The sequence below is a fragment of the Bradysia coprophila genome, assembly GCF_014529535.1.
Source record: "Bradysia coprophila strain Holo2 chromosome X unlocalized genomic scaffold, BU_Bcop_v1 contig_79, whole genome shotgun sequence".
Lineage (NCBI taxonomy): Eukaryota > Metazoa > Arthropoda > Insecta > Diptera > Sciaridae > Bradysia > Bradysia coprophila.
Window position 1 is genome coordinate 770,609 of NW_023503370.1, and position 116,269 is coordinate 886,877.

Here is a 116,269-nt window from a genome sequence, read left to right on the forward strand (position 1 = left end):
TCTCACGACAGTATGGGATAGGGGGTAGACTGTTGAATTGTTTTAGTTTCAAATTTTCCGGAATTGTTCTGCAACTAAGATAAGATTTGTTGAACTGTTTTAAGATCGAGGCAAAGTATTTTTGTTGTTTCTGTTTGCAGTGACTAACATTCTAGAACCAGTCAATCTAAGAAATTAGACTAGAGAACCATGGACACTTGACACTTTAAACAATGGGAATCTCAAAACCGTCTAAAATTTCAATCTGTGGCTGGTTTTAGTAAGTTGGTGACTGTATGAAAAATGCACAATCTGGAGCTCACTCCTTTACACTTTCCCCGATAACAGTTTCGGAATATCCATTGAAACTGACGAATTAATAGATGTAATCCTTGTTTGTAACTTTTTATGTTTCCAAGTGTGACCGGGGTGCCGTGAGTAAGAAATAGAATGTTACATACCAAGGATCAAAAAGGTGTGTTTTAGACCCAGGTCGCGTCGCTCCATCCCTGGACGTTTTCACCACCGTGGTCTAAAACACACCTTTTTGACTGTAAAATTGCTTTCGTATATAAAATCTTGTTCCTAATAATTTGAAAATAGCAATATGGGACTCTACACCGGACTAGACCCGCTCTGCATTTTGCAGAGTATCGTCATACAAAACAGTGGATCTGATTACAATAATACAATATAGAAGCGGCACTCAATGTCTCGTTCAGTGAAACATTTACCGGTCGTTTCACTGCATTCTTCTGTCAAAGACAATCTTTCTTTCAATCAATTTAAGATTTTGAACTTTAAACAAGCACTTGAGGTGTTAGTAATGAATGATACACCAATTAAATATTTCGTTAAAAATTTGTCCTTTTGTCGAAACAAAATTAAATAAAAAATCTAAAAAAAAATTGAATTTGTGTGACGACAACGAAATACAAAAATAGAACATAACGGCAACTTTACCGAAATAAATAAGAAAAATTATTAAATATCCCCGACATCCCTTAGTCGGTTATGACAAAAAAAAATTAATAAAAATTCGGAACATAAAACGTAACAATTTGTCTCATAACGAACTCATCATCCAATCTAACAACTTCATCACAAAATATTTAAAAAAAAGGGGAGAAAGGAAACAATTTGCAGCACAAATCATTACATTTCCTGTTATCGCATCTACGATCCGAATTGCTCTTTGGTGCTATCGATCGGTTCGAAAACATAACTACCACGGCCATCGAATTGCAAATAATGTTCGTGGTGTTTCCACAGCGACTTGCGATGCGACACCGTGAACAATGTAATTCCGACCTTTTTACAATATTGATACATGCTACCTTCAACGTCAACCGACACCGCACTTGTACATTCGTCTAAAATCGCAAACTGTGGCGAATGGTAAAACAGACGTGCCATCGCAATGCGTTGCTTCTCACCGCCGGACAACACATCGATCCAATCTTCGACGGCGTCCAATCCCTTTTCACGCACCTGCAAATACGACAGTTGAACCAATTCCAAGAATCCGCTTAAATCTTCGTCGGTGCGACCGCGTCGTCTCATTTCGGCATGTGTATGAGGATAAATAATTTGATCGCGTAATGTACCCAGTGTCATGTATGGTCTTTGTGGAATGTAAAACAGTTTGCCTCGCGGAGGTTTGGTCAATTTGCCACCCCATGTGGGCCATAGTTCGCCCAGTATACGGAATAGACTTGATTTACCTGAGCAACGGAACAAACGAATCAAAGTATGAAACAGAACGAACCACTAAGGGTAAATAATGTCAAACTCACCGCAACCATTCGGTCCACATACTAAGACATTTTGGCCGGACATCACTTCGAATGTGAGCTCACGCACTAAAATGTCACCGTTGGGTGTCACCAATGGTACTTTATCGAAGCGGATGATATTGTCTTGGAATGCGATTATTCCTTTGCATGGCGCTATTTCAGCGTCTGCACTACTTGAATTACTGACCATGGTTCGTTCGTATTTGCCCTGGTTCAGTTCACGTAAGACATGGGTCAATTCAGTCATTCGTGACGTAAAACCAGCCAAACGTGATAATTCACGTCCAGCCAACACCAGACGACCGATAGCTTCAGCAAGTTTGACCAGCATACGACCGAATGTGTAATAATTTTTTAACCGTTCAGACTGGTCGCCTTTGGTAAATGGATGATTTGGCGTGAAAAATGGTATCGAAACTGCGTAAAAGCCGACAACGGTAGCAACATCTTTAATGGAAACAAAAAAAATATTTGAATTAAACAACGTAAGGCAGTCAGGAACTGAAGACAATTCTTACATTTGGCAATCATGTTGTCAATTATTCCCATGCCAACACGGAATTCCAAAAATTTCCTCAAATGTGACGTCAATTTTGAGAAACTGGCCAAAATCGTCAACTTTTCACGGACATTTCCTTGATAAAAGGCTACCTGAAATCGGTACATAAAACTGCAAAAGCGATTCGGGAAAACATTTAACGATGAATTTACCTCTTCCGAATTGGTTATCAATCGACTGTTCACATAACGGAATTCACCTTCTAGTTTTTGTTCTTCGACGGTCAGTCGTCCTGGAGAAAATTTTAAAGAAAATGTTTGAATGGATAGGTTGGGTTAAATGATACTACAAGCAGAAACAAGACACATAACTAAATTATAAGAAATTAAATGCAACGTAACGGTATATTGAGAAACCAGTGTGCAATACACATTCCTGTTCAAACAGCTACGTTCTATATTAATTGAATCAGCTTCATTGACTGCTGAAATGAATACGCTCCGATTATCGAGTGTTATTTTCATCTGACAGTTTTCACGTGTGATTTTCATAACTTTCAATGAACTGTAATTCTAAGAGTTTAAGCTTCGTGACAGACAGTCTAGATTGAAATTAGGTAATTTTTAGTCCACTTCTTTGTTGATAAAAATTTCGTCTCGGATTTTCAACTTTATAGTTTAATCTATGACTCGCAAAGTATATAACAGACATGCTGTCCATTAGAGTATAGAAAACCACTACAGTCACAAATTCGTTTTAGAAGAATCACGGCCTGTACGTTTTTCCTCTGATGCTATTAAAATTTTAACTACTTGTTAGACTTGGTGACTTCCCAAGAAACAATCTCAAACATTTGTGTCAAATCTATGATTCCCGCTTTAGTGGTCACTCTGGTTATTGACCAATTTCCACCATTCTTTTTTCCTTGATTGGACATTCTGTCTTGTACTGCGTTTCAAAATCTTTCAATACTTGTTCTGCTATATCTCTATAGACAGTGAAAAATGCAAATGTGTAACGTTATGGAGTTTAGAACGAAATTGATGTTCTCATTAGCGGGAAAAATTGACCAGTCGATGTTTCGAGTGGTGCATATTTTTCGGGATGAAACCTATAGATGAGCAATCACTTGAAAACGAGCTGATGGTTCCGAAAAAAACGCTTACTCGACGGTAGATACAATGGTAATAGACGCACGGTGTGCCGAAATGAAGTCGTTGCATATGTCTCGACAGAAATTTCTTTTTTGGATCAATAAAAAAAAAATTCTGGGTCAAAGTAGTGCATCGGGTGGATTTGGATCCAGATCAAACAAAAATTTCTCCAAAAGAGACATTTCCGTTGAGAAATCACATATGTTGAGACTTCGCAGTATCATTCAGGCCCACTGTGGACGATTAACGATAATTTGCTGAACAATAGAAACCGTCTCCAAAAAAAAAATGACTCGTCATTTCAACAAACACTCACCATTTCAATATCGTCAAGTCTTATATGGATAATTCGAGTGGAGACATAACAAAAGCTTCACAGACTTAATGTAAGTTTTGATCTTCAACAGGGCGTATGCAAGGTAATTCAATCTTACATCACATTCAAAATTCCATAAGTCATAAGTTAGAATGACAGAAAGAGTAAGAGTGTAAAGTCCATACGGGTCTTTTATGTACCGGTTTCGGACAATACAATTCACGCCAATGAATATTAGGTAATCATCATGACTATGCATTTCAAAATATCGTAAATATCAGTAGTAGCGTATAGTCAGTCATATACAAACAAAAAATAAACATTTGCGGCGCTGCGATATACAAACATCGACGTTGAACATAACGAATTTTAAAGAAAAGACAAAACGATAAAAAGTTTGTATTTTGCCGTGTTGTACAGGAAAGCAACACGACAACATTGCATATGATATAACGAGCGACAACTACCAAAATAAGTCGAAAAAGGCGAATTGAATTTTCTCTATGATTGAAATTACCTGTAGGTTTCCGTAAATGGGTAAGGAACACTCCAGACACTAATAAATACAACATTAGAATGGATGGTGACTGGAACACAATTAAATTAAACAATTTTAGTATCCGAATTGTTTCGACAATCATTTAGTTCAATGCATACCTTTCCGCCCAGCGTCATTGTCAATCTGTAAACGTACAGAACTATATCCAAGATAGGCTTGCTAACATTCGAATAAACGTCGGTAACACTTTCGCAGAACTTATCAATGTCCGTCGTTAGTAACTGATCAGCATTCGATATTCGGTTGTCCAGATTTGACATTTTATAATACGTAAAACCTCTGCAAGAATGCATCAGAATTTTTATCCCGTGCAGTTGGGAGTGAAAATAGTTTTTTTTTTAAATACTCACTTGAGGTACTGATTGTATAGGTGATGGGATAGATTGGTTCGAAATCTCAACTTTAATTCGCCTAATCCCCATTTTAGGACATTGTTTATAACTGCAATCTGTTTGAATGGAAAGATCAAGTAAAAATTTTGACTGTGGGCGATGGGCAATGTTTCGCTTACCAATGGCAAAGCAGAAAAGTATCGCAATATGTTACTTCGAAATCTTGTTTTGTCCATTGTAACGACGGCGCTCTCAATCATAGTAATGGTTTGTATCAACCAAACATCACTCATTGAACGGGCGATCAGCGAACCAGCAATTAAAAATAGCAGCGCACATTCTTTACTCCAAAATCCCGGTATTATTATATCTGGAAAGAAATGAAAAATCAAAAATTAATAGCTGGATCAAGGTGAAGTTACGTGTATCTTAAGAGGAGTCTTTCAATCCGTTCCTGTCGTCACTGTGTTATACTTGTTTAAATTAGTGTTTTACAACTACCATCCGCGCGTATGCATATATTAAACTCGTATAAACACGTATAAGGCAAGGTCGTGAACTTGTATGAGTGGACCGGATGAAAACAGCTGACGAAAATTGTGTCACAAATTTGAGGGGTTAACTGTACTGTATGTGACGTCACTGTTTGTAAATAACTGTGGGCTTTGCGCCGGAGGCCAGTCGAGCAATCACACGGGCCAAAACAAACATTTACAAACAGTGACGTAACACATTTCACATGCTTCTGCACGGTAAGTGCATTTTCAATGTCGCAGACTGTAAAGCATGTAAAATAGTGTTGACTAGTGTTGAAATAGTGCGAACGGGAGGTTAGCTAAAAAAGCCCTGAGTCGATGAGACAAATATTTGGTTGCCTTGTAAGTCGAACATTGCCGAAGAAATCAGCAGAAAATTAATTGTTCTAATAATCTTTGACATATAGCAGCCAAGTCCTAAAATCAATCTATTGCAGTTCAGAGAGGTAATTCAGCATGTCTTAGAGGCACATTAGGTCCCATTTTTGTAACTCACGTTGAATGCTGCCCTTTTCACTATTACTAGAAACGAAAATATTCTTCGCATTTATTAGGTCGAATAGCAACAATGCCGTAAATGCATTGTAGTATGTAAAACTTAAACTAATTAAAGTGCAATTGAAGGAGAAACCAATTAACAATTGCACTATGACCACCAAGTGACATAAAATTGTTTTCGAATCTTTCCTTTCCATACATAGCTCTGTTTGTATGTATTGTCCTACAGACTATAACTTCTCGTTAAGTTATTAGTTATTTTCCTAACGCATCAAATAAATGTCCTGTGACCGAAAATGGATTTTTTTGTGGTTTTGGAAGGGTAGGTACATGACTTAAATTCTCTGAGACCTAGTTCAGGTAGGATTGATTGAAGTATTTTCTAAAATGTAGATAAAGGAAAATTCTATTTGAAAGGGGGTCAAGGTTTTCCGTAGCCGACAATATTTTTTTTTTCATACAGTCAAAAACTAGCCTAATGTACTCGGGCTTGATATTCTAGTTCGATACATTAACCTAACGAGAACATCAAGTCCCAAACGTCAAATACTTCGTTCGAGCGTATTCACCCTTAGACAGAGATGGAGAAATCAAATACTCAGATATTTCTTAAAATACTTTAAATTTTTCAAATTTCTAAATTCATAGCAGTGGATACAACGTTTGATTCAAATCAGACATGATAGCTATGTCAGTCATCCGCCGCGGTTATGTCAGTCTAAGCCCCGATGATTTTAGAATCAGTATTGCATACAGATCATCCTAAAATCGTCAAATCAATTCCATATTCGAGGATGATGTTGTGCGTTGTAATTGTTACCACATAAATTTCGTCTAAGAAATGAAAATCTAGATTCTGCATCTTAGTGTTTTGTGGGGATAAAAAAATCTAAATCTTCATTTGTTAAATGAAATTTTTATGGAATCAAAGCTGAACAACTCCCAAATCAAAAAACGTGATCACGTTCGGCATAACTTCAACATTTTACTATTTTATTTCAACGGACAAGATGGGTTTTTCTGGTGAAACGGCAGCTGAAGTTGGCTGCTCTCTTGCCTGATTCAATTGAACGTTATTAAAAATAATGAAAAGTTTGCTTGCTTCCGTGTGTATCGTTAGACCATGCAAGTGAGAGTGAAAATATTTGTAAAAATTAATATACATTTTGAAGTTCAAGTTGCATGGTACGTTAAATTATTATTCAAATTTACTGTAATCGATTTTAATTTATTAATCAAGGCATTGTGAACCGAATTTAATGATTTTTATTTGCATTCGCTTAAAATATAGTAAAATCGGTGCGCTAAACAAATATTTTATTTATGTAGTGTGGAATATAGACAGTGGTGAGTGTGTTAGCCTGTCGCCGACGAATGAAAAGGTCAATCGTATACAATCAACAACAGAAACTATTGAATATTTTTGAAATATTATATACAACGGAGGAATGATTAATAATCAACTATTTCGATAACATGCTGATTAAACATAACGAAAATATGTTATCAGTGCATATGATAAGCGGGTTTTTTTTTATAAAAGTAATTTACAAAGTTTATCTTAATCGTTGCGACAACCTGAAAATGTATTCTGCTTTATTATTTTACATTTTTCTTTTTTTTTCGAAATTTGTTGAATGGTGTAAATGAATCAAACCATACCGATCAAAGGTTTACAATAAGAGTGACGATGAGATATCGTCTTATCGAGTGGAAAATATGTTTCAAAGTTCATAGCCTAAACGTTTCGGTAGACATTGATCTCAATTCATGTTCGGCACTCAAGGTAGTATCAATTTATCGACGTCGAAAAAACTCAGCTGCCAGCGCTAGCACTGTAAATATTTGAAAAAAAATCTTCGGAACAAAGTTTCAGAATTTACATAAATTCAGACTTTGGTTAAAATAACTCCTGCAATTCCCATTAACATTATTCTTTATCTTATCCTTGTACTTTTTAAAGGTAAGTGTTTCAAAAACGCTACGTATAATTTAGCTAAGAGGCGATCATTACGTAATTCCAGTCCAACAAAAGCCAGTGAAACAAAATAAATGTTTGAGACAGAACTGTCAACTATAAACGGAGGCGAAAATTGAATCGTGTCAACGCACTTCTTGTTGATCGTGTTCAGTTTTTCTTTTCTTTCTTTAGTTGACAGCTTCCACACAAATATGGAGTGAAAACGGAGACAGGATGACGATTCTCGAAACATTCGTAACTTTAGGAATTCGTAACTTGACATAAGTCACCATAAATTACAGCCCAGTCGACATAATTCTCGAAGAAATGTTCTTATCAAAATTTTTACCTTAAACTAAGAGTGATGTCTGGCATTCGTAACTCGACTTACGAAGATTTTATTTTATTTGAATAAGTGTGGTAACTACAGCTGGTATCGCGAATTGTATTAAATATTTATGTGAATTAACGTGAAAAGTATCGAACAACGTCATTTGTGAATGTATTTTTGTATTTTATCAATTTTGACAAGAAATATTGCGTTTTTCAAAGGTAATGACTGAACGAGCATGTTACCCGAGTAAATAAAAAGTAAATGATTAGTTCTACGTTTCGGAAAATGTCCATTCTGAAACCTTATAGCATCTCGATAATTGAAAGTCGAGTAAAGCAGGATTGTGTCCACTTCAAAATATTCCATCTTACTCACTGGTAAGATGAGATGCAGTTTGCGTTTCAGATAGATTCGCCAGCAGATCCACAAACACACACCCTTCTGATTTCACAGATGTTACTACAGATCGACAGCGATTTGAAGCAGAAAGAACTGTTTAACCTGTACGTACATGTACTACTTGTACTGTTAACTTTAGACAGTGTGTGCGCATGTGGGTCAGCGGTAATTTGTTGTCTGATTAAATTCAAGGAACCACCATCTGACGTCCACAAACAACTTAGTTCTACAAAAAAAAAAACCGATGGAAGTTAAAAATTGCAAGAGTTCCAAGACCTAATCTAAAATTCTAGAAACTACCATCTCATCACCTCGAACATATCAATGATAACCCGATTCAAATGAGATTGGTTCAAATTTAGCCGATACAATGAATACATTACCACAGAAGATACATCGAAATTTATCGTCATTGATAAAATTTGCCAAATTTAAATCACATTGTGCTACCTTTGATCACATTTTCGTCGTAAAATTCATTTTAGTGCATCCCAAAGTTACATCCCATACGGAAATGTTTGAGAATTGAATTTTTAATCGTACTTTCAATCGACTTTTTGACCGTAACTTTTCGTACATATCTTTAAGAATTCTTACAGTTACGAGAATGCGAGAATTGACGCCCATAATTCTATCTTTTAAACGGAGTGAATGAGTGCTATTCCAGCTTAACCGTTGAACCTGTTCCAAAAGAGTGAGAGTCGCAGACACCTCATTTGGAAAATTGCTCATCCGCTCACATGACGGTGAATCAAAATGAATTTTTTAGAGAACTGAGCAAAATTGAATAAATCGAATGGTGCGAAAACGGAGTGCTATTTTTAAAATGGAATGAGTGCGATTTCAGCTTGGACAGCTTTGGTAAAATGGAGAAAACCCGGCATGAAACATTTCTGATTTTTTTTTTTGAATCTTCTTAATAAGCTTACTACAGATTGAAGCACTTCACTAAGCAAAACCTATAAAACCGTTTTCCCTACCGAGGCTATTTTATGGACGATTTTTTGTTTCAGCTTAATCGACGATAATTGATTTTATTATTTTGTTTTATCGGTGTCTACTATAAATAAAATACACAGCAGAATATGCCTAATGCTGCCTTGAAAAATTTGCTGTGTGTGTGATATGATTGCTATTTGAAACTAATATACGGTTCGATAGTGATGATGATATAAATAGTATATAGACTGATACGATTATTTATAATCAAGTAAATCGTGCAAAGTTTACGCTTGGGTTATGTACTATATATGTATTTGAGTATTAACTATATTTACTGATACTTTCGGACGTCGATGTACAAATATTAAACAATCGAATAATTCATGACAATAGGAAAGATACATACGTCGAAACACAATCCAAGATGTGACCCTTTTCACCTTCTGGAGTTTCGTATTAATTGCATGTTGGACTGACCCCTTACGATGACAGTGCATTTCTGAAGACTCTAAAGACTATTTCTGAAGAAGTAATCGGTTTACAGATTATAATCAAACGAAAGATACCGAAGAATAATTTCCGATGTATTAGCTCACCTGTCATACAATCAATAAAAACCTGCACACTCATCTATATGACAATGAGTATAAGTACTTCACAATTGAGCAACACATATATCATGTGTTGTGTTACCTACTCGTCACACCGCGCCTGAGCGCTTTGCTACCATCTACAAAAGTATATTTTCCATGCTAGCGTGCGGTAAAGTGTAAAAATACTGTCACTGATTGTGACAGTGAAAATGCACTTACCTCCCGTTAGCATGTAAATTAAATTTTTGTATCTGCTTGTAAAATTATTGTTTTGGTTTGTTTGAATGTTTCACTCGTTCCGCAACCCTCACACTTACGAAATCATTTACAAGCTGGTAATATTACAATGCAATCACGTAATTCAGAATTTTCTACTTCGGATGAATACGAAACTAATTTTGTATCATGCGCCAACATGGCCAAAATACACTCTAAATTCTTGCGTTTCTAATTAATAATAATAAATACGTATGCATGACAAACGGTAAAGCTACTGTCTCTAGTCATATTTACTTTGATTTACAAAACTAAATACATTTGACATTTGTAAAAGTAATTAATTTCTCATTATTAGATAATTCATGAGTTGTAGATGACAGAACTAAGTAAAAACATTTGAGTATCTTAAACGCCTTCCCTACAAATTTACCTGTAAATAGTTATCCAATTTCAGTGTCAATTTTACAAGAATTTGTTGTGCATCACGCATCAGCAACTATTTGCATGTCGAGCAAAATAATAACAAACAAAAAAATGCTCAACACGAACCGAATATGATGATCTGACAGATTTCAAGTCCAAAACGTGTTTTAAAGTATCCAACATACTCGAAACGAAAGCATGCATCCAATGTTTTTATGCAACACAACGTTTTTATGCATGAAATGCAACGGAAAATTATGTCACTGACATAGTTAATGGGGGAGTCGTTCACAAATGACGTCAGTTTCCGTACCGCTCTTATCACCGTTATAGTGAAACTGTTTTTTTTTATCATTACAACGAGATTCGACATTAAGGTTACAGAGTTTTTGGTTTGGAGCAGAAAGCCCCGTAACGACCAGCTGAAGCAAAAACATAAAAGTGAAATCTTAATGTTAGATCTCAGAATCCTACATTATTTTGGTTTTTAGTACGCTCTTACAATTTAGGCATTACATTCTATAAGCCCTAGAGTATAGACTGCAGAGGTCCTTAATTTATTAGTTAGTGTTCACAATCTCACTATTTTCCAGTGGGAATTTAGAGTACCTTGCTGAGAAATGGTATTGTAGGTATGACACGTCACTGCATGCGGAATCATAACAATCCCTCACATGCGCGTGCTCTATTCAGTGCAGACTTTGACTTAATGCTTTTCTAGATTCTAAGGGACTTGAACTTCACAAACACACGTGATGAGCCATCATCACGTGATTGTTCAAATAACCTTGGGTAATTAGTTGGTGTACGCACACACAAAATGCTTTTTACAAGTCACCACTTCTTTGAAGAAATCAAAAGTTGGTCGGACTTTTTAGAGGGTGCCTCTCTGTCCACATTCGGTTTACTCACATTTAAGGAGACATCGTCATCCTTTTTTGAGTAGTTCTCGGTATAGAACATTACTTCCGAGCATGACTTTAGACCACAATACTTGGACTGAAACTTATGGGATTACTCCCATTTAATGCCATAAAATTTAGTTTGGCACTCCTCGGTCAGACCAAAACCTAACTGAAATTTTGTCTTTGAATTCATTGAAACGAAAAAGTATTAATGCGCATCACTCAAAGGTCAAACGATTCTTAAAAATAAAATGCAAAATTTGACTAAAACATCAAAACAGAAAAACGTTACCGGCAACGAACGAACTATCGGAAAGGTAAAGAATGTGATGTGCAAATGCAAAATAATAAATAAATAAAATGAATTATAACATCCAGTCATGTCATATCAAGTCATTATTGGGTTTTAATGATTTATTTACCTTGAAGCGATGGAATATATGGTAAATTTCGTGTGTAAAAGATAATTTAGTGTTAATTTGTTAAGGTTTCTTTTTCTGTTGAACTCATTTGATATTTCCTGCATAAAGCACGTTTCCTGGTTTGTACGTTATACAATTGCCTTGTCTAGTGTGTCGCATCATTTAAAACATTTTTTGTGTCAATTTGTCCAAAGCTATAATTTCGAAAATAATCTTCAATTCCTATTCGAATTCATCCAACTAATATCAAGTTGCGAGAGCGTAATTTGAGTGAATTCTTGGAATGATAAAATCGAAAACGTACAGATTTTCTACGAAATAAAACCGATCCGAAACTGAGAGTTTTTGGAACTGTAAGTGATACAATTATGAACCACTGCCATAGTTATATTCGATTCTTACCACACATGAGGGTGTTTACTTGTACATACATGCATACAAGGTCATGTTGATATATCGCACATGGTTTGAACAGTGTGAATTGGATGGAAAATCGCATAAAAACGACGGAAATTTTAATTCCATAACTGGTATTAATGAGGAATTAAAAGTAACTCATTACGATCGCTGAACTACACGATTTAAAAGGCATTGCATTTTCAATCGTTCTCCGAGATATAACTGGGTGATATAAAGTTATTGTTAGCCAGACGCTTGTAAATACTCACTTACTCAGTGTCTATTTGTCAAATTTTGTAATTAAACAGCCAAACTGAAAAAAACGTATTTTTATGCACAGTAAAACGTGATGTCTGGCCTTAATCGCACATAAACTTGAAGATAAGGAAAATCATCACGCGTCATAATCATGGTAGCCTTAGCACATCTAACCATTACTGCTGCGCTACTACTAATGTCGCTAATATCGATTAACATAATATTGGAACAAACGGTCTTTCAAAAGTCGCTATCTGTCTAAAGCTGAATTTCACAGTCAACCGTACGGAGACAAAACGGATGATCACCCTGAGGACACCTTAATACTAATTCGCAGCGTTTTTATAACCAACTAAGATTCTACGATTAGATCACATTTTAACTGATTGTCGAAAGAGATAGACACTCTTGTGCTGACATCTGTCGTTAAATATATAGACAACACATTTAACGCTGGTTACCGCTTTCAGAAATAGCCAAACTAATGCTCAACACACACGATACATTGAAATTGCGTGGTGTACTAGTATGCATTACATATATGACGTAGCTGTCGAATGAAGTTAGAAATTTGTCTATGGTAAGTCACAATCGATGTAACCGCCTACGAAAACTTTCAATGTCTAGTGTACGTGATCAGCAGAATAATTGTTGTCAGTAACGATAACATCATTGGATTTTACATTGTTCACGTCACTAAAATTCTTCTCGTTCTTAATGGTAAAGTAAATAAAACTGACCAACTCACCTAATAATTCTCTAAGTTGCTTGAAGAACAGCGAATTGACCTGCGCTCGTTGAATTTTTTTGTCTCTCTTTTCTGATATCATATACTGAATTTGATCTTCAGGTCCGATTCGTTTCCTATAAAGAAAATAAAAATGAAAGTCACTATAAGCATCAGCTGGTATAATATGGTTTTACGCCTCTCAAACTCATATGATATTGCACAAGAAAAATGTTGCAATAGACTTTGATTCGTACGAAAATCAATTTGTTTTTATTATTTGTTAAATTCAGTATAATGAATCAATCGAAATTCGTTTTTTTAAGTCCATTCGAATACCCGCATTCATCCGTGTTATTTTTTCGTAGCAGCTCATAAGTGAATTATAAAATTAGTCGAAAGGTCAAGTTATTTAAAAATAATAATAATTTCATTGTAATGACTGTCGTTTTGTTCAATTTTTTTTTTCTACGTCGTTCCAACACTGACATATTCTAATCGTATGACTTACTTAAAAAAAACTACCTGCTATGCGATGATTAGAAATGGACAAACAACTTTTGATATTAAATTTATTAGGAAATCATTTTAGGACTGTACTGCGAGTCATTGGACTCGTATCGCACAAATTTTACGTTAAATAAAGTCTAGGTGAAGGACGAAAATTCGTCTAAAGTGTAGAATATTTATTCACTAAACAGTAAACCGGATCGCTGTTTGCCTTCACTGATTATGAGGGATTCTTTTGAAAAACAGCCTACCGAAATCGGACGAATTTTCCAGTGGACTTTTTTATATGTACCTAGAAAGGTATTCGACCCTAAAAGCCAAAACCACTTTCAAAAAAATTCTTCGAAGTTTGTGCGGCTGGTGAAATGTGATCAAAAGCCGAAAACTTGCACTTTTCTTACAAAAATTTCTCCAGTTATGCGAGCCGTACAGGGTCGTGTGGGGTGTCATTAGAAAGGTACTATTGAGCCGAATTATTGGGTTTAAAATTCATCGACACTGAAATAATACAAATAATACAAATACAAATATGTGCAGTTGAAGTTTCCAACCGAAGACTTACACTGTTCTTACTGAAATTTCTCGAGGTACACAAAACATACATGGTCGTGTGGGGTATCATTTGAAAGGTAAATCTATGTGCTTTTGGGCAAAATAGGCTCTTATGAAGTTTGGAGCATGTTTCAGCTATTTTTCAGATGATTCACACAAACAATCAAAACTTTACACGGTTTTGCCACTACAACGCGCGCGTGGAGCAGCTTTCAGTACAAAAAATTTTGATTCTGAATTTTCAGTACCTATGACTGTATTATGATACAACTCGGTACATGGACAGTAAAAGTCGATTGTTCAGACAGCTTCGATTTGACTGTTTATCATTTAACCATTAACCGATAAAATGGCCAAAATAGCAAACACATTATGTACATACATCGTGTTCGTTCTATTTAATAGACTATACTGAAACAGTTGTGCTTTCTGAAAGGGAGAAACCTCGTTTTGCGTTCAGCAAATTCTTTAAATTTGTTAAACGGTTTCCATAACTATAACGATAAATCAAACAATGACGAGAGCAAAAAAGCTAAAGTCGAAAGTCATGTAATTGTATAGAACCGCTTAAAAGATCGCCGAACAATCGGAATCTAAGTATTCGACCGAAACACTAAAACAGAAATTATTTTCCATTACAAAACAAATCAGAAATGGTATTAAACAATCGGCTCATTGACCTTTGAAAACTTTCTTTGCATGTTATCGCATCATCAGTTTCGCAATGAGAGAATCTCTGAATAGGGTCAAGGATAAAAGAAGCATGAGACAAAATGTGTATATCTCAGTTGAGCGTGTATGATATTTTGCATGCTATTTACTCAACTGATTCGAAAATACATTCGTGTTGTTTCTGCCATCATTGTAATGCTAGTGCAATAATTAGAGCGATTATCAGTTGAAGATATTGCGTCACACATGATGTGACATCGATTGATGTGAACGCTTATTGCAAACAAATAAATGGTTAAGATATGAAGCAAATTTTTTTCATTTATTTTTCTTTCATTCATCGTTTTGGCCATTAAAAAAATATACTTTGGATGTAATAGAGTAGACGTATGGTTACTACCTCTTGCGAAAAGAAGAGAGAAAAAATGGAAAACACTTAAGCGTATAATGCCGATAATAAAATGTTCACAAAATAATATTCGTTAATTTTACGCGGCTGTAGATGACTGACTCACCGATGTGAGTGTTGGTTCTAGGACGTAAAAATTATATAAAGTGATTTCATCATACAGAGAACACATCGGTTTCATTCTTTTTATTTAATAATTCTATTCAAATTATATGTTACAATAACGTGTTAGCATTGTGATTGTTGTCTATAACACACGTATCTACGACGTGCTGAATGTATTGACAGGCGTTGCATTAAGCATTCAGTTTGCAAATTAGAAGTTCTCCTCAGAGCTGGGCGCGTTGAATGAAAAGCACTTCCATAAGTGTTGCCATACAAAAATGAAATGTTGTTTCGATATTAGGTACAATACCTGAATCGAAAAACCTCACCCTGAATGTGAACCAAATTCAAATAAACTATCTGCTTTACGTGCCGACATTTTTTTTTGGTCTACACGTGTTGCTTAATGCACAAATGCAGTCACGCTTTTTTCAGATATTTCGACCACCCTCCCCCTTCGTTACGCGAAGATATCAAAATTAGCCCAAATTTATAGAAACGTTTTTTCGAATACCTCCTCCTCCTAATCGTGTGAAGTCATAATTGTTAACAGTCCCTTAATGAACACTTCTGTGTGCTATAATCTATCACTGTCATTGTTTCTTTCGTTCTGAGAGTAAGTTGACCCAGTGAACAAATACTAAATTCTCAGAGTTTTTCTCTTACAATACAAAACAAAACTTTCAAGGAACTATGGTGGTCAACGAACGTAAGTTTTACAGTGGACTAATGTATTACAACCCTAAGAACTGTTGCGTCATTGGATGTTATGAAAGAATAGTATTTACTCGCTCTCAACTGCGACTAACCTCCTTTTCCGCAAATGAAAAATTCAGATGCAATTTTTCCCACTAGTTGTAATTACCGTCAACACGCGTAACTTTTTGAACATAGTTATCTCCTTCTCTCTTTACATGCGTCAACAAACAGAGAGAGAAATAGGTTTAAAGTTACGCGTGTTGAGCTGTTGACGTTATTATTTCCCCCTCGGTCAAACAGATAATGGATAGTAGTTACACTGTGAAAATTTGTTCATAACTTTAGGTATAATTAGTTGACGAAGGAATGACCTGACCAAATTACAGTGATTTTGATAAGGAGAAATCGCTAGGTTTGGTAATAATTTTCGCTTTGAGATAACAGCTGATTTGTGTGGAAGTTGTCTAAAAAAAAATTGAGCGTTGTTCACGGCATTTTTCGTAAAACATACACATACCGTAAACATTCGTTCGTTCAACAAAAATGACTAATAACTATACCTGCTCTGGTGGATTGTGGGCCCCGATCATAAACAAAAATTCTTCTACCTGACGAGCAAAATAATGTTAAAATGGGTGAGACCTATGAATTAATTGCTGGCACAATATTCAAATGTCAAGTGATAAAAAAAAAATGTGACTTTCAACTGTAGAGCTATCAGAGACTATTTCAGTGGAGAGATCAATCAAATTGAGAGGTGATTTTTGTTTTTTGTTAACTGTGAAAGTAATCGCAATCGCTCGTCCATTATTTTTATTTTATTTACTTTTAAATATTAAAATTTTAACTTAAGAAACCGGTTTCTTACAAAATGTTATTGTTTCTCGCATGTTGCGAATTTTATTTATTTTACGAGGATATAAACGGCGCAAAAAAAAACAACAATCTTTTGATTACACCATGCATTTACAAGCGTGTAGAGTTTCAACTATTTTAACTATTCGACTTGGACTCTGAACTTCGATATAGCACATACAATGTTCAATAAAACAATAAAATTGCAAACCCTACCGTCGGCTGTGGGAAATTTTTCCATATACAATTATCCACACAGCAGCTGATACACCTGCAAGGCACACAGCGCTACTTTGATATTTTGCTAATTTGCTTATGTTTGCCATGTTTTGCGCTTTGTTTTTTATTTCAATTCCGCAAACACTTTAATCATAAAATACAATATAATCACTGCAAAATGTCAGTAATCATACAACGTTCACTATCACTATCGTGTATTAATTTTTCTATTTTCACTTCTTCTTCTTCTTTTTCTCTAAAAAAAGACACCAAAATATTTTGAGGTTTCACACAAAAAAATATTTTCACTTATTGATTTTATGTCTGATCAATTCGGTTTGCTGTACTTTAAAAAAAATCTTTCGCCTGGCTTTTCCTTTTACGATAAATGTTCTGGTCGACACAATTTTTTCGGTTCAATCCATATGATTTCTGATGAAAATTAACTTCATTATTTGAGTTGCATTAACAGCGAATTGAAGAAATATTATCAACTCAACCTCATGTCACACACTAAACTCTCATACTTTTTTCACCAGTAGACTCATATGACATATTCAATCTATGGTACCAGATTTTGAGAAATTTTTGTTTTGTTAGGTTGGTTTTTCTTGTAGAAACTGTTTGTCACTTCACCATTTGAAGCGCATTTAGCGCATTACAAAATGAATGATATTCATAAATTGGCGCAAAATGTTACACTTTATTGCTAAGACTTTTTACGAAAGCTAAACCATATTTCCCAAACGTAATCGTAAAATCGAAAACGCATTTGATCGAAATTGTTATAGCACGTTAATGGAAGCAGCGAGCTTTTTTGTGTGAACACATTTCCTTTCTTTACATGCACTCACGTACGTATATCGAATCAATTTTTAGACATCAAATTGGGTTTTTATTGTGTTTTGTATCATTACTAGTTCTGTTGTGACTTCTTTTGTTAACTTTACGCTTTTTGCATGGAAGAAATTTTTTTCCTAGACGCCGTAAGTGTGCCTAAAATTTGAATTTCAAGTGAACGATTCAATGAAAAAGTGAACTGAAAAGTACATTTTTCAACGCGCTTATGACTGTTGAGTAAAATATAAATTGCTCAGTCTTAACTCCGTGGTCGATTTGAGTGATTAACTGTAAATACGCTAACAGGAATCCGATGCCATGAGCGACGATCAGAAATTTACCAACGCCAATAAAATCAAAATTTAAAATGGTCACTACCGTGACCATTTCCAAATTCACACTGTGCACTCATAGGTTTGAAATCGTTGTCATGTTATTGCACCGTTTGTTTTACGAATTTTTTTTATCCATAGGACCCTAACGAGGGTAGGTCGAGTCAAAATAAACGAAAGAAGTTTAAAAATGAAATTATTACTTGAAAGCACAGCCAATTCAAATTTTCGAATTTTCAAAACTTGTCTAGTATAGTCAGAGGCAGTGAAATTTCAGCAGGCATTATAGCTATTTTACAGCTGACACATCCAATCGAAACTGTTTATACTCGTGCACGCACATGGTTGTAGCGGCCACACGCACGCGCATGGTAGAGGCAAAACTGAGAAGACTTTTGCTAGTTGTTATACTATTAATATAAGTCTTTAATGAATATATCGTTATAATGAGTTAAAGGTCTATTTATAATAAGTGCAAGAGAGTATTGCTCTATCATAATAATCAGGTGTCACCCTTACAAAACCGTAAACCGTGTTAACAGATTTTATTCTTTTTGTGGGTCAGCCGAAAAACAGCTGAAGCAGATTCATGCCGAAATTTCATAGTCTCTAAAGGTTTTTCAATAAAAACCTTATTTTAAGAGCAATGAACCATTTGCAAATTTGTAGCCTACATTTGGGCAGATTACACAAATTTACACAATCTGCAAAGGTTTCTCCAAGTGGGAGAAGTTATCACCCACAAACCGATTTTTCCTTTAAAAGTAACACATTTTTGCGTGCTTTAAAGATTTTTCTTAAAACCAATATTTTTCCTCCCAAATGTAGGCTACAAATTTGCTAAGACGTGATCGCTTTCAAAATTTCGTTTTTCGTTTGTGCCCAATGACTTCATTCATCATTTTGGATTTTCTAAAGAATATGACAACCGAGATATAAACTATCCTCTACAGTGTAGGGTCTACACTCCTTCAAGGGTTCAACAATAAAAATTCGTAAAATAAAGGTTTTTCGTATTATGTGACTTTGGAAGGAACTCAAAATGTTGTAGCGCATTGTTCTAGTTAGTTCTAAGAATATTTTAGATTTTTTTGGCGCTAAATAGGCTCGGATCTTTTAGCACTAACAGTCGTTTATCTTGCAAATTATTTTCCAGCAATAATCCAGTCCAAAATACACAACAGCCAGTAGAAGCTCAAAGTTTCGACGAAATAAAAAACGAAAAAGAAAAAAAAACAAACATTTTCGGTTCACCTAAATAACCTCCATACAAACTGCACACACACTCAACGTTGAGTGTGTGTGCAGTTTGTATGGAGGGTATTTAGGTTCACCCATTTCGTTGTGTGTTGTTGATCTTGACGCTACCAATGAAATTTTGACTGTGACGGAATTGAAGCCTCCTTGATGGGATGAAGAACCATAGTCAATTTGAGAAAATATGGAGGAGGTTGGTTTTCGCTGCGATCGTCGACTCGTCGATTCGAACCAGTCATCGTTGTAGTTCATAAAAGGATCGGTCGGTTCTGTGAAAAATGAGCGACTTTCTCCACCATGGTCTGCATACATTTTGGGTATACTCCTTTCGAGTAGTTGTAATATTTCGGCAAAAACGGACTGGGTGAGATTTGCGGTGCGATCTTCAGTGAGGATTGATGAGTTGATGGACCAGCTATAAATAGTTGAGGCATTTGAAGTTTTTTATGAAAGTAACTCTATTTCGAGTACTTATGTTCGTTCAATGTCATTAACGTTGTCTTGCCGGTTATCTTTGTCGGCTGCAGGGATCGCATCGGTGGATCCTTTGTTTGAATTGTTTCGGTATTGTTTGATTATCGCATTGTAATTTTGTAATGAATGGTGAGCGACATTCTAATACAGGTAACTATACTATCAATGTTATTGTGTATACCTTTTTTTTAGAACTTAATTTTTTTTTTAATTTTTGTGTATACCGTTATTTCGTTCGACTGAAATGCATGAACACTGGCCATCAGTTACTAACGTTGCTCGCAATTTAAGTGAGTGTGTCTTCCAGAGGCGCCGACTTCTTTTTTCGTAAAGACGCTTTTTTGTATGATCGAAAATTGATGTTTTATTAATTGATGCTTTTGTAAAATTTAATTATCGATAAACAGCCGTGTCCTGGGCACTTTTGAACATTGGGCGAAACTTCTTTATAAGAACCATAAGCTTTGTAAAGAATAAAAGATAATTGCGAGCGTAGCGAGCGATTTTTTTCTTAATTGTGCTGCCAGTGTAAATTCGGATGAAGATAAAGTTCGTTTCAATACGGTCCCTCAAAAACTTTGCTAACGCTCTTGTTTCATAAACATTCACACTTGAATACATATACTCACACACACATTCACACACACACACAAATTTGTCATGTAATGACTCACTTACTTTCCTAATGTTGTAACATACTCTTACAAAACTAGAACAGCGATAAAAAGATGTTAGTCGAGTTATCGTGTGGAACCGAAGGATTTCTTTTAAATTATGTAGAATTCCGAGAAAGTAGTGAAGCTAACGTTGGAATTGTTCTTAAAGTGAAATGCCACGCAGCGAGAATTTTTGACTTACATGCTCGTTTTCTTCTACAGTTTAAATCATTTATGATGTAAAAATGATATTTATTGTGTCGTCGAGTCATAGTGTTGCTCAGCCTCGACTAATTTGGTCATAGTGTTGCCCGAGCCTCGCGGCAAGACCGTAGTCGGCGCCTCTGGTCTTCTGACCCTTCCGACAAAGTGTGCATATTTTTGTGGCTCAGTTTTGGTGGTCATTTTTCAATTGAAGCTGAAGTTGTACAAGCCTGCCAAAACCAATGTGTTCTGTTTGAACAACAATAGTTATTTCCATAACAACTTGTTATTAACAAGGGGAAAGTGATTTTTTGGCGAGTATATCGTGTCGACAAAAAAACAATTTCCCGAGTTGTGTACAAAACTTTTCATGGCGAAGTTGGCTTAAGTTGATTTATATATCCATCAGCGGGGCGAAAGTAGGTATTTTCGACCCAAAGCATAAAGGTAAGTATTAACTGAAATAAGGGTTTTCGGCCCTTTGCAGGTGTACCTGTTTGGGACGGTTGATTTAAGGCACTTTCGCTTGTAGGCAGACACTTACGAAGGCGGGTGAAACGGGTGAAACACAAAACTTGACAATTCAGACATGTATATTGTTTGAAAAGTCAACTTGAAAACAATTTTTAGACCCGTACGAAGTACTGGGGTCTTATAGGTTTACGCATACGTTTGTAACACGTCGAATTGGACTCCCTGAGTAAGGGGAAACCTATTGTGGTTGTCTAGAGATGCCAAATCCGCGAGAAAAAAAAATGTCCATCTGTCTGTCCGTCTGTCCGTCTGTCTGTCTGCACGATAACTTGAGTAAAACGCATCCGATTTTGAAAATTCTTTTTTTTTCCCGTTTGGTAATGTCAAAAAACAGGCTAAGTTCGAAGATGAGTGATTTTGGATCGACCCCTCCCGAGCTGTGACCCAATAAGTGCTTTACGGTTTTTCGAAGATATCTCCGGACATTTAAACGTTAAACTTGTAAGTGATACGTCAAATAAAAGGTATTTACAATACCAATTTATGAAATTTGACTTCGTACGGGGCTGTCTATATTGCCTCCGGCAATTTATTTGCAAGGCAAAGAGTGGATAATTCAAGTGATTTTAAAGCGCGAATAGCTTTTCAGCAGAGAAGAAAATGAAGTAAGAGAAATGAAGAGTTTCACAATAAAGGCTTTTGATACGAATAGGTGTTTCGTACGGGTCGGCGTTAGCTATGTTTTTTTTGTTAAGTTGAAATCGTCATACAAAATTTTCCAAACCTAGTTGGCGCTAAAGGAAAATTTTGATCACACTGCCTTCGTGATCAACTCGAAAGTGTCTTAACCTGTTCTTTCAGAACCTTGGATACTATTTTCTATTTCCAGTTGCACCCATTCGTTTCGAAAAATTGAACAGCCTTTTAATCCCAACCGGTTGTTCTTTCATTTGAAACAGTGTATTCTTATTGTTTATTTGGGTGGCAATACTCTCGATACTCTCTCAGAGGGTATTGGGGTGGCGCATTTTTTGTCATCAAAAAATCCTAATTATGAAAAATTGTATAATCGAAAACAAAAATGTGGACAGCTGAATAGGCTGGGCGGTAAAGACATGAGTGATTTGAAGAGATGCTAAAGGAAGTGTGGAATACATGTAGATTTTTTTAAAACAATATTTGAATTCAAAACACAAGCGACATCTATCGGAGTGACAGTTACTTTACTGTTCATCACCCTCATAATATCGTTCATTCATCAAATCAAAATAATACGGAAAATAAACACACAGAAAAATTGACAGAACAAAAAAAACTTTTCGTTCAAATTAAATAAAAAATTACCAATTTCGTAGTGTTGTGAAGTGAAAGTTTTATTATTGTACCATCGAATTGTTGGAGCTATTTGAGCAATTCATCTAGGTAAGCTCCTTGAATCATGTCATCCTTTCTAATATCAAAAATATTCATCATTTCGTTTGCAATCTCCGTACCATACTCGATAGTTTGTTCGGGCTGTAAACAAACCTCGAACTCCAGAAACGTTCCTAAATTTTTAACTTCGTCCAGATGTATGCGAGTTTGATTGTGGATGAATAGGTGACGCGTTTTGACCACTTCGCCTTTGATACCGATGCAGGCTGTGAGCATCTGACAAAGTTTCTCAGGCTCATCAGTTTGCAAAATAGTAAATTGTGATAGTTTTGGTCCTTCGACGTCAGGTCGTTGGTATTGGATGAGTTGGGATTTCGTATTCTGCGTAAAAGGCCAAATATAAAAATTGATGATTTGGATGGTCTTATCGCGTATAAATTACCTCCAAAAATCTCAATTTCAAACGACCTGTTGTGACATTAAAAAACACATCGCGCTGCTTAATCACCGAATAGTTTGTTGTTAGTTTTTTGGCAATTTTGACTTTGCGCTCAAACTCAGTGTTATCCGTAATACGCGCCTTTATTTCAATATTGCGCAATGTATTCGGTGTTTCGATCATATTGTATCGGATTAAATTGGACAATTTAATGTAAGTAAAACCGCCGGAGTGTCTTAACAATATTTGCGAGTCTAACCTCTTACGAAGATAAAAGAAAATAAAAAAGCGCGTAGTGAACACACACAGCCAAACATATCGAATGAACGCGATAAATAAATTCTGTGGTGTCATTGTGCAATATTTTACTATTCTGTCATTCAGTTCGACAGATAAAATTTGATTTAAAAAAAGTCGTCAATTATTACGTCCTGCCATTTAAAGTGTTCGAAATTGTAAGTAGTCCATCGCATCCATCTCGCACTTATTGTGAACTCCCCGAACAATGACAACAAATCCATTGTAGAACACACATCTGACCGGCACATCGGTTATGGTAGTACCAAGAAATGGCCAACGTACTTGGTGGTGGAATTAGTGGATTATCAGCCGCATACTATCTGTCAAGGACTGTAAAATCACCAACAGCACTGTTTGAATCGTCCGACCGAATCGGAGGATGGATTAAATCTACTCAACAGCCGGGTTACATTTTTGAGTCTGGTCCTCGAACAATTCGACCTGCTGGCATTAAGGGAAAAAATACTTTGCAATTGATCGAAAATGTTGGCCTATCCGACCAGGTCCGTCCAATATGTGCCAGTCATCCGGCAGCTAAAAATCGAATGATTTATGCGAATGGAAAATTGAATTTGTTACCATCGGCTGTCGGAGATATTTTCAAAACATTGCCACCGTTTTCAAAGCCACTCATTTCAGCCGTTATCCATGATCTTGTCACGCAACGGAATGCCACTAATTTGGACGATGAGTCGATTTATAGCTTCACCGAACGGCGATTTGGTAGAGAAATTGCAGAATACGCGATTAGCCCAATGATTTGTGGAATTTGCGCCGGCGATGCGAAGCGGATCAGTGTGAAGTTTTTGATGGAAGACATTTTTCGGAATGAGCAAAAATACGGTGGAGTGATCAGAGGTGCAATTATGAATTCAATTTTCGGAAAGAAGCAGAAAGACGAATCCGTTGACAGTCAACTGATAAGTCGATCGGTTCAGGAAAAATGGCGAATCTATTCATTGGCTGGAGGCTTACAAAGTCTACCAAATACTCTGTGTTCACACGTTCAGCAACAGACGCAGACCAAAGTTCACTTTAACGCACAATGCACACAAATCAAGTTTAGTCCCAACGAAGTAATTTCAACCGTTAACAATGAAGAATTCCCCAGTAATGCCATCATTTCGTCCATTCCAAGTTATAAATTGGCTGGCCTAGTTCGTGATCAACATCCCAAACTTTCGCAACTTTTAGACGAAATTATTTACGTCGACGTGGCCACTGTTAACATTCAATTCGACAAGCCAAATCTATTGGAAAGTCCCGGTTTTGGTTTCCTGGTTCCTCCTAGCGTAAATCGACCGATATTGGGTGTGATTTTTGACAGTGATTGCTTCGACATCACAGATCATACATTGTTGACTGTCATGATGGGCGGACATTGGTTTCACGAAAAATTTGGTGCCAATCCAAGCGAACAGCATCTGCTGGATGTTGCGTTGGATGAAATAAAATCAATTTTAAAAATTGATGAAGTGCCTAACCAGACTAAAGTGAACATTTTGCGGAAGTGTATACCCCAGTATGTTGTTGGACATCGTAAGCTTGTCAACGATATTAGAACCTACATAAAGGATCATAAGTTGCCGCTATTTTTATGTGGAGCTGCCTACGATGGGGTTGGTGTTAATGACGTTATTTATTCATCGAAGATGGCTGTTAACGATTTCTTAAATAAATAAATTCGTAGTTTTATGAGACCGATTTTCGTTTGCTCTTTAGCCGATAAGTGTTGGGGCACTTTTTCCCCGATGCGAATGGTGAACGTGATTGACGATTTTTAGTTCTCATTACGACTGTTTGATGCCCAATCTAGTTCAATCTAGTTAAATATTTATTAATGATAGGTCAGGCTTCATTGTAGTCTCAGACTAAAGCTTTACTAACGGAATCGCACATGAAATCTGAAATCGGTCTGGAAATGTGATTCAAAAGTTCGATTAGCGCCGTTGAAGATCGAATCAATAACAAACTTTCCCTGCTTGAAACCGTTCGACTGAATTTCTTTTGCTAATTTTTTACCTGTTCGATAGAGATGTGTGCTCTGTGATTCTTACTAAAACGGATCTAATTTTGGTCGATGTAAAAGTGGTCTCGGATTGTAAAACAATATTAAAATTCAATCGCATTGAAAAATTCCACGATTTTATTTCTATATTTTCACTGGTTTTTTGTCTTGTTGTTTTATTACAAACATTCATCACTCTTCAATAATTTATTATTATTTTTTGTATATATGTTGACATCGCTCGCAAGCCCAAGTCAAGCGAAACTTTCAATCTAATGGATGAGTATTTTTCTGAATATTTTTCTTAAATTAAATTTCATGTTTTTTTCCTCAATCTTCCTTAATTTACATAGTAATAAGTGCAGGTGCTCTCGTAATTCATTTTTTTTTTTATTTATAAAATTATTGAAAAAGGCGATTTTATGATTTTGGTGAATTATAACTTTCCATGACACTTCGTCTCTCAACAAATTATAATAAACTGAGAGACCCTTATGGGGCCAAGGCTTGAAACCTACGTTCAGCAATACGAAGAACTATTGTTCTGCGACTTATTGTGTAACAGTCGTTAGTAACGTTACACATCAAAGAAAAAAAAATCGAAATTGGTGTCAAAATGAAGGTATTTCGGTCTAAATACATTTAAAAAATTTAATTTTTATTGTAAGGTCTGTTAAGTCCAATGTTTGAATGTTCGACCTGTCAGGTCAGACCGGTCAACGAAAACCGAATTTTTCAATTGTATTCGTCATTTGAGGCCAAAATACCTTCCTTTTGACACCAATTTCGATTTTTATCCCTCATTTAAAATTAGTTTTTATTATCGAACAACATTGGTTTCAAATGGTGTTATTACACATGTGCTATGGGCATCTGCGACAACCTTCCACGTCTGAATTTAATATTTTTGGGTGGTGAGGCGTTAGTCACACTTGAAAATAGTTAAAAATCAGTTTGCTGGTGCTGAGACCGGTTGAAGATGAAAAGAAATAATTTACCAAAATTGGAATGATTAGAAGCGTTTTAAGTTAAAGTTCACTAGCAATGTAATTATTATATTTAAATCAAATCAATTGTGTGTCTGTGTTGGCGTATTCACATCACCTAAAAACGATTAAAATATTTTATTTTTTTTGTTTTTCGTAAGTTAATAATGAGATATAATAATTGAAACTTTCCGGACATTCATTCGTAAATCTTGTACTTTAACAATCGGTCGATGGGGGGCCATCCCATTCGTTTCTTTTTTTTATTAAAACTATTCAAACAAAGCGCACTACATAAATAAGCCAATCACCGCTCACTTTAAGCCTCGCGAAACAAAATTTCTATGTCCTCTTTCCTATATTCGTTTGTTTTCTTTTAAATAAAATTTCAAATTTTCATAAAATTAGAACTTAAAGCAAAATTATACTTGGTTTGTGTTTAATGTTTTTCTTTGTTTGTTTTGATTCGCATTCAACCTCCGCACACCCGGTTCTCACTCAGACGGTGTCAGATCCTTTTCCGGTTCATTTTCGTGCAATATTTGCGACAACAAATCGAACAGCGGTTCGAAAACTTTTTTCGTCGATGCTGTCGTCAGATTCAAATAGTCAAACATATCGTGATGACTAATTGTACCGTCTGTTTGTATCAATCCCTTGTCGATGCACACCGTCTGGACCCGTTTCATGCCGGCACATTTCTCCGCAATTAAGTGGTTGACTGAATTATTTCGATCACGACAAATGTTTGGCTGGTGGCCTCGAGGTAGTAGAGTCTGTGAAATTGATTGAATCGAAAATTAAATTTTCAATTTGTCCGTAATCACCTAAATGGAATGTTAAAGTATATTTACTGGTAGCACAATGTAGCTGTCAGCTAATTTATCACGAATAGTTTTTACAATTTCCAATATCCCTTCAGCTACTTCTTCGGCTGTATTGTGGACATTATTCGTACCGACAAGCAGTACAACTATCTTTGGTTTAACGTTGTCCAATTCGCCGTTCTGCAGGCGCCATAAAACATGTTGTGTTTGGTCTTGGTAAATACTAAAGTTGAGGCAATGTAGCGGAGCAAAGTATAAGTTCCACGTTTCCGTATGTTGCAATGTTTCAAATATACAGTCACCGATGAAAATCACATCCGGATCCTTCTCCCGGCATTCAGACAAAAAACGATTGTGCTGCAATGAATGGGCAAAAAAATTCAATTCAATAAATGAGCGAGTCCCGGTGGTGTGTGTGTTGTTTGTGTTTCACAATAAATTCACTCACAATGCTCATCCATCTATTGTCTGCATCGGTGTCTTTTATTTCTGTAGGTACAGCACATGGATTCATCGCTAGTTCTTGTTCTATAAATTCCTAGTTAAATGCAAAAATAATAGAAAATGTAGAAAAACTCTACAACTGGGACCCCAGATTCAATTAAAAAAATGTCAAACAAATTGGATGTTTTACAATGCAGAGTATAGCATAAATAGGTGTGATGATGACATAAAGTGCGTTCATTTCTCTCTTCGCGCTTAATTCGATTACATGGTGGGTTAAGGCAATGAAATACATGAAAAGACAAGTACAACACAGGCCAACAGTGCCGGGCTGGCTCAAAAAAGCCCTTCGGGCGTTATATGAGGAAATTTTTTCAAAAGGCCCATCGTTGCCATTTCTTCATACAAAAATCAAAAGGCCCTTCGGGAATCGCCCGAACGCCCATAGGGCCAGACCGGCACTGCGAGGCCAATCGATTTAACAGAATCAACCAATTTACAAGTACTGACGATTCATGCCAAAATAGTATGAAAATGAGTGCGTTTATGTTCTCCGGGCCGACATTAGACCGACATTTTCCCCCAGTCAAGCATCAAGCATCCAAATTTTAACCACATTTACCAAATCTAACAAAAGTTAACTAGGCCAACAACCAATAGAGTGTTATGATGAAAGAGAAAGAAATATTTTAACAAGTATCCCAAGACAACTTATAATAGACTGGTCTTCGGTCCTCTCGCTCTCAACGTAACATGTTGAAAAAGAAAGCAATATTTTGACAAGTACCACAAGGCAAGTTATAATTAACTATAGTCTTCGGTTCTCTCGCTCTGATCATAACAGTCTATGTGAGAATGGTTACGAAAAAGTTGTTTAAGAGTGCTCACCCCTTTGCAAATTTTTAGCCTACATTTGTGACCAAAAATATTCGTTTTGAAAATGTGTAACTTTTAAAGGAAAAATTGGTTTGTGGATGATAACGTATTCCACTTAGAGAAACATTTGCAAAATATGTAAATTACATATTTTGCAATGTTTTCTCCAAGTGGGTAAAGTTATGACTCACAAACCAATTTTTCCCTTAGAAGTAACACAGTTCTGCTTGCTTTAAATGGTTTTAATTTTTCAAAAAAAAAATTGGTTCAGAGAAATCATCAAAAAACGAATATTTTTGCGCGTAAATGTAGGCTAAAAATTTGCCAAGGGTGAGCGCTCTTAAATTAAATTCGTCACAAAAGTCAGTCGAATACACTGTTTCTCAGTTCGGTCCTGCTGTAACGGCAAATGTCGCATTGTAAACGACACCATTCGAAAATATTTCATTTTGTGTCGCAAAGATATTTAGCAGTGTCGTCAACGCTATTCCGATCCCGGTTTCTCATTCATTTGTCTAAATATGATGGAACATAAATAATTTTTTTTGCCCCGAAATCAACAAATAATTACCAAAAAGCGTTGCTCTGCATCCATGATGCCATTGGAGGATATATTGATAAGAATGAGGGAGATTTTACCCGACTTAGGTCGCAAGCGAAGAAGGTGAGTCTGGTTGATGCCATTTTTCATAAGGAAACGCGCGTTAGACATTGAAAATGTCGATGATTGACTTGTATCAACATTTTTTCTTTTACCTAACTATAACTGTCCGTCGCTCATTCGATGATATCCGTTTCTATTGTACCGAATGATGCATCTAAATTGATATTTTTCAATTTTATTTCAGAAGTTCGAACTGTCCGGACAGTGGTCCTCCGCCAAAACTTATCAAGAACGTGCAAGAACGGTTCGTTCGAGGTATGTATACAGTTTCGAACAGATTGGTTTGCTTGTACGTTCGACAGGTGTGACGATGATTTATTTTTGCTTTCAGATGAACCAATACGACAGCAATCAACAAGAAAATCATTTCTGAGATCGATGGGATCAATATTGTCCAAATTTAAGTCAAACTCAAACGGATGTGAGCCCACTGAGTGTGAGGAATATTCCGACGGTGAAGATGTTATTATCATACAAAGATTCCCAAAACCCAGCCCAACCTCACCTCGACATCAACCATTGAACAATTATCAGTTCGGTAAAATGGATGCTGTGAATAATATATCTACCGCCAACAGACCGCTGCCGGGTTTAATACCCAAAGACAAGTGGAGTCGGCTGCCCAATCTACACATACGTCCTAGTGTTGCCCAGCCACGGGTCAATGGTTATCAAAACGAAAGTGACACGAGCAGTGTCCGAAATCACGTTGTAAATGGTACTACGTTGTCGTATAAGCCGCTCAATAGCCAACACATTGACTCTGCGTTAGGAAAAAGCTACACGAGCTACATGAACTCAACGGTACAACAATTTTTCCCGGATTTTGAGCGTCCTCTCATCATCTTGTTTGCTATCGTTACAGTGTATGGGACCGAAATTTCCGAGCCTCGTGCCACTGAGATCGATCCACACACACAATGATGCTGAGGACAAACTTCGGTTCGAAAGAATGCTGAAAAGTGCTATTCCAGACTATTGTGTTGCAGGTAACGTCCACCATCAATTTCACTGTGTCTAGCACACTTATCAAATTCGCCATAACAGAGGTGTAGACCTCCTAGAATCGTGTTACCTGTGGTCAAAATGTTGATTCTGTGGTTTAAATGACTTGTGTTCAGTGTCTAGTCTAGATGTATGAAGTGACCGGCACAATAATCTCACGTGTGCAGTGAATATCCAAAGATTAGTAAAAAGATTGAAATGTGATGGATCTACTCATAGTGAATGCAAATTCGATGTAATCATCTTACTCTGCTCTGCTAGTCGATGTACGTCAGCATTACTTGGATTTTTTTGTTGGTTTTATATCAAATGGGACTACGGTCATAAATTTACATTTTTCATTGTGTTCGTGCTTAATCTACTCAATCAACACTTCAAAGAAATCCCCCTACAATGCGGACATTAACTTCGAATTAATCTGCCCAGCAACAGCTTGAGTGCATCATCCCATAAGTGACATGCTTTTGACATTTCCTTTCTAAATGAAATTGCAATTGCTGTTCCCTGTTCTTACCGAGGTGTCAACCATCGTCTAAAAATTACTCCTTTCATTTAAGTTGATTTCTAGATCGATGCTGGGCTGACTGGCTGACCGGATTGTTGTCGATTCGTTTGACTCTAAATGTTACTCTACTCACCCGCTTGCCTGACACTGTGCAGAATGTTGATTTCAAAATCATTTTTATTTCAGATCCGTTGCCCACCTCTAAGCGGCCGACATCCGTTCCAAATCGTAAGTTCCCATTCGGTTTATTTGAGCGCGAATAGTGAATTAACGGACGACTATACCGATTTACAGATATAGCCCCGAGACCGCCGTTGCGACCGTCGGGAATCCATTTAATCGATGATGATCTTCACAAAAAGCGTGAAGATGTGCGACAACGGTTTGCTGAAACGTTCATTACCACCGAGTAAGTGTAAAATGATTTTTTGTGCCTCTGATGCACCGCATGGGTCGAAAGTGGATTTTAAATTAGTTGAAAAATTGGTGATTTGTCCATAAAGTGGATCATCCGATTCCGTTGTCAAAACCCGATTGAAGATGGGCACACGTTTCTAATTTCCAAAATTGTTATTTTCTGTTAGACGTAAAACGGCACCAGTTAACACAATGCGGATGAAAACGGAATCATCGCGAGTGTGCCAGAAACAATTTCCGGACATGGTGAAGGAAAAATACTCCCCTGCGATAGCACAACGGCACGAAAAAATTTCACAACAGGAAAAAGAGTACGACCTACACTTCTCACCATCAAAATTAACTTGCTAATTGAATCTTTGGTGTACTTTATGCTTTTTGCAGAACCAAGGTACTTGCTTCCATCCGAATGAAACAATCCAATTCGTATGAAAGTCTTACACCCAATTGGTATACACCGAGCATTGTGATTTTCGACGAAGATATCGAGGACAAGATTGATGATTTTCCAGAATTTACCGATGCGCAGAGACAGACGATTAGACAGGCTATAATTGGAAGTCCACACACTGTAAGTTACAACTGAACAATCGGGGCAACAGACAACATTAACCATTACCGATTTTCCAGAATCTTATAACCAAATTCAATATTCAAATAACTCGGTTGCATATCCTCACACTGCAATGGGAACCTACATTAGCTTGGTTAAACGACGAAGTAATCAATTTCTACATGAGCCTGTTGACAGAACGCGGTGAACTTCGTGCCAATGATGGTTACCCGAAAGTGTACGCTATGAATACATTCTTCACACAACGTTTGTTCCAAGGCGGCCATTCAGCTGTGAAACGTTGGACGAAAAAGGTCGACCTATTCGCCTGTGATATAATACCGGTACCAGTGCACGTAGGCAATGTACATTGGTGCATGGCTATTATCAACATGAAAGAGAAAACGATCAAATATTACGATTCAATGGGAGCGCCAAACCATCGGGTGTTGTCCGAATTGGAAGATTATTTGAAGAAGGAGAGTTTAGATAAGCGAAAAATCGAATTCGACACCAGCGGATGGAGTAAGGAAAATGTTACCGATAATCCACGGCAGGAGAATGGCAGTGATTGTGGCGTGTTCAGTTGTATGACAGCGGAATTCATTTGTCGAAATCGGCCAGTCTCATTCAATCAACAACACATGAACTATTTTCGACAAAGAATGGTGCTGGAAATTTGCACGGGGAGTCTGTTGCTGTAAAGTTCTTTTTTTTTATTTGTACTCATAATTTAACGATTCGATACACACACGGAAGAATGGATGTCGGAATAATAATAAAAAATTTATGACTGAGAACCTTCATTCGTAGTTAATAATGTGAAATAAATAAATAAAAAAATGTTTGGTTAAAAAATGCTCGACGTCTCAATTCATTGCACTCGGTGGCATTACGGCGGAGTCTCTCCGTGTCGTTCAAACTTCTGTGAGTTTTAAAGGTGTACAGGTGCCGAAATACCGAAAAAATAGAATAAACCAGGAGAAGGTGGCGAGGGGATAGGGTTGAAAAATCACCCGAAAAATACGGACGTTCTTTATGGATGTATCCAAACCTTTTCGACTTTACACGACAGTCTCGTTACTGATGTGCGAAAAGCCAAAAAATGTGTGCCAGTGTGTTAGTATGTCATCGAATTTACTAGGCAAATGATGTCGTTCCGTATTTTTGAACAGCAAACCAGCGGTATTGGTCACTGAAAAATTAGTTCGCTTGAGTTCATTTTGGTTGACAATATTTCCAACTAGAGAAGTTTTGGACATATCTCAGTTTTTTACGTTATAGAGGATTATGAGCGTGAACCGAAGTGTTGATTCAGAAGTGGCACTCAGATGTCCAAAAAATCATGCTCGCACATAATTTAGCTAGTGTGACGCAGGTCCAATACAACAATAATAATAAAAAAAAAACATTTTTAGGAATAATGAACATATTTACAAAAACTTTTTGACTTCCCTTGGCCCCAAACACCAAAGAAAGTACAAACCAGGTATGGTCTGTCTATTCAAACCGGAGGAAACAGCGATTTCATGTAAAAAATTCAACTTTCAACGATTTTCATTAAAAAGTGAGTTAGTTTATATGAAATCGCTATTTCCTCCGCTCCATACAAATTTTGACATTAGACCATACCTATAGAGTATACTTTCATTGCCAAACACCCCACAATTAATGTTGTAAATTGAGACGGATTTTTTTTGAGTAAAACTTTCTTTGGTAGAATTTTTGTGTTCAGAATGCCCCACCATTAGCGTTATCAGTTATTTTCGAAGCGAACACCCAAAGACTTGCCCTTTTACCCTTCAAGGTTTTTTTGGCTGTTTTATTATTTTTCATGTCTTGGACATAAATTTCAGAATTTTTCTCGTAATTCAGGCCCTCATCATGAAAATTTGTATAAGCATCTGTGGTGTTGGACTGAAGATTTTAGGCAATTTCGCGAGTTGTAGCCCGAACAAACTTCCACCACAGATACATAAATGAATATTGCTATCGGTAATGAATGCACACGTATTTGCTTCATGAATGAATTAATAGTAATGTTATTCTCTACTATTCTCTAGCCGAGTACAAGGCATACATAAGTATATCAAAGATATAAACATAAATAAATTCAATAAATCAAATTAAGCGTAAGAAATTAATCATTTAAATGCAAGAAAAAGGGTCACAAAGCAAAAAGATAAGAAGAAACATAAACAAGCAACGAACATCAATAACAATCAGAAGTCCACCAAGGTGGTACGGTCAAATAACCTAGTTATCAAATTGAATCACCAAAAAGGTGTCGTCAAAAAGAATAAATGAAAAAATCGAAAAATTCGTCATCAGCAATCAAATCAAATTAAATCACCAAAACGGTGTCGTCAAAAAGAACAAATGAAAAAATCGAAAGATTTCTCGTCAGTAATCAAGTCAAAAGAAGCAAACAGCATTTAGCAGGATGAAAATGAATCGAACGTTGAACCATCATGTTCGGTAACATTTCGGCGAAACTCACAAATGTCATTTTACAAGAGTTTGCTCAAATGAATAAAGAAACTAGTGTGTGACACTAAATCTCCTTAAAAATACCAAAGACGTTTCAATCGACGAAGGAGATAAAGGTTTGATCAACCTAGCTCTTAAACGTAAATTTTGCGATTCCAGTTCCAATTTTTTTTATTATTATCCAAGCAATTTCAAGGGCCGGACGAGGGGGAAACCACTGGTTAAAAGGGTGGCAAATAATTTTCTTATTCCTTTCAATTCCTTCAATTACCGGATTAATTCCGTTTTGACGGATTTGCACTTTAAATCCTATTATTTCCTATAATTCCTATTAATTTCTAATAATTCTACGATGTTTTCTGTTACTATCCCATTCATTGTATACTTTTTAGAAACAATTTTCTAAAAAAAATTTTACTTTTCTTTTTTTCGATAATTTCTAAGATTTTCTTCAAATTTAAAGAAAACGAATGAAAACCGTCGAAATTACGGCAATCAGAGTTGCCGAAGTATACGGTGATTAATAGGAATTGAAGGAAATACTAGAAATTCAAGGAATTGATGGAATTACCAGGAATTGAAGGAATTACGAGGAATTGACCGGAAATACGAGAAATTGAAAGTAAATGAAAGGAAACAATTATCCGTATTTCCTTTCATTTACTTTCAATTTTTTTTGTATTTCCTTCAATTCCTATTAATTACCGGATGTTCCGGCGATTCCTTCGAGGGGGTGTAATCAATTACCCGAGTAGTTTCCCCCTCGAGGCCGGACTATCTCAAAGAAGCCAAAACAATTAAAAAAAAAAAATGCAAAATGTCCTTTTCACAGTATGGTCAGTTTGGGCCTGAAAAGTTGCCATGTCCTAATTTTGGTAAATTGAGGTAGAAGTAAGCTAAATAACGGTTTCTGCTGCTTTAACATCTAATGCTAAATGGCCACAACCCTGCATGCATTTCACCAACGCTAAATTTACCCTACATTTGTATTGTGCTGCGATTGAACTTCCGCATTTCGCTTATTTCAACGACGATTATCACACAACGAGCAATGTCATGAGCATTCGTACACAGGTGGTTTGTTTTATTATTGGACTAGGTATGATTAAACGAATGGTATTTTTAGAGAGATCGCATCAATTTAGAGAGACAATCGAATATATTCTGGGACGAGAACGTTTGGTATGTCTACAACAGGTCAGAGTTGTTGTTTGTATTAAATGCAAGAGGGCCATTTGACTTAACATTTGTGCTTAGGCATCTTATGAGGAAGTCCCGAGTACAGGTTTTAATAATTCAGCAACACAACTCTTAATCTTCTAAGTAAGTTTGAGTCACCACTGTACATTTAAGATTCTGTTAAAGTACCAGTGAAAAGTTCGTATAATCTCTTTCATACAGAGCGATGTGCGTCCCTTACATATTTCTCTATTTGGCAGCCACAGAAAAGTAAGAAAATGCTTTTGCCAAAAAGCTTTTTGTTCTTTTTATATTACCGAAGGACACCGTATTTTTATTGATTCTGTATCACATGGCATACTATCAACCGATTGATTATTTGCTATATTAACCTGTACATCACCCAGTTGCCGTTCATTATCAGTACAAACAACAAATTATAAACACTTCTTTCCTGTGAAAGAGTCTGATAGTTTGTTCATTGAAGTCGTTTATCCCAACATGGATGTGCAAGCACGTATCGCGGCCAAAGCGCAAATCAAATCGGTGGAGCTTTATCGAGAAAGTCTTCTCCGAAATACGCCGCGCTTTAGGAGCCGGTAAGTGTTTTGCTGTAGTTCAATTGGTAGGCAGTTTTAAACGGGTCACAATGGGAAATTGAATTTTCAGAATGCTTGAGACTGATGTTGGTGATATATTAGCCAAAGTTAACGAACCAATCAATGCTTGTGCAGTATCGAAACTGAACGATAATTTGGATACTCCGCACTTTGTCAAACGTCCCGTGGATACTTACATTGTTGCTCATCGTACGGGAATGATTGAGGCGCGTGTAACTGGTATACCAAATCCTGAGATCATATGGTACAAAAACTGGCATCATATCACCGAAAGCCCAAGAATTAAGGTAATGAGCACAGTTAATCGAACGTATCGAGCAAGTACTCATCGAATATACACACACTTTCCAGATGCACCATTACGCGCCTGACACTTACGTATTAGAGATCAGAGATGCAATTTCGTCCGACACCGCACTATACACTTGTGTCGCTCGTAACTGTTGTGGATGCGTCACATCATCGGCCACAATTCGAGTTGTGCATATAGAAATCGAAGAATATCCACGATTTGCAAAACGTCTCGATAGTATTGATGTCTCTGCCGGTCACAACGGTCATCTAGAAGTCAGAGTGACTGGTATACCAAAACCGGAGATTAAATGGTATAAAAATTGGATTCCGTTGAAGGAAGACCATCGTATCGAGGTAAACTTGAAATGAAGTCTCCATACCGAAATAAATATTTATTCTAATAATCTGGCCTCCATCTAGTTCCGTCACTACGATCCAGACAGCTACGTTCTGAATATATACAATGCACAGCCCGACGATTCAGGATTGTATACATGCAAAGCACGCAACGAGTCGGGAAGCATAACTACCTCAGCAATGGTACATGTGGAGGGCAATACCGATTTATACCTCTACAAGTCTCTTATCCCACGACCATATCACTGTTACTATGATGCCGGCTGGTTGGAAGATTTTGTCAACATTCGCAGACGTCTGGAACGATTAGCCTATAACTTGAGCAAGAAGGAAAGGGACGAACTGCTGCACCAAAGAGCGCTCGCTAATTACTACGCGAAGTTGCGTCGTCCAAGCATTGATTACTATGACCTTTTGTAGAGCACATGGTGTTCGTTAAATTGGCTAATTAAACATTACTGACTTTTTCGTAAGCTTTTTCTTATCCTCAACTAAAATTACCTCAAACGTTCCAAGTTCCAATAGTTCGGAAATCCCCCGAGGGAGCTTTCAACTTTCACTTTTATTCCCGAGGTAAACACATTTTCTCACCTGTACGCGGTGTGAAGAGTATTTTATATTATCCTAATTTCCACCAGAATTATTTCGATTCGGTCACTGAAGCTAAACCAAATTTAATATAGATCGGTTTGTTTGGAAATTCCCACAATGTCCTGAAAATTCGTGAAAATATTTTCGCTAATATAGGCACTGGCTCAGATTGACCCGAACATAGTTTCAACTCGAACCTGCACCAAAATTTCTGGTTCGACCCGACTTGCCTTGAACCTGAAATTCTCGTTTTCGGGTTCAACCCGAACCTGAACTTCTACTGTTTGACCCGAATCTGCAATTTTCAGAATGGATCAGGTCGGGTTCGGATAACCCGAAATTTCTATATCAGAAATAACAAATTTTCACAAAAATTTACCCGAACCCGATCTGATCCATCCTTAAAGTTTCAGGTTTAAGTAAAACTTGAGAGTGAAAGTTTTGGTTCGGGTCAGATTCGTGTCGAACCGATTCAGGTTCAGGTGAAGTTAGGGTCAAACCTGAAATTTTAGTTTACGTGCGGACTCCGGTCAGACCGAACTCTGCCTGTTCTGAACATTTAGGCAACAAATAAAACTGTAGGTAAATTTACTGAAGTTTCATTATTTTATTTCATGCATTTATATTACAATGAACAAATTTGCATTTCATATATTTTATATCAACCACAAATATTATAAAGCATGTAAAAAAACGTTCTTTTTCATAAGAGATCATATACTTCTTCACCATAATTTTCGTTTTTTTTTAAATTTAAATATAGAATAATAGTTTTAACTTTGTAAAATCAACGAAAGAGTTCTAAAACAAAACAAAAACATATTTTAAAGAAAAAGAGAAAAAAAATTAATTTAAAGAATTTTTTTTTAAACAATAATTTCTATATTTTTAAATGATTTTTACGTTTAAAATAAATTTTGTTTACCAATTTAAATTGTTTATAAAGCTGTCTTTACTTTTTTATTATAAATTAATGCTAGACATTCTCATATTTTTCACGTTTTTTCGCTTTTCTTTTAGTTTTAGTTAATTAATCCGAAAAAAATTTATTTAATTGTATAATATTCACTCCAAATATATGTTCGGATTGTAATCTTTATTGAAAAAGTATTAGTTTTTTTGTTGTCTAAAAATTTGATAAAGAAATTAGTTTAATAGAACAAAAATAAAAATAAAATTTAATTTAAGAACAAAAATTTACTACGAGTTAGCTACTTACAAGTATTTTCATTTCATTTTTTTTGTATATTTTGTTAAACGGTTTTCATTTTAATTTTATTTTATTACTAAATTTATACGTTAAATATTGCTAAATTTTCTGATTTTTAGTTTACTTCCATTTTTTTATATTATTTTGTTATAATTAATCCGCAAGTTCAAATTATTCTTTTTTTAATTTATTTATTTTTTATTATTTACTTCGACAATCTAATACTAGCTCCTCGCGGGTCCCAGCAAATAAAACATTGCCGGAACACTGACATTATAAGTTCAATAATTTGGTTCAAATTTGTGTAAATTCAAGAGTCCTTTTTAATGCATATGTGTGTGTGTGAGAGAGAGAAAATGAAACACCGGTGACTTTTATAAGCTTCGATTAGAACATCACACTCACCAAAAAAAAATCTCGTACGAAATTGTGTGTGTTTTTTTTTTTAAATATAAACTACCACCTAAAACGAAACGAATTTAGACTCACACAACTTAAATTTAAAATTATGTGATTAAATACACCGTGTAAACTTTGAATTTCTTTGATTTTTTGTTATTTTAACAATGCCATTTCCCCGGATTACCGTTTCTGGTGATACACTTAAGTGGGAGATATGTTTTCCGAGCGTTTTCTTTCTTAAGTTCCATAACATTTTCTGCATTTGACGGTAACTTTTTCTTCCTTTTTTAATTTAATTTAATTTTAAAAATATTTTTTTAGTAGAACACACAAAATTACGTAATGAATGTTATCAATATTTGCCCTTGGTTACATTTGGCACAACAATTTTTTGTTTTTGTTTTGACGTGTTGAAGAATTAAGATGATTGAAAAAAGATTTTTAATTCGATTTCCCCCACTACGAGGGACGCTGACAATTTTTCAATTAAACAACAATTCAATAAGTGCACCAAAGCTTTTCAAAACAAATTTTTTGATTTTTTTTTAACTTTAAAGTTGTAATTTGTTTGGATGGGTGCAATGAAATGTAATAGATGGTGATTGTCTACAAAATTATAGTTAAACTAACAATATATTCAACGAACAACCACATTACTGTGACGAACCAATCCAAATATTTCTTATTTAAGTTTTAACTGAATTCTGCGGACTGGCCACATGGCCTCATTGAATTTTTCTTACTTAAAATTCCTATACTAACGCATTTTCCGAACAGAATTCGCGTCAATTCCTAAAGTTTATCCTTTTCCCTAGCAGATAACCCGACACGTCTTTGGCTAGCCAGTCCGATCCTGGAATTATCTCAATGTGATTAACTTATTGACCGACAAGCAGCGTACATATTTTTGGATCACCATGTCCCAAGTCTAAACAAAGTGTTTTTCTAAAAAGGAAATATATTTTTCGAAAACGATCTCTTCGTCGTTTTCTTATTTAATATCACAAAGAAACAAGTGAAACTAAATGCCAGGCTAATATCAAAAATAAATTTTAGAAGGTGACAAAGTTAAGGTGCAAATATCGAACCGGTGGTGAGAGTGCTTGAACATTTCAGATTTTTTTGTTAGTATTTATCCAATTTAATTTTTTCACACGAATTATTTATATTATAACTGAGTTAAGTGACAAGGAACAACGAGCAAATAAATTGAAAACAAAATTTCATTCCTAAATTTAAATTTCTTCTTTTTTTTAACTCTATGGGCCACACAAATTAGATCCAAGATACTATCTCCATCCAAACTAGTATTAATAACCACGGCGTCAATAAAATTGTTTGTTGCTCAAACTGTATTTATATATAAAGAAAAGAAATGACGCCATGCCATCAGTAGTTTTTCTTCACTTTTTTATAGTTTACAATAATTTACAATTTCGTTAAAATGTGTTTTTTTTGTTCATTTTGTAAAAAAAAAACAAAATTGTTAAATCAAAACCTTAATGGCTTTCCAGAGCCATTATGTACTTGGTTATGTTATAAGCAAATATTTCTTTTTTGTCGAGACTACAGTTTTTAACAGAACAATCTGATATCTACAGCGAGATTTTGGTTGGAAAACAAAGAAACAAAACAAAACAAATTACGTTAGAAATGTGTTATGTCCAATATGTGATGACATCTGGACCGATACGTATATATATATATGCACACAGTCAGTCAGTCAATTCAACTAAAAAGTATCCGGTTCCGGTATCACCGATCGATCGATTATTTAAAAAAAAACGAAAACATAATTTGAACATAAAATGAAATACCCGTATAACAATGGAGTCGCTACAACATTTTTTCACTCCGAATCGAATACCACGACCGCGGATTTTTTTAAAACTGTTTTTGTTTGTAATTTTGCTTGCTGACGCACAAGCGATCTTTTGTCAATCGATAATGTTTTTCCTGAGCAGAATTTCTTTCTCATCACAAGTATGCTTTTAAGGAATTTTTTTTTGAAATTGCCCATCTAAGTGGAGCGGCATTTTTTTTAAATCGTTTTATCAATTCAAATCTTAGCGAACTGTACAGTATACACGTTTCGATGAACCACCCAGGGGCTATTTGTCAAATTCAAAATGCGCACCGTAACAAAAAACGCGGAAAGAGATGCCGGACTGGAACATAATGCTGTCGATTCTTTCCAAACAACGTGGAACAGGGGATGATCAAAAAATCTTTTTTTTCTATTTCAACGAGTACACTATTCGAATGACCTCATTTAAATCCTTTCATTCCGACAATAGTTCGCTACGACATACCTCTACGGAAGCACTGTCTGTGTCAAATTGGAAACGGACACGGCATTTTGACGTGTACCTTGTACGGAAACAAAACGCGTGTCGTTGAGATTGATCGATTGAATTGCATGACATTTGAGTCGGTTGAGTGTCCCCTGCCAGTAAAATTGAATCGAATGAATGATAAACGAAAACAACACAAAATACAACAACTAAAATATTTAAAGAAAAGATTAAAAATGAATCACAATTAACACGTAGGGGGTAATGCTCGAGCAGGCACTTTAGGCACGCCGGAAAGTGCTTAAGGGGTCGAGGAATACCTCCAAATAAATTTCTAAAAATCAAAAGTCAAATTTTTGATTTTTAGAAATTTATTTGGAGGTATTCCTCGACTCCCTTAGCACTTTCCGGTGTGCCTAAAGTTGACAAGTCCCAATAACCGGCAACGTGTTAAAACGATCATCGGATGTAAGACCCGGATTTTATTGATTTTTTTTTAATCTTGTTTTAACGAAACAGAAAATAATTTAAATTTGAAACAAAGAAAAAAAAACTCTTTGCAGTGAACGCTTACGCTGCCGTGTCAACTTCTTCCACTAAATTGTGATTGGTTGTTTGTTGTTCTTGATGTTGTTGTTGCTGCTGCTGCTGTTGTTGCTGCTGCGACGTGATCGTTGAGGTTATTGTACTATTATTTAATAACGAATTCGATGAGCCAGCCAGCGCTACGATTGCCGTACGCGAATCTTTGTCGCCGTACGGTGTACTTTTCAATTTGCGCGCTTCACGACGCTCCTTCTTCTGCCGCATCACCAAACGCAATTGGTCCAATTTACTTTTCGTTTTGCTATTCTCCTGCTCTATGCTGCTACACTTTATACACACTTGTTTCACCGGTTGAACACACAGCAGGTCGGCGATGCCACTGTTCGACGTGGCCTCTTCGGGAGCGGTCGGATCGAATGAACGAAATTGACATTGGCAATCGCTGCTATTTAGACTGTCGTTTGATGATTCGTCCAGTTTAAGGATGCGTGCACAGCGACAGCTTGATAATGGCATTTGAATGGTGCTTGTTGGTTCGTTAATTGGTCTATGTTTATCACAATAGTAATCAGTCGAATGACCAGTGCATTCACCGTATATGCAGTTTAGAGACCTGGTTGTTGAACATTTGGTGCATATTGTGTCTTTTTGGAAAGTCGTCCGGGTCGGTGCCTGATTGATTCACACATTTTAGTATTGATTTCAAAATGAAAATTGTAGAGTGGATACACCACTCTTCGGACATGCACCAGTATGTGGATACCTATCGTTCTTTCATTCAAAGAAAGCCTATGAATGACAGAACAATTGGTGCGTCCAACTCCTGATACATGTTTGAAGACTGGTGCTTCCACTACACAAAAAAATGCTCACCTGCTTGATTGCTCTGTTAGGCGTTGGCTCGAAACTGATTCGTGCTCCACGACTGTATTGTGGCGTGGCGCTCAGCAAATCATTTAAAATATGAATAACCGTTGAAATGTCGCGTTTCGGTCGACCGTATCGATCCTGTAGTGCTGGATTCAATGTGCCAGAAAAGGTCCCTGAGTAAATACCTTTGCCGTGGTTCTTCATTGACTCGATAACGGCACCACATCCATTCGCATTTTTCCGTTGATTCTCTTCGGCCACATCGACTTTGTTTGTGAACACTTCTTTCGACAATTTTCTTAACGTTTGAGTTAGATTCCTGGACGCTTCAGCTAGTGCTCTCGTATCGCCACCATTCAGTCCTACTGGAGCATCACCTGGATTCGAGTCGGCCAGAAAATTACTTTGACCGGCGGTTGTACTTGTTGACGGTGTTGATTCGTTACTTCGAATGTTGTCGGAGCTTTTCGATCGCCGCAAATAGGCGTTCGTGAACTGCCGTTGCTTCGACTTAGCAATCGGATTGTTTATGGTACGATGCAACAATGGTGAGCGCAGAGGCTTTGGTGGCCCGTTGCTATTGCTGCTACTGCTGTAGTTATGCTCCAAGGATGATGTGGATGGCTGAGGCTGGTCACGAACACTAGAATGTACTTGACAATTTGAATCGCATTCGTTTGAGTTACTGTTAGAATCTAATCGTTTGCATAAGCACGAGGTAAGTTTGGCTGTAATCGGATCGGTTGCGTTGCTGGTTGATGCGGCAAAGTCGGCAATGGGAATGCTTTTTATCGGTATCGTTTTAATGGGACTGGAGACTAGATTTGATAATGATTTTATCGGAGACTGTTCCAGCAATGAGTCACTTTCGAAACTAGAATCGTCACTCGATTGTTGTTGTTGCTGCTGCTGTTGCTGCATGTTTGATAAAGAATGGACGATATTTTTCAAGTCTTCGAGTTGGCGACTAGTGAGAATTAGGTCACGTTGGCGAGCGGTTGACGGTGTTTCGGTTGTAGTAGCTAGATCAGTGTTAGACGTCGAAATCGATGTGTTACTTTCGCTCAGATCAATTGAATTCGAACGCGACCGTTGAGTGGTCTCCGTAGTAACGGTTTCGGTGTGACTGATAGTTGCCGATGGATGTGATGATTGTGCTGCTGAAATTTTCGATTTAATTGAATTTTTCGTTCGAGCTGCATGCGATGGACTTGATGGATTGACCGTGCTCAACTGCAGTTGAATCAGCATCATATGATCGCCAAGTCGCATGCTTAAATTCAGTGGCGTTTTTCCACTCAAAAAGTCATTGACTTGTGAATCATTCAACGATTCCAATGCTTGCATGACGGTATTTTCTGGTCGTTGTGCCTATAAAATTATGAAATGCATTTTTCGTTGGTGTTATTTGAGCAAACAATTAAACGAAAAATAAAAGCTGGTCCTACCAATAAACCGGTTTCGACATTTGGTATCAAGATGATTTTCGATTCATCCATGAGTCCGTTATCCTTCAATGTCCCCTCTTGTAATTCTCTGCAACGAAAACAAAATGTTAGGAACTCGGTTTTGAAACACTTGATTTTCGTAATTCGTAATTGTACGACTTAAGCCGTTGAAATGGAGAAACCTTGACTTGCGTAATTCAACTTATACGACTTTAGCAGTTGAAATGGATGCCGCATGTTCGTAATGTGACAGAAAATGGAAAATGCGAAAACATTCAAAACTGAATACATAAAAAGCACAAGGTAAAAGCACTAAATGTATATAGAAGACGCAAATTTAAGTCTAAATAGGTGTCAATATATCAATAATTATACGATGGGATCTGTAGACACTCGCTCAGAATAAGTGGTTACCCTGACCTGAAAATAATTATGACATACGTCATGTGGAATTGTAAATTATTACAACAGGGTTTATTATTGGTAAAGTTTACCGAATTTACCCAAACATACCGAGATTTATTGAAAATTTACTAAAACTACCAAACAACAAATTCTGTAAATTTTGAACATTTTCAGAAAACTCGGTAAATTTTGGTAACTTTCAGTTAATTCGGTAAATCTGTTTACCTATAACAGGCCCTGTACACACTACCAGAATATGCGTAGCTAAATAGATTCTGGTACAACAAAATCGTTCTCAGAGCATTGAAAATCGATAGCGGCAAAAAACGTTTACGACACTATCGGATTGACTCACGACAAAGCAAGGTAACAGAAGAAAAAAGTAATGCAAATATTTTCATATCGTTTCTTTTCTTAATGTCATTGCAAAATTACCATTAAAACTGCTATTAGTATCAAAATACTACTCCATTCGACGTGGGAAAACTTCTATTACTCTGCTAGGTGCTTTGCTCACGAATACTTATATTCCTATGTTCTACTAATATTGTTTTTAATGTTCATATTTCATACAAATTGTATTTGTAGAATCATATTGCGGAGAGTGTTTGATGCACATAATTTCACTCTTCAGTCAAAAACCACTAACAACATTTTCAAACACGGTAGCAATCGAGAGTAAGTGTAAAAATATTGGCTGCCCAAATTAGACTCAAAAGTAATCCTCGAGTTCGTTTTGCTAAAATGTAAAGCCTCGCTGAAAGATTTATCGCATATATACGACTGATTAGCAACACAGATTCGACAGCTGACCAGAAATAAAACATTTTTCAACAATATGCATAAGTAGTCCCGGTCAAATCACAATCCATTATGTATCGGGTACATTTTGTAAAGGATTTCTCTCTCTTTCTCTCTTTTATAAAAGGCAAATACCAGTAGCTCTGATTCCGAAGCATACAACATACACAGTCAAAAAAAAAAAAAAATTGTCAACAAAAGGCACGTCACGAAAGGATATTACGAAATTATAATTCCTAAAGAATGCAATATGAATAAGGAACGACATGTGAATGCTGGCATTTTCGTGTACTGTTAAGTTGTTCATCACGGGTGAACCACTTTACCATAAAAATTGTCGTAAAATACCATCGATTTTAGGCAATTGCCGAAGAAGACAATTAAGTTACTATAACAGAAAATCGTTGTTGCCGAAAACTATAAACATTCAACAGGGCTGGTACAAAAATCAAAAATGTTCTAAGCAGCGACAATGAAATTTGTTCAAAGTTATTACACCCCTGTGTTGTTCATGAAAGCTCCAATTCGAGCATGAATACACCGAATATCGATCTGCCCAAACCTAACATCGTATACAAAGTGTGTAACGACACTCTTCGCTTTGAAGTTTTGCGAGATTTCATGTAATTATCGAATCCTCCCTTCTGTGATTACGAATCTACTGAATTCTGAGCAGTTTTGGACACATTTCGATTTTTATTTTGGACGAAATCGAAAACATATAATTCAATATCCTGTAGAAAGAGATGAAGCCGCACATATAGAGAGATCGAATAAAAAAAATGTTTAGTCGTCACGTCATCAAAAAATGCTTGATTGTAACAACTTCTTCTGATTGTAAATGCAACAAAACGAGACAACAAAATCTATCAGCTGGGTAAATGAACAAAATGGCACCCGAGCTGTTCGAATAAAGGAATGATTAATCGCACAGCAAGTGAACAAGCCGATACACACAGAAAGTGCTTCGTAATGATTTTCTTATTTGAAAATTAATTGAAAATTAAAATTTTAAAATTTTGTGTTTTTCACTTACTTTTCACGATGCAGTAAACAAATCCGATCTTTGGCCACTTTCAGTTTCTTTGCTATGATTTTCTTCAAACTTTCGACCGTAATTTGACTTTCGACCACAACAGAAAAATTGCCTCCCGTCGTTGTGGTAATATTAAGGGTAATCTGTGATACAACAGAAGATGAGCCACACCCAAGTGCTAAATCTCGTGAATCACTTCCTGACGGAAACTTTTCCATTTTTGTTCTTCAAAACTTTTCAACACAGCACCCGAAAAACGTTTCGATCAAAGAAATAATCGAAAAAAAAAATCTGTATGGCTCACACTAATGCACACCAAGAGGAACGACGAACGAGTTCTTTTTTTGCAAATGGTTCGTTGTGTGCCACACAAACGGACGCACCGCCGCACCCAGGCAAAACCGAATTTTTATCAGCGATTTTTCGATCGAACTTCACAAAAATATCACCGTTCAAGCTACCGACGAATTCAAATGAATTGATCTTCCGTGTAAGAAAATTGTCACTATAATTATCTAAAAATCATTTTTAATATTTTTGATTAAAAAAACTCTGTTTGAAATGAACTTTATGACATCTCAATAGAAAATCAAAGTATGACTGTGTGACCAGCAATATGACACTTTATACGATTTATTTGTAGAACTTGGGACAAAACACAGAAATTTTGTTTTTGCCAAGTTCGTTTCTCTTGTACACACTGTATATCGACTGCACCGACGGCACCGACTGCATGGGGAGTTTATTATGTTGGTATTTCGTAAAGTGAACAGCATTTAAAATAGGCCGTAAAGGCTCTTGTGGTATTATTGATTCACATTGAGCCTTGATTTCCACTTACTCCGTTTACGCTTCGTTTGCTGTCCGTTTACTCTTTGAACAATTCAAAAGAGGCGTGGTTTAGCTAAATGGAGGCAAAACGGCGAAAGTGAAAATCAAGCATTAGAAGAGATCGTCTTGTGTACTGAAAGTTTTGTTTGGAAAAATCCACCAAAATTGTGAAATTCAGGAGTTTAAATGGAATATATTTATGGACTTTTAACGTAGCTCCTTAGAATTGTTTATGCTCAAAACAAACGAGGCATTGAAAACGTGTTTTGGTCCTATTTTTCATGACGAAATTTTCGAAACTGTCAAATGAAGTTAGAACTTTTTCTATTCAAAATCACGATTGCTGCATCTGTCAATGAAAACTAGGACCAAAACACGTTTTCAATGCCTCGTTTGTTTTGAGCATTACATACTGGAGCTACGCGGGTCATTGTAATCGATATATTTTTAACAGAAAATAAATGAAATGAAATGAAAAATGATATTCATTTTTATCGAGGGCACCAAAAAATTATTGTCTGAACCTCCACGAATTGTATTGACTTTTGTAGTAGCACACTTTGTATTTCTTTATACTCGTAAGCGGAGATAGTTATTTGGATCACAAGAAACGAAAGTAAAGAAATTCAACCGTGTGCGAGAGTTGCTGCGCGCGCCGAAGGCAAGGGCCGCAATCCCACAGGTTGAATTTCTATACGTCGTCCCGTGTGATTCACATAACATTTTATAACGAGAACTACGAAAATTGAATTGAGGCACATAAACTCGATGAATTACTTTCGTCCCTTGAAATGATAAGCGCGGCCCCTCATGGCTAGTATAGAACACGTCTGACTGCTTTTTTCATAGACTGTTATGATCAGAGCGAGAGAACCAAAGACTAGTTAATTATAACTTGCCTTGGTACTTGTCAAAATATTGCTTTCTCTTTCAACATGTTACGTTGAGAGCGAGAGGACCGAAGACCTCTATATTATAAGTTGTCTTGGGGTACTTGTCAAAATATTTCTTTCTCTTTCATCTTAACACTCTATAGAACGGTTGAACTGTCAAACTTTTTTTACATTTGTATGTAAAATTTTGACAGTTTGGTTTTAATAGACTGTTATGATCAGAGCGAGAAAACCGAAGACTAGTTATTATAACTTGCCTTGGGTACTTGTCAAAGTATTTGCTTATCTTTCAACGTTAATTTCTTAGTTATTTGATTTATTGATTCAATTTGTGTTTTTTTTTTCTTTTGGTTTAAATTTTATGAAATTAATTGATTTATGTTGGATTAAGAGTTTGGTTGATTGACAACAATATTCAATAGATTTAAAGGAAAACATGTACAGGCCCTGAGCCTTCAATGTTTGGAGTGAGAATAAAATATAAATAAATAAATATAACGTGGTACGAGAGGACAGAAGACCAGTTTATTTTAACTTGCCTTGGGGTACTTCTCTTTCATCATAACACGATATTTACAGCTTGACCATATGATTGACGTTCTGGTCGCATCGTCTCAAATTTTTCAGAAAAAATCCGTCAGACGTGTTCTATCTCAGCCGTGAGGCGCCGTGCTTATCATTTTTCTGCTCGTAAGCAATCTGATTGTGTCAGATTGTGCCGATCAAAACAGTCTATTGGAGGGGATACGATTTTTCGGAGTGCTACATATACACGCATTGTGATTGTGATTGTTTTAATACAAAAGAATGTTGCCAATTTTTTTATACTTTTATATTTTAGCTTCTCGGTAAAATTTATCAAATTACAATTTTCTTAGTTGATGTAATGAAAAGTTGTATAGATCACATGGCACGACGAAAAAAATTCAACCTGTTCGGTTTAAGCCGAACCGAAGTTTTTGGTTCGGTTCAAACCGAACAAACATTCTTATTTTTCGGATAATCGGCCCACCTCCGTTTAACGAGTTGAAATGAAAGTCAAGTCTAAAGTTGAATTCACAGTCGTCCGTTGTGCCTCCGTTTACGTGACGTTTCTATTGTTTGGATGACTTGCATTGTTTCAATTCCAACTGTCAAGTAAACAGCTGGAAAACAGACGACTGTGAGGACGCGTCGGATGTGTTGAGCGTTGATAAAAATCGTACTAAAGTGTAATATAGACACTCGATAAGCGCTGCCAAAATAAAACGTGACATTTTTGCCATATATATTGTTTATTGGAATGTAGAACATGTTCCATGTTTTCAACGATTGAATGAGTATACCCACTTTATCTGCGGCTCATAGACTATACTTGGGAAAGTTCTCAATTCGATTGCATTGAACAAGCAACGTGACAAATTTAGAAATGCGACAAAAGTCACGATATTTGGACCGGAACCTACATAACGCAAAGTATATTAACACTGAAGGTAATGCAGATCCTCAGCGGATCACATAAATTACGGATCCAAACTTTCAGGTGAATTCATTTTCGTATTTTGTCTAACTTAGATTTGTGCAACATGACCATATATATGAAAGAGTTCATATATGACATGACGGCCCTAAATCCTTCCAATTCACCACTAGATGCAACTTGACGCAAACGAATTCAATACGTGTGCAACATGACAGAGCTAAAATTCACCTGAAAGTTTGGATCCGTGTGTAACTGAGGATTTGCATTAAGTATAGTTTCCACTTAAAAAGAGAACTCCGTTTACATGACAGTTGTAAAATAGAACAAAGGAACTGTCAAGTAAACGGAGGAAAAAATTGAAATAAATTCAATTTCCACTCCGTTTGCGTGACAGTTCTTTTGTTCTATTTTACAACTGTCATGTAAACGGAGGCTAAACGGAGTTCTCTTTTTAAGTGGAAACTATACTTTACCTTCAAGTGTTTATATACTTTGACAAAACGAGTAAAGAGAAATACAGATTTGGATTTAATTACGCTGAAACGTACAGATACTTTAAGTAAAAGAGAATTTGACTTCGATTATCCTCGACAATATAGCTGAGAGTCTTACTAAATTGTAGCAACAAGGTTAGAGATTTTTTTTAGAGTTAACGCAACCGCTAAAATTGGAAAATACTAGTGAATCTTTTTAAAATCTAACGGTCGCTAGTAGCAATCGCTAACGTTCGGTAATTGTAAGCAAACAATTTATTCATCTACTAAGTTTCGGACACAATGTGCTATCTGTTCAAAATATCCTTTTTGCAAACTTTTTTAACATAGCATGGACTAAGGAAGTGGCAACATCAATGTATTTATAAACACTGGAGGTAGGTAAAGGCCTACCATCTAGTGTCATCTGAAATACGATATTTCTATTGTTTAAATCAGCTAAAATCGGTTAAAGCCGGTTTTAACAATAGAAGTATCATATTTCCAACTGACTAGATGCTAGTGTCATTTCATTTCATTTATTTCAGTTTCAAAGTGATTACAAATACAAAAACATCTGCTTAGCTCTAGTGTGACGAAGTAAATTCCAAAGAGCTACGAAAAAAAACTTTTTTTTAAAAATCAACTGAACAAAAAGTGTGTATTGGCCTTAAGTAAATTTACATGCAAAGATCCGAACATTTTGTACCAAAATTACCGTAAAAAGTTATTCTATTTGTAAGGCAGAAAAGAGTTAATCTAAATGACAAATGCCGCTACTTTTTCAAATAAAATGAAAACTGATTGGATCTTGTTGTATAGTATAGGACCATAGGACGCACTATACTACAAGAATAATTTCGGCGCATGGGGCGCATGTATATCTTATGGATCTTATGCATCTTATGTCAAAAGGTTCAAAAGAGATTTTGTGACTGTGTTTGTTAGTCGTGTGTGTATGCTCCTATTGCCAATCTATACATTAAAATGCATTTATACCGAAAATACAATACCAAAACACAAATCACATTTCTATTCGTTTTCTGTGTATTTTTGCGTCGAAATATTTTAGTCAACAGCGAAACTCTTTTTTTTTTGTTCATCAGAATATAAATAGTACGCCACAGAGCAACAAACATACCGATGTTTTCTGCTATATGTATATTGCAATATAAAAAATAAAGGAGAACAGCCAAATCTTTGTTTATCAATAATAATATACAGTGGTGATCATCAACATCTTGCAATTTATTTTTACGTAAAGAAGTTTGAATCACTTTTGCAAATGAACCGAAGTTTCTTCGAAACAAAATTGTGATTTTTTTTTGTTCGGTGTGTTTCCGGAACAATGTGAACGATCAAAAAAAAAGCGACGAGAAGAAAGAACACTTTTGGTTTTCTGCGAAGAAAATAGAATTACCAAAAATCTAAAACGAAAAAACAGCAAAAATGTCCTCGCAAAATAAAACTAAAACTGACGATGACTACAGCAATGTTCATATAGTGAATCCATTTGTACATAAACTGAAATTGGAGAATACATTCGATAAATTCAAGGTAAGAACAAAAACAACGATCGCTATTAAAACAGTAAACAAAATTCAGTGAGCATATTGTGTTGGAAAGTGATTATAAAATGAAAACATTGTCACTGATTTAGTGTTCAATGCAAATATCGATTCTTAACTCATAAAGTGTTCTTGACTTCATTTATGTGGTACAAAATTATTGGATCATAATTCGAACAAATTGTTTTGTCTATAATAATCTTACAGTCAATAGAACCAAACCGACCAAACCCCTTTGCGCAATTCTCTCTGGTTTATTTAGAATTCATTTATTCTTTCCAGAACACTTATTATTTAGATGGAGGACCGTTGGAACGAATAAATTATTTAAACATTTGTCTCTGGAAACAGCTGTGTCAATATATAATTGACGGCTTTACATATTTGTACAGCTCTGATGAAACTTTTCTTCGGATACAATGTGTAATGTCCCTTCTTGTGCCTTTGTTCTGTTAATACTATTGCTTTCCATCACACAAAAATGTTTATTTTAATTCCTTCCTGTTGATGTAAATGATTATGAGAGTTGCACGAATTACAAAAACTATCATTCAGAACAGCCATAGAAGAACGTGATATACGGGCGCGCAGCATTATTTTCACGTTAATCACACATATATCACATCGTAAGGACAAATTTTTGTTTTATCTTATCGCCCAGAAAAAGGCCATAGAAACAATTCCGTTTACAATTCTTGTAAAATGGTGTTTCTCTTTCTAGACCGCAGTATTAACAGTTGTGCTACTTCCTGTCCGAGTATTGATAATATGTATCTTGTTGGTAATTGCTTGGGGATTGGCCAGCATCGGATTGTACGGCTTAACAATGGAAGATCTACAAACAAAGCCTATGTCCGGTTGGAGACGGTAAGATTAATTTTATTGTTTTGTAGTTAGGCGGTGAAAAATCATCTTTATAACTAAAATTAATAAACGGAATCTTCATCGCATTCAGGAGGTGATACATTAGGGCATGTATTTAAACTGAACTGAACTGATTTGATCGCACGAAAAAGGAGAATCACAGAAAAACATGAATTGATCGCAAGAAAAAGAGAATTTGATCGCAGGAAAAGAAAATCTCACTTTCTCAATAATTTTGTTAAGGGAAAATTCTCTAGGCTCAGAGGATTGCAAGAACTGTTTGTCAAGCTTTATTATTTTTTTTTTTTAATCATTTTGTGCAAGTGAATTGAACTCTGCGATCAAATGCTCGTTGTCTTGAGATCAATTCTTCTTTTTCTTCCAATCAGTTGAAATACGTCTGCATCAGGACCAGCTGAAAAGAGCTGACGTATTGAATAATTTGATGTCATTGGGTAATGACTAATGACACATTTCCGTGAGGTGCTGCGAGGAAATAAATCATATTTGCATGCGTCGTCATGTATCGAAAGTCGCTTATTTGCGAAAATGTCTAAAATCCAAAACAAATTTACTGAAAGAAATTTACAAACAAAGCGACAATAACCCGAATTTTTTTTTAAATCTCCCTCATCGATGAACGGTCACATTTTTATGTAATTAAAATTTAATTTTCGTTATTAACGTAGAGGATTTTATGACCTGCTCCACGCAAAAGTTAACCATTACGCAGCAGTTGGTCCCAGTGAAAATGATTCATTTCATGAAGAATATTTTCTGTTCGTTTTACGAGAATTTGATGCATCTGTCGCATGAAGCAATAAACCAGAACACATTTGGTTTGACAAGTGTAGTTGTATATCCGAGCCCAAGACGACTTCTACCTTTTCGAAAAGACTAATATCAAAGCTTTTTACTGAAAAGCCACATTTGTGAATTGGCTCTTATCACAAAATTGTTGACTCATGTAATAAATTACTTTCGCAACATCCAATGCAATCTGCTATTATAATATTTCTCGCATAAAAAAGCCTCTCACTTCACCGAAAATCTCTACTTCGCCTCGAACTATCTACAATTTCTTGTAGCAGAAAATATTGTTACATGGTGAGGGCGCGGAGGCCACCAAAAACGATAATTCCTTGAAATAGGTGTGGATACAAGATTACAATAACCTTGTTGAGCCACGAGTGTGCATTAATTATTCTTTTCTTATTTATTTCATGATCATTTCCAATTCTATTTCGTCACTATAAATCACAAAAGCAGAACGGAGTAACACCGTTGCATAGTGATTGGAATGTGTTAGTTTTAGTCGCGCTGTCGTAATAAGAACTATTTTCTAACTGAAGGTACATAGTATTAGTATATGGCATGTGTTTGCCAACCTTGATCACATCCACAATATTGCAACAAAGTGTCAACAGATTAATCAAGCTAAAATTTATCGATTAATTTTCCAGAGTTTGCATCAGTATGCTTTAAAGGAATTGTACCCTTTGAGTGTTTTCTCCATGTTAATGACCTTGAAATGACTAACTGTCACTAATTGTAATACAGAAGTAAGATTTACCGGCTTAATAAGTTACCACCACTTTAAGAAATCCAAATTTTGATCGTTTCCATCAATTTTATTAATTTTACAAACCGTAGTCATCAGTTCACAACCGTTACTAACCATTGTATAATGAGTTCAAATTTATTTATTTTTCTTTCCAACATTTGTCCGCCTACAGGAAATTTCAAAGTTTAACGGCTATGTCCATGCGAGCAATGTTTGTGGCAGGTTCATTCCATAATCTGAAATTAATTGGTAAACCGGCGTCACCTAAAGACGCTCCGATTGTGGTTGTGGCACCGCACTCTTCATTCTTTGATTCGATTGTACCGATTTCAGTGGGGGCTGTGCCGTGTTGCGTTTTAGCAAAAATTGAAACTTCGTCTTTGGCATTTTTCGGAAGTATGTGTTAATGTGAACAATGAATGTGTGTATGTATGTGTGCGTTGATTTATGAAATGTTAAAATTACTGTTGAGTTGTTTAATTTTTAAAGTAGTAGAATGGGGCATTAATTTAACTTTTTTAATTCATTTGAACGAGTTCTACAAAAACGAACGAAAACTAAAATTGAGATGGAGAAGTCACAACAACAAAGCACCTAGCATAGTCGTAGAATATTGCTTATGTCAATTATAGTAATAAATTAACATCATGCAATTTAGCAGTTTTTGTTAGTGTAATATCACTCTATTTGACATAAGCAATATCCTATTCTAGTCAAAAAACTGATACTGTGGAGAATTTTCAGGCAGTCTGTCTACAAAACCATGTTAAGCGAATTGTAAGATGGTATCTCCAGACTCAATGTGATGAACTTTTACTCCAATTACGATCGGAGATACCATTTTACGACATCCGAGATGTCATATCCAATATTTAAAAAAAAAAGGTTTCCGTACCCGAGGATTTTGTGCCTTTAAGAGCGTACAAGGGTTTAGCTTCGGACAAGAACCAAAATTGCGCGAAAAATAGGGCATGCTTAGGAACATAATTCTCAGGATGCAAAAGATGCAATACGGCTAATTTGAACCTTACTTAACAAAAATGTGTTCTCAAATTTATAATATTGTTTCATTTTCACGATTAAAACACGTCTGCAAGGCAAATTTTTTTTCCACTTTAGGTACATTTTTTCGGCAGTACATCGAGAATAATCACATAAGTTCCTATATCAAAACCGTTTCTTATGTCACGAACCACGAAATTTTGTTTTCAATTTTTTGAAATAAGTTTTTATTTTTAAGAAATTAACGAAAAACAATTTTGTTTCTATCACGGCGGCCATTTTGTTTTCACTATATTTCTATGATGAGTGTCTTCGAAGTTCGATTTTCTATTGTTATTGAAGACACAATACGAGTTTCATTTCAATTAAAAGAGATGACGCTATAGTATTTGGTTTTTGTCCGAAACTAAAACCTTGTACGCTCTTAATCGGTTTCTAATTAAAAGTTTGAAAAAAAATCCAGACTCGTGGTTCACGGTCACAGGATCAGATTAAGCAGACTCTAGAAAGAAGTTACAGTCAGACCCTATGCTAAGCCAGCGAATTTGTGCCAAACCAAACATTATTTCAGTTACAGTCTGAACTCGATCTGGCCTGTCTACCATATAGTCGTTCCTTCAGGCAAACGTAACATGTCGTCGATTAACTGGGTACTCAAACATTTTAAATTGAATTAATGCCCCATTCGCTTGGACTCAAATTTTATTTTGTTGATTTATTTTTGTCAATTAAAAATTCGTTATATTAAATGTACATTACCTGCGTGTAACCATAGAACCGTATCTAGACGTTTTCAATATCTGTATTTGCTTAGTATATTACGTATTTATCTAACATGTTTTTCCTATAGTTTTATGATTTTTTTATGAAGCCGTTTGTGGTTATTTAACTTAATTGTCTTTTTGGAACGCTATATTTTGTAGATTGAAAAAGTTGTTCAACACTTGCTTCACCAATGAATAATTCATGTGTTCGCTTACGACATATATTGATACAGACATATATCGACCCATTAGCATTGTAATCCACAAATAAGATAGAAATTCTCGTTTTCTTGTTGCTAAGTAAGTTGGTGCAAAACGGTCAACTGTACCACCAACCAGGTCGGCGCAGAGCGTTTAATCACGAATCCACATTCATCAATTTCTCTTCCATATCTTATTGGGCCTACGTCAAATCTAAGACAAATCTAAGATCAATTTTTTGTCTGTATAAACGACCAAACTTTGTTGGCACTGGTATATCTAGCCATCAATAGCATTTGATTTCATATCCTTACACGGATTTTTAGTAATTGCGAATTTGGTAACATAAGATATTTACAATGTTCGCAGGTATACGAAAGTGATTGATCAGATGTATAGCTCAGGAGAATGTGCGGCCAGTTTAAGGGGTTGGGACTAGTACTAGTAAGTACCCAGAGTCGGGTAAATGATAATTCGGTGATAGGTGGAGGTGATAAATTTGAGTTTTATAACTCGGCCTTTTTGGTCAGTTTATACTTTGGTAATCAACTTTTCCTCACTATTTTTTCCTACTTTCCTTTCAAAATTAATTTCACAAGCCAAGAACCCTTTGTTCTTAAGATTAATCGATATGAACGACAGACTTTTTCTTTAAATTTTAAACAGCAACATAATAAGTTTGTCGTAATTGTAATGAATTTTTGACTTTATTAATGTTTGATGATACAATAATTGCCTGTAACAACATATAATGGTACACTAACTCAATGCATGCTAGTAAAGAGAGTAAAATAGGGGTCGTCCATATATTACGTACGTACAATTATGACAAATTTTCAACCACTCAAGAGTTAGAACAACAATAATGACCGAGAAACAAGCCTTTTGTCTCATATTAAGGAATCCGGAACTTTACGTCAATCGATTTGAAAATTTCGGGTACGGGTCAGGTTCGAGCCAAACACCAAAAGTAAAAATCTGAAATTTTGGTTCGCCTTCTTCGGACAGGGCCTATTTTATTTTTTTACACGTAATATGTCAACGACTCTTACTCAGAGGTGATGACTGCATGGATTAACAAGGAAATGATTGATTAACCGAATGCATGATTTTATTTAAATGAACAGTGCAAAGTGGAACAAACGTGATACTCTATTACCCGAGAAATACCTGTCTTTCAACCAAAACAATCACCTATAATTGAAGCTATAATATACCTGAAATGCCTATCCATTTGGATTAGTAAAATTAATATTATGTGATTGCCTCTGTTACTGTTTGCATACTACCTCTACCCTACCTTCGCATAGAAGAACCTTCAATTCCGAAACATATTATTTACAGTCATCTTAAATAATCAAACAAAATAATTTTCAATGAATTTCTTAAGATCGCTTAAGAATCTAATCAGTATGGTCGGTCGATGGTCGTATATAATCAGTGGAATGACTATCACAATACGGAACAATCAAGCCAACCGCGAAGATGCAGCCATATTAGTAATAGCTCCGCATAGCACATTCTTGGACTCAGTCATTGTCTTTGTGACTAAAATGAGTACGATTATTGTCCGTAATGAGTCAATGGATAATTACGCTGGGAGTAAGTCGCTGTTTAATTAACAATTTGTTTTTGGTGTGCCGGTTCTGTTCGTTCGACATCGACTAACCATAAAAAAGTGTCGGTTGCAAATTTTACGAGTTTGGTGTCTTTGCACTTTCATTGCGCTTTTTTTTTGTTTACTTTAAATGCGATTTGCTAAGTAGACGCAGCTTGTTTCGGAATTTTGTTCGTCTTACCAATCATTCGATAGTCTTGAACTAATTTCTGTCCGGATTTCTTTTCAACAGAACTAATTAACTTTACGCAGCCGATATACGTCAGCAGAGAAGATCCAAACTCTCGTCAGAATACTATCAAAAGTATAATTGAGCGTGCGAATTCCAAATTGGACTGGCCACAGGTATTAAGAAAATTTAGAATATTAAGCCGAATTAGGTATACCGTCACGCAACCATTTCAAATTTTCATCACTTTCGTTCCCAGATTATTATCTTTCCGGAAGGAACGTGCACCAACCGATCTTGTTTAATCACATTCAAACCGGGCGCTTTTTATCCAGGAGTTCCCGTTCAACCGGTCTGCATCCGGTATCCAAACAAATTGGACACGGTCACTTGGACATGGGAAGGGCCAGGAGTGTATGATAAATTGGAATGTGCGTACAGTTCTTCTGGTTTTAAACGAAAAAAATTCTATTCGCAGTCTAAAGCTGTTGTGGCTGACATTAACCCAAATCCAAACTGCATGCGAAATTGAATTTTTGCCGGTGTACGTACCCAGCGATGAAGAGAAAAAGAATCCGAAAATGTTTGCCAACAATGTGCGAAAAGTTATGGCAAAGTAAGGTTTTTTGCACTTGATGCCTACATCTTTTGATTTACCGAAAATAAATCATTTTTAGAGCATTGGATGTACCAACATCTGACTACACTTATGACGATTGTCGACTGATGACACGAGCCAAAGAATTAAATATTCCGAATGCGGCAGACATTGTCGAAATTGAAAGACTAAACCAAAAAATCAGGTGAGCTTGCAATGAATGTTTGTCATAGCATAGATTGTAGTACACGGGAAGGAATCATAACTTTAGTGCCACAACACTCTGTTCTACTGTGCCTGGTAGAATAGATTTGATTTTCTATTATCTGCCTGTAGATATTGTACGATATTGTATGGTAGGAACTAAATCAATATGCTACGCATGACGGTTCATTGTGCAGTGTAGCAAAAAATAGATTGAACAAAGAAGCAATGGAATGAAACTGAATAATGGGATCAGTTAAGAGAAAGTGAAAAGAAAATGTCAATGACAAAATTTCCTATTTTTAAATTAGTTGAAATGTGAACTGAGTATGAATCAGGCTTTCGAATCGTTGGAGCAAGAATTTAGTTTTCATTCGAAATGCAGATTAAATAAAGCGATATCGCGTTCTCTGTTCGATTCCTCAATTCCTCAGATTCGATTTCTACTCCAACGTACCACTCTGTTACAAAGCTAGGCATTCCATTTACCGTGGTTTGTTTTTTCAGCATCGACCAGAGACACATTGAAGAGAATATCTTGGCCACCGGAAGAATAAATTCAAAGAATTGCTACGTATCGTTGTCAGAGTTTGCAAAGCTATTGGAGGTAGCTCCCAACGATGTTTCTACCAAGCTATTGTTCTCACTGTTCCGAAAGGTAACCGCAAAATACATTTTTGCCAGTCGTATTCGATTAAACATTTTCGTTGTCTGTGCAGGACAACGAGGAAAATATTGACTTTCGAGACTACTTAATGTGTGCCATTTTTCTCAACCGAACCAGCGTACCTGCAATCCAAATATTGGAATCGATATCGAAAGTAAGTTCTGAAAGGAATCGAATTAAAGAATTGCTAGTCTCAATGCTGCACAAAAATCCATTTTCGATCTAAAATTTTGATTTTTCTCAATTTTCGTTCCAACTAATTAGCTTTATGAGACGAAAGTCGACTACGTCGAGACGAACACATCGACGAAGGGTCTACTGAATACCGATGGACTACTCAATGTAATGAAACATGCAATGCCATTAACATCCGACGACTGTACCGCTATATTTACTCAGCTTGATAAACGAAACCAAAAATTAATTAGTTTTTGTACGTTGAATTGAGATGCAACGGTTCATGTGCCCATTACACTAATTTCATATTATTTTGCAGATGATCTGCAAGAATGGTTGTCGTCGAAACCAGAACATTCTCATCTCTTCAAAGCCACGGACCTACCGACGAAAAGGAAAATACAATGCGATCAGTGATATACTCTAAGCGGTTGTCCCAGCTTCAACAGAGCTCATTAACTTAACTTAATTTATTCATTTTGATGTGATTTTAGTAACTGAAACAAAGAAGATTATCGATACAATTAAAAATTTATCGTCGCGACGCGTCGCCTGGAACTAAATTTTTCGTTTTATTTTCGTGTGGTCTAGTGCGTCGGGAGGGAATAGGATTACAATATGTCTAGGGGTCATATGGATTTATCAACTTCTCGTTTCTACTTCGTAACTGCTATTTATGAAGTGTCCTGGTAATTCGGCAATGGTCCAGTAACATTTTATATTTTATGAGTATAACTTCTCGTTCTGGAATTATTCAAACGTTTTCCCACGAACTGCAGTGGTGTAATGGATGTAACGCGTGCGAGAAAATAGTCATGTTCTCCACTCCGCTGAAACTTCGAAAACCTTTGTGGTGTATAACGTTGTGTTTGCTTCGAGAAAGAGTTGAAAATTGAATTTTCTCGGGTGAGATAACACCCTCGAAATGTACTTTGCATCTTTTTTTCCCCTTGGTGAATAAACTATTCACGTACAATGCAGGGTCTATTTTAATTAACTCTGATGAAACACCTAATTAGTGAGGTCAGTTAAAAATCAACTTGCTTCTCACGAAATATTTAGTTGTTCTGTCAAGTTGTAGTAGGTAAAACCAACCTGCCTCACGTACTTAATTGTTATTGTTAGGCCATTTTGTAGAATCAAAAATTAACTTGCTTCGGACGAAGCATTTAGTTGTTAGGTCAATTTATAGAATGTACCTGCCCAATGTAACACCCAATTTTTATGCCAGTTACTCCAAGTAAAAATCCACTTACATCTGACGAAACACCCAATTGCTGGGCCGATTGGCCGATTCGTAGAAGAAAAATCAATTTTTCTCTGATTGTTCAGTTTGAAGAAGTAAGAAACCATTTAGACAATACTCTCTGCAGCAAACAAACTGCTTTTATAAAATGTAGAATAGTGTTTGTAGAATACAAAGAAATAAGGTGGGAATTTGACACAGACAGCTGAGAGTTTATTTGCTAGAGAGAGTATTGATTTAGAAAATTCAACATCTATTAAGCCAATGAATGAACTCGTCTGTAATTGTTGCAAGGGTGCAAATAGCCTATATAATATATTATGTGCCGCCAATTTGCAAATAGTCTTTACACTCGCCAAAACATGAAAACACTGAATATCACGCTTCAAAAGTTATCGGAAACCGGACTTTTGTAGTTCTTTCTCAGCAGACCTTGCAAATAGGTCTAGGGATCCAGGCGATGTTTTCCTTAATGGTAAAGTTTGTTTATGTTGTTCGTCAAAGAGAGAAATTTGATTCGAAGGCGGAGCTTACTCTCCGTATCAACGAGTAGTGTGATGCACATCGATTGATCAACTCGTTCGGCTTTATATCGCGTATTTTCGGTTTCGTTGCTATTCTCGTTCTTCTTCTATACATTCAAGTTCAACCTTGAACGGTGTGTATTATATTTGGTTTTGTTGTTTGTGTTTTTCATAGTGTGACGAGTCGACTTCGTCTCGACGAAACATACATACTTATGCAAAAATTATTCCATCGGTATACGAATTCACACGTATACTGTAATTTCGTGGTTTCAATCCAAGTGATGCAAATAACTATTAAGTTGTACGCGAGGGCAAATAACCACTTCGTGTACCATATTTTTCCTAATTAGTGTTTAAATATCGCGACTAAACGGCCTTTTTTTAGTATGTGTTAAGAAATAGTTATTTATGAAGCCGCAGGCCGTGTGTCATAATACACATCGTGAGGGTGAGCCTAATCAAGTACTTCTGTACTTCGCACCAAGATTCATACAACGATTTATGCAACTAAATGTCGCAGTTTTCGAACGTTATGATATTGAGTTATACATAAATAACTATTACAACGATGAGCATGTTGCTTCGCCATCTCGAAGCAAACATATTTTTGTAGACAGTGTAGACCTCTTGAATGAAATTGCATTTTTTATCTCAAATTTTAGAATAGTTACTCGCCACACTATCGAATATCCGATGGACGCAGACTCATTACTCCTCCAAAAATAGGGTAAGGTATTTTCTCTATATTTACAGCGTCGTCTGTTTTACTTGATAGATATTTCACATAAAAGACCTTAACTAACACAGCGTATCTATTTTCGAATAAATCTTGATGCAGCGAAGTCTGTCGAAATTCGCTGGAATAATTTCACCACTTTTGAGGTCAACAGTTACACTAAGAGTCAAGCTAAGAGTATGACACTTTCTACTTCAAAACACTCAATTTTTTCTACCTAATCAACGCACTTCAAGCAAAAGTGGTACTCTAAATAGGGCACTGAGACTTGACAGTGCTCCATAATAAATTTTACACTGTAAAAAGAGTGGGGATCAAATTTCATACAAAATAGTACTCTAGGTACTCTCAGGTGTTAATCGAAGCACTTTTGCTTGTTCATTAATCAATAGTCTTTTTTCTCAACGCCGGGTCGACAGTTGTTAATTGACCTAAAAATGAGAAGGTATTGTTGGAAACCATAGCATCTGCAACATCAGTAGAACAGATTTTCCAAGATGGGTCTGCGTGTGCAACCCTACTATGTTGTCATTATAAAAGATGAGAGTTGCCGGTGTACTATGATGATATTTTCGACACACATGCTCTAGTTGTTTTGGTTTCGATAAATAATAAATGTTTCATCTAATTGTTTATTGACAAATTTTCATTAAATAATAATATTTGACAATTATTTGTGCGAATATCTATAAATCTGTTTGAGATGACCTACTTGACTACATTTATTCAAATCGAGTCTTTTACTTCCCAGTCCGAGAGATATACCAAACATGCGTCAATCACAAATTATTGGTATCAACCCATGGACAACAAGAATACTTTAGAAAGAGAAAGAAACTGAAACGTTGCGTCTTTATACAGGACGTTCGCATTAGTTCCTCGTTATTGATGAATTCTACATGCTAAGCTGTAGATCAAATCGTTGGCCTCTTAACCGGAGCGTTTAGAATACCTAAACGAAACTACTGAGACAACAAATACGTATAGGTAACCGGAACGGGAACACAGAATATCATTCAATTAACGGGACCATATGAAAGTTGCATTTTTTACGTTGCAATTTGGGAACGGGATATCCACATTTACGTGTTGCTCGGACTGGCACAACTACGAAAAAACATCTATCTCTTTAACCAATTTCATTCAAGTGAACTATAGTTATACGTGTATCTGTTTTGGACGATTTTTGTCCAAAATGTTCATGTCAGGGGTCGAAAACCAGAGAAAAATCTCAAAACTCCCTCATTTTCGGCCTTGAAACATGAAATTTTTTTAAAATTTGTTCCACTTTAGAGACTCTCATTGAATTTATGGTTGTGGCGGTTCAAAAAAAAAGTTGCTTATTTTGTGGCAAGTCATATAAGAGAGGCTAAATATCCGTTAAAAAAATCAGGCATTACTGCTTGGTTCAGTGTTATGCGGAAACTCAATCCAACCTCATGATCTTTTTGAAACCAAATTTTTGTAAAATTTCGAGCCAAAAAATTTGAACAAAATCAACGAATTTTCAAACCATCCACATTATTGATGTTTGTTTCTGCATGATGGCAGCTCATTTGTTTCGTTTTTCAGTTCAGCGGAATCGTGACGTGACTTCCTTCCGTGCATCATCAAGCCAAGCCGACATTAGCATTCATTTTAAATCAATCTACTGACAAACTTAGACGTGTAATTTAAGTTGTTTTTTTCGGCTCTACAATCGAAGGAATTGTAAAATAGTTAATTAAAGTTCTTTGTGATTGTTTGGTAAATTGATAAATACAGAAAAATGGGAAATAAGAATCAAGACAGTGACAATGAAAATGGATACGAAAATGGAAATGGAAAAGGAGATGATGAGGTATGAATCGATTATGAATTTGTGTGCCATCATTGTTTTTGTACGGATTCGTCAATTATGCAAGCAAAAGTTTATTTAATGATACCGTCGTTGATCTGATTATAATTGTGGTCAAGGGATGCCCCAAAGAACAAAAAAATATTTTCAAGAAAAAAAAATTTCCGACTAATTATTCCTCGCCATTTTGTTTTTCGGTGCACTGTCCTGGAAAATTTTTAATGTTCGTCCGTAATTTATAAGCCAATTTGGTTGAATTTGTTCGGCAAATCGAAATGTGTTGAAAAAATTACAATAATCAGTCTCGTAAAGTGTTCAAAACCGACAGGTGAAGCATCGTCGACACGCATACCGAACTTGAGAGGCGTTTTTGGTTTCCAAATTCAATTAATGAATTTCTACGGCGACGGTGTAATGACATGAAGCCGTCCTTATTTCTGTAAATAAGTGCCCGCTATTGCAATGGGCTGTGTCTGTAATTCATTCGGATTACCAATTTCCTTTGTTTCGCTTATATGCCCGATATGTGCCGACGATTCAGTGTCATTGATTATGTGTTAACCTTATGTGTGACAAATTTGTACAGAGGGCATGTTAATGACAGGTGTAAATATAATGGGACGACCTTTGGTCGTACGTGATCACGTTACAATGATTCCAACAGTTCAAAAGCATTACCAAAACATTTTCAATATCTTTGTTGTAATCGTCAAGAACTGTGAGAACAAATGCTTGATTATCTAAAATGTTGCTAGACCTTGTCAATGTCAAAGCGATACTATGATTCAGCAACAAACATTTCTACCGCCTCGCTAATTGCGACTTATTAATTCGAATTGAACGCAAAATTAATTTCTGTTCCGTTCGTCATTTGCAGTATCCACGTGAACCAGAGCCAATCCGAAAATTGTTTATCGGTGGATTGGACTACCGCACCACTGACGACTCGTTGAAGTCACATTTCGAACAATTCGGCACCGTTGTCGACGTGGTCGTCATGAAAGATCCGAAAACTAAGCGGTCACGTGGTTTCGGTTTCATAACCTACTCGCGATCGTTTATGGTTGATAAGGCACAAGCCGCTCGACCGCACCGTGTCGACGGACGCGTTGTTGAACCGAAACGAGCCGTACCACGACAAGATATCCATCGTCCCGAAGCCGGAGCGTCTGTGAAGAAATTATTTGTTGGTGGCATCAAGGACGAGCATGAAGACGACGATTTGAGACAGTACTTTAGCAAATTCGGAAACGTGACAACGGTTAACATTGTCAACGATAAAGATAATGGCAAACGGCGTGGATTTGCTTTCGTCGAATTCGATGACTACGATCCCGTCGACAAAGTTGTGTGTAAGTAAATTTTTCAATTTTGTCTACTTTTCCACTCGAATGTTCGTCTCGAGCGAACATATAATGTCACAGTTCCAGCTCCTACGCATATGTTTAAAATTATCGTACGGCGTTTTTAACTGTGAGAGCAATTTGTTTTAATGTTCATTTTTGTTGTGCGACTTCCAATGTCAAATCGACGCAGAAACATTTTAACGACAATTTTCCGTACCCATTCCTTTATATCGCATGATTGCGATGAGAGTGATAATCTTTATCGCGTCGTGTTCCACATTTTTCTGTTCCAATTGTACTGTCCGAACAGAAAGCGAGAAAACGTTTAGTTTGAAATGTGAGTTTATGCAGAGTATTGACCGGCATTTGTTTCCATTACAGTACAAAAAACCCACAGCGTGAAAGGCAAAACCCTCGATGTGAAAAAAGCATTATCCAAAATTGAAATGGATCGTGTGAACAGTTCTCGAGGTGGTGGTGGTGGACGCGACGGTGGCGGACGAGATGGAGGAATGGGAATGGGACGAGGAGGCCGTGGTGGTAACGATTACAATAATAGCGGTGGTGGAAGCTGGGGAAATAACCGCTCGAACAATGGCAACAATTGGAATAATGGCGGTGGTTTCGGTGGAGGTAAGTTCAATATGATTAAGCCGCATAAGAATTTAATCAAAAATTTGTATTCAATATTGTTAGGGTGGCTCTTTCAGAAAGAGTCTTTCTAGTGAAAGTAACAGACCAAGTAGAACAATTCAAACAGTCTTTTAGGGAATGAGAGTTTTATTGGAAACTCTACGTATCTTCAGCTTTACTGTTAGAATTCAATAGATTCACTAAAGCTCTTTGAAGCTCCTCTATAAACAAGGAGTAACTTACGTTCTTTTGACCTATCTTATCAGTGCGTCAATCACTGATTTAGTTTGCCCATAAAAGTTATTCGAAAACACAAAACCAGTAGAATTAATCGATTAATTGGAAACAGGTGGAAACGGTGGATTCGACAACGGTGGCAATTGGGGTGGAAACAATCAGCCATGGAACGGTGGTAGTGGAGGAGGCAATTGGGGAAATGGGGGTGGATTCGGTAATAACGGAGGTGGATTCGGTAACAATGGCGGAGGATTCGGAAATAATGGTGGCGGAAACTGGGGAAGCAACAGTGACAGTGGAAGCTATGCAAATGGTGGTGGCGGCGGTGGTGGTTTCGGCGGTGGTGCAATGAGAAATAATTTCGGTGGAAATCAACGAATGAATCCATACGGTAGTGGAGGAAACTCTGGCGGTGGATACGGTAAGTACATGAAATGATCAGGGAAATAACAAAGTGAAAATGGTTTTTGATCGATGAGAAAATAGGCCAAATGGTTCTGAAACTTGCCTGATTATATGTCCCTTGAAGTAGAGAGAAAGAGAGAGAGTTTGATTAAGTTTCGAATTTAAAGTAAATTCACCTCACATCCAGAACCATGTAGAATCCGATTTTCACAGCATCTTCTCTCATAAAGAAGCTGTTCCGTTCAAATGTCATTTTGAGGTTCAATTACAGAAGTTTTGCAGGAAGATTATCTGAATGATGCGTCCTCTGCATCCACGTAAATGATTCTAATCGAATTGATAAATTTCTAGGAGGCGGCAATCAAGGAGGTGGTGGTGGTGGATTCGGTGGCGGCAGTGGAAACAATTTCAATCAAGGCGGCGGAAACACAGTGGGAGGCGGCAGAGGCCGATTTTAAGGTATGTCTTGTTACATTGTAGTTCAATTTTATTTCAGTTTATTCGTCGACACCATTAGCTAGAATCGGTTAAGATATCTCATTCAACTTGTTCAGTTCGTTGTGCTACAGTTGAACAAAAACAAAAAAAAAAAAATACAAAATTTGAGGGAACATTTTCACATTATAAACCATACCATACAGTCCCCATTGGTCAATCAATCGTTCCATGGTGATATGACTAAGAGAAGACTGTTAGATAAAATGCCTTGGTTCTTACCACGCTTCGAGGTGTATGTACTCGAAGCGAAAGTTTTTAGGCACATTAACGCCCATTAAATTAAAATTTCTAACAATATCGACGATCGTGTTACTTTATGACACGGTTGTTGGTCGTTAGTATTGTTAACAAATATGTATACGGCCTATGTATATATACGGTCACTGTCCAAGCGGATTTTTCCGAATGATTTTACAACATGGTGCAAGAACGGAGATTCAATTTATCAAATTTTTGTCTCTGTAGTCCTAGCACTAGTTCATGGACTTACTATACTCATCATTTTTTGCTTCTCAGATTAACGAAATTTGTCGAAAATTTTTCAGACGTTCCATTTAGGAGCAATGTGTCTCAACAAAATGGGGTAATAAAATAAATTACGGCTCGGGAACGAGTACAATTTGTGAGCTAAAATGGGGAAAATTGTTGAGAATCTAGGAAAATTCATTCCAAATGTTCTTTTCAATCAACTCGCTTCAAACGTTGTAAATCATCCGGCCATTAGCTTGAAAATGTTTAGTGACAGAAGCACAGTTCTTTGGTAACAACTAGCCATCGGCCTTGTCAATAGGTGTTGACTAGTAAATTATTGTAAATAAAAACTGTGAGAGAAATACAGCTTCGGCTTAGCTATGTTATGCGAATAATTTTCCATATTCGTTTTAACACGCAGCCTGGCTACATTCAAAAATTAAATTTTGGTTTCATTTCTGTGGAAAATGTTTCCCCATGGTCGTTCGTTGAGTTAGCGTATCACTTCTTCCGTTCGGCATAAAATGGTTTTATGAGATATCTTGGTCTAGTTATGTGTATACCAAACAAAAAAAAAATTATTTTTGAGACTTTTCATTGAACCGTAGACTAATTTCAATATTTTTTACTTTGCCCACAAATTCTATAGGTCAGAGCAATCTCACAAAATTCTGTAAATACCATTACCAAATCATAGAGGAAGAGAGAAATAGACAGGTCATAAATTTATTTTAAAAAAATACAGAGAATGAGTAGCGGACAGAGAGAGTGAGAGAGAAAGGAGAAAATAATTTATGAATCCCCGAGGAAGAAGTAAAACGAAGAAAAAAACAAACAAAAAAGATAAAACAGGCAGAAAAACTATAAATTATTTAAGATGAGAGATGACAAACAAACAAAAAGAAAAATGAGAGCCAGACAAGGAGATAAGAATTTATTTAATTTATGTAGCTACTTGTTCAGTAATAAAATTCACTTTAGATAATTTACTTTGATAAACAACAAAAGCATTTTGCATTTTTCAAAGAGCCAATCTTTGAAAAAACAAAATCGAAAATAATTTAAAGCAAAAAAAACATTTTTTTTTAACAAAGACAAAACCCTATCCTCCCGCTCGATTGAAAATCCACCGTTGCTATTTATTAGAATATTTAAAAGTTTATTTAAAAAATAAAACCAATATCAACCAAAACGGCAACAACAACACAATGAGTATCAAAAACTAACAAACAAATTTATTCACACTAATAATTTTAGATAAACAAAAAAATCATCATTTATGTGTAGTATTTAAGAGTCGTTTATAAATAAAATTCCGCAAAACAAAATTATTTTCAAATTATTTAGCTCAGATTAGATCAAACGAGAACTTACTCTTTTTTTAGCAATATCACTCCCCTTCAATTTTTTCGTTTTTCTTTCTCGAAAAGCGTAACCGACATTCTTGTTAGAGGAGAGAGCATGAGAGAGAGAGAGAGCAGAACAGTAAATTTATTGAGCAGAGATGCGAGAAGAAATGTAATTTTTATAAAAGAAAAATGTATTCAGAGAGACACGCAAGCGGTAATTTGTACTTCAATTTCTACATTTTCCATTGTTGGGAGGACATATAAGCATAAAGTTTACTCAATTTGTATGAATCCGATTTATTTATACAAATTGTTGAGTCAAATAATCCGGACCAAACTCCCACCCGGCAAGATACGTCTCTTTTCATAATATATTTTCGATATAAATTATTTTCTGTGTGGAAAGCAAAGAACAATATCACTATAGCCATCCGAAAATGTTTTTTTTTAAATTTCTCTATCGTGTATAAAACCCATTCCAGTTGATATGAATTTTGCAACATATAAATTTCGAATTCTTTTTCTGTCCGATGACTGAGCTCTAAAGCCCCGAAATGAGTCTGTTTGATTGTAGATTGAAAAGAAATCTAGCTACGCTAAAATCGATAGTTGATGCATTTTCCAACGACAACATTCGATGTGTTCGAAAATTATTTTTTTTTTAAACTAATTTTTCGATAAACCAAAGTTTTGTCATCATCACATACCAATTTCTTCGTTATTCCATACCCGGTTCCTAACATTATGCCATTAACACATTTTGTGTTTATCCAATGATGTGAACACGGAATGACAGAAGCCGAAAAGGTTTTGATTTATCGAAAAATGAGTGGATGATTTTTGGCATCATCGAATGCAATCATTTAGCTAAAATAAAAAGAAAAATTGTCGGTTGTCGATTAGATTCATTGTAATATCCGAATTAGGATTTCTTAATCGAATGGAGGATTTATCAAATTGCTTTAAATAGACAGTATTGTTCATTATTATATAGGGTTTCTGTTTGCTATTTTAATGAAATAGTCGTCCTTAAATGTGTAAAGAAAAAAACGTAACAGTAGGAAACTTTGTGTCCTGTCGTCTAATAAAACTATTTTTTATAAAGTTTAAGAAGGATGATGATGATGATCTTCTTCGATGTGTACAAGTTTTGATGACAAAAGTGAATTTTAGTTAATGTTTTTTGTGTACGTTTTTTTTTTTCTTTCATTCATAAAAATATTCTTTATTAATTAAGTTTAGCTTAAAGAAAACAAAAAAATTAAGTAAAATAAATAATTGTACCTACATGTAGGAGATGAATAACTAAAAGAAAAAATATTCTGAGAACAAATTAGAATGCACAGGTGTTTTACTTTACCAATTTTATAGGAGCAAAAAGTATGTTACAAATTTTGAGGTTCATGCCAGGAAATCAAATTTTTCTGAGAGAAAAAGCGAAGGGAGAGTACATCCCCAAATGTATTATTTTTCACTCCATCCCCCAAAACCCGGGGATCATTCAAAAGAATAATTTCTGCTTATGTTGACACAACATCAAGCGTTTTTTATTTTGTCGAATCTCGTTCGATCAGCGATCATCAATGCAGACACAATGCGAAGAAAGTAGATTTCCACTTCATTTTAATATTTTGGAGATTGTTTATGCTCTAAATTATTAATGGGGATTATGCGACGAACTATAGGACCCAACTCATAAATATCATCTGGCAATTATCAGTTTTACCAATTGGTGTTTGAATTTCCAAAAACTTAAACGAAACAATGATTCAACGTTTCGATGTGTGCTCAAAAAAAAAACCATTGCAGAAGGGAAATGAGGCGAGGTCATGAGGTCATTCCAAACATAGCTGTACAGTACATATTCAAAGAACCCTATAGTAACCGCAGATGTTTGCTTTCTCCCCCGATAAACGAATATGGCGAGAGAGAATATTGGCAGGATGAAAATGCACATTTCAATAGAGTGTGAACATTTAGCGTGGCGAGACAGAGAGAAAATTGGCAGGATGAAAATGTTAGAGTGATCATTTAGCGTGGTTGAGAAAAGAAAATATTCATCTTCGAAAATCATGCTGATGGCCAGAATTAAGCAGCTTCACACACTACAGTGTAAAATGATGAGAGTCTAGGAAATGAGCGAAAATATAAAAGAAAAATTCTTTGAAAAAAAAATATTCAGAAAAGTAAGTGAAAAATGTTTTATTTACCACGTAGATTAATTTGAATTTCTAGAAAAAATTTTTAGGTTTTGTTCAAATTTTTAAGTTGTAAGCAATTTATTTCTGAGAGTAATTTATAGTCCGAATGTAATTTATGAATATCAACGAGAAGAGTGATCAAAATGTTTTATTTAGGTAGGTGAAAAGATATAAACAAAATGAGTCACGAACGGCGCGGCGGGCATCAGCTAGATTCGGTTTTTATTATAGAAAGATTGTAGGGAAAATATCTTTAAAAAAAACAATGTTTTTTTTCTAACATTTCATTTTGGGTCTTCCGACTGAAACGCTTAATGAAAACTAATTTTCTTTTTAAAGATCTGTAATGGACAATTTGGACTTGTTCAACTACACCAACAAAAACACCAAATGTGTTGGAGCGATAAAAATCGTATATCGGTTTGGTCAGAGGTAAGTTCATAAATGGATTTAGCAAATAGCCGGCCAGGAAAGTTTCTTATTGGGGTGGTGTGGTCGTTGAATAAGTGTGGCCAACAAAAACACCAAATGTGTTCGAGCGATCAAAATCGTATGATATTGGTGTGGTCAGAGGTAAGTTCATAAATGGATTATATCTGACCGGGAAGGTTTCTTGTTGGGAGGTGTTTATCATTGGGTACTTTCATATATTCTTTAGGTGGTTGCGAGAAATGTTAATTTTTTGCTGATAATACTCCACTGCGCCACTTAACACACAATTAAGGCTTTTGAGTGGTATTTAAATTGAATTTTATTCCAACAAATTCATCCAAGGACTGGTTCTTCAATTATTTATTCTCTTTTCAAATTCACTATTCACCTCAGAATTTTTCCAATTTCATTCTTTCCATTTTGAAATCAATTGCAACATTTTTTGTTAAATAATTTGTTCAGAGTAAATGGGTCAGATCTATTCAAATCCATATTGCACTATGAGTTCAACACTCTCTCACTTTTCACTTATGGTAACTCAAAATTACTGGGGTTGTGTTCCGAAACGAGAACATAAAAAATCGATGATTTCTATTGGCAGAAGCGATTCGCAATTTATGCACAGTTCCATTTCGCTTGCTTTGCACTAATTTAATTGAAGTTTTTTTCCAGGAGACAACTTAAATAAAAAAAGAAAAGAAAAATTGGAAAAAAGCAAAAAAAAAAAAAAATTGTTCAAAAAAGAGAAATGCAAAAAATAAATATTTTCATTAAATTGAAACCAACAACAAAACATGTTTTTAATCTACACCACACTGAAGCAAAAATGCTGCCTTTACGATGCAGTCACACTTCTGACTCCATCCAAAAGGTTCGGGTTCGATTCCCGACTTGGGCTGTTGGTATATTCCTCGACTTATATTCATCAAGATCATAATGTGCATGTATTTATCATACGTGTGAGATGCATTCATAAGGGACTAACTTCTTGGACCTCATAAATTCCTACTTAAATATTTGGTTCAGGAAGCTTCATCCTTTGCGTGGTCATATTGGTAAATTTTATTACAAAACTCGTGTTGAAGACAACGGGGAAAATGTGTCACCCAATTTTATCCTACACTAAGATGACACGAAGAAATGTCTTATCGTATCCCATGATTCATCCTATTGTAATTAACAACATTAAGAGAAACCGAATGTTCATCTCCATTTGAGTCTGCATTAAGTAACCCTCATCTGAGGCATCTTTTAACTGTTATCGAAACGTTTTCAAGAAATGAAACGGATGAGTTAGGTGAACACATGAGAAATTTTATGCGTAATGTGATCAACCTGTACAACGTTTAGGAATAGTCTTTATGAACTTATGTTGATTTCTCGTCAACATACTTACGAAATCCGTTTTTCCTCATTCTTTGTACACATCGAACCACGACTGCAAAGAATTGTCAATTCACGATAGATGATCGCTTAGTATCAGATCACACATTTTTCAATAGTCACAATTGAGATCGAAGGTGAAAATTCGAGTATTTTAGGACTACTTTGTAAAATGAGCTTGAGTTTGCTTATCGTCATCTCGGGCCAATCAAAGTTTGAAGCACATTTATATTGCGTTCCTGAGTATATCTAATAGGGTGACACGTTTTTCAAGAAGTATTTTATATTTGAAGGCGCGCCATTTTAGATATGAAGTTACTTTTTGTCTCACCACGGATAAATACTCAATAGTGTTTCAGACTATGACTTAAACAAAACACGTTGGATGCTCGTAGTTCCTATGAACTGAAACAACATGTTATAGCTTGTTTTGTAGGGACTTTAAAGAGCTATCAAACACATAAAAGATAGATAGAAAATGTTGACGGGGGTGTGGACCTATTGGCTTTTATCAATGTAAAATTTTCATGGAAATGGCTTCATTGAAAAATCACTTTCTGTCAATTGATACACAAGACTTCTAATTGTTTGCTAATGGATTTAATTAATATTTTTATTTATTAAAAGTCGTTTGCACAGGTCTTGCGTAAAAATTAACGAAAAATGATTTTTCATTGAATCCATTTCCATGAAAATAGTACACGAAAATAAGCCATTGGGTCTATGTCTGTCTACAAGCAGTCAACATTTTTCAACAACCTTATTTGATAGCTCTTGAAATATCTATGGACAGTCAATAAAAAATAAATTGCCAGAATTTGCGTGCCACCTTACCCATTGTATTTTGTAGCTACCAATTAATGTGCGCTGGTAAATCATTACAAAACCGTTCCCAGGTTCACCCAACGTCTGCATCTCATTTAAAATCAAAACTGCATCAATGGTTTTTAATTTTCCTTAACTTCTGTTCCATCAATCCCGAAATATTATTTCTTTTGCCGTTCTATTTAACTTTCTCATCATCATAAAACATTTCATTTTCTACGAACGTCTCAACTAATTTTCCTTTTCTTATTGCTCGTATAGGTCCATTTATGCATTGAAAATAATAAAACGAAGAAAATATAATATTAATTTGGCTGCGGTGAACCGACCGAACGCCCCATCCTCTCCAAATATAATATACAATACCATAAGCATAAATGCTTGCAACAACAACAACAATAAAATTCCGTGTATCTTTTCATTTATCAAAAAAAAAATAATGAAATATCCTTTTGTTGTACAATTTTATGTTTTTATTATCCCGAGCAATCTATTCAGTTGCCTAATATTCGGTCAAATATTTGTACAATGATTATCATTGATTGCGTGACCATTTAAATACCATTTATACTCCTCGTTAGATGAGTGTAGGATGAGAAAATTAGAATATTTTATTCATGTTTCGGGCACCTTTAGAGATGATTTATGGATGTTGAGTTTAAAGAAATAAATTGGTATGGGGTAAGGGTGCAAGGCTAATCATTTATCTGCGATCGAAATTATTTTTAATTATTACTTGAGTTACGTGAACTGATTGTTAATGTTGTTTTTCACCTTCCACATATCTTATCAAACTAATTAACTCCATACCACAGTTGTGTTTACCCAGATCCTTCTCCTTTTACCATAATATTTCTCTCGAATCAGTTAAAACACGAATGAAAGCTTTTTTATTATCTTTCCTTTTTCCGGTAAGGACAATTTTACATTTCAGCTGTGTTAATTATCCTTACATTCCTACTGTGTTGCTTTTACCTAGACCACAAACAGATTCGTTGTGGTCTTGGATAAAGTAACATCTAATTGAACATCTCAACCATCTAGAATCGTTTCATCAAGATTTATCGAGCGTTTCTTTCTCTTTCAGGTTAAGAAGTAACAGATTTTATCTGAAAGAAAACCATTTAAATTAGAACCGTTTGATCAGACAGAAATTCAGAAATTGAAAATTGAGGTAAGAAAACCATTTATTTACGTGTTTTATGTTGGTCCTGAAATTTGCAACAAAGTCCATAGAGATTACGCATGCGTGTATGTGTGGGTTAAGTGTATATGCAGATACAATTTTATTAGATTCGATTACATTCTTCACGAAACATTCAAACACCTAAGGCCCTAAGTAGCTTTCACGTATATTTTCACACGTTTTTCCAAATTTGAGAAAATATGGGATAACATCTCAAGGGGAAAATAAATTTCTCCTCGAATTTCTCAAATATAATCTCTGATCAGAAGTTCGTCAGTTTTCTTACGCGTTTTTTTTGCCGACATTATTTCTTAGTCTTAAAAAATTAGTTTTTCTCATTTTTTGTTTTTTTAAATTTATTTGGGCTTACATCAATCGGTGAAAATAAAATCTAATTTTACAATAAATATTTTGTTCGTGCTAAGTCCATTATGTGGTAATATTCGGTAGATGTGATATTAATGCCGGCTTATCACAATGTAAGTCATTTGATTTTATTGTATCTGATCCATAAAACTGTGTTTCGGTCGAATGAACTGATGTTAGATTGACGCTTGGTACGATCGGTGAATATGGAATCGAAGACATGTAACCATTAGCGACAGCAAAATTCCTATAAAAATCAAAATTGATATTTTTATTGTTTCTTTTTTTTCATTTAATAATTGCAATAATTTATTGTACTAAAACACCTGTACCAGAAAGAACAACAACAAAAAATTTATGACCCAACTAAATGTAATAAATCAACAAATTAATGGTGTGGTTGTGACATGCTCATTAAAGTTGTTGCATGTTAAATTATAATATAAATGAGTGGACATTTTGTCTATTTTTTATCAATGGCTATCGGTTGTAACTAGTTTAAGGTAGATTGTAGATTGTAGCAAGTTGTTACTATTTTTAAAACGTAATATTCAATGAATGCGTACGAGAATATTGCGCATTTATAGCTATAGAATGGGAGTTATGCTTTGGTTGCAAACCTCACACTTTGCAAAACAAAACGTTTCAAACAAGGACCTGATCTACTGTTCTTTACTTCATTTTGTTTTAACATGAAATTAACTGTATACGACAAAATTAGCCGTAGGCCATCGCTTATTTTTGCCCTAGATTTATTATAACAAATGTTCAAAAGGTTCATTGATAAGTCATTGGTTGTCAAAGACCTGCAATCTCTACACTTTTGACAATAAAAATAAAAATTGATTGTCTGTTAACCAACCTGTACTGTTGATCAATCTGAGCCTTTTCAATGCGTTTGTCCTTGGCTCTTCGATTTTGAAACCAAATTTTAATCTGCGTTTCGGACAATCTCAAACTTTCTGCCAATTCAAAACGTCTGCCTCGCGATATGTACTCGTTTCGATGAAATTCCACTTCCAGCCGTAGTGTTTGCTCGCTGCTAAATGTGGTGCGTTGTCGTCGGGGTCGACCTTCCTTTCGTCGACGTCTGGCTACTGTTTAAACAAAAAAACCGACACAATTAATAATAAATATTGTAAATTAAGACCTGCCACTGAGCCCTAATAAAAGTGCTTGGCTTTGTCTATTATGACTTTGTTCAGTCATTAGTACTTTATTCATTGGTACAATTTGCATAAGATAAACATAAATTTTCCTTGAATACAGAATGGAATACTTATTATGGGTGTTATAAACTAACTAACTGTCTTCTACTCAGTAGACTCTACTGTATAGTAACTTATTCAATCCAAACATTGTTTTTAACTTAAAGTTTCTTTGAAATGTTTTCTTTACTTTCACAGGCAACGTATCTCCATTTCGATATGAATGAATGTAAAGAAAAACGTTTTACAACAGCAAAATTGTAACACACAAAAACCCTTTAGCAAAAGATGCGAACATTATTTTAAGGTCGAAGGTAACATAATTATAACTTTTCCATTTGAAGCCTGAATAGAAGACTGAATAAAGGAAATCCGCATATCATTCGGTTAATATGCTTTTATGTTAAGACTTTTCTGATGAAGTTTTGTAATTCAATGCGTGGGACACATTTTTCGCAATGTTGTTTTAGAAGTTAGGCGAGTCAGACAGAAGGTCTATATAGTTCCCATTTAGTACGATTATGGACACGAAATCGGTTGATCCGAGCCGACGAACTTGAGATCAATAAAGACAGAAGAGGCCATCGTTTCTCTGATTGTCCATTGTTATCAAGGATACATGTGTGGTTAATAGATTGAACTTGAAATTGCTCTCTTCAGCTTCAGCTACAAACTTCCCACTGTTAAACACAAGTAAATACGAAATCGCGCTACATTTTGTGCTACAATTTTTAGATATATCAAAAATTTTGTCCCGCAAACTGATCCCATATCAAAACCAATAAATAACACCTAAGACACATGTTATTTACCTTGTGTTTGAGTTTTTTTTTTTTTAATACTCACATACCATATGGTACAGCAGTGAGAATTCCCCGTCAATGAGAACAAATTTCTTTTGATTTTTTTTTTTGTTATGCTGTCCTTGTGTGCTGTCCTTAATATTGTGTTATAAAAACATTAGTTGTGGGAGAATAGGCATTATCATTAGTTAAATTTTGTTGTTAAACGCAGCTATCAATTACATGGCTTAAATATGGGGACTTCATAAACGAGACTATGATGAACGATGAAGTGGTTTCATTCATTTATGAACCCATGTTGAAATTAACAATAATCATTAGTCCGACAGCGGCAACTTGTGCGAATTTGAGGTATTAATAGTCTTCGTATGGTACTACTGAAAACATTTTTTTCGGCTAAAATGTTCTTACTGTAGGTACGAATAGCAACTCGACGGAGATCTCATTTATCTTTTGACATTTTGCCAAACTTGACAAAAGAAAGAAAAATTAGGTCTACTTCGTGCTTCGCAACAATAGCTAGAAATAGCAGCTAGAAATATACCATACCTTAGGTAAGGTTCAGCAAGGCCCTCCGATAACTATAACAGCATTTTTTACAAAATATTGATTCCTGTCACTGCTTGGGACAATAGTAGCACGAAAAAGACCTAATTCAAATTTTCGTTCTACCGTTAAACGTGACAGGAGAACTAACGAAAAATTTACATTAAGCCTCTTTCGCATTGCTAAGTGTAGCTACAGTAAGAACTATAGAACGAAACTGAAGAAAAGAAAACAACATAAAATGAAAGTTACGTAAAATTTCTTCTGTTAGGTACAATGTCAAAGAACGTTGGCATCGATGTCTACAAAGCCAGTAACAAGATTTTGAACACATTAGATTCATCCTTTTCATTCAGAAAATCATCTAACCTCTCATTTTTCTAATGTTTTTCAAATCTTCGAAATTTTACTAATACTCGACATTGCCTTCGGACCATTTAATTCGATAGACGAAGTGAAAAATACTTTCATTTTACTTGTGGTATCTCATTCGTTGTCTCTGCAATCCATTGTTAACAAATGCATTAATAGGGGAATGGGTGAATATGTTTGTGTTCAGGAAAAAAGGACGATTTTTTTCGTCAATATTTTTTTTTTTTTTGAATTAGTTTGAAACGTGTATTTTGATGTACTCGCACCCTATTAAATTAAATTGTTAAGTACACTTATCATAATCTAATTGAATTTTATTTTTGTATTATTTTATTGTCAATTAGAAATGATCTGAGGGAGCAATTTCAACTGATTAAATCTGACCGATTATGTTATGAACTGAGTTAATTGATTATTTAACATGACAGTAATGGGGTGTTTATATTGTGTACATATTGTGTGGCTGATATTGTAATAAAACTATTAAATTTCTCTCATTCACAATAAAACTGAACGATATGATGGAAATGTTTTGTGAAAATTCACGTTTCACCATCTGGCCACCGAGCTGGTTTCTTCAATTTTTGTTATAAATTGAAAAGAAAACAGAAAATTACAATTTTGATATAAATCATAATAAATTTTCGTTCCATTCAATTTAGAATAAAAAAATCGTCCTTTGAGCTTTTTCAATCATTTTTTTTTATTTTGATTTATTTAAAGAAAAGGACGAAAATGAAGATTTCCGCACAATGATAAACATAAAACGGATCAGAGAGAAATAAATTTTCACCGAAGGATTGCTATTTATGTATTCCTTTTTTCATGAAACATCCCTCCATGACTTAGATTAACATCCATGGTAGCCGCATTACCTTAGTTATATATGAGTCTTTCACATTATTGAAATTTAGTCATAAACTTGTGAGAAATTGCGGTCATTAAAATTCTTTCATTTCATTAGGCCGCAAATGAATCACTGAGCGAGTTGGAGATACAATCGTTAACAGTAACTGTGGATACTGAGATGAGGTGCTTGTTGAACTCTTAAGATTTAGTTTAGACAGAGAAATTCACCTTTAGTGGGTAAAGCTCAGATGGTTCATTTTTAATGGTTTTGTATGAGTTTGGTGTTGGAAATAAAATTTATTAAGCTGAAGCTTTCTCCAGTTTAATAAATTTTAATTCCAACACCGAAGTCATCAAAAACAATTAAAAATGAACCATCTGAGCTTTATCTAATGACATGAAGTCCAAAAATTGCATACTATCTCTTAAGATATGAACGGATAGACGATAGGTAGAACAAGTGTCACGTGAGTTTTATAGCTAATAACGTGTTTTACTTGGAAATGTATTATATCTAAACAATAATCCTACAGTCTACATTCTTCTTAATTACAGTCAGCGACTTTGAAATGAGTGGTGCATTTCGTTCAGCTATTTTACAGCTGATCGTCGCATACAAACTACAGTGTTTTTAGATCTTTAGACGGTCTGAAAAACACCGGCAACAAAATGCACTATTTATTTCAAAGTCACCGACTGTATTTTAATAAAATAATTTCCAGACAACAGGTGAACGGAAGAGACAAAGTTTTTTTTTCTAGTTCGTCTGGGAATAAGCTTAAAATAGGCAAAAATTCAGTGGACAATATTTTTGAGCGGGGAATGGACACAAATATTTATGCACATTTTGTTGGATTGTTGGGTTTGTTGTAACTTCCGGTACTTAACAGACAGGAATATGTGATCATCTCTCAGACACTAATCAAATTGTCGAGACTATTTAATCGCATGTCCGTAGTATCGTTCTTCCCTTTTCAATTACATAATAAATCTTAGCATAAAAGCTGTAAGCGAAAAAAAGCCCAGATCTTAAACTGTATTCTACTGGAAATTAAAAATAACGAAAGAGAACTTAATGAACCATAAATTCAAATCAATGCATCACCACAACATATTACATGGCAAAAAAGAACTCGGTATCATATTCATGTAGGATATATCCGATTCCAATGCCATATCCCACACACATCAGTGTCATCCGAATTAACCAATTGTTTAATTTGTTTAATTTGTCGACATTCTGTCTGCCTATATTTGACTTTTTCGTTTACCTTCCTTCCTTTTACCGATCATCATATATCGGCTTGCCAATATGTTTAAAAAAAAAAATTAAAGGAAGTCAAGTTGAAAAATCGCATAAAGTATTTTACGTGCTTTTCATATACATTGTGATTTAAAGAATCTGTTTCATTCCTTCCCCTTTCACTTTTCGAATACGTGTATATGTAATGCATATATTATACCTTCCTTAAGCGGCTCTCCTGGTTTACCAATTCATTTATGTGGTTAGTAATATTTTCTTAAATATTGTGTGTAGTGTTATTGTTGGGTAAACGATACAAATAGGAAGCCTTGCCTGTATCAAATATCAATTTTGCATGTAAACGGATTTACCACATATGGTACGATTATGGCTTTGAAACGGCGAACCCTTGACATTGTGTTTAATTTTTATAAAGATTATTTTTTTCGTCTTGTTTTAAGGAAATTGTTATTTAAGTACAAAGACGATTCTTTTTCTCGTTTACCGCACATTACAGGTATGAATGGTGTATTGAAAATATTAAAAGCTGATGGCATAAAACAACAAATCGTTGCACGTTGTATCCGATGCACTGGATACAAAGGGCGACCGAATGATCTACCGCCGCATCAGGAAGAAGGAAAATTTGTGCAAGTTAATGGAAGAATTGTTAAGGTAAAATCTGATCTAATTACTGAAACGATAAAAAATCAAAACAGATTCTGAACAGATTCCACCACCTCCGACCACTTGTTGTATGTCTGGCTGTGCAAATTGTGTGTACATAGCATACGCCGAAGAAGTTACGAAAATCTTCCGTGATGGGGGTCACTTAGCCAAAGAAATTATTTTGGAAAATATTGACGATCCAAATATGAAATGTTTTCTGTCGATGGAACTAAGGAATGCGGATAATAAATGGAGGAAATGATGCGCATCAATAAATTAGTATTAAGTCGTCTGTGTATATATAGCGGCTAGTGAAAGCAACTTTAATTTAATCCGAAAATAAATTATTTTGATCTGAGAGTTTTCAAGTTATTTCAAAAAGACCAAAAGGTTCTAAAGGTCGCGATTCGAAGATTCGAAGATTATCGTCTATCAACGTCAAACTACTATAGAAAATCGTAGTGTTGCCAACAGGAGTAAGATTGATTACAAGTCACATGAAATTCTTAACAAATTTACACAAATTTACATGTGTGTACATTTCCGGGAAAAATGTTTAGTTTTTAGTGTTGACTTGTTATAAGCTTTGTGATGCCTTTGACTGATTTAAATGCCTTTGCATTATGTAATGCTTGGAACAAAACAAAAGACAATAAAGGACTCTTATTACAGCAAGGGTTCATATTTAGTAGTTTTACCCTATTCATCAGTAATAAACAAACGTCCGCTGCTAATAACTCAACAGTCAACACAAATTACATTTATCACGAATCTTCGGTTTCATGAGTTCGTTAAGAAGAACGAAAAAATCTTATTTAAATATACACAAAACAGTCATCGATAGATTTAAGCTATTGAAATGTGTACACTTCCTGACGTCCTTTCAAGGGAGAAACGACTTTAAAAAAAATCATTTGACTGCATTTATCTATTTACCTACATTTGCTCTGTTTTTTGCATAGAGTAAGACTACCCAGTGTGTTCTATTGAGAGTGGGGCGCTTGGTTTTTTTTATGGACATTTACCTGTCACTTGCATTTCCTCCACTTCTCGTAATTGCTAGCATTTGCCTACATTTACTCAAAATTTTTATTTCATAGACATTTACCCCACCCTGTGACAGAGCATTCACCCAATTCGTTTAACCCTCGCGCTCACGAATAGCTCAGATTCTCAGTGACTGCAATAAAATTAAAATTACTTCCGCTATTAGCGCCGCCAATCCAACCATTTATCGTAGAGTCCGTAGAGCCTGATGAAGACATTGTGGTAATAAAACGCAAATATGGTAATTTTACAACCGACATTAAAGTGAAAATGATGATTCCTAATTTGACACTGGGAATAGAATGTACTCGGCATTTTGTGTCCAATTAGGCAAATACTATTTTCACTCTCAATGTCGACACGAAAAGCCAAAGAACAATTTGGTGTGATTGACATTATTTTCTCCACTCAATAGGCCATGAGATAATTGCGTTTTGTTGCAGCACTTTCTCTCCCGTGGGGAAAAAAATATAACTTTTCTCATTTGAACTGTCAATTTATTTACGTTTTCGAAAATGCTATGACGTTTCGAGGAGAAAAACGGTTAATCATACCATGCACTGCACACATAAAAAACGTTATGCTCTGGGAGAAGTAGAAAATTCCACCTCGAGCGAAATTGCTTTTATTGGAGTTTTCTCTCCTCAGTATAACTATTCCCAAACTAGCTGATTCATATTCATTTGATTTTTGCAATCGTTGAAATATTGAATTTAAAAAAGTAAAAGTTGAAGGATTTAAGTAGTTGTCTGGAGCGTTATTGATTTTGAATAACAATTTCAATAATATAAGCAAAGCTTCGATTTGCAATTAAAAAAAAGTTTCAAGGTGAAGAAGTACAAAGTCCCGATTTTGAATTGGTAATCGATACACAATTGTTCGTCAAGTTTCGCATTTTTTTTTTTAAATTCAAAATTCAAATTGAATGTACCGATGACTTAGTGGAAATGAAATATGGTTTATAAAGGGTGATTTGGTTGTAGGAAAATATGGGTAGTGAGATGGGTATATCGAATAAAAAAATAAAATCGGTTTTGTAATCATTTACTCTCGAAAGAGTGTTTTGACTTGAGGCTTACGAACATAATAAGACATGTGAAAGCGAATTATAACCAAGGACGTTAAAATATCCGTGATACGACAGCGTTCAACATCAACACCTAACATCATAAAGTATAAACTGTAATATACCCACAATTCAATAACAATAACAACAAAATATTAAATTCACAATACGTCCGAATTACAACAATGAAATCACTCATTCGTGGATTTTAATCCAATCACAATAATGTTTTGGAAACATGGAACAATATCATTTTCCCCAATGTATATTTCAATGAAATGAAATAAACTCCCACTAACCCCAGCGACAATAAATATAAACGTTCATCATATTGTAACGATTATATGTGATATTTTAAGCGCTGTAAATCTGTGAATGTTGTGCACACCCACACCCACATTAAGCCCGATTTTATTGTGCGGTTTGTTTCTTATTATGTTGGAACAAGTGCACGAAATAATAATAACCCAATGAATGTGTGTATATTAGAGGTATCAGGTATAACGAACGTTTGAATCAGATAGCGTAAAGGAAGTAATTGTTGGATCCTAAACAGACCTCTAAAATTAAAATTAAAAGAAAATTATTACTCAGATGTTGCAATACGTTTGGTGGTATGGTACGATCTACAAGAATAGAGAGACCCAAACAACACAATTACCTCACCTCCATCACAGCCGAAAAACTATCGATTTCCGTTTTCCGTGTTTCCAACAATTTGGTAAAACATTTAAAAAAAATGCATAAACATCAGAAAATAGTACACCGCACCATCAAAAATCATATTCCAACTGAAGAAATTCGTAACAATGTGGCGTAAAAGCTTAGCATAAAAATAAATTGTGAGAGTTTTCCGGAACGTTTGCGAAATTGTAAAAATGGAAAATAAATTCGTCGTATATTCGAAACTGAAAATTCACAGATGTAACTCTATTGTTAAGGTGTCTCATTTCATTTTATCTGCTATGGGGGAAAATGTTTATTTTTCTTTTTGTGATTTTGATGACGGTGAATGGGACTAAAGAGCTATATTCATCATGAATATTATGATAATATGTTTCAATTGAGGATTATGATTTTCAATGAGACAAGAAGTCGAGTGTTTAGCAAAGTATTAAAATTGATAGCAATAACGAAAAATGGGTAGTGATGTCGAACTGTCTTTCCACGACTGTAAATCTAAAAAAAAATGGAAATTTGGGTATGTAAACTATAAACGATTAGGCGTAATTACAATTCGTAAAACTAGCCTCATTCTCAACAAGAAACGCTTAAATGTCTTCGATTGGTCTAAAGAGTTCGTAATCGTTGACTTGAACTATGTTCAATTTTATTGGTAAAAACAATAATTTCCAGGCAATTTCCAATTAAACCTGATTTGTCGATGAAAATTCATTTTTCGATATTTGCTGATGGAAGGAAATAATTTCCTTCCGATTTTGATAAAGAAAAAGGAATTTCGATGTTATGCAATTAGAGTGGAAGAGAAGCTCCTTGTTTCGAAGTAGAAGCCTATAGATCAATAGATCAAAGACTTTTTATGTTCCCTACTACCTGGTCTTACTTTTAATGTCAGAAAAGTTTCCTTGTTTTCAATAAGTAAAGTTTTGAAATTTTGTGTCGATGGCAGCGTCAATTATGTTGGATTGCTTTTCATTTGTTGTGAATAACGGATTACAATGCAAAACACAGAATAATTGTCGATTCTATCAACACAAAATTAGTCGTGTGTTTTATACGGAATATCCTCATTTTGGAGTTCGAGTTCATAATAATATAAGGTTCAAAACGTGAGGTTAATATAAAGCGGACAATCCCCACGGATATGTACACTAGTCTTAATTGATGTACCATAAGAGAAGATGGAGTCAATTGACCGATATGTTCTGTGGAGATGACTCTTTGCAGTTTGTTCGTTAATGACCTCTGGCCTCAATGCCCATCTTGATTTTTTAGTGAAGCTAATTGAATTGTACAAAAATGATTCAAACAAAATGGATCGAAATTACAATCGCTAAAACGAACTGGTGTGCATACGTTATTTTGCACCAGCTGGTCCCATTTGGAATTGTATGTGACCAACTGGTGCAAAATAACGTATGCACACCAGTTCGGTTTAGCGATTGTATGTTTGAGTAACAAGATTCGACCGATTTTGGGATCGGGTTCGTAATTAGAAGTTAAAAACGACCAATCGTCTTTTAATTATTGACCTCGTGGTCGGCTCGTATCATTAAAAATCACATAGAAGCATAATTTTCTTCTATTTGTCTCGTATTTCACAATTAATTCTGAAGATGTTATTCCAACAAAATTGAAGTGGTAACCATAGCAATAATTGTTCATCTACAGCAGTCAAAATTCACTAACAGATTGCTCATCGCAGTCCCAATATTTTACGAAACTACGAAAGCCGTTTGTTCTTGCAAGTTAAACTAAACAATCAAGTAAACAAGAACTTGTATGGAATATATTAGAGGATAACAGAGCATAAACTCTGAGATGCCAACGAGGATAAGATGTGTTCATTGTTACAGTTAGATAGTTTGGAGCTTCATTTTGTGAAAAGGTTATAATATTTCTAAGTGCTTGTCTGTTAGTAGGAGGTAACAACCTGTTGTTACAGTCTACTAATAATAATTTTAATAGCTCTGTTAATAATTTCAGAAGAATAATAATTGAAATTTAATGTTTTGAGAACTATCCAACCAATTTTTAACGAACAAGAATTTATACTGTTTTGCAAACGTAAAAACTCCCAATTTCGTTGCAGAGGTCCTGCATAGATCTTACAAATTTAATTCACGAAAAAACCAACAAATTAAAAAATTCCTTGAAATTCCTAAATATAGGAATGTTAAGGAATTTTTTAAGATTTTGTAGGAATTTTATAGAATTAAATTCTTAAAAATAGGGCCTGCTTCCGTTTTACTGATTTCTCTCATTTATTGCCGTTTAAAATATCATTCGAAAGTAGAGAAACGGAGAATAACAGCTAAGGTACGAATTTGGTAGTTTTGACGTGTGCAAAACAGTACAGCCAAATTTTTTCAAACAAAACTATCAATACAAATGAAATAGGTGATAAGACTAAAATTATTGATCTGGGTTTCGTCTCGAAAACAGGACCTTTCGATTTTTAATTCCCAGTAAACGACCTAGTAACTTTTGTCTACTACAATTCATGTGAATGCAACGTCGATTCAACTATAGTTGGCAAATTCAACGGAAACCGTGGCTAGTTAGTTTAGGATTTGAAAACACAGCCACACGTCTCATGCAAATATCGCTAAATCTTTCTGGCATTCCAAAGATCGTTCGATATGTTTCATTTAACATGAAGATTATCTCACTCTAAACAATCGTAATTCAATAAACTTACGGAAAGCAGTCAACCCAGCTGGTAGATGATGATCAGTTAAGCCCAATATTGGTCTGAATTGATTGAAACTGGGTGAAAGAAAATTCATGGAGCCCATGTGTTGCATGTTAAATCCGATATCCAATGGATTTTCCAAACCCGAACTGTCGACGATGTGGTGCTTCCTTTTGGACGGTAAAACGGAAATTAGTATGTAGGGACGTGTGGTGTGGAATTCGACATTCACAGTGTTTCATTGAACTTGAAGTTATACCTATCAAGTAAATCTGGTGACGAACTTATTTCACTTGCTAGCGGCGAAATTGGTTTTATAATATTCACGTCAACCTCATTGTTATTGGATGAGTGTTCTAAATGACCGTAAATTCGTTCAAAAAATTGTCGTGGTGATTGTGGCCGATGAACATTTGTTTTTAAATTTTTATTCACTGAATTATCATACACAGCACGCACATTCGAAACTTCTGTGGAATTCATTTTTTTTGCTGTTATTGTAATTAAATCTTATTCGCTTAATATAAATAAGTGTCCGTTTAAAATATTATACGAAACAAAAAATCACTTTATCTTTTCGTTATTGTTTATAAACTACCCGAATATGTGTATCCTCCCTCAATGAATAATAAACATAAACTGACCCATGAATGTTTTAACAAACGGTAAGAGAGTATTTTCCATTATATCAACATGATGATATAGCCATCAATGAATTTTATAACATTCGCTACGCTAGTTCATATGGTTGCATATATACCACAATACATTATGACAACAAATATACAACTTTTTTAAAAGGGTGACTCGATTCGACGTAAACTTGTATTTCAAACAAACACTTTTGAAATTAGCCGATTCATTCATGATTTTATTGGATTTTTTTACTTACTTTGAAACAACATTTATTTAAAAAAAACTCTGCGTAAAATCGCGAAGCCTAGCTTCTACAGATTAGGATCCTGTGCGCATGTTGAGTGTTTTACTAAGTATTTACAGACCAGAGATCACGTGTATCTTTGATTTATAGTTATTTACGCAACTAGAGAGATCTATTTAATGTGGATTTGGCAGTCCGAGCAGAACCTTAGACTTGCAATCACACCAGGGCAAGAAAGTATTGTTATTGGAGAAAGTCCGAAAGCTCATTCAAGCTTCATAATTTGGGTAATTATAGTGTGCCTTTTGTCTGCAATCATGAACATTTACATTGTACACACTGAATGACTCGTACATATGAAGTAACCAGAAGATACAATGAATTGATGAGCATAATGTCTAGCCTACATTTAGGAAAGATATGAATTAGGCACCTAAATTTCTTTAGAGACTATTTGCATACTTCGAGGTGTGGATTAAAAGTAAGGTTGAATCGGTGGTTCGGACTGAACTTCTTATACGCCGAACAAGGTTGGTAATTTTACAAAGCTTATGGCTCGATTCAAAAAATTTGATATTAGACCTGATATGCTATGTTATGTGTTGCTAAAAAATGTCGATTTGTAAGCAGAAGCATTGATAGTAATAGTCATCTCAATCAAATTATATGCAGCTGGTTACCCTGTAACGTTGCGCACAATCTAAATATGAGCAATATCAAGTTATTGGTGATTTCTCTCCCGGAAAATGTTTCATGTTCTAAGCACCTCCCATTCATGGGTGGAGTTAATACTTTCACTTTGCTGTACAATTGTTGATAAAGGATTCGCGATTGTTTATGAGGCATTTTTTTCTAACGTCGATTTATAAATTCAAATTGCTGGAATCAAGGATATTAAATGGAAACGTGAAATTATATTTGAAGACAATGGACAGTTTAATTAAAGTTCATCTTAAATGTAAGGATGTTGTTGAGCTTTTGATAGAAATGTTGTATTTAGCTGGAAAAAGTTTATTTTTGTATATTTCAAAATGTATATATCTGATAGCGATTCTGCGAGGGTCATCTCATTGCATTGCAATTTGTCTGTTTTGATTCAAGAGAATCTTATCTGTTTTAATAATTGCATGTCAACAGCATAATATTTTACGAATTAAATAATAATGAAGACAAACTGTTTCTTAATTTAAAAAGTAATTACACCGAGACATGCTAAGTTAGGCAGTAATTTAAGAGGCATCGGGGCTTAGTTTAATTGAAGCCTACATTTGCGTGTCTCGTATTTCATTTTTGATGATATCTTTTCATCAGAATCCTTTTTGAAAAATGTACGACCGCAATAACGACCACGAATGTGTTAGCTTTAAATAAAAATTAGTTTTGGTTTACCAGTTCCGTAAACTTTTCGGTTTTCTCAGAGCTGGTCAAAGTTTGAACGTCAAACTCATATAACCAAATCTATTTTCTGTTGAAAGAAACTACATTCGTGGTGGTTATTGCGGTCCTATATTTTTGAAAAAGGATTCTGCTGGAAAGATATAATCAAAAGTAAACTAAATGTACGCATCATCGCTTAGCTAAAATTGCAGCCTAAATTTGAGCGCAAAAATAGTAAAGAAACATAAAACTTAGTGATTTCTGGCCAGGACATTCTTCAAATCGATTTTTTTTACCATGAAGCCATTCCAAATGGAGAAAAATGAAGAACACAACCAGATCTACATTTTTCTCCATTTGGCCCAAAATTAGCCTTCATGGTAAAAAGTTGATTTGAAGAATGTGTTGGCCGGAAATATGTCACTAAGTTTTATGTTTCTTTTTATGAGAACTTTGTGTCTGAAAAAAGTGTGACCATCGTTTTGAATCAAAATGTGTTGACTTTGACAAAAATAATAAATGTTTGTTGTCACAGCTCTGTAGCAGTGCTATGTTGTTGTACGTTACAATTCAGCGTTGTGTTGATTTGTTTTAAGAGGCATCATTGCTTAGTTAAAGTTGTAGCCTACATTTTTGCGTTTCATATTTTATTTTCGATCTGCATTTTTTTACCAGAATGATTTTTGCAAAACGAAAGGGGACAGGTTATTGACCACAAATGTGTTTGCTTCCAATAAAAGAAGATTTGGTTGTTGCAGTTTGACCAGTTCTGAGAAAAGTCTACGCAAATTTAGGTAAACTGCTCAAACGACCACAAACAAATCTATTCGTGGTTGTTATGTCGTCTCACTTGTTTCAAAAAGGATTCTCATGAAAAATATCAGCGGAAAAGATGAAGATATCTTTTGATAACTCCGTTGCATAGAAACAGTAACGAAGTCAGGGACTAAACTAAGGAACATCCGAATTCCCACCTGCAAATCTAGATTTACCCACAAGAAAAATAATTTTGACCTTACTCAAAGTATAATCCAAAAGAAACAAAAATTTAATCAAAACTTGCCTGCGTCGCTTACAAGGTCTAACACTTTTAATTGATTGACTGAAATTCAGGGTCTTTCGGATGATAATAAAAACTTGAAAATGTTTGTCATACAAAATGTTCCCTATGAATGTATACCAAAAACCTTAAATGTGTTTGACAGTTGCATGCATAAAATCCTACAAAAACTGTAAAGTTACTAATTCTTAAAGTTACGTATGTTTCGAAAATCGGTGCCCTGGGGTTAAGTTGGACGATGCGCTATAATGCACCGAGCGATCTTAAAGATATTTCTCTCCTCTCTATAATACGACAATTCGAAAAACCAGGCCTTAAGCATCGATCGTTTGAAAATATAAGACAAAGTTCGCTTTGTTTACTCTGAAAATTTGTTTTTAATAAAATAAAAGGAATGAACAATTTATAATAAATCAAGAACTGCTTTGAGCAATACCATTTGATGATATTTTTGTAACAATTCCGCAAATTCTTTCTCAAAATAGAACGAATTCAGACTTCTCAGTTCTCAGTAATAAGTCTGAATTTGATCGATCTAGGCTTCGTAAGACCTTTTTTTATTACTGGGGCACAAAAAAATATTGAAAATCAGTCAGTCAGGGGGCCTGACCCACCAAAAAAAAGGTCGCTATTAACTTTTTAAAGTCGAAAAAGTTTTGAAGGCGAATTTCTATCAAAAAGATAATAGCTTTCTAATTGCCGAAAACGGGCTTGCTTTTCTGAAAATGTATTTTGATATCTTACACCAACTACTTTCCGTCGAAAGTATTCTGATATTCATTTGCTAATCGCGAGGATCCCATTTCATCGACTTGTATCTATACATAGTAGGAAATATTTTCAGAGTCTTATTCTTGTTTTTTTTTTTGCATCGTAACTCCAACGACATACTAGGGTCAACGTTTGTGCGCATTTTTATTTATAGATAATTTGGCGCCCCGATTTTCGATTTTTAAGCGCCCCTTGGTGGAATTTCTCACCTGCACAAAAATCCTTACTTTAGTCCCTGAACGAAGTTATCAAAAGTTAATCTCCCATTTTTAATTTTTTTATCTCAAGAAATGTTTTATTCTTAAAAAATTCTTATATCCATAATTTGGTGTTCTATTACTTCAGTTTGGTGCTGCTTCATGTTTTCGTATACTACTTTTCACGAATATAGCGGCCATTTTCACGACTACTGATTGTAGGTATAGTTTCAATTTCTTTTGAACAACCAAAGCTTTGGATCAACATATTACAATTCCTTTAGATTTTTCAATTGGCACGAAAAATTGTCACGCAGAAAAATATTCGTTTTTTTGATGATTTCTCTGAACCAAAAGTTTTTTTTTTTAAACTAAAACAAAAAAGTTTTACTTTTAAAGTAAAAATTGGTTTGTGGGCGATAAATTATTTAACTTGGAGTAACCTTTGCTGATTTTGTGAATTTATGTAATCTGCACAGGTCTCACAAACCAATTTTTCCTTTAAAAGCAACACATTTTTGCGTGCTTTGATGGTTTTACTTCTTAAAAAGAATAGTTTGGTTCCGAAAAATCATCAAAAAACGAATATTTTTTCGACAAAATGTAAGCTACAAATTTGCAAAGGGTCCATCGCTCTTAATGAAAATGTGTTGAAATTTGACAAATTTTAGAATTTTAGTAGAAACTCTTAGAAATTATGGAAATGTTAAAATCTGACACTATTCTTTGGAACGATGGAAATAATTTAATAGTACTTTATTTCATATGGAGTAGGATCCTCGAGCGACAGCGAGAATCCTACTCCATATGAAATACAATGCTTTATTGCATGAGCGAAAACGAGACAACAACATATGACTGTTTTGACAGCGAACGATTAATGTATGAATTAGCGCTCTAGATAAGTAATTTTTCGGGGAATCACACCGCGAATGCAATAAATTAAATTATTATCGCACAATGTACCCGATGCGATGATGGTATATCCTGTGACATTGTCAGGATAGATTTTTAATTAATAAAATAGAATTGGATGAATGATGACAAATTTATTATTTTCAATGCGTATCGATGTTAAATACCGACAAGCCCAAAACGTCTTCAGGTAGCAATATATACCACTGTGGAGTGAAAATTTCCAAGATACAATACGAAAGGTAGACAGCAGCTGCTGTGCTGTCGAGAAACTCCTCAATTTCCGACCTGCGATTTCATTTTTGCTTTACACAAAAGCATTTCCGGTATTATAAACGAAATATTGATTAATTACATCGTTGTTAGGACATTTTAAATTTTACGTGTGGCCCCGAAAGTAAGAGCTTTAGTCGCATTAGTCATTTAAATTACCTCAATGGGTGCATTGAATGAATTTAGTTTTCTTTGTTTTAATATTTTCTCACACGTGCAGAATAAGAACAATCCAAAACATGCACATTCTCGTCGAAATGTACTAAAAGTCTTAGCGACTCACAAGCCATTATAGTGTTAACATTTTTAATATTTTTCGCCTGCACTGCCTGCACTCAACACTATAGACTGTGATTGTTAGAGCAAGCAAACCGAAGGCCAATAACTTGTCATTGAATATTTTCAAAAGATGTCAACCATTGAAGAAAAATTTAACAAAAAATGTACATGTTACGGTAATGCATTGGTTACAGAAGAAAATAGAACTTTTCATTATTTTTCACGAGTTTTCGTACTTCCAGCATGTAAATTTTTGCACATATCTGTCTTGAAAGGTTTTCACATGTAAGTTAAATTTACTAAAAATTTCCTCGATTATGTCAATCAAAAAGTTTCAACCGACAAAGCTGCCGAAAATCGTTTTCCCCATCAAATTTTTCGATTTTTAACGACAAATCATAAAAAATGTTTCTGATTTCAAATTTCGCGCGCTTACTGTAATATCCACCACCGTCATTTTTACGTTGTCATCATTGGGTTACTTGACATTTCGAATTAAACATCTGTAACACCGATAGAAAACGTCATCTGATTTTTCTTTCAATTTATTTCTAAAATGGACCTGAAAATTTAACGCGGAAGTTTTATGTTTTGTGTAAACCGAGTGTAAAACTTTTAGTGCACCGTCAATAATTAAAAATCAAATCAATTGCAGTGTTCTAAACAGATTGTGACCAATAATGGCTGATGCCGACTGGAAAAAACGTGTTGGTATCAATATCAATTACTCAAGTTCCGGCGAAGAAGATGATGACCTTAGGTAGGAAAAAAATAAAAATATTTTTTTTAAAGATAGTCGAACGTGCCAAGTAATATTCGATTGTAACTCCTTTCGACCGGGCAACTCTACGCCTTCCACATAACATTTTCATTTCGTGCGGTGGAATCCAATTTCCCTTGCATCATGAATGTGCGTTCTTTTTTTTCTGGTCATTGTTTTTGATCGTGGTTCCAAATTTATGATGTAATTCTGTGACCGCTATGTTTGGCTATACAACAGGTTTTTTAATGATATTGCAGAGATTCGTTTTTGGAATTTTGGTGTCTTCTTCTCAAAGTTTTTTTCGGCAATTTTCTGATCGCTGTGTGTAATTTGATCGGGAAAATTTTTGTTGGGAAAATGTCAACAGACTCGTCAAGTTAAGAATTTTAGGATTGCCTTGTGATGAGTGGTTACACTCTATTTGTGGACTTTAAACTTGATCTTGCTAATAGTTAAATTGAAAAGTTTTATTATTGGCAACAGGTCGATTCACATTCATTTCCACGAAAGAGAGTTTAACATCTTAATTCCATTACTTAGTTATCAGCAATTAGATTCCCATTTCGTTTGGCGAGTTTATGAAAATCGAAGATAAACAATTCTGATTTCGTATCAGAAAAGACTCGTTTAGCATTCTTGTTCAAATTAGGATTTCGGCAAATAAAATTTTCAGATACATTCATTTTGATCCGGTTAGCCTAAAAAAAATACAAACATCAGTAGACCCCATCGTATACGCGTCTAATAAAATCTCGTCTTTTTTTCGAAGATTATTCGTCTACACAGTCATCACTCATTACACTCATTTTTAGCAAATTATTGAATAACACACTTTATGCACACAACACTCGTTCGTCCTATGATAAGATAAGGTCTGTAACAACATGGCATTATTTTATCTATTGCAATATAAACGTAAAAAGTGTTCACCAAAAAATTTTTCTCTCTTCATTTTGTTGGAATAAAATCAGTTATTTGAGTAAAGGCATGAAAACGACCGGAATTAAAATAATCCCGCGGATCTCGTAACGCGCACGTACAACGCACAATGCAAACAGTTTAGTCATACCGAATTTTTGATTGCGTCAAAACGTGGACAAATACATGGGAACACGACACATTCGAATCTAGACAGCATCATGCTCGAGAACGAATAGTAAGTTATTGTGGAATCGTTGAATCGTGAGAATAGATCCTCTTCTTCCAAAGTATTGCAGTTATAAAATGTCATCTCTGACGTATGTTGCATCGTCAATAGGCGGGAGCATATGTTCCACCTTGTTGTTTAAATATCACCATAAGACCACAGACGAATTGGCTCAAGTAAATAATGTGATGTGATATAAACAACCGCAAAGCTTAACAAAATCACAATTTGATGTGGACAACAGTGACCGGGTCAATTTGATCACAACGGCCAACCAAACCCGTGGCAAAATGATAAATGGAAGGAATGTTCGTTATCTTAGAGGACTACATTTTTTCACATAGTTTCAGTCTATGCCAGAGAATATGGTGGAGCACTTCACCAATTTGTCGATTTTTTTTTTTTTAATTCGGCTGTTATCCGTGACATAAATCTGTGAATGTTGGTAATGTGTCATCCTCAGAGATTGTTTAATGAGTTATAGAGCATCACTGATTTCAATGCTTGACAGAGGCTCCTAAAATATTCCAATTTAACGTCAATTTTTTTTAAACAAAAACAAAACGAACTGACGTGATACTAACAAATCGAAAGGTACGACCGACATTCTGTTTATGCATTTAATGCCCCGATTCTTGAAATGTGGAAATTAAATTTTGTAAAATCAAAGTCGATTCAGTTTCCTTTAATTGACAACACAATTTGAATTTGCTAGACATTTTTTTTTGTTAACAAGTTCAAACATATGGTCTTTGAATTATTATTATTGGATGTCTATGCTGACATACGATATGCCGAATTATGTCTGGTTTTAAATGAGTGATATTTTCGTTTTACGCAGTTGAATTCTATGTATATTAAGTATATATATACAGCGAGTTCTATGTTTAGCCTTTTATTCTGTGTGTTTATTTATGCATATTTTGCCAAGTACATTAATTTCGAATGCAACTTGTTGCTTACTACAAAACTAATATATTTTTAAATAATCGCATAATCAGGTTACTGAAAATTATGTACTGCACTTCGGTACTGCACGTTTTTTTTTTCCTTTTTCTTTTTCTTTTCATTCAATTGGGTCAAAATTGTTATTGTCTGGTTGTGTATTTTCGGAAAATAAATGCGACAATATCGAAACATCACACAATAAATTTTTTGGGAGAGCCACTATACGACAGAATTTTTTTCTTGTGTTTTTTGAAAAAAGAAGGAAAAATCATGCTAACTTACTTGCTACTCAAATATTTCAATATTTTAATTTTTCGTTCTGCGAAATTTCCACAAATAAAAAAAAATGGTTGGTAACATCTTTTCAAACATGTACACAGCCAGTTCATTGAGATGGAGATAACAATCGTACAGTAGGTGGATGTAAATATTTAACGGCTACGTTTATTTTGGGTTTGATGATCTATGCCATGGGTCATGGATTTTATTTGAAGGAATCTCCGTTGCGTATATTACGACAAAAAATGAAAGCTCTTACTTTCTTTCAAAATAGAGAACGCAACATAATAGTGTTGCGACACCAGTCTCGGCACATGTACCAGTAGTATGATACGTATTGTTCATTCATTCATAAGAAAATGTAATTTAAGAAGATCTCCGTCTGCAAATACCAGTGGAATATTAGGGCATAAACCAGTGTCACAATCACATACAAGTCGCAATACCGGCTTGGTTTTGCCTCTTCGACCTGGGAGGAGAAACGGTTTGTGATTTCTTCTTCTCATATTCACTTTTCCACATAATTCCAATTTACATCGTCGAAACGATTGCAAGTAATCTAGTGTACTGCTCCCAATTAGTTCTGTCTAAGAGTGATATTTTTGGCGATCGAACAAAATCAGACATTTTAGGACAAGGGGTCACAGACATTATTGACTAATTGCTCATTCGATTCGTTGAACTTTTGCGAGTAAAACGTAGTACTACGTTTGGTGAACTTTAATTTGTCGTCGACGCTCGAGGTCATGATGTTTTCTCGCGACTAGTCGAATTTTGGAAAAAAAAAACTTTGTTAGTTAGCCTTGTAGGCCTTGAAGAGACGCACATTTTGAGTATAAACACCACCAGGTTTATGTTGACCTGTTGGTGATATCAATCATTTTAGGTGAAAAAATAGGTGATTTTCCCAAGCCCTGACCGGCTGCAGTGACGTAAGTCCGAGATATGGAACGTATGGTGAGAGCGCCTAGCCTCTGTAGTACCATAACTTATAACAACATCCTTGGATAAGTTTCACTGCAAAGGGTTTAAGTGACTTTAGTGGAAGTCCACCCCAAGTCGACGAAATGTTATCCCTTTCTTTCGATTGTTGTTCGCTTTTTTGAGGTTTTTTTTGCGGCTATTCATTATTTATTGCTGATAATAGTCAAATTAACTAAAATAAAGAATTTTTCGACGTATTTACGTTGTTCTTATACTCTTGGAACCCAAAGTTCGATCTAATCTAAGTTTTTTCCCAAAATTGTTTTACTCGCGAGAAAACGATTATGGGCCCCTTTTGGCAGACCCTTACTTCATGACCTCGAGCGTCGACAAAAAAATATATGACACCAAACGTAGTACCACTTTTTACTCACAACAGTTCAACGAATCAAATGAGCTATAAGTCAATAATATCCGTGACCCCTTGTCCAAAGTTATTCGAAGATTTCGCAATATCACTCCTAATATATACTTTCGGTCAGTAGAAAATGTTTTGGTTTGAATGCTTTGCGTTGAACTAGTTACCACATATTTCCATTATTATTCGTTTACATATCCCGACAATATCCATGCACATCTAACTTATCAAAAATTTTAATTGACGAACCTATAAACAAATTTTGAAAAACTGAAAAAAAAAATTATGAAAAAAGCTCGTTGAAACACCTGCAGTCATACTTGTCGAACAAGTACGGTTGATATGTTTTCGAAAAAAAATTAATTGTTCTTGGATACCTTCAAACAGATTGAATGGTTTTTGATTTATCCCTGCAACGCAATTGAAAAAATGCAACCGAAACCGACACAATGAAATTTCTTTTTTGAAACATTCATTTCTTCTTTTTATCTAAATTTTTCGCGATATACTTCCTTTGTTTGGCAAATGTTATCTGGTATAGTCTTTCTGTTCGAATTGTATGGTTATCGGTAATTTAATGCCAATTACCATAATACATTGGGCTGTTAATGCTATTGTGTTTTAGGAATTAGACACTATAGGAAGGTGAAGAAGGAACCGTTTTCCGTAAAAGCTTTCTGGGAAGCTCTGCATAGTAGTGTTGATGAAATCAGGCTTACATTTTTAGAGCTATGAAAATGTAATGAAGATTGTGATTGTGAACCAGATGTTTTGGGGGCGGTTTGGCATTTGATACTCATGTGATACATTTGTATATTTGTTTCTTCAGAAATTTAGGTATTTTTTGATGAATTTTATGGAACTTATAAGATTTAAATTTCTAAAAATAGACCCTGAACTTGAGGGGAGGTTGAAGTCGATGAACAAATTAGAAGCAATTTTCATCGTTTGTTATATTACTCAAAAGCTTGAGGTGGAGTTTCACCATTGTGAATAAAAATCTTGTTCTTTATTTCAAAAGAACTTTAAAATTGAAGATCTGGAACGATGTTACCAATTTGACAAACTTTACAGAGAGTTCTGTTTTCACTAAATCTATCTATCGAGTCGAATCGGGTACACAAATCATGAAACAGATGGATTTCACTTCTATAGACATATAGATCTTGTAATCTCCCCTTCAAATTCACCAATCTATGACAAAGGTCTGTGCCTCCGTAAACCGTTATTACATCAATTAAATTACATCTAACAATTTACGATTTTTCTTCCTCTTTCAGTAAAGTCGAGTTTCGAAAGAAGAATACCTCACCGGATTCAATTACCTCATTAGATGTGGAAAACGGCTACGAGAAATTAACATCCACCGAAGAATTGCTAACTAAATTCGAACAGTATGGCAGCACACCTCCTCGGACACGAATTAAAATTAAAAACCGCGACTGGGAGCGGAAGAAAGGGTAAGTTAAATTATGGATTAACCAGATCAACCAATGGTGCTTGATCTCCATCAGGTCAGTTTTCTAATTTGCACCATATTGTAGCTTTGTAGCTGTTGTTGTTTTCATTTCAATCATTTTTTAAATGTTGCAAAAGAAAAACCAAATGCAAAATATCGACGCTCTTTACGTTATCGACTGAATTTCTTCATCGGTTAACTTTACTATTTATTATCAGGCTAGCTAAGCTACAATATCACCGACAATCGTAAATGTATTTCCCCAGTTCTAATGACAATCATGCTCTCAATTTGTCTACATCGGAAACTGTAATTTCCGACGGATTCACCACCTCTATGTGGATCGCTAGTCGCAGCTCGTGATATCACATTTCTTATTCGATTTATCCTATTAAATCATTCGAAGTTGTTATGAATAAACCAACAGCCAATCACTTTTTATCTTCTTAGTAATACCAATTTACACAGAGCCACGACCAATGAAAATACTTGCTCACGACGTTATGTTTGACTTATCGAGCTAACATCAGTTGATTTAGATAGAATACGACAACTTCGTCTAAATGTATCATTAAGAGCAAACGATTATGCAACAGTGTTCCTTTACTTGATTGTGAAGCTAGCCGATGTGAATCATACTTTTATTTACAGAGAAATCACAACAAAACAAACTCGTGGTACTACCCGAATGGCTAGATCACGAGCCAATCGTCGAAATACGATGGATTGTGCCATCTTAAACGAAATGTTCATCGACGATGATAATAGCAAAGCAAACGACAAGCGATCCAGAAATTTGTTACGAGATTCAGAGCGTGAGGCTAAGCGCTCGTCTGTCCTAAATCCACCGGGCCCCATTGACTTAACCAATCCTATTACCTATGAGGAACGTGCAGAAAGTATGCCGATGCCTCGACCTTTGACGAAGAACATGTTGGCTATTGTTCCGAAATTGGTACGATCCGATAGTCATACGGTTGCCAAGATCACCAAATTGATCAAAATTGCTTTCAGGTCGAATCTTGTAATCGATATATGAGTGTAACATCACGCCCGGTCGGTTGTCGTACGTCAGCTCCACCGATTAGCTTCGGTTGCACGACAGACGAAGCCTTCGATCGAAAATTTCAAACTCGGCGCGATTTCCACGAAACATTTGCTAATCTAATTAAATTGGGCAGCACCACCAGTGATAAACAGGAAACAAAAATGTCGCCAGAAGACCATACATGGCAGACGGAATTGAAAGATTTAATTTGGCTGGAACTTCAGGCATGGCATGCGGACCGATCGCTCGATCAGCAGGATAAATATTTGTATACAGCCAGGCAGGGTGTGCCAGAGTTGTTGGAGAAAATACAAAATTATAAATTCCATCCGAAATATATACGCGAAGCGAGTGTCATCAGTACGGACAGTGGCAATGGATCGGATGGAAGTTCTCAAAGTCAAACGCCTGACGCAACAGATAACAGTGAGTGTGATAACCGTTATTCCCTTGGTTTGTGCTTAATCGAATCAAATACTTTGTTCCAGAATCGACGATCTGCCAAGATTGTTACTCGCTCTACTGTAAATATTGTCAACAACAGCAAGTGATAGCATTACGTGAAGTCGAAGAACTGCTAACTCGCCTCGAAGCAGCTGAGTCATTATATCCATCGTCCCAATCGATGGCATCCCATCATCCCATTTATCGCTGCGAATCGTTTGTTGGCCGAGTCAAAGCCATGTGTCTGTGGTACAATATCACCAAACACCAACAGTTAAAATTGCTGATGGTTGGAAAGTTGTTTAGAAAGTACACAATTTTGAATTTGTCTAATTCTTGACTTGCCTTTTTAGTGACAGTCGTTTTTGTTTTGTTTAAAGATTGCAAGGGAAAGACTTTCAATGGCCGACATCCGTACATATTCACCCCAGTGACAGTAGCACGTCATCGTCTGCACCGGACAATGACGATTCCGGAAGGGACTCTATCGATTCACGACAGTTGAAAATACCAACAATACCAAAGGTTAAATTCAATATTGAAGGTGATGGTCCCGGTTCGGATAGTCCAAGTGACAGTGCCAGCAGCAATGAGTGACGTCATTTTTTCGGCTTCGTAAAACATTTATCATAAAACCGTCTTTTCATCCTCACAGATCGTCCAAAGACATAACATCCCCCACTGAAATGCAACAGGAAGAGTATGATTCAAACTCAACCTTTACGCGTTACATGAACGACATCAACTTTTTCGAAAGTTCAAAGACAAAAGGGTACACACTATCCACATCCCCTTACCGGAAGTACATCGAACATATTTTAAAATCTCGTGGCCTGGGCAAATCGTTGGCGTTTTTGCATCGTTTGTACAATGTTGTGTTACGGAAAACGATGATCACATTGGAAAAGCCGGGAACGGAAGACGTCGAATTCGATATTGAAGCATTTTCGGAAGATTTGCCGCTAGCAGAGACACCCATTGATGCTGAACAGGTCGAAGAACTGAGACGGTTAGTTGTGAATTTTGGTCAACCAATGAACGATGTTTACAGATCGGACTTTGTTGACAGGTATGGATCATGGTCTCCGGAATCACAGACGCTCAATTTGCCATCATATGCGCCAACGTTTGTGTTCCTAACGGTTATCCCATTGGAAATTTTACATGAATACCTTCGAATGCGGATTGAATCAAAGCCGTTGACACCGAATCCACTCAGTTTAGAACAAGTGAGTTTTCCATTTCAAACTGCAACCGATAAGGAGCGACGAAAGCTAATTTCAAAATTTTTATCACTCAGCTCATGAAAGAATTGAGAGAGGGACTCATTCTGGCTATGACTCATCGCGAACGATACAGCAAGCACATTCACACCGCTTTATATGACAAAGACTCGGTGCTGGAAAAATATTTAGTAATTTTGGACGAATTTGATGCGACGATTCGAAATGTTTTCATGGTATGAACAAGCTTGCATCACAGTCGTTGGGATATTTTAAATTTCCTTTTCCTATTTGTCAGTTGTACCTGGACTATGTTGAACATTGGGTGTTGGAAGCGTCACCCGAAGCACATCGAAAAGCAGCTTTACATAAGGAATGGATGTTCTCGAAATTGATATGCCCGATGATATCTGGTCAGCATTCAGTGACGGCACATAAATTTTGTTCCATTGTCAGCAAACTGCTTGAACAAATCGGTAAGCGATTGATCACGCGAGCCCAAGAGCTCGACGAGAAAATCGAAGATACGCCGATCAGTTCAGCCGATGATGAGAAAAAGTGGCAAATTTTAACCATCTGTCGTGAGACCCAGTCTCTGTTTACGGTTGAACGGGAAAAGGCGCTCAAGATTCTCTATTTTGCAAAAACACTTTGCCGCGATTTGGAAATGTCCGATTTTCATCGAGAACACGAGGACTACGTTCACGGCACAACAACAATTTGCAGTGAAGTGAAAGAGTCGGTGCGAATGCTACAAGCTCAAGTGCTATCTGTGCGCCATAAACTAACTCAAATCGTTGAACATGTGCAAATGCGTTGCGACAATAAACATCTGACTGACATGGACGAACAGGATCGGTAAGTCATTTTGATAGATCGAATATTACAATTGAGTCATCACTATTACAATTGCACAGCATTGCCGTTCTGTCACGCATCCGGGAAGTGTTGCATCAGGGCTTTAAGTTCGGTTTCGATTATCACAAAGAAATTATTCGTTTGTTCGAAACGAAGGTCGTTGGGTGCAGGGACAAGACGTGCGAATTTAATTTGTCAATGGGAATCGTCCACTTTGCTAGAATGTGGATGCTATTCGTGACGCAACGATGCGAACGAGGCAGAGGCGTCAGACCCCGATGGGCTGCTCAGGGCCTAGATTTTCTAATTGCTGCATGTGATCCCTCCAATACAAAGCATTTAAACGAACAAGAATTTGACGATCTGAAATCGAAAATGGATGCGTGCATCAGTCACGTTGTTGGTATTGTACCAAAACCGGAAATACGCAAACGAGCATCACCTAGATCCAGAAAAGTTTCACCACAAACCGGTAGAGCATTGACACCGACCCGAACATCACTATCACCAAGACATTTACCAACTGACGATCAGAAAATGTACCAGCACCAGTTCAGTGTTAAAGAAGATCCTGTTGGTATGTCACCGACTAGTGCACCGAATACACCAACGCTGATACGCAAACAAACATCATGCGAAGTGGAAACGTCTGGTGTTACATTGAAAGTACCTAAACTCTACAGCTACAGTCCGGTTCTTCGGCAAATTCGTGTCAGAGATGCTGTGAATCGAGTCGATCTGGAGTTGGATCGACATTTGAGGGATTTGAATTTGATCGGTCAAGTGAAGACGCTAAACAATTCGGATAAGATTCACATTCGGGCTAGAAGTGTGAACTTTCGATGGCACCGTGGCATTAAGGTGAGTTATGTGAACCATCCCGAAACGAATTCACACGTTGATGATTTCTCCCATCTACGCTCTTGTGTACGACGAAATGCTTTCATTTGCAGATTGGCCAAGGAAGATTTGGTAAGGTGTACACTGCTGTTAATAATTCAACGGGTGAATTGATGGCCATGAAAGAAATTACGATTCAACCGAACGAAACGCGAGCTATCAAAAATGTAGCTGAAGAACTGAAAATATTTGAAGGGATCAGTCACAAGTACTTGGTCAAATACTACGGTGTGGAAATTCATCGGGTGAGTTGAACATTCAAAATGGTTGTGCTTTGACTAGAGACTCATATTAGCGTATATTTAGGAAGAGCTTCTGATTTTCATGGAACTGTGCTCAGAGGGAACGTTGGAAAACTTGGTCGAATTGTCGGGTGGACTGCACGAAGGTCTAACGCGGCGTTTTACGGTTCAATTACTATCCGCAGTTCACGAACTTCATAAGCACGGCGTTGTTCATCGTGACATCAAAACCGCCAACATATTCTTAACGAACGAAGGCAATTGCTTGAAATTGGGCGATTTTGGTTCGGCTGTTAAAATTCAAGCCCACACAACAGTAGCTGGTGAACTGCAGGGATATGTCGGCACGCAAGCTTATATGGCGCCAGAAGTGTTCACCAAAACGAATTCCGTTGGTCATGGCCGATCGGCGGACATTTGGTCGGTTGGATGTGTTGTGATCGAAATGGCATCGGGAAAGGTAAACTTTCGATTAAAATCGTTCGTGATGCATGCTTATATGTGACGCAATTTATTCATTTTCGTACAACAGAGACCCTGGTCGCAATTCGATTCAAATTTTCAAATTATGTTTAAAGTTGGCATGGGAGAGACACCGGATGCTCCGCCAAGTCTGTCCCAAGAAGGGCACGATTTTCTGGACCATTGTTTACAGGTTTGGTTTTCATTTTACATTTTTGGTTAGAGTGTCTACAGTATCCGGACATGTATCAGTAGTGTTTGTCAAAGTTTATCAATGAAAAAACATCTGGTACATGTTCGACTGGTGCGCCCACCCTAGATGGAAGTTTTGGCTTGTGCTTTAAATCGAAGAAAAAGTACGATAAAAGTTGACTTAAAAATTAACAAATTAAACATTTTCAGCACGATCCAAAGATACGTTGGAATGCATTGGAACTGCTTCAACATAATTTTTGCAAAGTAATTCAATGTTAGACCGATTGATTCGTTTATCAAAGGAATTCAAATCGAAAATCATTTTTTGTTTGTAGGTGGATCTTACTGTTGATTGTGGGTGCGACTATAATGGATTAGACGTTCGTCGAAATAACATACGTAAATTGAGTATTAAAAGTCAGATGAAATAACAAAAACCGAAATTGTTGTGTACATAATCACAGATAACCGTTTTTATTTTCCTTTGATTGCATCGTAATTCACCTCTTTGACTCAGGTTCATGAATCAGACTTTTTGTGTGATTTTATTGTGCGTTTATCAATTAATTATTATTTCTTTTTTAACTTTATTGTTTATGAAATGTAGAATGCAGTTCATGTGTGCTACGTAAACTATTTCAAATATTAATCGTATGTTTTTGTGATTTTGTTTTAAAAATATTTTAGACAACGAGTGGCCTAATGTTATACGAAAAAAAAAAGAAATGAAAATTTTGTTGCATAGGTTTAGTCTAGGCTAAGTGTATCGTTGGACAAATAAAGGAATTTTGGACAAGAAAATAAAATAATTTTGTGGTTCAACTGAAGTATCCATCAATAGTTGCGGGGAACGGTGAGAAAATCCTTTCACAGACAAAAAACGCTTGATCTAAGATCTGGGATCGGTCAAGTTCATTTCATGTAAAACTATAACTCAATCGCATTGCGAAGAATTTGTCAATGGTCTGTATTGTCGGTGGCAGTAAACTTTCGTTGCACATGTCAGTGCTGCAGGAGGGAATGTACTGATTTCATAATGTTAAATTTCTGCATCTGTTAATTGATTTAATTCTCATCCCTCCTATAGAGTGTGCAGGAAGCAAAAACCATGTTCGGACTATTACCAACAAGTACTCTACAATGCAATTTAATAAGTTTGTAAGTTTTACATGATCTGAAACGAAACCCTTCTCGAGCCTTAGTTAGAATAGGACACTTCATTTAGTACTCCTTTTGGTAAGGCTTTGGCACGGTTGGGAGCCAAAGCTTTAGTAGTTGGTTCTTTTGTTTGAAACTAGACCACTTTCAATAGATTTTTGAATTTTTAATAATCGTAAAATAATCGCACCGTGCATATTGCACCATGAGTTCTGATCGTTCCATTCGCCCTATTCGTCCTCCTTATAATATCGATTCTCATTAAATTTACTCCATTCCACTCTACTCCATAAAATAGACTTAAACAAGGAGAAAACAAAGACATGAGGTCGCTTCGCCCTGGCCGCAAACCTCATACTCTGCTTACTGAAGTTATACAAAAAAAAAAACTTTCGGAAATTACTTTCAGATCGTTTTTCTTCATCGAATAATATTTATTGTTAAACGGATAAATTGTCACGGTTGAAAGTGCTGTTTATAAATTAGCTAAAAAGGTTTTTATCGAATTCGATCCCAGAACTCGATTTATTAAAGTGGTGCACGATCTGAAGATGGGTTAGAAATCTTGCGTAGCAGCCAAGCATTTATTTATTTATGTAGCGTATGGACTATCTGCCGTAAAATTGTACAATCCGCGAAGCGACAGTTTCCATCAAAGCAACAATAAGGAAAAGATCAAAATTTAAATATAAAAAAATCACAAGTACTTAGAACAATACATTATAGTTTGAAGGTCGAAAGCTAATCTATAGCTTCATTGATCAAATTGATGAAATCACTTACTTGTCCAGTGTATTTACTATCCGGACAATAAAGCAAAATATGTTTCATAGACTATAAATCATAGTCGGTCTCGCCTCACCACAGCTGCAACTTGGATCATTGATTTTCCACTTGAACATCTTGTCGTTGCAGGTGCTGTGACCCGCCTCAGTCGATTTTTTCCGTTAGAGTGCAAGTACCATTGCCTGACCAGCACTGCTTCCAAGCTACTTTTGAGTCAAATCCATTGGAGTTGCCAATGCTAAGCGAACATTATGGATTTGGGAGAACACTTCATTTTTTGGCCCAAAATTTGGAGATTCGGCTTGAATAAGTACATTTACTGCTGTAGTGTCGATATGGATGGGTATGTTGAACAGAAAACTACTGGCGAAATTAACTTCAAATCATCCGATCTGTTCCCTACTATGCCTAACGAGGCCATTTAGTTAGTTTTGAATGACCTTAATTCGACCCGTTCCAAGCCTTAGTTAGGACTCTAGGTTTTTAACAAATCTTCCGATTCACTTCTATTTTTAAGAACAGCCTCATCAAGGTTTCATCATACTGTATGACATACAAGTACAAGTATAATTGGACCAATTTATCTGAACGCATTTGAAATGATGTCACAAGAAAAATTACTTTCCATTTCATTTTTCTACGAATTTTCGTAAACTAAATTGTTTGCTTGTCTGCAAATTAGTGGAAAATAGTTAGTTGTTGTGTAACGAAAGTGATTTATTTTCGTATAACACTCGCAAACATATTTCTTGGCAAGCAAAATGTTGTCGAGTATATAATATAAACGATTCAATAAATGAATGAACTGAACGCATAAAGCTTAAGTCATTCAAAAATAAAATTCAGATTTCTTTGATCTATTTACTAGTTGTATAATGTAAAGTTAAAACACTTTCACTTATTTTGCTGGCGTGCAGAGCAACGTATGCCAAATTAAATATTATTATAAAGTGGTTGCCTTTTGTGTTGTCATGAACAAGGATGTAGAGGAATACTTGACAATGTTCTACGAAAGTCAAAAAAACGAACTCCATAGTAGGTGTGACTTGAAAGAAGCAATGTTTATGCTAATTGTGCAGACCTTCCTTCTGCTTTTTAGATTGATCTTTTTTGAGCTCTTTAACATGAGCCCGAGAGCTCTTTAACATGAGCCCGAGAGGTCTCAGAGGAGGCCTAAAAAATGTTTTTTAAGTGTGTTCAACCTGCCCAAAAATTTGAAGATCCGCTTTAAACGGACCGTTTATTTACAGACAAACATTGTAACAATTAAAGAAATTCTTAGTTTCGTAATCATATCTTTGAACTTTGGACACACCTTGAGTGTCAATTCTGTACATAATTGATAGCAATCGATTTGTATTGAGTGTATGTGTCGATGGCATTCAAGTGATACAATGTTTACTTTACTGGCTATTGTAAATGCCATCATTTTTCCTCTGATGTCGAATAATGGAAAATTTTCAAACACATCCGAACCCAACAATATGCGATTTCTCCTTGTTTTCTTAGCATAACGTCGGGTACATTTTTGAAGGTTGATGATGTCTATCATTCCAAAGTCATCTACGTCCTAATTTTTCCTAATTTTTCTGGAATTGTGCCGTTCTGCTAACTACAACTGAATACGTAAGTTCAACGACAAACTGATGCATTAGAGAAGTTGCGATTTTTGTAAATTGTGAACCTATAAAAAACATCGTCAAGATACTGCTTCGTCCACGTAAAAAATCACACTGTGACTGCCATTTTATTTATCTGATTTCTCTACACTTCTACCAAAGTGAGAGTTTATATGTGTACAAAGCGGTAAGTCGATAATTTATCGGAAATTTTCCAGTTTTTCGTCGAATCGACTTTAATATCAAAGTCGCGATTCCTCTAAATGACGGAGTATATATATACTACATTATACAGCAACGTCAGACCTTATGGAATATAATTTAAACAATTAGGCGTTTTCGTTACACATCGCTGGTTGCGGTATAAAGAGGGATTTTAGTACCTACCAGGGCCTATTTTTCGGAAACATGTTTTCCAAGTCTTTTAAAATTTCCAAAATGTTTCTTAAAGTTTCTTAAGGAAACTTTTCTAGAAACTTTAAGAAACTTTGAGAAACTTTAAGAAACTATTCAGAAACATTTTGGAAACTTTCAAAAACTTGAGAAATGTTTTCGTAAAATAGGCCCTGGTACCTACAGTAAAAAAAAGTTGGTTTGAAGTTGAGGAGCATATTTTTCGATGATAATTTGTATGAACTTATAGTCATAGACAAAGCACTGATCATATTATTAGCTAGCATTACCACTGACCAACCAGAGTAAAAATTTGGAGGTTTAAATGATAACAGCAACAGCTTAAGGTTGTTTGTATTTTATGTCTTGCTCACACAACGTTCAAATAAAGTCAAAAGAAACATAGGCCTATTGTGATTTCATTATCCTCTGGATATTTCCTATGTTCATGCTTGGAACAGTGCTATGGCGTAATTCATATTTGACTTGCAACAGTTTCTGATAATTTTTCATATTTTTTTAAAACAAACGATGATTCCATACTTAACCGAACAAACTCCAATAATCACCGCCTGTGTAACGCTAATGTAAAGCCTTGAGAGCTATAATACGACTTCAACGACTGAAATAGAGTTCTCAGAGTCCTTGATCTGTTTTGATTTCAGTGCATCGAATTTCCGAGTGACCCTAACCCCAACTGTGTGACATCGGTCAGAAAGAAAACAAAATCAACTTTTTTACGTTATTCAGTGCAATTTATTTATTAAATTATTTGTAATGTGTTACCATCATAAATGTATAGATTGACAAACGATAGTAAATTTTCTTTTTATTCAGTCTCGCAGTTGCTATTCAGTGAATGTATGCATATCATACGTAAATAGAAATAAAATGCTGTAATATTTCCTTACATTATCAGTAATAAAATGGAGACCATTTTTCGTCTACTAAAAACTACTAAAATCAGCAGGATGCAATTACAAAACTATTCAATTCAGGTAGTTAAATTTGAAACGAGTAGTCGTCACGTTATTGCGTAGAAAATTTCAGAACTGAACTATAAAAATAATGAAAACAAAAAAAAATTAGTAAATATGAGTACCCCACCCCTAAGATTATTAAAAAAAAAACAAAAGAATTTTCAGAAAATATCAGCTTATTCAGTGCGGTCTTGGTTCTTGAACTTAGTGCTGAAGTTAGCTACTTCTCTGTCAAGGAACCGTTTCTGAGCATGAGCTCGTTTAGTGATCTCTTCAACACGCAACAAATTGGATTCACTCAATTCATTTCTGTTGATTTTGTCACTGACTTCGTTTATCAAATCAAGCACAGCGTTCAACTGGTTGGGTAACCTATATAACAGAAATTTTCTTCGTAATTAATTCCAAGGAAAATTGAATTTTTATGTTATTTACCAAGTGACGATTGGACTACCTCCGGTAGCTACAGGGTGGCTAGTATGCTTGATTATGTACTCTTTGGTGAAATTCCAATGACGGTGCCGGAAGGCTCGAATTTGATCAATGTTCGACAAATAAATAGCCGCAGAGTTGGCGTCTTTCATGGCATATTGCTTAACGCCCACTTGCATGGCCTTAGCCTGAACGAATTCCAGAAATTCGCGATGATTGGTTGGTCGGTACGATCTAAAATCTCGTAGTACATCGGTCAACGGATTCTCTGGCATGAGTTCAGAAATTTGCAGCAGATTATCACCCAATGGTATCATGCTATCGTTAGCGCCCGATTCTCCACGGTATGTCACTGGCTCATCACTTACCCCTTCATAAATGACACCATCCGGGAACATTGTCTGGTAATTTAAAGAAATTGTCGTAATTGGACGAAAATCAAGGATTAAATTGCTGTCGCTAGTGAAATAACCTGATTCTTGGTGCCCATGATAAAGGTTCTAAATTTTACGTAATCTTCAGGTACGGATCGAGACCACATCATTTCCATTTCTCTATTGATCGACTCATATGTTTCAAACAGGCCAGACATTTGGGAATCAAATTTCGCTCTGTCATTAGCCTCTGCTGCAGCCAAAGTACCGACAGCGAAGCGAACGAGATGGGGTGAATATGAAACCATCGTGACATGGTTCAACACAAACCCTTTTCTGATTATTTGTGTAACAGAAAAGTTTTCTTAGCAAAAAGGAAAGAAAGACAATGAAAATTGTTATTTACTCTGATTCGCTACCAGCAAACGCACGAACTAATGCAAGATTGTCGTAGTTCAAACCTTGAGTTGGGCTAACTTTTTTGTAGTTGTACAAGCTAAAAATGAAGAGTAAATGCAATTGTAGCTTGTAAGGCTATCAGGGACAGGGATTATTACTTACGCGTAACTGAGGGCACTGAAAAAAAAAATCGAAATCGAAACACCAGTTAGTGATTATTCATCGTAAGTGTGAAATGTAGCACTTACTATTCCATGAACGGTTTGCTGTTAATTTTGTTGGAAACTTTAACGAGTGGAACAGCAATATTTTTCGGTAAGACTCTTCGTCCCAAGCCGTAATCAGCTTGGGAACGATAGAGAATGTCGCAAGGCTCTAGCAAGTAGGCAGACGCAGCGAACGTATAATCACGGAATAGAGCTGTGAGGAATATTTTTAATATTTAGACGGTTAACTTACACAAGCACTTAAAGATTACAAAAAAATGTTTTTTTTTTTCACTTGTTAGCTCAAAGGAACGTTGGCTTCAAAAAATATTTTCATTTGAATGGATTGATTAAGTAATTTAATCAAATAATAAAAAAATTTAATTAACGGAAATGATCTTACCGGACAAAAGCCGTTGATCAGTCAGTGAATCCACATCGTAGACTGGCAGTTCTTCTCTCACAGCATCGCCAAACTGGCCACTAGCCAATAGCCCAGGCGTCCCATCATTAAGTTGCATAGGCATTCGTTGTAAAAGAGATTCGAGGGCGCTATATTGTTTCGGCAATTCGGCTAATGGTTCTTGCCTCGGAAGAAATCCATTCTTCCCGCCAACGGTGAACATTTGCTGGGTTGTATCATTATCTGCAACATCAACGAGTACGGACAATTCTCTCACTGATGAAGAGCCGGTCTTCAATTGAGAAAGTGATCTTTCCATCAGAGCTCTGATGGTGGCACCGTTTTTGAAATTTCGTAGAGCGAGCATGTTGTTGTAGATGAGTTTATTTTATGCCAATTGAACTGGTTGTGATTGCGTGAGAAAAAAAGTACAAAATCAATTTCTCTGCAGTCTGTTCTTACCCCTTTTATATTCTCGGCGACATTTCGCCAAAGACACTTATCAATTGAGTTGTAGATAAGATAGCTTATTTTGCTTGGAATCTCCATCACCTCACATCTTTATCGTGACTTTCAAGTTGACAAACATGTTGTTGTCGCAAAACGAGGTGTAATGATCAACCTTTATTCGGTACCCGTACTAAATGATGTAATAGTCAACAACATCACTCAAAGGCACAATAAGTGTTGTAGATAGAAAATATCCTCCAGGGTCAGAATTAGACCAATTTCTGTTTCTTTTATTGGTGTTTCCACATCAGTTTCAGTAAGACACACTGTCAAGTTTCAGTACTCCAGTTAGAGTACCACTCACACTTGAAGTGTGTTGTTGGAATGGAAGAAAAGAAAAGAGAGAGTTATGTCGAACGAATAAAATGCCATCACAGACATACCCTAACCAAAAGTAAAAACTAATCTTGCTTGAGGTAAGGGCGATCCGAAGGATTTCAAACATTGGTTAGTCATGAAACTGAAAAAGACTTCTCTTATCGAAAAGCGCAATAATTTGAGACACTAAAACATTTGAATAATCACAGCAGAATATCCTTTTTGCTCCAGTTACATTATTTATTGATAATTTTGCGACACAATTTTCATCTTCTGTATACGTACATGCATCCTAATTTGTTGTAGTTTGATAAACAAATACTTTTAATCAGCGATTTAATTTCGGTGCCATTTAATTCAGCAAAAACAAATAAACAAATAGGGAAACAGTATACGGAATTATTGTTATTATTTTGCATCATTAACGATGATTATCAGTCAACATGAGAGAAAACACGTTCCTAATACAATCTAATTGCAGTTAATTGATTAAATTAATTATCTACGTTAAAAATTAACCACACGAAGCCTTGAAAGTTCTCTATTCTCAGACAATAACAATATTCTGCACTGAAGCAATTTTACATTGGTTGTTGATGTGGGGTTTCTCAGCATTGTATGCTAGGAAGTTCTTTGTTTTTAAAGAATTATGAGATGTTCAGGTACTTAATAGTCTAAATGGTTCGGAGGGTTAAAATAAAGGACCCGTATTTTTTTAGGTTTCCAAAAAATGTTTTGAGTCCTGAGAAAAATGAAGTTTCTATTTGGCTTCATCAGTGCCTATATTCGCAAAAATATTTTCACAAATTTTCTCAAATTTTCGCGATTTTCTCATATTTTCACAAAAAACGTTTTGCGAATTCACGAAAATTTGAGAAAATTCGTGAAAATATTTTCGCGAATATAGGCATCGGGCTCCATTTTTTTCATTAAATTTTCTCAGGACCCAAAATATTTTTTGGAATTCTAAAAAATACGAGTCCTCTATTTTAACCCTCCACGCCATTCAGACTATTAAGTACCTGAACAACTCACAATTCTTTAAAAACAAAAACTGCCTACGTACGCAGTCGTTTTCCGACTTGTGAACTTTTGGACCTTTCCTACTCCCTACTTTTTCATTCTTTTTCATATCTTGTCCATAATCGTCGAAAGTTATCCTTCAGAGCCGTACTTAGATGATATTGACCCCTGGGTATCGACGGATTTGTACAAAGATGTATTTATGTTTAAATAGAAATAAAAAGGTCTCAGGGAAAAACTGAGTGAGGGTTATAAACTGTTATAAAAATATCGTCCTCGAAATTTTTCGAACAGTTGAGAAGGATTTTTTTAGGTAACTTTCTTAACTTCCAAGTGTTCCCCAACTTTTTATTTCAGAAAATGTTTTCTTAAATACATCATTGTACAAATAAGTCGGTCACCAGTGGTCAATATCTTATAGCTACAGCCCTGGTATCTTTTGTAAAATCATAGAAACTTCTAGAAAAATTCATTTGAAACAATCTTAAATCTGTAGAAATAGAAAACCATTTTAGAATTATGAAATTCTAAACTTCAACGGAATATCACGAACATGCTCGTAAATATGTTCGTTTCAATTATTCAGAACAGATAACGCAAAGGTGTAGAGTATCTATCTGAAGTTTCTGAATAAAATACCTCACTCGTCATTAGGACAATTCACGGAGATGACTTATTGTGAGCTCTTTGGCTTTGTCTCGGATTGCTAACTTCACAGAAGAACTCCTTCATTTTCCCCATGGATAAGTAATTTACTGTTGCATCATAGGTTTTAAATGATAGGTCGGGTTTTAAAAATTTAATTCAGGTCCGGTTCGGGTTTCAAATCTTTTGGGTTTTTGGCTTGTTGTATCTCCTTAGAATTGTAACGCATACTGGAGCTACGCGGTGCGATTAATTTAAGAAATTTTGTTTTTGGAAATAACTGTAATTGAAATTGACTACTTGGGTATCAAAAAATTTAATTCGGGTTGGGTGTCGGAAGTAAAGTGCGCTTTACCGAAAGCTAGTTCGCTGGCATGTAAGCAATATTACCAAATTCAATGAAGATTTTCGAAAAATTCTGATGAAGAAATTTCGTTCTGTAACAAAATCATCGTATAATCTTTCCTCCACCGCCCTATATAATAAATTGACCTTCATTTTCTATATTTTCAAATCATTTGTAAAGATAAAGTTCAATTTCCTACATTTGGTCAATGGCTACATTCACGGGTATAGGAATGGAAGATGTTTACGATTCAATATAATGATTACATTCACTTGCTATCACTATACTTATCTCAAATTCTTAAATATGAAAATAGAGGCGTGATTGGATAATAAAATGATAATGAAAATTTTATTAAGCAACAACACATTCACGACCCCGGTGGAGGTCGCTCAAGTTTATTGCCATATTGTATTTTTGCGCAGCTATCTATTCCGTTTCTATATTGAGTCTAAATTTAGTGTCAAAAAATTCGCACGATGCTCATTTTTGCGAATCGTAATTAAGACAAAGGCAATTCATTTACGCAGAATTTTTTTTTTTGTTTATAAATATTTGCGTTTTTTTTAACAGCTACGATGTCGTCGTCTAGGGGCCCGACCATCTAAACTTGTACATAAATACTTTAATCTCAAAAAAAAAAAATATTTACAAAGAGATCTTTGCTGAAAAAACAAATTAGATAAGAAAAGAGGATCCTGTCTCACTGGTTCTTTTGAAAGCAAAGATTTGAACTATTGACGGAGTTTGTCATATTTCTGTATCGGTATTCAGGGACTTGTCATGTCATACCAGAACTCACCTCGGCAAAATGATGTCGATAGCCAAGAACGTTAAGATCAATGAGGAGTCCATAATGCTCCTGATAATGTTGTCAGAACGATGTCTTTAAAAACTCCATATGAAATCACCTAAAAATCAATTTCTCAGACGAAAATCATATCACTAGGTTTTTAGGGTGCAATTTACCCCTCTGTAAAGATTTTAAATTCGGGTAGGCAACGCTCAGAACTGCTTAGGTTTGAGCTGATCTGAACCTGATTTATGTCAGGTCACGTACAGACTGAATTAACCTCAGCACGTTTATTAACTTCAGGTCAGGTTCAGGTTAACCTGAAATTTTGGATGCAATCTGACTGAACCTGACCCGAATCTTCATTTAAATGTTTAAATTAGAATTTAGGTTGTTTGTTAACGCCTCAATAAAACTTTAATCTAGATTCTACGACGCAAAGAAAGAATCATGAAAAACACGAACATGGTCGTGGTCTGCTAATCTATAAGCAGCAATTTAAAGAATTTCTTTTTAAATAAAATTTTTCCATTAAAAGTGGAATTTTTATGTCATGGCCGTTCATGGCTCTAATAGTGGAATGTAGTTCATAACGTACAGCAAACTATTGACATAGCCTCAATATATTGTGGTGAACCGTCAAGTTGTAAACAATATCAGTAATCCTTCTGATGCTATTCTTGGTTCGTACAAATATTCTTGTTTTTAGTTCCGAAAACGCTTAGCAACATGAAATGTTTGCAAATAGATAAGAGAAAATATATTTTTTTTATTATTTCGTATTATGGTTTCCATGATTCGCACTTTAGGCCGCTATCATAGGTAGACATTAACAAGCACTAAAGATCTCTAACAAAAATACAAAAATAACAAAACAATACGATTCATATGCCATACTTACTTTACCAAGTACAATTGGTAGAAGACCCATAAGATAAAAATGTTTCCGTAAATAAACGTAACAAACTGATGAGCAGTAGATGGGGAATGGAAAATAATGGTAAATGGGTGGAATTTTAGACTTAACATTTTTGTCATTCTATGAAATCTTGTTTCAAGAAGTGTTCATCGGGATTATCATAGTTATGGCTAATCTCTGTTTGTTCGGTATGATCTTTTGTTTGATGCTGTTGGGCAAGAGTTAATTTTTTCCCTTGTTTTTCTTAAAGCTTAACGAAATGTAACCGACAACAGATCGTTTAAAAATGAATGTACTCTGTTCTCTTAGAATAACAGTGTTAGCGTAATCAGATCCATTCCATATAGGCTACCGATCTTCTCCTTTTGAACAAGAACAATGGTTTTTACTTTATATCTGGGCACAAACGAAGAAGTAAAACCAGAATGTTCTAAGGCTTCTGCAGCATTTAGCAACTGTACATTTTTGTTATGTCGCATATTCTTTATTATCTTGTGTTATCTTAAGTGTTAAGAATTAATTTTGATTGTATCATGCTGGGTAATTTATTAAACAACAATCATAGGATCATGACATATTCGTTGTAGAAAATTTCTATAAAAGCTATCTTAGACTTACGCAATTGTTTATGGATTAAATATTGCTGACTGATGATAAAGTACACGGTTTTTTGTTGTATCTTTCTAGATATTTCTAGATCCGTATTTGACTTAAGATCACTATGAAAGAATTAAAATTATGGATTGTCTGAGGCATTTAATTGTCTGTAATTATGGTCGCTACGATCACTTCTTTATTAGACGCTTAGAATTCTGAAAGAGCTGATTGTAAATTGAACATAATGAAAGGAGAGGCCTAAACCCAGCAGTAGATACAAACAATTAATGGTTCAAGTTTTGACTGAGACCGGTGTAATTTTCTCCATTTAGTCTAATCTACGATCGAAAAGTGATTGCTAAGAAAAGCTGAAATTGTTGTAAAGTTTTTGTTTTGTTTTTCGTCTCATTATGATCCTTACGGCACAGAAAACGTAGTTCGGCTTCGCCTCGTTAGGACAAGCTTAAGATTAGTACTGAAAAAATCTACTTTTCGTCACTTGTGACGAAAAATTCTATTTATGAGAAATTTTGAGGTCATCAGTGACTAAAATGACCTTCAGTTCTTCCCGGTATAATTTCTTACTATTGTTCTCCGTTTACGGTTTCTCAAAACATTCCTGGGCAAACATCACAAGTAAATTCGTTTCTCGTCTTTATACAACAAATTTTTGTCAATCTCAAATGCTTTAATGTACTTGCAAAACCACGGCAGAGTCAGGCAAAAATTTTGAATATTGGTATCCCATACCAAGACGAGACGCAGGCGAGGGCACACAATCTGTGCGTAAAGCTCTGCATTTATACATTATGAAACAGCATGATGAAGCCATATTAAGACATTACATGAAAGCTCATTACGTTCATAAAGAATAACATTGAGTATCACCATTAAGAGTACAAATTGTTTATCACACATGGTGGTAAACATTGACGAACGTCTCGT

At 35.5% G+C, this 116,269-nt stretch overlaps 12 protein-coding genes across 19 annotated transcripts; 6 read left to right on the forward strand and 6 right to left on the reverse strand.

The window, feature by feature from the left end:
• Positions 1–1,097: 1,097 nt before the first annotated feature.
• LOC119070396 (ATP-binding cassette sub-family D member 3) lies at positions 1,098–17,800 on the reverse strand. Its single transcript, XM_037174715.1, has 10 exons — positions 17,269–17,800; positions 13,272–13,387; positions 4,815–5,005; positions 4,654–4,751; positions 4,402–4,582; positions 4,262–4,331; positions 2,487–2,566; positions 2,294–2,426; positions 1,776–2,222; positions 1,098–1,703 (listed from the first exon to the last, which is right to left on the reverse strand). Exons 1-10 carry the CDS (start codon positions 17,376–17,378, stop codon positions 1,156–1,158), a joined length of 1,974 nt encoding a protein of 657 aa, XP_037030610.1. The 5' UTR covers positions 17,379–17,800; the 3' UTR covers positions 1,098–1,155.
• Positions 17,801–18,044: 244 nt separating this feature from the next.
• On the forward strand, positions 18,045–25,319 carry LOC119070399 (protoporphyrinogen oxidase). Of its 2 annotated transcripts, none has more exons than XM_037174723.1 (2): positions 18,045–18,055; positions 23,848–25,319. In XM_037174723.1, the coding sequence occupies exon 2, from the start codon at positions 23,891–23,893 to the stop codon at positions 25,301–25,303; it is 1,413 nt and encodes a 470-aa protein (XP_037030618.1). In that variant the 5' UTR covers positions 18,045–18,055; positions 23,848–23,890; the 3' UTR covers positions 25,304–25,319. The 2 variants fall into 2 exon arrangements, with proteins under 2 accessions (XP_037030618.1, XP_037030617.1); XM_037174722.1 differs by lacking the exon at positions 18,045–18,055 and adding an exon at positions 23,203–23,776.
• On the forward strand, positions 22,745–32,736 carry LOC119070397 (sentrin-specific protease 1-like). Of its 2 annotated transcripts, none has more exons than XM_037174718.1 (9): positions 22,745–22,930; positions 29,611–29,681; positions 29,758–30,230; positions 30,292–30,415; positions 31,123–31,164; positions 31,231–31,345; positions 31,521–31,664; positions 31,738–31,924; positions 31,984–32,736. In XM_037174718.1, exons 3-9 carry the CDS (start codon positions 29,805–29,807, stop codon positions 32,608–32,610), a joined length of 1,665 nt encoding a protein of 554 aa, XP_037030613.1. In that variant the 5' UTR covers positions 22,745–22,930; positions 29,611–29,681; positions 29,758–29,804; the 3' UTR covers positions 32,611–32,736. The 2 variants fall into 2 exon arrangements, with proteins under 2 accessions (XP_037030613.1, XP_037030612.1); XM_037174717.1 differs by lacking the exon at positions 22,745–22,930 and adding an exon at positions 29,196–29,426.
• Positions 22,862–23,699, reverse strand: LOC119070404. The gene is made up of 2 exons (XM_037174728.1): positions 23,325–23,699; positions 22,862–23,263 (listed from the first exon to the last, which is right to left on the reverse strand). Exons 1-2 carry the CDS (start codon positions 23,673–23,675, stop codon positions 22,910–22,912), a joined length of 705 nt encoding a protein of 234 aa, XP_037030623.1. The 5' UTR covers positions 23,676–23,699; the 3' UTR covers positions 22,862–22,909.
• Positions 25,747–28,152, reverse strand: LOC119070405 (platelet-activating factor acetylhydrolase IB subunit beta homolog). The gene is made up of 3 exons (XM_037174730.1): positions 27,891–28,152; positions 27,470–27,799; positions 25,747–27,391 (listed from the first exon to the last, which is right to left on the reverse strand). Exons 1-3 carry the CDS (start codon positions 27,954–27,956, stop codon positions 27,110–27,112), a joined length of 678 nt encoding a protein of 225 aa, XP_037030625.1. The 5' UTR covers positions 27,957–28,152; the 3' UTR covers positions 25,747–27,109.
• A 3,206-nt stretch (positions 32,737–35,942) lies between the features above and the next one.
• On the forward strand, positions 35,943–37,314 carry LOC119070402 (obscurin-like). The gene is made up of 4 exons (XM_037174726.1): positions 35,943–36,174; positions 36,245–36,482; positions 36,547–36,843; positions 36,910–37,314. Exons 1-4 carry the CDS (start codon positions 36,077–36,079, stop codon positions 37,264–37,266), a joined length of 990 nt encoding a protein of 329 aa, XP_037030621.1. The 5' UTR covers positions 35,943–36,076; the 3' UTR covers positions 37,267–37,314.
• Positions 37,315–38,828: 1,514 nt separating this feature from the next.
• On the reverse strand, positions 38,829–47,150 carry LOC119070395 (midnolin homolog). Its single transcript, XM_037174714.1, has 4 exons — positions 46,450–47,150; positions 44,208–44,295; positions 42,763–44,130; positions 38,829–42,561 (listed from the first exon to the last, which is right to left on the reverse strand). The coding sequence occupies exons 1-4, from the start codon at positions 46,665–46,667 to the stop codon at positions 41,914–41,916; spliced, it is 2,322 nt and encodes a 773-aa protein (XP_037030609.1). The 5' UTR covers positions 46,668–47,150; the 3' UTR covers positions 38,829–41,913.
• A 3,969-nt stretch (positions 47,151–51,119) lies between these two features.
• On the forward strand, positions 51,120–60,048 carry LOC119070398 (lysophosphatidylcholine acyltransferase). 3 transcript variants are annotated; one of them, XM_037174720.1, is made up of 11 exons: positions 51,120–51,665; positions 52,398–52,543; positions 57,462–57,673; positions 57,922–58,034; positions 58,118–58,272; positions 58,337–58,474; positions 58,536–58,661; positions 59,168–59,318; positions 59,380–59,481; positions 59,592–59,760; positions 59,824–60,048. In XM_037174720.1, the coding sequence occupies exons 1-11, from the start codon at positions 51,558–51,560 to the stop codon at positions 59,919–59,921; spliced, it is 1,518 nt and encodes a 505-aa protein (XP_037030615.1). In that variant the 5' UTR covers positions 51,120–51,557; the 3' UTR covers positions 59,922–60,048. The 3 variants fall into 3 exon arrangements, with proteins under 3 accessions (XP_037030615.1, XP_037030614.1, XP_037030616.1); XM_037174719.1 differs by lacking the exon at positions 57,462–57,673 and adding an exon at positions 54,277–54,500 and having other exon boundaries at positions 51,125–51,665; XM_037174721.1 differs by lacking the exons at positions 51,120–51,665; positions 52,398–52,543 and adding an exon at positions 54,378–54,500.
• A 3,540-nt stretch (positions 60,049–63,588) lies between these two features.
• LOC119070400 (heterogeneous nuclear ribonucleoprotein 87F) lies at positions 63,589–72,128 on the forward strand. Of its 2 annotated transcripts, none has more exons than XM_037174725.1 (6): positions 63,589–63,853; positions 64,728–65,202; positions 65,578–65,829; positions 66,179–66,487; positions 66,823–66,930; positions 71,330–72,128. In XM_037174725.1, the coding sequence occupies exons 1-5, from the start codon at positions 63,782–63,784 to the stop codon at positions 66,927–66,929; spliced, it is 1,215 nt and encodes a 404-aa protein (XP_037030620.1). In that variant the 5' UTR covers positions 63,589–63,781; the 3' UTR covers position 66,930; positions 71,330–72,128. The 2 variants fall into 2 exon arrangements, with proteins under 2 accessions (XP_037030620.1, XP_037030619.1); XM_037174724.1 differs by lacking the exon at positions 71,330–72,128 and adding an exon at positions 68,090–69,190.
• A 3,033-nt stretch (positions 72,129–75,161) lies between these two features.
• On the reverse strand, positions 75,162–86,973 carry LOC119070403 (homeobox protein rough-like). Its single transcript, XM_037174727.1, has 4 exons — positions 86,621–86,973; positions 86,368–86,531; positions 76,045–76,279; positions 75,162–75,429 (listed from the first exon to the last, which is right to left on the reverse strand). Exons 1-4 carry the CDS (start codon positions 86,842–86,844, stop codon positions 75,246–75,248), a joined length of 807 nt encoding a protein of 268 aa, XP_037030622.1. The 5' UTR covers positions 86,845–86,973; the 3' UTR covers positions 75,162–75,245.
• Positions 86,974–92,627: 5,654 nt separating this feature from the next.
• On the forward strand, positions 92,628–104,134 carry LOC119070406 (mitogen-activated protein kinase kinase kinase 4). 3 transcript variants are annotated; one of them, XM_037174731.1, is made up of 17 exons: positions 92,628–92,708; positions 92,769–92,873; positions 97,873–98,052; positions 98,703–99,006; positions 99,066–99,525; positions 99,588–99,852; positions 99,924–100,136; positions 100,199–100,552; positions 100,613–100,772; positions 100,844–101,002; positions 101,065–101,624; positions 101,684–102,485; positions 102,578–102,769; positions 102,831–103,226; positions 103,299–103,421; positions 103,631–103,687; positions 103,759–104,134. In XM_037174731.1, the coding sequence occupies exons 2-17, from the start codon at positions 92,794–92,796 to the stop codon at positions 103,852–103,854; spliced, it is 4,401 nt and encodes a 1,466-aa protein (XP_037030626.1). In that variant the 5' UTR covers positions 92,628–92,708; positions 92,769–92,793; the 3' UTR covers positions 103,855–104,134. The 3 variants fall into 3 exon arrangements, with proteins under 3 accessions (XP_037030626.1, XP_037030628.1, XP_037030627.1); XM_037174733.1 differs by having other exon boundaries at positions 92,642–92,873; positions 103,631–103,697; XM_037174732.1 differs by lacking the exons at positions 92,628–92,708; positions 92,769–92,873 and adding an exon at positions 93,854–94,032.
• Positions 104,135–108,112: 3,978 nt separating this feature from the next.
• Positions 108,113–110,688, reverse strand: LOC119070407 (indoleamine 2,3-dioxygenase 1-like). The gene is made up of 7 exons (XM_037174734.1): positions 110,174–110,688; positions 109,813–109,984; positions 109,727–109,741; positions 109,572–109,661; positions 109,264–109,501; positions 108,795–109,192; positions 108,113–108,731 (listed from the first exon to the last, which is right to left on the reverse strand). The coding sequence occupies exons 1-7, from the start codon at positions 110,538–110,540 to the stop codon at positions 108,536–108,538; spliced, it is 1,476 nt and encodes a 491-aa protein (XP_037030629.1). The 5' UTR covers positions 110,541–110,688; the 3' UTR covers positions 108,113–108,535.
• Between the last annotated feature and the right edge of the window lie 5,581 nt (positions 110,689–116,269).

Excerpts from the sequence above, each read along its gene's own strand:
- LOC119070407 (XM_037174734.1), bottom strand. The coding sequence starts at position 110,540 with ATGCTCGCTCTACGAAATTTCAAAAACGGTGCCACCATCAGAGCTCTG. Across the intron at positions 109,985-110,173 it reads TGATCAACGGCTTTTGTCCG|CTCTATTCCGTGATTATACG; the intron begins GTAAGATCATTT and ends TATTCCTCACAG. Across the intron at positions 109,193-109,263 it reads TCATGGGCACCAAGAATCAG|ACAATGTTCCCGGATGGTGT; the intron begins GTTATTTCACTA and ends TTAAATTACCAG.
- LOC119070396 (XM_037174715.1), bottom strand. The coding sequence starts at position 17,378 with ATGGCAAACATAAGCAAATTAGCAAAATATCAAAGTAGCGCTGTGTGC. Across the intron at positions 5,006-13,271 it reads GCAACTTAGAGAATTATTAG|ATATAATAATACCGGGATTT; the intron begins GTGAGTTGGTCA and ends ATTTCTTTCCAG. Across the intron at positions 4,332-4,401 it reads CAATGACGCTGGGCGGAAAG|TCACCATCCATTCTAATGTT; the intron begins GTATGCATTGAA and ends ATTGTGTTCCAG.
- LOC119070397 (XM_037174717.1), top strand. The coding sequence starts at position 29,356 with ATGATGCCATTGGAGGATATATTGATAAGAATGAGGGAGATTTTACCC. Across the intron at positions 30,231-30,291 it reads CGAGCTACATGAACTCAACG|TGTATGGGACCGAAATTTCC; the intron begins GTACAACAATTT and ends CTATCGTTACAG. Across the intron at positions 31,346-31,520 it reads GAAACGTTCATTACCACCGA|ACGTAAAACGGCACCAGTTA; the intron begins GTAAGTGTAAAA and ends ATTTTCTGTTAG.
- LOC119070405 (XM_037174730.1), bottom strand. The coding sequence starts at position 27,956 with ATGAATCCATGTGCTGTACCTACAGAAATAAAAGACACCGATGCAGAC. Across the intron at positions 27,800-27,890 it reads ACAATAGATGGATGAGCATT|CACAATCGTTTTTTGTCTGA; the intron begins GTGAGTGAATTT and ends CATTCATTGCAG. Across the intron at positions 27,392-27,469 it reads ACAGCTACATTGTGCTACCA|ACTCTACTACCTCGAGGCCA; the intron begins GTAAATATACTT and ends TCAATTTCACAG.
- LOC119070395 (XM_037174714.1), bottom strand. The coding sequence starts at position 46,667 with ATGGAAAAGTTTCCGTCAGGAAGTGATTCACGAGATTTAGCACTTGGG. Across the intron at positions 44,131-44,207 it reads ATGTCGAAACCGGTTTATTG|GCACAACGACCAGAAAATAC; the intron begins GTAGGACCAGCT and ends ATAATTTTATAG. Across the intron at positions 42,562-42,762 it reads CTAACAGAGCAATCAAGCAG|GCACCGACCCGGACGACTTT; the intron begins GTGAGCATTTTT and ends TGAATCAATCAG.
- LOC119070399 (XM_037174723.1), top strand. The coding sequence starts at position 23,891 with ATGGCCAACGTACTTGGTGGTGGAATTAGTGGATTATCAGCCGCATAC.
- LOC119070402 (XM_037174726.1), top strand. The coding sequence starts at position 36,077 with ATGGATGTGCAAGCACGTATCGCGGCCAAAGCGCAAATCAAATCGGTG. Across the intron at positions 36,175-36,244 it reads ACGCCGCGCTTTAGGAGCCG|AATGCTTGAGACTGATGTTG; the intron begins GTAAGTGTTTTG and ends TTGAATTTTCAG. Across the intron at positions 36,844-36,909 it reads AGGAAGACCATCGTATCGAG|TTCCGTCACTACGATCCAGA; the intron begins GTAAACTTGAAA and ends GCCTCCATCTAG.
- LOC119070406 (XM_037174731.1), top strand. The coding sequence starts at position 92,794 with ATGGCTGATGCCGACTGGAAAAAACGTGTTGGTATCAATATCAATTAC. Across the intron at positions 98,053-98,702 it reads GACTGGGAGCGGAAGAAAGG|AGAAATCACAACAAAACAAA; the intron begins GTAAGTTAAATT and ends TTTTATTTACAG. Across the intron at positions 100,137-100,198 it reads GACAGTGCCAGCAGCAATGA|ATCGTCCAAAGACATAACAT; the intron begins GTGACGTCATTT and ends TCATCCTCACAG.
- LOC119070400 (XM_037174725.1), top strand. The coding sequence starts at position 63,782 with ATGGGAAATAAGAATCAAGACAGTGACAATGAAAATGGATACGAAAAT. Across the intron at positions 63,854-64,727 it reads ATGGAAAAGGAGATGATGAG|TATCCACGTGAACCAGAGCC; the intron begins GTATGAATCGAT and ends CGTCATTTGCAG. Across the intron at positions 66,488-66,822 it reads AAACTCTGGCGGTGGATACG|GAGGCGGCAATCAAGGAGGT; the intron begins GTAAGTACATGA and ends ATAAATTTCTAG.
- LOC119070403 (XM_037174727.1), bottom strand. The coding sequence starts at position 86,844 with ATGAATTCCACAGAAGTTTCGAATGTGCGTGCTGTGTATGATAATTCA. Across the intron at positions 86,532-86,620 it reads TCACCAGATTTACTTGATAG|GAAGCACCACATCGTCGACA; the intron begins GTATAACTTCAA and ends ACCGTCCAAAAG. Across the intron at positions 75,430-76,044 it reads CAGATTGATCAACAGTACAG|GAATTTTGCTGTCGCTAATG; the intron begins GTTGGTTAACAG and ends TGATTTTTATAG.
- LOC119070404 (XM_037174728.1), bottom strand. The coding sequence starts at position 23,675 with ATGACACCACAGAATTTATTTATCGCGTTCATTCGATATGTTTGGCTG. Across the intron at positions 23,264-23,324 it reads TGAAATTGAGATTTTTGGAG|AATACGAAATCCCAACTCAT; the intron begins GTAATTTATACG and ends CCTTTTACGCAG.
- LOC119070398 (XM_037174719.1), top strand. The coding sequence starts at position 51,558 with ATGTCCTCGCAAAATAAAACTAAAACTGACGATGACTACAGCAATGTT. Across the intron at positions 58,035-58,117 it reads CCAAATTGGACTGGCCACAG|ATTATTATCTTTCCGGAAGG; the intron begins GTATTAAGAAAA and ends TTTCGTTCCCAG. Across the intron at positions 59,319-59,379 it reads TGTTCTCACTGTTCCGAAAG|GACAACGAGGAAAATATTGA; the intron begins GTAACCGCAAAA and ends TTGTCTGTGCAG.